Source organism: Capricornis sumatraensis, chromosome 3, assembly GCF_032405125.1.
Source record: "Capricornis sumatraensis isolate serow.1 chromosome 3, serow.2, whole genome shotgun sequence".
NCBI lineage: Eukaryota > Metazoa > Chordata > Mammalia > Artiodactyla > Bovidae > Capricornis > Capricornis sumatraensis.
This window is the reverse complement of record NC_091071.1, coordinates 160,999,180-161,143,358: the sequence shown is the minus strand read 5'-3', so window position 1 is coordinate 161,143,358 and position 144,179 is coordinate 160,999,180. Positions and strand designations below refer to the sequence as shown.

Below are 144,179 nucleotides of genomic sequence, written 5' to 3'. Positions count from 1 at the left end.
ATTAATGTATAGTAAATTTCAATTTTTTTTCAAACTTTTTACTATAAATAAAGAAAGAAAGAAAGAAGAAAGATACATTTATTGAACAGATAATTATATTAGTGCACTTCAGCCAGGATTCCAGTAAGAGACAAATGGGACATTCAGCAAGGTAATTAAGGAGATTTTTTAAAAGAAACAGTTTACCAAAATGAAGTTAAAGTTAAAAAAAATGGTAGCAAGAAATGATGAATCAGTGGTGATCAATTATCACATCTAGATCCAAATGGGGCAGGAAGAGAAGCAGGTATCAGTTACAGTGGAGGAGAGGGCCCCTACACAGTCAGAAGCTGTGTCCTTTTGTGGAGAAACACAGCCAATCCACAACAAGGGGAGAGCCTGGGAAAGGGTACCCTAGTCTTTCTCCCTTCCCATCCTACAAACATCTGCCACTGTCTTTGATCAATAGAACCTAACAAGAAGTTAGAGAGTCAGTTGATTCAAGACTATAAAGGTCAGCAGATGAACACAATTTGAGTATGTATCAAATCTACCCAGTGTACAAATCTTTTATAGATTACAAACATTTTTATATATTTAAAAAGTCTCAAAATATCCTTCTTTGTCAATAAATTTGTGAGGATAAGTAGATAAGCAATGAGAACTTGTTAGGACTCTAGACATGTTAATTACTATAATGTTATACATATTTACCAAGTAGTCCTATCTAGAAAAAATTAAGACTTTCAATTAAATAGTCAACATCAGCCACTTAAAAAATTCTTAGTTACTGAGTAAAGTATGCACAAAAGGACAGAAGTAATTAACACCATTAGATGATGGGAAGCAAGATCAAAAAGGCCCTTCTTCAAGATCACTATGACTAAAATTAGACCTTCTTTTCTTTAGTTTATTTAACACATATGATATTTAGGCAAGCTGGGACTAATTATTTCTTTTACCAATTAATTTGGTCTTGGGTGACATATTCAAAATACTAAACTTAGTTGTAGCCATATCTTGCTAAGAATATGAAATTATATCTAATTAATCTATAATCTAATTCAAAACATACTCAATGTCTACACTGAAACATACTCAACGTGACTTTCATATTACTTTTACAAAATTTGACATAAATATTCTGAATAATACTTTATGAATTAAATACATGCAATCATTTTAATGAGTGACTGAACTAAAGAAAATGAGTGGTTTGATTTCAAAGTCATTGTATGTCTATTAAAATACATCCATAAAAAATCTGTGTGTGTGTGCTCAGTCATGTCTGACTCTTTGTGACCCCACGAACTATAGCCTGCCAGGCTCTTCTGTCCATGGAATGTTCCAGGTAAGAATACTGGAGTGGGTTGCCATATCCTACTCCAGGGAATCTTCCCAACCCAGGGATACAACCCGAAACTCTTGCATCTCCTGCATTGGCAGGTGGATTCTTTACCACTAAAGGTAAAGAATTAGTCCTTAAAATACATCTGTGTTTGAAGACCTATCAAATACCTCAATTGCCTCATTACTAAGCTGGAAATATGAACTGGTCTAGATATTCAAGAGAAAAAGTGATATTCATGAAATGCTATGAAATAGGCATACATTTTAACTAACTGATTTTATTTCTGGGAATTTATCCTAAGAATATAACTAGGTATTCAGACAAAGATTTGTGTAAAGAACTTTGTTCACCTGTAGGAAAAATGAATGGTAAGAAATTATCAAAGAAATAATGCAAGAAAAGTTTTTAAGACTGAAAGAAAACAGTCAAATTGAAAGGAATGCTAAGATGTATGACTAACAAATACCCATACCTAGCCATGTGATATTCACAGCTTAATGTATAAAAATAATTTTTTTAAGTTTCCCAATGGAAAAAAAAGAGTATTATCACATTAAAAGAATGAGAGTCAGACTAAGTTCATCCTTCTCAGTAGAAAAGACTGATCACTTGAAAAAAATAGAAGGGTAGATTGAAAATTCTGAGGAAATGTAACTCTTACGTATAAAAATTTTTTGAATTAAATGTGAGTATAATTGAATGAGAACACAGACAAATGCTTGTTCTATACATCCTAACACACATCCTACATCTACACTTCAAGGAGAAAAGAGGAGTAGAAAATCATGTTGACTTTAAACTGGAAGTGAACAAGAAAACTCAGAAGTGTCTGAGTTTATCTGTAAATGACCAGGCTAATCTTTCTGTCATCCTGGACACTAAAAATTCAAGAGAGAAGTTAAATTCAACTGTAAAGAAGTAATTTTTTTTCTTTTTGCGCATCTGAGTCTGTGGTTTATGAGATTCGTAGCTATTAATAATACCATAGCTATAATGTGTGTTAGTTGCTCAGTCGTGTATGGCTCTTTAGGGCTTCCCTAGTGGCTCAAAGGTTAAAGCGTCTGCCTCCAATGCTGGAGACCCACCTTTGATCCCTGGGTCGGGAAAATCCCCTGGAGAAGGAAACGGTAACCCACTCCAGTATTCTTGCCTGGAGAATCCCATGGACGGAGAAGCCTGGTAGGCTACGGTCCACAGGGTTGCAAAGAGTCGGACACAACTGAGCGACTTCCCTTTGCAACCCCATGAACTGTAGCCTGCCAGGCTCCTCTGTCTGTGGAATTTCCCAGGCAAGAATAAAGGAGTGGATTGTCATTTCCTTCTCCAGGGGATCTTTCTGACCCTGGGATTGAACCCCAGTCTCCTGTATTACAGGTGGATGCTTTGCAGTCTGTGCCACCAGGGATGCCCAATTACCATTGCTAATAGCAATTATTTCTGAATACTTACTATGTATCAGATACTTTGCTAAGTATCCTAATACATAAGCACATTAAATCCTCATAATTTTATGAGATTTAGGTATTATTATCTCCAATTTAGGATGAGAAAATTAAGGTTCAGTAAAGTTAAGTAACTTTCTCAAAGTCACATATTTAGTAAGTGGTAAAGTCTGAATTCTTAACAAATCTTTGTGGCTCTCAAGCCTATTGTCTTCAACATCGCTGTAAATTTTGACCAATGTCCAACTGACTGTCCTCGAAAAATAATACATATGTATTCCTTGACTTTTCAATAATTCACTGGTTTCTTAAATATCCACATCTTTGTATGTTTGGAGAGAAATAATTAAAATCTTTTCAACCTTGAACTCCAGAACATTCCTGATATTCTCCTTTTCAATTCTCTCCCTGAAGTTATGACTCATCCCTTCAAAATCTCCCCTATGCTGAAACCTAGAGGAGAAAAGGACTCTTTTCAATTAGTTCTAGCATTCTCTGTTCTCTGCTGATAAGACAGCAATGAATAAGTGCCTGTATAGGGGCATGTGGAGTTGGCTGAATTCGTACCCAATGGCATTTTACTCTGTCAAAATCTTTCCAAAAATCCTGGGGAAAATCTTGGAAGGCAGTGGTACGTGTTAATGGAAAAATGATGAAAGTGTATTTCAGCAAAAGAGAAATATCTTGTTATTTTCTACTACTAAAGGCAAACACTGCTCTTTATGGAGCTCAAAACATCTAAAATTGATGATAGCATTCTCTTGGATATTAGGCCATTTATCTTCCAGGATCATTTAAACAATGGTTAGACCACCTGCTCTTCCTTCTTTTCCCCACCTCTCTGAAGTCAAACTCATCCCCAAATTGGTAGAGTAGACATAGAATGTTCTGTAAGGATCTCCTTTACACTACACAAGCCTGGTGCCAGAGGTATTTTCAAGTTCAAGTTGATTGCTTGTCTTAATGCAGTTTGAACATCACAGTACAAAGTTCACAGCTGAAGGTTGCTTGTTCACTGTCCATCTTACTATTTTTAATTTTAATTTGTTTTTGCCTTTAAATGATATTATAAATAAATTATAAGTGTATGTAACAAAGGAAAAATGAATAATTTATTTTTCTACTTTACTTAATTCCATATTAATTAAAGTTTCAAAGCATATACCAAATATAATTATCCTAATATCTTCAGGGCCCTTATTTCCTGTTTTGCAACTCTTGGAAAGCCTTGCAATTCTTTCTACTACATCTGGTGTATTACATTTATATTTTCCACAACATTATAGACACTAATAGGGAAGCAGATTGAACTTTCTTTCACTTGGGTAGGAAACATTTGATCCAAGGCACTTTCCTGTCTGACTTTGTCAGGAGTGCTATCAACTTGGTAACTTATATTCTGCAGGCTCTTGCAACCACTTGCTAATGAACCTTCAGAGACCTTCCTAAGCAATGTCAGAGTACCCTGGAAGTCTCTCAAGTATGCTCCAAAAGAAGATCACAAAGTTCTCTGTTCTACTACTAGTTCACAGACCTTGTTCGCCTGGCCTTCATCCATGCTTCCTGCTTAATTGTCATCTGTGGAGCACTCCTGTGGCCTCTAGAAACTGTCAGTCATCCAGCAACCCACCTCTGCTTAAAGCATCATCATTTTTGTCAATTAGCTAGTTCACAAATATTTATGGAGCACCTACCAAATGCCCAGTACCGATGTATATATCAAAGATGATAACAAACATCGTTTTCCTAAGGAGTCTTACATTTCAGTGAAAGGTGCTGGAGAAAGTATAATGAGAAACAGCCTCTCCTTATCACCCCAGAAAAAATTGCTTCACAAAAATAGAAAACATTTTTGTTATTAAATAAGCATTTAAACAAATTGTAATGTATGGTACAGTCAATCCACAAAAAGAGACTGCAAAAGCAGAAAGAAATACCATCCTCTTATTCAGTTAAACAGATACAATCTATTACATGCATGTTCTCAGGAGAAAGAAACTAGTCTTTGTGTGAGAGGGCATGACAGCACCATTTGTCATAGCTCATTTATCTTAAATTTACTGGTAATTAAAGTAGCCACTTGTTTTGCAAACGTGTTTTTAAGAAATATTTTTCTCACATCCCTATGACCTGAAGTAGTCTGCAAAGTGGAACCAGTACCCACTGAAGTTAGAGTCTTAGCATCTCAGGAAACTCGGGGATGGGGTAATATTTTCTTTGATGATTACATTCCAAAGAGATGGTTCCTGGGTTCTTTTTAAAATATTTTTATTGGAGTATAATTGCTTTAAAATGTTGTATTGCTTTCTGCTGTACAATGAAGTATATCAGCCATATGCATACATATATTCCCTTCCTCTTGGACTTCCCTCCCATCCCATCCCCTCCACTCTCTAGGTCATCACAGAGCACTGAGCTGAACTTCCTGTGGCTTGTAGCAGCTTCCCACTAGCTATTTTACCCATGGTAGTGTCTATATGTCGATCACAACCTCCCAATTCATCCCACCTTCCCCTTCACTCCCTCTCTGTCCACATACCCACTTTGTATATCTGCATCTCTATTCCTGCCCTGGAAATAGGTTCATTTATACCATTCTTCTAGATTTCATATATACCCTTAAAGACACAATGTTTGTTTTTCCCTCTCTGACATTTTACTCTGTAGGACAGGCTCTAGGTTCATCTGTGTCTCTACAAATGACCCTATTTCACTCCTTTTCGTGGTTGATAATATCCCATTGTGTATGTTTACCACATCTTCTTGATTCATTCATCTGTTGTGGGGCATTTAGGTTGGTTCCATGCCCTGGTTACTGTAAACAGTACTGCAATGAACATTGGGATAGGTTGCCAGGTTCTTAAGGAAATATCCCTGATTGTAAAATAAACAGAAGACCAATTTAGCTCTTTAAAATATTTACGTACATTTCAAAGAGACAAAGAACTTACAAGTTTTCTAAAGTAAATGTATTAAGAAGCGGGAAGAAGGAGCCTCTTCCCTTATTTTCAACAAAGCAAACTTAAGTCCTTTATTTTTCATTTATATTTGCCTTTTCAAGAGCAATAGGCCATGAAGAAATAGACATGACTTCAAGGTTTCTGGTCTTGCTAAGTAGCAGTGTCATTTATTAAAACTGTGTATATATTTCAGGTGAGCTAGATTTTGGAGGAGAGTTAAATTATGGCATTCAAATAGTAGTATTGGGTGGTAAAAGGGTCTGGAGCTGTGAGAAGAATGTGTACCTGCATTTTTTTGTTCCAGGTTTGCTGTGACTTGTAATGTTCCCACTGGGTATTGCTAACTCTGCTGGGCACCTATGCACTCTAGGTATCAAGGTTGTAAGATAATCTATTGCCTATGAGTGGTGAGCAAACCTCTGTTTTTGATGTTACTTTTCCTATTCTCCTAATCTCTGTGAAATCTCCTTTGGCCTCATCTCTCCAGTGTGTACCTCCTCTGATGCCCTTGTCTGTAATCAGCTACAGAACTTTTTCTTTGCTTTTGAGGTCTCCTGAAATTAGACTGGGTGTATCTGGATAATCCTAGTTATTCTCCTTATTTTAAGAAACTGTATGTGGTAATTTTAATTCCAACAGCAAAATTCCTTCAAAGGGACTAGATTCATGTTTGATTAAACAACTAGAGGATAAAAATCTCAGAAAGAAATTTTTAAAATCTTGTCTACCCAGTTCCTCAGTCTTAAAAGTGTCCTTTTGTTGAGCTGACCCATCAATTCTTTAATCCTACACAGATGTGTCTTCATCTCAGCAGCTGACAGCCCAGTGCCCAAGTTAGGACAGCAGCTACAATCACATAATATTCATTCAGTTATTCATATATTTAATAAGTATATTTTGAGCTCTTTTCATGTTTTGAGTACTGGGGATACAGCAGCGAATAAGAGAACAGACTTTTGTTCTCTTATAGTTTACATGCCAAGGATAGACAGTACCAGATGTCATTTTTGATATCTTAATGAGACTGGTAGCTGAAAAATAGAGAAACTTTGACTAAGCATCAGATGTTCCAGCTTGCTTTTAAAACATTAGTCTGAACATGATCGAATCAATGTGTTGGTCACTTGCCTAGTGCCTCTCTTTGCCGTGATCAGAACAGAAATAGCAGAAATAACCTCTTTCCACATCCTTTTTCTCTTAAACATAGCTCTATGCAGATTTCATCTGCAGAATAATTTGCGGTAGAAAACGTCACATACTCCAAGGGAATTGACACTTCAGCTATTCAACAGGCACCTAGGAGACTTACTTTGCAAGCAGCAACAATCTCTAAGATTCTCAAAGACACAGATAAGTGGATTCATAATGGAACTGATGGTCTGTGAGTCATACGGAGCATACAAAGAAATCTAAATGCATCAACCTTTTGAAAGAGCAAACGGTGGCTTGAGGAGAAGTAGGTGATGAAACAAACTTTCTTCTGTCCTGCTCCGTTCTCAGGTTTCTGGTTTGAGCCTGGAATTGGGTTCACCTTTCCTGAAGTGACTTTTCTTAATTCATCTCAGATCCCATCTGAGCCCTTGGATATAATTCTTTTTTATCCATTCAGTGCCACATGCACCTCACACGATTGATGTCATATCAATGACAAAAGTACAAGTGAATTGTGTGTGTGTGTGTGTGTGTGTGTGTGTGTGTAAACTCAGTAATGTCCAACTCTTTGTGACCCCATGGACTGTGGCCTGCCAGGATCCTCTGTCTATAGGATTTTTCAAGCAAGAATACTGGAACAGATTGCTATTTACTCCTCCAGGGGATCTTCCCTACCCAAGGATTTGCATTGCAGGTGGATACTTTACCACTGAGCCATGGGAAAGACATTCTATCTCAAACGGCAAATTGGTTAAAAACAAAGAGCAATGCTACCACACTACTCACAACCCAAGTAAGTCAATTTGCTTACATCATCAATTGCATGTTAGGGGTTACATTCTGTTGGGTTCCTTGATATCACCCACCCTGCAAATAGGAGGTTTAAAGAGACAAGGCTAATAAACCTTGATAGTAGACTGATTAATCAAATTTAGACCGGTTGAATTGTTTGTTTTTGTGTCAGTGCGGTAAATATTAGTCATTTTAATTTATAGTAAAAAGGAAGAAAACATGAAGGGGAGGCACAGGAAAGGCAACATGTCTTCAGGCTTTTGGAGGCGTTTTGCTTTAACAATGAATGGCTGTGATGGCTCTGCTTACTGAAAGGGAAGGGGTTTGGCAGAGTTCCACAGTTTTGTCAGTTCCAACTGTGCAATAGTCTTTTGAAATGATGAGCTGTTGAAAATATGGTATTTAGAAATCCCAGAGAACTTTCCTGCTCCCCATGACCCCAATCTGTTAGAAATCCTTTTGAAATGAAGGTGAGTAACAAATTCTGATAAAAACAACTGTCAGCTCATGGGAGCAAACTTTTATTCAGTCTCTACCAAGTCCCAAGCACTCCTTGACATTATCTTATAGTTCCATAGCATTCTATGAAAGCAGGAAAATCCATTAAAAGGCAGATTTAGTGATGACTGGACCACACTTGGATGACCATACTAATCCTGTCTCTCCTTGCACGTTTTTTTAGAAGCCAGACAATCCTTCCAGATATGCCAGAAACTATCCAAGTTTGATAAAAGGCAAGAGGTTTCCAAGTGTAAATAGTTAAATAATTTTAACACTTGTTGATGTTAACCATACAGTAAAAATGATTGGGATGGCTATGCTATTCTTTATCATAAGCACTCAACAAATAATGTAATTATTAGTTGGAGTTCTTCCACTGCCCCCAACTCATGATAAAATTTGAGTCATTTGTATACTATTGATTTCTAATCCAAGCTTAGGGACAGGCTTGCATTCCCACATGAAAATAAATTTCAGTCAGGAAAAAAAAATCCAAATACCTTGTGTACTTCTGTGCCTCAGTGTTTGCTTTCTCTTTTGCCTCACTGAGCTTTTCTACTCAAGGATTTTTACAGGTTATTAAAAAGATGGAGCTCCAAGGTGGTAAGGACACGTGATTCTGTAATGTATGCAGACATACTGAAGGTTATGCCCTGGAGATTTTACCAAGCCAGAATTATAATGAGCTTGTTATTTATTTGAGAAGAGAGAAAAAACAAACAGAACAAGAGACACCCAGGAATATTGGGTTGTTTGGTAGGTTTTATTTTATTTTCTTCCAATACTCTCCTCAGCCCCAGAGACAAGAACATGTCTGTTCTTGAGAAAGAAGTAAGAACTCTAAATCTTCCTCACTGTATGTGAAGAGTGGAGGGCAGTCATCAGCCCTCCTGTGGAGGGCAGTCATCAGCCCTCCTGTCGAGGGCAGTCATCAGCCCTCCTGTGGAGGAGGAGGAAGACATGTTCTTACATTCCTTTCCATCTGCTCATCACCAGTATAAAGCCTTCATGATTTGAATCCACCAGGCTAAGAAACTTTGGAGTGGAAGTTTATCAGTTCACTAGAAAGGGTTTCACTCCAGTATCCATGCAAGGAGCACTACACAACCTCACAAACTTTGCATAGAGTTCCGCATCATAATAGATAACTGTTTCAGTAATCAGATTCATAATGGACTTGTACTTTTACCTTGCATTTATTGACTTGTGACTCTATAGAACTCTCACCCTTGTTCACTAAGATAAACAAAACTGAATGCTCTCCACTCCAGCAGGATAAACCCTACTTGGGTAACTTCATGTGCATCAGAGATTAGAATCCAAGGTTGGTCTAAGCAAAATGTTATGAGAGCAAGGAAGAGTGATGTCCCAGAGTGAGACCACAAAAGTTTTCATGACGGAGGTGACAGCAGGACTGAAACTTTTTACTTAACCATAAACTTTGTTGATACTGTTGCAGTGCCTCAGTTGTTTCTGACTCTGTGACCCCATAGACTTCAGCCCACCCAGCCTTCCCTATCCTTCACTATCTCCCAGAGCTTGCTTAAACTCATGTCCATTGAGTCACTGATGCCATCCAACTATCTCATCCTCTGTCATCCCCTTCTCCTCCTGCCTTCAATCTTTCCCAGCATCAGGGTTTTGTTTCTAGTGAGTTGGCTCTTTGCATCAGTTGGCCAAATATTGGAGCTTCGGGAACCAGAGATCAAATCGCCAACATCCACTGGATCATGGAAAAAGCAAGAGAGTTCCAGAAAAACATCTATTTCTGCTATATTGACTATGCCAAAGCCTTTGACTGTGTGGATCACAATAAACTGTGGATAATTCTGAAAGAGATGGGAATACCAGACCACCTGACCTGCCTCTTGAGAAACCTGTATGCAGGTCAGGAAGCAACAGTTAGAACTGGACATGGAACAACAGACTGGTTCCAAATAGGAAAAGGAGTACGTCAGGCTGTATATTGTCACCCTGCTTATTTAACTTCTATGCAGAGTACATCATGAGAAACGCTGGACTGGAAGAAACACAAGCTGGAATCAAGATTGCCAGGAGAAATATCAATAACCTCAGATATGCAGATGACACCACCCTTATGGCAGAAAGTGAAGAGGAGCTAAAAAGCCTCTTGATGAAAGTGAAAGAGGAGAGCGAAAAAGTTGGCTTAAAGCTCAACATTCAGAAAATGAAGATCATGGCATCCGGTCCCATCACTTCATGGGAAACAGATGGGGAAACAGGGGAAACAATGTCAGACTTTATTTTTCTGCACTCCAAAATCACTGCAGATGGTGACTGCAGCCATGAAATTAAAAGATGCTTACTTCTTGGAAGAAAAGTTGTGACCTAGATAGTGTATTCAAAAGCAGAGACATTACTTTGCCAACTAAGGTCCGTCTAGTCAAGGCTATGGTGTTTCCTGTGGTCATGTATGGATGTGAGAGCTGAACTATGAAGAAGGCTGAGTGCCGAAGAATTGATGCCTTTGAACTGTGGTGTTGGAGAAGACTCTTGAGAGTCCCTTGGACTGCAAGGAGATCCAACCAGTCCATTCTGAAGGAGATCAACTCTGGGATTTCTTTGGAAGGAATGATGCTAAAGCTGAAGCTCCAGTACTTTGGCCACCTCATGCAAACAGTTGACTCTTTGGAAAAGACTCTGATGCTGGGAGGGATTGGGGGCAGGAGGAGAAGGGGACAACTGAGGATGAGATGGCTGGATGGCATCACGGACTCGATGGAAGTGAGTCTGAGTGAACTCTGGGAGATGGTCATGGACAGGGAGGCCTGGCGTGCTGCGATTCATGGGGTCGCAAAGAGTCGGACACGACTGAGCGACTGAACTGAACTGAACTCAGCTTCAGCATCAGTCCTTGCAATGACTATCCAATACTAATTTCCTTTAGGACTGATTGGTTGGATCTCCTTGAAGTCCAAGTGACTTTCAAGAGTCTTCTCTAACACCACAATTCAAAAGCATCAATTCTTTGGCACTCAGCTTTCTTTATGGTCCAACTCTCACAACCATACATTACTATTGAAAACAAAGCTTTGACTAGAAGGACAATGGTTGGCAAAGTAAAGTCTCTGCTTTTTAATACACTGTCTAGACTTGTCATAGCTTTTCTTCCAAGGGGCAAGTATCTTTTAATTTCATGGCTGCAGTCACCATCTGCAGTGATTTTAGAGCACAAGAAAAAAAAAAGTCTCTCACTGTTTCCTTTGTTTCCCCATTTATTTGCCATGCAGTAATAAGACCAGATGCCATGATGTTAATTTTGTGAATGTTGAGTTTTAAGCTAGCTTTTTCACTCTGTTCTTTCACTTTCATCAAGAGGCTCTTTAGTTCATCTTCACTTTATGAAATAAGGGTGGTGTCATCTGCATATCTAAGGTTATTGATATTTCTCCCAGCAATCTTGATTCCAGCTTGTGCTTCATCCAGTCTGGCATTTTGCATGATGTACTCTGCATATAAGTTAAATAAGCAGGGGGACGATATATAGCCTTGACATACTCCTTTCCCAATTTGGAACCAGTCCATTGTTCCATGTCTAGTTCTAACTGTTGCTTCTTGACTTGTATACAACTTTCTCATGAGGCAGGTAAGGTGGTCTGGTATTCCCATCTCTTTAATAATTTTCAGTTTGTTGTGATCCACACAGTCACCATAAATGCATGTGACTCAAAAGGCTAGAAAGAAGGCACTCTCAGATTGATATTATTGCTAGGAAAAATATAGTTGTTTGAAAGCACTTTGAGTATTAGGAAATTACATGTATAATGGTGGGGTGATAGTTAATGTATGTGTCAAATTGACTAACCCACAGTATCCCAATAGTCACTCAAATACCAGTCTAAATATTGCTGTGAAGGTATATTTCAGATGAAGTTAACATATAAGTCAGTAAATTTTGGGTAAATCAAACTACCCTTAATAAGGATAAGTTTCTGTGAAGAAAAGCTATGACAAATCTAGACAGCATATTAAAAAGCAGAGATATTACTTTGCCAAAGAAAAAGTCCATTAAGTCAAAACTATGGTTTTTCCAGTAGTCATGTATGAATGTGAGAGTTGAACTATAAAGCTGAGTGCCTAAGAATTGACGCTTTTGAACTGTGGTGTTGGAGAAGACTCTTGAGCATCCCTTGGACTGTAAGGAGATCCAAGCAATCAATCCTAAAGGAAATCAGTACTGAATATTCTTTGGAAGGACTGATGCTGAAGCTGAAGCTCCAATACTTTGGCCACCTGATGTGAAGAACTGACTCATTGGAAAAGGCACTGATGCTGGGAAAGATTGAAGGCAGGAGGAGAAGGGGATGACAGAGGACAAGATGGTTGGATGGCACCACTGAGTTAATGGACATGAGTTTGAGCAAGCTCCAGAAGTTGGTGATGGACAGGGAAGCCTGTCATGCTGCAGTCCATGGGGTTGCAAAGAGTTGGCCATGGTTGAACGACTGAACTGACTGATCCTTAATAACATGGGAGAGCCCCCATTCAATCAGTCACAGACATAAGAGAAAAAAAGATGGTATTTCCTTGAAGAACAGAGAAATTTGCTTCCAGGCTGCCCTGAGAGTTCACCTGCAGCATCAACCTGCAGCATCTCCAACTTGCCATTCTACCATGCAGATCCAATATCTATCAGCCTCCACAGTCCTTGAGCTAATTCTTTACAGTGTCTATCTATCTACCTATCTATCCTGTTTCTCTGGAGGACTAAGGCAATTGGGCAGTTTTCAAATGGGCCAAGGAGAATTGTGGAAGCAGTAGGTGGAAAGCAGGCAAGAGTTCTATTGTGTACTATCTGAATTTCTAGTATGAGGAATATACTTTTTACAATTTTGCATAGTGAAGCCAATCAGAGATGTCTGAGCTGGGGGTTTTGTGTGATAAGTTAAGATTATTGCTATTGTAAAATATGATCTAGAAAGAGCTGACAGTAATCAGAAAGGGTTATAGCAGTTTAGTTATTAAATAATAATTAGTAACAGTTTAGTTGATGAATCCTTGGCAAAGAATATCAGCTTTTGAAAGGGAATGTGAGCACTGGCATTTCCAAAGTTTCTGGGTCTCTGGATAACTTGTGGATCCGTCATTTAATGGTAGAATGTCAGTGAATCTTAGGGATTTTAGATTACAAAAATTACACATACTAGAAAGTTCTTACTCACTTTCAGTCCCACTCTATGTGTTATTTGCTTAGCCGTGTCTCACTTTTTGTGACCTCATGGACTGTAGCCCATCAGACTCCTCTGTTTAAGGAATTCTCCAGGCAAGATTACTGGAGTGGTAGCCATTCCCTTCTCCAGGGGATCTTTCCAACCCAGTCAGTCAGTCAGTTCAGTCACTCAGTTGTGTCCAACTCTTTGCAACCCCATGGACTGAAGCATGCCAGGCTTCCCTGTCCATCACCAACTTCCAGAGCCTACTCAAACTCATGTCCATCACGTTGGTGATGCCATCCACCCATCTCATCCTCTGGCATCCCCTTCTCCTCTCACCTCCAATCTTTCCGAGCATCAGTGTCTTTTACAACGAGTCAGTTGTCTACATTAGGTGGCCAAAGTATTGGAGTTTCAGCTTCAGGATCAGTCCTTCCAATGAACGTTCAGGACTAATTTCCTTTAGGATGGTCTGATTGGATCTCCTTGTAGTCCAAGAGACTCTCAAGAGTCTTCTCCAACACCGCAGTTCAAAAGCTTTGATTCTTTGGCACTCAACTTTCTTTATAGTCCAACACTCACATCTATACATGACTACTGGAAAAACCATAGCTTTGATTAGATGGACCATTGTTGGTAAAGTAATGTCTCTGCTTTTTAATATGCTGACTAGGTTGGTCACAGCTTTTCCTCCAAGGGACAAGCTTATTTTAATTTCATGGCTGCAGTCACCATCTGAAGTGATTTTGGAACCCCCCCAAAATAGTCTCTCACTGTTTCCATTGTTTCCCCACCCATTTGCCATGAAGTGATGGGACTGGATGACATGATCTTAGTTTTCTGAATGTTGAGCGTTAAGCCAACTTTTTCACTCTCCTCTTTCAGTCTCATCAAGAGGCTCTTTAGTTCAACATCCTGAAAGTGTCATCTAGCTATTTCTCACATGAGCCTAAAAAAGGAGAACCAGCTGCAATTTCTATTCCTTCTCTTTTTTTCTACATCTTTCTATTCCTCAATTCCAAACTTCTGCTGAAAAACCCATTTGGTGAAGCTACATTTACTACTGCCTAACTTGAAAAAAGCTGAGTGCCAAAGAATTGATGCTTTTGAACTGTGGTGTTGGAGAAGACTCTTGAGAGTCCCTTGGACTGCAAGGGGATCCAACCAGTCTGTTCTAGAGATCAGCCTTGGGTGTTCTTTGGAAGGAATGATGCTGAAGCTGAAACTCCAGTACTTTGGCTACCTCATGTGAAGAGGTCTTGACTCATTGGAAAAGACTCTGATGCTGGGAGGGATTGGGGGCAGGAGGAGAAAGGGACAACAGAGGATGAGATGGCTGGATGGCATCACCGACTTGATGCACGTGAGTTTGAGTGAACCCCGGGAGATGGTGATGGACAGGGAGGCCTGGTGTGCTGTGATTCATGGGGTCGCAAAGAGTCAGACATGACTGAGCGACTGAACTGAACTGAACTGAACTTGGAAAAAACAACTTACATGTGTAGAAAGGATGTTCCTTTTAGAGTTCTTGGAATGTCAGACTGACATGAGAGTCCAAGTGAGATTGACAGGGGGTCCTTCAATTCATTACCACCCACTGTCCTTTGGGGATACAGAAACATAACTTTTCCAAGTCCTTCTTTAAAATATTTGTCAGACTCTACCTCTTACTTTTATCATTATGATGTTCAACATCATCCTGTATGGTCCCTTGTGATGAAGTTTTCTTCATTAAATTTATTCCCATTAAAACTGGAAAGATAAGTGTCCAATTTCTATTTATCTAGTAGCTGCTTTTAAAATTTTTAAGTGACACACTGAACCAACCATTTTCACCTGCATGTAGCTAAAAATCTCACTTTTACCTTAAAATAATAAACAATATGCACTCCAGTATTTTTAAACAAAGGTTTTCAATGAAGGCATTTTAATATAACATAGAAGAAAATGAAAACAGGCTAAATTTGTAACAGTATTAGAGTTTTCCAAAGTAATTATATGCTCCAACTAAATTGAAAAGTTTAAATAAATGCTCATATGCTTTTATGATGAACATAATATAACCAAAATTTCATAATAATTTTCTAAAAAAATTAATTGGTAACTCATTTCCAAGAAGACAATTAGTGAGAGACACAAAAATCACATATAGTTTTTAGTTACAAATATGCATATATGTCTTCATATATTTCATATGAAATTAAATAATTCTTTATAATATGAGTAAAAAGAATGAAGCAAATGTACTAAATGAAACAGTGGTGATCACTCTTTGGTGATGTATTTTGGTCTATGTAGTTTTCAACTTTTTACATGGTTCATATATAACATTCATAACCAGATTTAAAAAATAAATGTGATTTGGGAAAGGGTCAAGTTAATAAAAAGTAGTAGAAGGGATGGTTACTATGAGTGACTGAGCTCATTACATCAATGTAGGAACTATTTTGCCAATAAGTAGATGATGGTACCTACCAGTAATTCACACATTTACTCATACATCTCCTGTTTTATGATATCTCTGTTAAGAAGTTGAGATATACCAAGTTCAACCACTATAATGCAGTGAGAGACACTGTGGGCCATGGTAAAGTTAGACAAGTATAAACTAAAATTAACTCTGATGATGCCACTGCAATGATCGATGAAGGTGACAATGCTCAACATCTCTGAATCTCAGTTTCCTCATGTGTGAAATGGGAGAGCAATATCTACCTTGTCAACTTTTCTTACAATATAAAAAGTAATAGTATAGTCAAAGGTATGGTTTTTCCAGTAGTCATGCACAGATGTGAGAGCTGCACCATGAACAAGGCTGAGCACCAAAGAATTGATGCTTTCAAACTGTGGTTCTGAAGAAGACTCTTGAGAGTCCCTTGGACAGCTAGGAGATCCAACCAGTCCATCCTAAAAGAAATCAGCCCTAAATATGCATTGGAAGGACTGATGTTGAAGCTGAAGCTCCAATATTTTGGCCATCTAATGTAAAGAGAGGATTCATTGGAAAAGACCCTAATGCTGGGAAAGATTGAAAGTAGGAGGAGAAGGGGGCAACAAAGGATGAGATGATTGGATAGCATCACTGATTCAATGGACATGAGTTTGAGCAAACTCCAGGAGATAGTGAAGGCCAGGGAACCCTGGAGGGCTGCAGTCCATGGGGTCAAAAAGAGCCAGACACGGCTGAGTGACTGAACAACAACAACAACAAAAAGAGAATAGCTAACTAAGCAACGATCAGCACTGCTGGGCAGCTGCTCATTCACCCAGTTGGTCGGACTGAATTTGGGCAGCAAGTGTTACACCAGCTGCTTCCTTCAGAGCTGAGTGGCAGCTGCACACACAGCACAACCTCAGCTTGCTCTGAATGCTGCAGCATTTCCGTGGGTGGCTGTTATGGGGACAGAACTAAATGGGTGCAGCCTGGCCACCGACTTCTGAGAGTGCTTTCCAACCAGAGTTGATGGTGTCAGGCAGCAATGTAAAACAAATGGAGCCTGAGACGAAAATTCACAAAGCAAGAGTCACAAAAGGTTTAGGTGAGAAAATCAAAATTGGTTGCTGAGTGAGTGAGAGAGAACACAGTCTCAGGACAGAGGCAAGATCTAAGCCAGGACATATCAAAATCGCAAGACTAAAATTCAGTGTCAGGCTTGCAACCTGAAGACAGATCGAATTGGAACAGGTGAGCAGCTAAGAAAATACTGAAACCTGGTTTAGCTATTAGTGCATTGATTTTGTTTTATGTGAATAAGTCACTGGTAACTCCATCTCTGGGGCAGCCTAACTTGGGGAGCAGCAGTGGGTCATGTGTCTGGAGCTGACAGAGCGTGTGCTGCCACCCATCTGCATAATCTTCCCACTGGATGAAGAGAAGGCAGCAAGGGAGTAGAGACCATTAGGCTAAAGATTCTCCTGCACTCTATACCATTCTCGCTCATCATCAATCTTAGTTGCTTGGGCAGCCATCATAAAATATGATAGACTGGATAGCTCAAAGAACAACCTTTTATTTTCTTAGGTTTCTGGAGACCAGAAAGTCCAAGTTCAAGGATCTATCAGGGTTATGTTTCTGATGAGAGCTCTCTTCCTGTCTTCCTGTGTCCTCATTTGGCAGAGAGAGAGAGAGAAATCTGGTGTTTTGTCTTCTTCTTGTAAGGATATCGCTTCTATCAGATCAGGGCTCCGCCCACCCTTTTGACCTCATTTAACCTTTGGAAGGAATGATGCTAAAGCTGAAACTCCAGTACTTTGGCCACCTCATGTGAAGAGTTGACTCATTGGCAAAGACTCTGATGCTGGGAGGCATTTGGGGCAGGAGGAGAAGGGGATGACTGAGGATGAGATGGCTGGATGGCATCACTGACTTGATGGACGTGAGTCTGAGTGAACTCCAGGAGATGGTGGTGGACAGGGAGGCCTGACGTGCTGCGATTCATGGGGTCGCAAAGAGTCGGACACGACTGAGTGACTGAACTGAACTGAACCTTAGTTACCTCTTGAATTGCCCTATCTCCAATTCAGTCACCTGGGAAGTGCAGTTAGGACTTCTACATGTGAATTTGGGAAAGAGGACACAATTCAACCCGTAGCACCATCTACCTCCTGTGAATCATTTCTCTGAACCAGTGCATATAATAGGCAATTTCTTGCCTTATTGTTTTTTATTATTATAAAGTGGCTCTGGAGCTTCTGATCAAAATGGTTCATAGATCACATTTTGAGAAGCATTTCTTTAAATATGCTTAAAGTCTAAAGTCTATCCCTATTATATTACAGACATTTGGGAGAAGATTTATTTTGCTCACAATAAGTATAAGAAAGCATGTTTTCTCTATGAATTGGTAGTCTGAAAGTAAGTGGATCTGATTGACTTATAAAACAATGTCATGAGCTGTGCAAATAAATTGCCAAAATACATAAGGAGTGTTGTCTCTCAGCTCCAGTCAAGACTCCAATTGCAAATGGGTGGAAAATCTTAGACAAAGACTAAGGAATGATCCTTTATTGCATTTCCCAGAGTCTCTTGTCAGTTAAGTTCTGGTTGGTTTGCTATTGAAAGGTTCTAGCAGGATGTTGGAAGAAAGAAAAATAGACGAAAATGGCAGTGAAAAGAAAGTGGTACTCGCTCAGTCATGCCTGAATCTTTGAGACCTGCCAAGCTCCTCTGTCCATGGAATTCCCCAGACAAGAATACTGGAGTGGTTAGTCATTCCCTTCTCCATGGATCTTCCTGATCCAGGGATTGAACTCAGGTCTCTCATATTCGCGGGCAGATTCTTTACAGTCTGCACCACCAGGGAAGCCCAAGAGCGTGTCTGGGCTCCTGAGCATTTGTTCAGTTGCACTGGTGTAGTTTCAAGGCAGTGACGTTGTCTTCCGTGGAGCAGAGACAAGTGAGAGCTGGACTCCAGCCCAGGGATGGTTACAGCTTCCACCTCTCTGGATGAGCTCTCCCTTGCTCGGGCTCCTCTAGTGGCTTCTCTGTCCCATTCACTCCTCCAGACCTTCTGACATCTATATTAGCAGTTCCTTGAATCACACCCCCTCCTGCCTGATGAACCTGGAGTGGTTTCCTATTCCCCTGGCTGGATGCTGACTGTTACAGCTGGTAAATTAGTAAACCACTTCAAGCTATTTTTGTCCGCCATCTGCTCTATACTTTTAAGAAAACCCAGGAAAACAAATGGAATAGATAAGGAGAACTATATACTTTCCCTTCATTTTGAAGTAAAAATGTCATCAGTCATCATTTTGCAGCTTATAAATTACTTTCTAGGGATTGTCTCATTTAATTCTCACATTAATATTGGTGTTTTGATTTTTTTTTAATCACCATTTGCTTCATCATTAATGGAGACTGTAAGTTATTTGCTCAGGTCATATACCAAATGGTAGAAATGCAACTTGAACTTTAATCCTTTAACTCTGTTCTCTCCAAGAACAAAGCCCTTTGTCTTAAAATTCTTTCATCAATTTAAGAACACCACATTTAAAAAATAAATCTTTAGATGTTGTAAATTTTTCTGATCCAAAAGAAGAAAAATCTATTCATCAGCCCAAAAGCACATCCTTTTTCTACCCATATGGTTATAGTATTTTATTATTTGGGCATACATTATAGCAAATTCTCTCTCTGGATCTTAGCATCTCAGGATAGATGGTTGTAAATAGGATAAAATAAAACAGAAAAGGCTCCTTTCTAACCATCAAATTCATATACTTCTCTATTCAATGACTCTTAATTGCTCATCTCGGTGGTGTGTGTTGTTGAGGAAAATACAAAATTTTAATTATTGGGGATAATGAAAGACAGCATGCAGCCTCCACAGAATAGTGTCCCAAGCTAGCAGAATTTATTCACACAAGATCACACTTATACTCTCTGACAGGTTACACCATTTCCCAAGATGATGTACCATCTGGCCCAGGGATGAAAAGAAGTATGGGCTCTGTTGTTGTTTAAAGCACTGCTGTTTTCAAGCTAAGATTCAATAAATATGCACCAAGCCATACAGGAGACTCATAGGTTCTTTTAAATCACAATCTTTATTTAGATCTGTCATCAGGCCATGGATAGCGGTAAATATCAACAATTACATTGTTCTGAAATTATTGAACAATCACTTTATTTTTAAAGCGTAATACCAAAGATTTGTAAACTGAGGGCATAAAATCTTAAAGGAAAATTTTCTCCATTTTGTTTTTGGAATATAACTTTACAAGATGTCTTAATATGAAAGGCATATTAAGTTGTCCCCTCATGAGTTATTGCCACCGGTACACATCTCTTACAAATCCTTTATGCGTGCACATGCTGTCATGCCCAACTCTTTGCAGCCCCATGGACTGTAGCCTGCCAGGCTCCTCTGTCCATGAGATTATCCCAGCAATAATACTGGAAGTGAGTAGCCAGTTTCTCCCCAGGAGATAAATGTTTTAACCAGGTATCAGTTGCTTTTGACTAGAGCCCTGACTTGTGGCGATATTATAGATACCCTGTCAGGAACACAGTGTGATACATTTTAAGAAAGTTTCTTCCAAGACCAGTAGAATAAAGTGAATGACATTCCAGTTAATCGCTTTTGTAAAATTGTTCTTATTCTTTACTCCGTAATTATACATTTTCTCTTCCAATTTCCAAAATTGAAACCACATAAAAGTTTGAAAGCTTATTGAGGGAAGAGAAACATGAGGATTTTAAAAAACTTTCCCTAGAGTTAGTTCCCTATAGTTTTGAAGATTAGATATGCTTTAAGCATAAACTCATATGGAAAAACATGGAGAAAGGAATGTACTAGGTAGATAGAATCATCAGATAGATTTCTATTCACTTTTTCTTTAGTGTTCCACAGGGATCATAGCAGTCTTAGGCTTCTTGGGGGTTTGAAATCAGTGTTTATTGATTTTTTTTGAGTGCCTGTTGACTTGCAAGAGGCTCATAGATCCTTGCACTTGGCAGTGCCCTCGTGACTTTTTTGACTGCAGGGAAAATAGTACAGGTCAGTAGTTAAGAAAGTGGGTTGAGGAGTCAGGTCCCCTGATTAACTGTAATTGCTTCTCACCTTGGCTCATTTTTGAAGTTGTGCAAGTTAATTCCTTACTCTACACCTGAAATTTCCTGTTAGTTGGGGCAGTGCTTTATGAGGTTTGTAAAGATCTTGGAAAGCACTCAGAACTGGGGTCTATCATAAAGCGCATTTACTAACACTAGAATACCAGGAGATTGAGCTCAACAGTTTTTCAATCCTGTTATTTCCTCATTATGGCAGTGGGCACATATTTAGACCACAAAAGATAATACAGAAAACTAAATTAAATTCTTTTAATATTTATGGCTAACTTTGTCCCACTTTACTAAATTCCAGATGTGCCCTCCCTTGACTTCATCGCTAATATTGTCAATCTTTACTTAATTCCTGAAAAAAAAAAATTCTTATGAACTGTTTCTCCTTCTCTTGAATTTGAGAAAATTTGAGCACAATACTGATAACCAAATATTTAAGTCTACATGTTAACCTTGTTACATTATAGTATATACTATATATTACTATTTTTATATAATATCTTACTATATTATAACATAACTTATGATTAGTTAGGATTTTAAACTATGCACGTACACTTACCTGAGCCTTCAATTAATGTAATAATATAAATGAAAAGTTACATACAAATAAAATGAGCACTTAATGGGAGTAGAAAAACTTACACTCTAGCTAGTTCCGCATGAGAGAATGTCAAAAGCCAAATTTGTGGATGGTTTGAAGATAAGACCAGAGTGCTTGCAAATAATGACTCAATTTTCAAGTGTGAATATCACAGACCTAGGATATCACCCACTGATTTGGTCAATGAGAAAATTTAAATACTTTTAAGCTTCTCTCTTATGAAATACCACTTTTCTCCTAATAGGTTGTTTATTCAGGTGCTAAGTCATGTCTAACTTTTGCAACCCCACAGACTGTAGCCCACCAGGTTCCTCTGTCCAAGAGATTTCCAATTTTTAATGTTAACATGTTTATAAGATATCGTGCAATACACACTATCATGCATGTTGGTGGTAATTTAATTTCAAGAAAATTGGCACCCTTCATAAAATATTGTACTTCCTCCATGTCTGCTAGGAATTGCTTCCTGGATGCTAGCAGATATCTAAAGATGTTCAAATCCCTCATATAAATTTGTGTGCATTTGTATTCTTGACATAGTATTTATATATAACCTACACACATCTTTCCATATACTTTAACTCACCCCTAGATTACTTATAGTACTTAATGCAATGTAAATAATGTTTAAATAGTTACCAGCTCAAATTCAAGCTTTGCTTTGGGAAATTTCTGGATTTTTTTTCCAAATATTTTTCATATGCAATTGGTAGAATCTGGGGATGTCAAACTCACAGATACAGAGAGCTGTTTTAAAATTTAAAACACACCCATGCTTTGTTAGAGTATGTCAGAGGTTTATAACCACATACACACTGTTCAATCTTTTCTTGTCTGTCGCTGATGAAAACGTTATGCTAGTATTCCAGTTCTATTATGGCCTTCCTGTAGATTTTGTATATTGAAATTGTACCAGAGGACAGACTAAACTCATGAATTTCAGCCATATTTTGTCAGCTATTATTCACAGCTGAATGTAAACCAAAATGTATGCAGATAATGTCATTTCTAGGAAATGAACATGTAAATACAATTCCAAATGTGTGCCATTGCAACAGGATAAATCATATCCTATGTAGCTCAGATGGTAAAATCCACCTTCAGTGTAGGAGATACAGGTTCAATCCCTGAGTTTAGAAGTTCCCCTGGAGAAGGAAATAGCAACCCACTCCAGTATCCTTGCCTGGAAAATTCCATGCACAAAGGAGCCTAGTGGGCTCCAGTCCATGGGGTCGCAAAGAGTAGGACACGACTGATCAACTATCACACACACATAAGGATGCAAAATGCTTAAATATCCATCCATAGAGGACTATTTAAATTAATAAGAACATATATTAATCTATTAGTAGTTATGCTGCCTTTTAATAACCAACAGAAAATCATCTCTAAGATATTACTTGGTAAAGAAATAAAATACAGAGTTGTATATATAGGAGGCTGTTATTTGTGATATATAATTTAAACAGAAGCTCAAATACACATATACACAAATGTGCACAAATGTAAACATATGTACACTCCCAGCAACCCATCCTATACAAATTTACTGGCCAAACATCTCACAGCTGCACACAAATACACGACACGCACACACAACACTGTTGTATATGCTTAGAAAACTTCTGAAAGGAAAATCAAGAGACTATCAACAAGATGAGGGGTTTTTTTCTGGTAAAATTTTTTGTATTATTATGAAATTTAAAACTAAATAATTGAAGAGAAGTAAAAGTCACCCTAATGCCAAGAAAAAGTCTTCAAATACTTTTTTTTTTTTTTCAATAAAACTAATACCTTCTCAACATTGCTCTTCAGTTAGGAATTCCCTGGTGCTTCAGTGATTAGGACTACACATTTTTCACTGCCAAGGGCGCCAGTTCCATCCCTGGTCATAGAACTAAGATCCCACAAGCCCCGCAGCACACCCAGAAAATAAAAACAAACAAAAACAATTGGTCTTCCTGCTCATTTAATTAATACTTTTCTTTACCAGTCTCTTGCTCATTACAGAGCATTTCTAAAATGTCACGTACAGAAGAAATCAATTGAAGAGTAAAACGGAAAACATGCAAATGATGTAAGATTTCCTGCTGCTGCTGCTGCTAAGTCACTTCAGTCGTGTCTGACTCTGTGCGACCCCATAGACGGCAGCCCACCAGGCTCCACCGTCCCTGAGATTCTCCAGGCAAGAACACCGGAGTGGGTTGCCATTGCCTTCTCCAACGCAGGAAAGTGACTAAACCAATGCAAATGATAGCGATGTCTATTCCAATCAGCAGAAATGTCAGGAACATTTGAGGATCTAGTAATAGCAGAGTTTGGCTAAATAACCACTGGAGTAAAGAAAAGACACAGGCAACACAACTATCAGTGATTAGAAGTAAACAATTTAAATATCAAAAGATGCAGGCTAGTCATATATTAGTAAAATATGCTCATGCGATGTTTTATGGATTCAAATATAAAATAAAAGATATTCTTCTATGTTTATGTATTATTTTAAAGTGAAAATTACTGTGAAAAGGAAAAAAAAACAATGCAAAACTCATTTGAGGGAATTAATCCAATATTATAACTATAATTTTTTGTTAAATACAATCTATAACTTGCATTTAGCTTTCAAGCCAAGTCATTTTAAGACTTTTTCCTTTTATAAGATTGCCAGATTAAGATAGGACACTTAGTTAAATTTGATTTTCATATAAACAATGAAAAAAGTTTAGAATTAGTGTGTCTCACATATATATCTTATGCAATATTCACATGGGACATGCTGATACTACAAATATTATTTGTTGTTTTTCTGACATTCTAATTTATCTTAGCATCCTCTGTTTATATTGACTAAGTCTGTCAGGCTCAGTACGATAAAATGCTAGTCCCCATTTTAGCTGAATTTTGTTCGCATCATTTTTGTAGTACCAATTACCTCAGGAAGAGGAAACCTTTCTGAATGGTACTTAAAGGCTAGAAGGAATATCGGCTTGTTTCTGTCTTTACTTGCCTGTATTGTCCAAAGTTTCTACAAAAGATAATTGCACTTAAATTCAGAAAAATGGTGCTTCAAAGTAAAATAACAAAACAACATGCTAGACTAGCTAGAAATGCCTGGAGTCTAGAGGGAATAAGTCCAATTACAAAGGCAAAACATCTAAAATGGAAAGAAAAAAAAAAAAAAACCTGAAGGTTGGGGGATGAGACGTAAAACAAACATGTCTTTTTCTTTCTTTTTATTGCATTTTTGTTATGGTTTCAGGCAGTGTTTCGATTTGAACTCTCCGGAAGCTTATAAAATGTGTTGGTGCTTTCACACCCTGAAAAAGTGAGAAACAGACTGAACAGATTGATAAAGGGTGACATTGCATATGAGTTTAAACATTTAATAAGGAGTAGAATTTGTATAGAACACTGTATTTTTAAATATACAAGAGAATTTAAATATAACGGACTTTTGGACTCAGAGAGAGAGGGAGAGGGTGGGATGATTTGGGAGAATGGCATTCTATCATGTATACTATCATGTAAGAATTGAATCGCCAGTCTATGTCTGACGCAGGATACAGCATGCTTGGGGCTGGTGCATGGGGATGACCCACAGAGATGTTATGGGGAGGGAGGTGGGAAGGGGTTTCATGTTTGGGAACACATGTAAGAATTAAAGATTTTAAAATTAAATAAAAAAAAATTAAATAAAACGATAAAAAAAATAAAATAAAAAATAAAAACATATGATAGGAAATGATATTAAATAAAGAGGAAGTATGTCTTAGTATATTTAGTTATCAAGTCCTGCTTGCAGATTTGCTCTAATGTTAACTGTTTTGAATTGATCCATGGCTTCCTTGAGTGCCTACAATTATGTTTTTAATAGAAAAGATTATCAGTCAATGTCTGCTGAATCACTGATGAATAAACAGTGAGGGAACAAACCGAAAAAAAACAGAGTATGTGGCTGCTCTATTGTTTAGATGCTGGTGCCAGTCAATAGCTGCTTTACATTTTATCTGAGTAGCAGGATCTTCACTCTGTACAATCACTAATAGAGTGCAACATATTTTACAGAAATAAATTGCTTAGATACATACCATTAGAGATGCTTCTTTCTTACACTTCCCAGATGGAACTGAATATTGAACAACAGAGCCTCAATTAAACTCATGGTAATATAATGAAATATGTCTGGAAACTTCCCAGGCTGTTCATGCCGTAATATCTGGAAGTCAACTTTGAAGACTTCCTTTAAATCATTCTGATGTTCCTCTAATCTCAGGCAATAGTAGACCCACTAAAGTCATTTACTTTGCAGTATGCTGTGTGTCACACTAAGAATAATATAGACAAAAGGTTGATTTTTCTCATCTTGCTTAGTTTGCATTTTCCCTGGTAGGATTAATTTCAGTCTATTATTATCATCAATGATTGTATTGATGCACATGGCTGGTGTAACACAGTTGATATAAAATGATTTACAGAATTGAAGTGGAAAATACTGTACTTAGTGATGTAAGTATAAACTCAAAAATAATGCTTTTTGTGAACTCATATTACTTTAACCAACTTTCCACATTGAATTTTTAAATTTATGTTGTACTCTCTCTCATTAGGCTGGTTCTAATAATTTGAACTATTCATGACATAAGTCTGGATTCTGTTTTAGTGAACAACCATTATGTAAGAAATCAGCTACAAGAAAATGAAAATGTATCTGTTTGCATCATAATTAACATTTTTGCCTTTTAAGTAGTGGTTGCTGCTGCTGCTGCTGCTAAGTCGCTTCAGTCGTGTCCGACTCTATGCGACCCCATAGATGGCAGCTACCAGGCTCTGCTGTCCCTGGGATTCTCCAGGCAAGAACACTGGAGTGGGTTGCCATTTCCTTCTCCAATGCATGAAAGTGAAAAGTGAAAGTGAAGTCGCTCAGTAGTGCCAGACTCTTCGCGACCCCATGGACTGCAGCCTACCAGGCTCCTCCGCCCACGGGCTTTTCCAGGCAAGAGTACTGGAGTGGGGTGCTATTGCCTTCTCTGTAGGTAGTGGTTACCTGAATAGAAAATGGAAAAGTTTTCATGTTGCCCTTTCTTTAGGAATTTTTCATTTCTGTATTGAATTTTGGCTTTGGCTTTAAAATCTGTAGCTAGGTTCCTTGACAGTAACATTTTCTTCATATTATCCCTTAAAAAAAATTGAAGGATAACATTTTGAAGGAATTCTTTGCTTCAGTTCAGTTCAGTCACTCAGTCATTTCCGACTCTTTGTGACCCCATGAATTGCAGCACGCCAGGCCTCCCTGTCCATCACCATCACCCAGAGTTCACTCAGACTCACGTCCATCAAGTCAGTGATGCCATCCAGCCGTCTCATCCTCTGTCGTCCCCTTCTCCTCCTGCCCCCAATCCCTCCCAGCATCAGAGTCTTTTCCAATGAGTCAACTCTTCGCATCAGGTGGCCAAATTACTGGAGTTTCAGCTTTAGCATCATTCCTTCCAAAGAACACCCAGGACTGATCTCTTTCAGAATGGACTGGTTGGATCTCCTTGCAGTCCAAGGGATTCTCAAGAGTCTTCTCCAACACCACAGTTCAAAAGCATCAATTCTTTGGCACTCAGCTTTCTTCACAGTCCAACTCTCACGTCCATACATGACTACTGGAAAAACCATAGACTTGACTAGACAGACCTTTGTTGGCAAAGTAATGTCTCTGCTTTTGAATATGCTATCTAGGTTGCTCATAACTTTCCTTCCAAGGAGTAAGCGTCTTTTAATTTCATTGCCTCAATCACAATCTGCAGTGATTTTTGAGCCCCCCAAAATAAAGTCTGACACTGTTTCCACTGTTTCCCCATCTATTTGCCATGAAGCAATGGGACCAAATGCCATGATCTTCGTTTTCTGAATGTTGAGCTTTAAGCCAACTTTTTCATTCTCCTCTTTCACTTTCATCAAGAGGCTTTTTAGTTCCTCTTCACTTTCTGCCCTAAGGGTGGTATCATCTGCATATCTGAGGTTATTGATATTTCTCCCGGCAATCTTGATTCCAGCTTGTGCTTCTTCCAGCCCAGCGTTTCTCATGATGTATTCTGCATATAAGTTAAATAAGCAGGATGGCAAACAATATACAGCCTTTATGTACTCCTTTTCCTATTTGGAACCAGTCTGTTGTTCCGTGTCCAGTTCTAACTGTTGCTTCCTGACCTGCATAAAGGTTTCTCAAGAGGCAGATCAGGTGGTCTGGTATTCCCATCTCTTTCAGAATTGTCCACAGTTTATTATGATCCACACAGTCAAAGGCTTTGGCATAGTCAATAAAGCAGAAATAGATGTTTTCTGGAACTCTCTTGCTTTTTCCATGAGCCAGCGGATGTTGGCAATTTGATCTCTGCTTAGACCTATGATAATAGCTTCTTAATGCTATTAACAGCTTTAAAATCCCATCTAAAGAAAGAAATCCACAACATCATCAACAACCTGGACTTTCTCATCTGTTTTGGTCTGAGACTTTCTATCCTAAGTATCATGGCCAACAAATGTTTCTTCTTTGGAAAGGTTTTTCAGATCAAGGCATGCCAGGCTACTGACCAGAAATGATGAGTGCTGAATTGTTTCATGCACTGGAATACATCTAGAATTTGTTTTGCCACAAGAATGTCTCTGACTTGATCCAAAATGAAGACTATGCCCAGATAACTCCTTTACAAGACTAGTAATTATGAAGGTTATAAACAACAACTATGCTTGCTTCTCAGTATGCGTATTGAATTCATGAAACACCTACAAAGAAAGGCTTGTCCTGCTGAAATGCTGACAGTAATGTTAGGGGAAGCACACTGACTGAAGCCGCCCCCATGGCCAGGCCCTTTAGTAACCATTTGCATGAGGTGTTTTATGATAGGAGATCCTGGTAAGGAATACGGAACTAGTAAGCTACCACCAACCAGAAGAGTTCAGGAAAGGTCAAAAGGAGACACTGCATGTCCGTCCACTTCCCAGAATCCCTCTTGTTAGCATCCATCTTGGCTGAGCGATTTGTGCGCCACCTGGAAAGACTCTGAATTAGAATGATTGGCCAAAGACAACTTGAAAACTAATCCCATCATCATAAAACCTGAGACTGCAAGCCACATGGCAGAGCAGTTCTCCTGGGATCCCTTACCCTACTGCTCTCCAACTGGGTGCCCTTTCCCAGTAAAACCTCTTGCTTTGTCAGCACATGTGTCTCCTTGGACAATTCATTTCCGAGTGTTAGACAAGAGCCCAGTTTCGGGCCCTGGAAGGGGTCCGTCTTCCTGCAACAGTAAGGCCCCAAGATGGCCTTGTCGATATGAAGAGAGGGAGGAGAATTATGAAGTGGTATTTGAGCTTATATCCTTCACCTTTCACATGGATTACATTTTTCTTTACTAACCAAAATATGTATATAAACTTAGTATGTATTTCTAACAGTGCCTACTGTCTGTGATCAAATCAGTTACCATCTCAACTCTGTTTTTTTCTTCTTTTCCTATGTGCACTGAACTAGTTCTGTGGTGAGATTTATCACCCTCTTGCTTGGGAACTAATGATGTGTGAAGGACTTAATAGGAAAGCAGTATCTGATTCTCCTGAGGATAGTATAGTGAAAAATAAAAGCTGTTTTATTTTGGAAATCTGTTGCACTAAGTGAAATGGTTGTGCCTAGGGTGTTGTGGTGTTGTTTTTTTTTTTGTTTTTTTTTTGTCACTTTAATCTATCACATAAATTAGTTTTCAGATGCTTCAAGTTAGCACAAAAATAAACCTATCTGATCATGAAGAAGCACTGACTTTTAGATGACCCTGGGATGCAGAAAAGTACCAACTGAGTCCATGGGCAGCAGCTTTGGAAGAGTCACAATCCCTTTGGTTTCAGTGAAAAGGATGCAAGAAGTTACAAAACAGAAAATGATGGTCTGTGTCTGAGATTTCTGTTAAGATACAAATGCATTTGTATAACCTAGGAATGTGCCAGGACTTCCCTAGTGGGTCAGTGGTAAAGAATCCACCTGCCAATGCAGGAGATGGGGATTGGATCCCTGGGTTGGTAAGATCCCCTGGAGAAGGAAATGGAAATCTACTCTACTATTTTTGCCTGGGAAATCCCATGGGTGGAGGAGCCTAGAGAGCTACAATCCATGGTGTTGCAGAGTCGTACATGACTTCGCGACTAAACGACAACAAAGACTGTGTTATCAGGTAGCTAATAAGTCAGTCTTCTCACTTCTTTCGGTTCAAAAATGCCATCTGTTAAAATCGCCTGCTGAGTCCTTCCTGACTGCCTACCAAAACAAAATAAAAACCAACACTTTACAACACTCAGAATTAGGATTGAGCATTAATTGGTTTCCAAAATCTTAAGGAAATTTACAATAGACACAAAAATGATGGGCTAGCAATTGGCACTAAATTGAGACATGCAATAGATGACCCCAGACAAGCGTCCAAACAGCATAATTTCATCTAGAAAAGAGAAAACCATCTTGTGACCCACTGCTAATATAGGATATACAACCTCTGCTGTTCAGGGTTTGCTATTTGTGGGACATAAAGCCAATCCCACCTCTATGTCATAACTACCATCTTCAAAGAGGCATGAACTGATGTTTTACCATCCTGCTATATTTTCATAGTTCTTTATTCTCTCATTATGTCATAAAACTACTCCACATGCTCTTCTAATTGCAATCCCCAAGACCCCTCACCCCTCTTCATTCTCAGTTGATGACCATTCTCCTTATTTCACAAAGAAAACAGAGACAGTGAGGAGAAACTTTCCACGTGTTTCCAACACAAAACTGACTGATCTATTCATATGCGTGTCCATTTTCTCTTCTTCCCCCTAAAGCATCAACTCTTCATCATTGAACTGGGTTCCAGATTCTGCCAGGAACCTGCTTTCAAAATAGTCCTCAAATATCTCTCTGCATAAAATTCTCACCTCCATAAAAACATGCTTTAAGAACTTCCTAAGTACACACACACACACACAATGTCCCTTAATTTCCTTTCTTCTCTGGTCACCATCACATTTTTATGCCCTTATTGAATGAACAAATCTTTGAATGTAATTGTTATAACTCCATATCCATGTGTTTCCTTTCATCCTCTCTCTTTTTTTTTTAAGGTTGGAAAAATCACTTTATGAAGCCTTAAGAAGCATTGAGTATAATTAAACTGTAGTCCAGAGTTAGATACAATTTAATAAAATAATATTTCCATTTCAAAATAAAAGTTATTGTAGGTGAGACCATGAAATGTCCTAACACGTGATTTTAATACATTATGCTAAATTTTCTAAAACAACTCAGAGGAACAACTCTGTTTACAGTAAATGGAGTATTTATGAAAAATCTGGTGTCAACTATATTATATATATGTATATATAGAACCCAAGATTATTTGAACTAGGAAACAGACATTGTATGTCTCAACAGCAGTACTGGAATGCAGCGTTTAAGCCTGGGATTTACATCATGGGATTTGGAAAAGGAGCAGACATCTTGTTTTCCAAACTCGAAGTTTTTCTCAAGACCAAAATCAACATTGTAACTGCCACAGACAGGAAAAAGGGAAGCTTTGCTCACTCTAATTGTTCATCTGCCTCAGAAAGTCCAATATCCCTGAGACAGGAACCACTGCAATAAGAAGAGAGTGAATAGGTTCTCCCAAAGGAGGATTGTTGCGTAATTATGTCTCCTGTCCTGGAACCAGGAGCAAACTTTGTGTTTCCCAACCTAATGCTTGGCAGCACCAAGACATTTCAGTAATGGTCCATCAAAAACCCAGCATTCTGCATCTTCATGAAACAACCTTGTCTCCCATTGAATTTCCTTTTCCTTCCTTTCTCAGGCTTTTGCTCTTTGTCATTCTTCAAGTCTATGCTTGGCTTCAGATGCTGCATCAATGTCTCTGATTTTTAAGTTGAAAGTGACATCCTGCCAAAGGCAGTGGGATTCATACTCTTTCTGATCTTCCAGCTTCCTCACTTTCTTCTTGATTATAGGCAACTTCTTGGTATCTATAAAAACTACATTTTCCCCTTTTGAGTATTTTGCATACATTACACCATTCCATTCCCCTTCAATTGAGCAGAAAGACTTCTTGTCATTTGGGAAAAAAAATCTCAATGGTAATTCTGTGCTTCTTGCCCCCATAGAAAGGTTTAGTGTGGAAGATGACATTTGCACTATAGTCAGATTTGGGACAGCAAATATTGCATTCTCCACCTAGTTCCAGCCAGGGCACTGTGAGGATAGACCTGCTGTAAACATTGGGGAATGTGAGAATGTAACGTTCATCATGCTCCAGACACGAGACACAGCCCTGCCCTATGTTGTGCACCATAATTGACATCCTGAGGAATTCTGATCAGGGCCAGATATGAGCATTGAATTGTATCTTCTTATTAAAACACTCAGCATAAACGGCTGAAATGGGTGGATGATGAGAAATCTGCTCAGCCACGAATGTTACACTATTCTTGAAAACCCAGGGAACTGGTCCTTCTGAAACTAGCTCTGCATTCTCTTCAGTATCATTTGGTAATGTTCAGTGACACTGAAAGATTTCACCCAAAATGGGGTTGTATGGCTTTTTGGCAACTGATCCTCTCCTTCCTGCATGAAAGGCTGAGAGAGACCATTTCATAACCTGAACCATTCGGTCTCTGGCATCCTTCTGGTCACTAATACTCACAAGTAGATCCGGATGTCAAAAGTCTGCGTGCATTTCTAAAAGAGATCTTCTTTCAGGAATAAATGTTGAAAGAACTACGTTCATAAGATCCATTCCAAGTCTAACTTGTGACAACAGATGCATGATAACACTCTGGTGCTTTTCCACCGACCCTGCCTCCCCTTGGTCATTTCTAGAATCATGTGAATCAAAAAGGTCAGCATCGCTTGTCCCATTGGACATGGAAGAATTAAGTGATTTGTGGTATCTGGGCACTTTAGACTATTTCCTGAGCCCCTGTGTATCAAGACTGAGGCAGATGCCAAGGATCTATTAAGCACTTTGGGGATGAGCCACTCTGAAGGAATTCATCTGAATCATAGAATTCATCTCCATTGCTAGAGTAAGCGAACTCTGGGACTGTGTTTGGAGACAAGTTGACATGGCTTGGAGCAGTCAGACTGCTACTAGGTGGTGAGTGGCCACTGCCTGTACTATTTGGTGTTAGAGTCTGATGATGTCCCAAGGTTGCTAATACAGGTCCAGCTGGTAACGAAGATGAACGCTGCTCTGAATCACACAACTCAGAGTAGGTTCTGGAGGTAAGACAGTCTGGGAAGGCACTGTGCAGACCACAGGTTCCAAGGTTGATATATTGCATCCACAGGATTAATAGTACTTTTAGCAATCTGCAGCGACACAATGCAGTGTTTAATTGATTCTACCAAGCTATTTGTTGTCTCTTTGAGGGTTTCAGTTTTCTTTCTCTGTTCATCATCTCTGAAGTTTTGAAATTTGTCGTCAAAAAGCTTCAACCAACAAGATTTGTAGATAAGCATCAGCTTCTGTAAGTTTGTTATCAAAGTCTTGGAGATTAGGAACAAATCCTGAATCCAAACTCCCAGGTAGTGACAGAATGGAGGAAGGAAGAGAATCACACTCGCGCCCACAGCCAGCAGCAGGGTCTCTGGGAACTCAGGAATGGGAGCCGGCCCCTCTCCCAGACCCTCTGGGTCTACCCACTCCACAAATGACCAGCAAGAAAGCCATTCGCCAACACCCCTGCTCTCTGTGGCTCCAGGGGAGGAAACCAAGGACCACTTCCGAGCACCCCTCTTTGCCGCCCGCAGCCGAATCACCGCTGCGGTGCAGTTGGTCTCATCAAGTCTCCTTTCATCCTCTCTTGATTGCACTTTAATTAGCCTTTAGTTCTCATCACTCCTGGAGAAGGAAATGGCAACCCACTCCAGTATTCTTGCCTGGAGAATCCCATGGACGGAGGAGCCTGGTGGGCTACAGTCCACGGGGTCGCAAAGAGTCGGACAGGGCTGAGCGACTTCACTTCACTTTCACTTTCTCATCACTCCAGCAAAATTAATTTTGTACAGGTTACCAATAGTTCCATATTGCTGAAGACAATAATTAACTCTCACTACTGACATTACTCATCTTAACTATTATGCATACTATGAAAAAAGCCTTACCATATGTTAAAATTTACAAATCTGCAAATATATAAAATTTGACAGAACTAAAAGGAGCAATAGACCAATTTGTGTTATACTGGGAGATTTTACCATGCCTCTCTCTGTAACTGAGAGTTCAAGTAGAAAAAGAAAATCAAGAAATGGTAGTTAAAATTTGAACATCTCCATTCATAAATGTAAACCAACTGAAATTGTATAGTGTGAAATACAGATTATTTTCAAGTGCACAAGTGGTATTTACCAAGATCATACAATAATGCTCAATAAAATAAATCTCAATAGAATGTTATAGTAATTGCAACTTTGGGGCTTCCCAGGTGGAGCTAGTGGTAAATAACATGCCTGCCATTGCAGGAGACATAAGAGATGCTGGTTGGATCCTAGGGTTGGGAAGATCCCCTGGAGAAGGGAATGACAACCCTCTCCAGTATTCATGCCTGGATAATCTCATAGACAAAGGAACCTGGCAGGCTACAGTACATGGGGTCGCAAAGAGTTGAACATGACTGAAATGATTTAACATGCATGCACATTTTCATGCCACAGAAAAATTAGGAAATCAATTTTAAAAAGATATCTTAAAACATCACAGTTTGAACCCTAAGAAATACACATCTAGACATCTTTGGATTGGAAGATGCAATTAAATGGGAGGCTTCCCTGGTGGCTCAGACAGTAAAGAATTTGCCCGAAATGCAGAAGACCAAGGTTCGATCCCTGGGTCGGGAAGGTCTGCTGGAGAAGGAAATGACAACCCACTCCAGTATTCTTGCCTGGAGAATCCCATGGACAGAGGAACCTGGTGGGCTTCAGTCCACGGGCTAACAAAGAGTCAGACACAACTGAGTGACTAACTGAATGGAATTTAGAAAATACTTAGCATAAATAATTATGAGAAAGATGCAGGATGCAACTAAACAATGCTGAGGAGGATGCCTCAGGTATAAAATAAGAAAGAAGAAGGGTAAAAAAAATAATGATCAAGAATTTAGGGGGGAAAAAGGCAGAAAATTAACCCAAAGAATGTATACAGTAGGAAAAAATAAAGATAAGAGCAGAAACTGGTAAAGAAAACAAATGCACAAGGAAGAAAATTAACAAATCCATAATATTAAATTTTTAAAATACGAATAAATTTCATAAGTTTCTGGCAAGGCTAATCTAAAAAAAAGTAGAGAGAAGAAAGGAGATAGAAAAAAAAGGGAGAGGAGAGAGTGGTTGGATGGAGAGAAAGTGATAGCTTAATTATTAGTGTTGGAAATATAAAAGAAGATATATTAACCTACATACGTACATATGTGATTTAAAACAGTTAAGCATGATATTGACAACTATATGTCAATATGTTAAAAAAACTTTGATAAAATGCTTAAATTCCCAGAGAAACATAACAGCAGTAGAGCCCTAAAATGAATAAACATATGAATAAAACTTTATAAAAAATTTTGATTCTGAAATTTAAAATCATGCCATGATAACTGAGTAAATTGCATCTAGCAATGTATAAAAAGAATATCAATACATCATGACAAAGTGATTATTCACAAAATGCAAAGCCATCTTAACACCTTAAAATCTAATGTTATATTTTACATTAACTCAATAAAAAGAAAAGCCTTGCAATCATCTGAAAAGGTATAGAAATTCACTTATATTCCCCAGAAAAGCTCTTAACACACTAGGAATAAAAGATTGCTTTCTAATCTAATAAAGAATATCTGGGAAATTCTATAGCAAATATCATACTTAATGATGAAGTATTTAAAGATTTCCTATGAGACTGAAAATGTTACCTTATCACCACTTGTATTTAACATCATTTTAAATGTCCTTGCTGTAGCACGTGTGTGCATGCTAAGTTACTTCAGTCATGTCCAACTCTTTGTGACCCTATGGACTGTAGTCCACCAGACTCCTCTGTCCTTGGGATTCTCCAGGTAAGAATACTGGACTGGGTTGCCATTTCCTTCTCTAGCAGATCTTCCCAACTCAGGGATCAAACCTGTGTCTCTTACATCTCCTGTGTTGGCTGGTGGGTTCTTTACCCCTAGGGCCACCTGAGATGCCCCCCTTGTGGTAGTATAAGATTATAAAATGAAATAAGATTTATGGTTATTGAAAGTTCAGTTCAGTCACCCGATTGTGTCCAACTCTTTGCAACTCCATGGACTGGAACATGCCAGGCTTCCCTTTCCCTCATCAACTCCCAGAGCTTGCTCAAACTCATGTCCATTGAGTCAGTGACGCCATCCAACCATCTCATCCTCTGTCTTCCCCTTCTCCTCCTGCCTTCAATCTTTCCCAGCATCAGGGTCTTTTCAAAAGAGTTAGTTCTTTGCATTAGGTGGCCAAAGTGAAAGGAAGCAATAATTTGAAGACTAGGAATTGAGTAGTTAGAAAATAAAAAGAATAATCTATTAAAATTAATACATGAATTTAGCAATATATTTAATATCAACTAAAGTCTGCCTGCAATGCTGTGGAGCATCAGGAGATTCAGGTTTGATCCTGGGGTCCAGAAGATCATGTGGAGTAGAAGATGGCAACGCATTCCAGGATTCTTACCTGGGAAATCCCATGGACAGAGCAGCCTGGCGGGCTACAGTCCACTGGGTCACAAAGAGTCCAGCATGACTGAGCAACTGAGCCAACAGCAGCTAATATCAATACATAAAAATCACTTGTATTCCTGCACACCAGCAAAAATACCAAATAAAATATTCAAATAATACCCTTTCAGTTCAGTTCAGTTCAGTCGCTCAGTCATGTCTGACTCTTTGCAACCCCATGAACTGCAGCATGCCAGGCCTCCCTGTCCATCACCAACTCCTGGAGTTCACTCATACTCATGTTCATCGAGTCAATGATGCCATCCAGCCATCTCATCCTCTGTCGTCCTCTTCTCCTCCTGACCCCAATCCCTCCCAGCATCAGAGTCTTTTCCAATAAGTCAACTCTTCACATGAGGTGGCCAAACTACTGGAGTTTCAGCTTTAGCATCAGTCCTTCCAATGAACACCCAGAACTGATCTCCTTTAGAATGGACTGGTTGGATCTCCTTGCAGTCCAAGGGACTCTCAAGAGTCTTCTCCAACACCACAGTCCAAAAGCATCAGTTCTTCGGCTCTCAGCTTTCTTCACAGTTCCACTCTCACATCCATACATGATCACTGGAAAAACCTTAGCCTTGACTAGATGGACCTTTGTTGGCAAAGTAATGTCTCTGCTTTTGAATATGCTATCTAGGTTGGTCATAACTTTCCTTCCAAGGAGTAAGCGTCTTTTAATTTTATGGCTGCAATCACCATCTGCACTGATTTTGGAGCCCAGAAAAATACAGTCTGACACTGTTTCCACTGTTTCCCCATCTATTTCCCATGAAGTGATGGCACCAGATGACATGATCTTCGTTTTCTGAATGTTGAGCTTTAAGCCAACTTTTTCACTCTCCTCTTTCACTTTCATCAACAGGCTTTTGAGTTCCTCTTCACTTTTTGTCATAAGGGTGGTGTTATCTGCATATCTGAGGTTATTGATATTCCTCCCAGCAATCTTGATTCCAGCTTGTGTTTCTTCCAGCCCAGTGTTTCTCATGATGTATTCTGCATAGAAGTTAAATAAGCAGGGTGACAATATACAGCCTTGATGTACTCCTTTTCCTATTTGGAACCAGTCTGTTTTTCCGTGTCCAGTTCTAACTATTGCTTCCTGACCTGCATATAGGTTTCTCAAGAGGCAGGTTAGGTGGTCTGGTATTCCCATCTCTTTCAGAATTTTCTACAGTTTATTGTGATCCACACAGTCAAAGGCTTTGGCATAGTCAACTAAGCAGAAATAGATGTTTTTCTGGACCCCTCTTGCTTTTTCAATGATCCAGCTGATGTTGGCAATTTGGTCTCTGGTTCCTCTGCCTTTTCTAAAACCACCTTGAACATCTTGAAGTTCATGTTCACATACTGCTGAAGCCTGGCTTGCAGAATTTTGAGCATTACTTTACTAGCATGTGAGATGAATGCAATTGTGCGATAGTTTGAGCATTCTTTGGCATTGCCTTTCTTTGGGATTGGAATGAAGACTGACCCTTTCCAGTCCTGTGGCCACTGCTGAGTTTTCCAAATTTGCTGGCATATTAAGTATCAAAAAATAATCGTATATCTAGGAATACATCTAATGAAAGATTATACTTTGTCCAACATATAAAAGCTAGAAAGGCTGTCTGTCCCCAACTAACAATAAGCAAAAGTCAGATAAATGACAGTTACAACTTTTTGGAAGCCTGAAGAGAGCTGAGGTCACAGCGTAACAAGGCAGCATGGATTCCAGTGAGACACAAGCTTCCCTTAGAGGAAGGAGAGGTAGGGCTGGCTCCCCTATGGCCGGGCTGGGAGTATGGCCATCACGCAAGAAGCAGGTTAGAAGAAATCTGCTAGCTCATTGCTACCAAGGCAATGTTAGAAGAAAGAAAAGACAAAAAACCCCCATACCTCTCATTGGTGATCTCTTGCAGCTGAGAAAGAGGCAGGAGCATCTCTCTTGAACAAGAAATTCCACAGATACAATTAGGAGCGTGACTGACATGAAGAGGGAAAGTTAAAACACACACATTCCCACATACACACAGGCCAGGCCATGAGCAAAGAAGAAAGGAACATCGATAGGCTGTAGAACAATGAGAAATGATGTATCACACAGGTAACTGGTGTCCTAGAAGCAGGAAATAGACAACATAAAGCCCTGGAAATTAAATTAAATAGCTAGCAGTGAAGATCCATGATCGCTGAGAGAAGGGAAACGAATGGGATGAGCCCTCCTGTTGCCACAGTTTCTGCCTAATAGAGTTTCAAGACCACAGGATGGATCTGGACTGCTGGAGACAGAGGCGACTACACTTCATAGGGCAAAACCCTGGAGAGGAGAAAACTGCCTAGGCAGGAAGCTTAAGAATCTGAGGCAGGTCCCGGGGGATCTGCGAACAGATCAGCACATGTGAGGAAGCTAATCAAACCTGGAAAAAGAAACAGCAGATATTTCTGGGGTTTCTCCCAGTACTTTCTTACTACACTATGCTATCTTGACAGCCCATGTCTGAGTTCTATTCCACTTACTGGGGAGTGAGCTGGGAAGAACCCTCAGGTAAGAAAACCACTTAAATGTGAATGTCACCCCCTGGTGACCCCTCTGATCTCTGCCCTCCCTCATCACTCTCTAGTACTTTCAAAAATTTGCTTTTTACATTTTGTCTAAAGCATGTTATTTTTGTCAGCCCTGGGGTTGATTTGACATGTTACTCTGTCGTTATGGAATCTCTATGTCCCTGCAGTTATAAACGCTCAAAGCACAGACTGAGTATGTTTTCTGCCATTAGACTGGTCTTGCCAAGTTATTTATTGTCAAGTGACTTAATCAAGTTGGCACTCAGTGGCACATCCATTGTTGTCATTCTTTTGCTTGTTTTTAGGCAGCTTTAAATAAACAAGTGGGAATAACTCAAGGACTGTCTCTAATTTAAAAGCCTTTAGCCAACATTAGGGTTTTCCCAGTGGCTCAGCTGTAAAGAATCTGCCTGCAATGCAGGGTTCAGTCCCTGGGTCGGAAAGATCCCCTAGAGAAAGAAATGGCAACCCACTCCAGTATTCTTGCCTGGAGAATCCCATGAACAGAGGAACCTGGTGGGCTATAGTCCATGGGCTCGCAAAGACATGACTGAGCATACATTTTTCCAACTGTGTCAATACTGAATGAAAATTTGACTGCATTCATTGTTGGCAAGAGCTGAAGTTTTCATATCTTTGGGAAAACTGTTGGGAGAATTTTCTAACAAGTCAATGCTTCCAGCAAGTATGCTTCATCTGCTCTGGAAATTTCCCATCTGAAAAATAAAAGACATATCTATATCCTCACCTTTTCCAGTCACATAAAAATACCTGGTTTAATCCCCAAATTCTTTTGTATGTATAAAAATAACACATAAAGCTAGGTGAGAGATTCATTGACTTACTTTGTATACCTTATGTACCAGATCTGCATCAGGAACCACAGTAAAACTTACAATGTATTTATATCTATGTCTTCTTAATTAAGAATATCGCATTGGATATCAAGGATTTCATTATTGCTAACTGGTTGCACAGCTATCATAAACTTTTGTATTAAACAACTTAAAAGAAGAACCCTTCCATACATATGATAATTCATTGTGAGATCTACAAATACAAAATTTTTTTTAAGTTGTAAGATTTTAGATTTTCACTGAGTTAGGAATAAAAATATAATGAGATCAGGCTTCCCAGGTGGCTCTAGTGGTAAAGAATCTGCCCGCCATTGCAGAAGACATGGGTTCAATCCCTGGTCCAAGAAGATCCTTGGAGTAGGAAATGGAGACCCACTCCAGTACTGCTTCATGGGAAAATTCCATGGACAGAGGAGGCTAGCAGGCTACAGTTCATGGATCACAAAGAGTCAGACATGGCTGAGTGGCTGACACACACATTGTTATATTCATCTAGACTTCAAATTCCAGTGTAGACAAAATACATTGTAACCTGTAGTTAAAAAATAAAAGTTGAAAGACCAGAACTAGAAGGCTGAAGACAGGCACTAGCATTATTATGTATTTTTTACACATTTTGGGTAATTTTAAGGTAAACTTATTTTAGCCCAGTATGACCCCTCTCAGGGGTCTGAGGGGTCTTAATGTTCTGAGCTCCAGAATGAACATTAAGATAATAAGTCTATGTTATTATAAGCCAGTGAATTTGTGATTACTTTCTATTATAGCAGCAATGGAAAACTAATGCACTCTACTTCCAGAGTAAGCTATAGAAAAAAATTTTGCAGTATAAAAAAGGCAGTGAAAAAGATTGATATGTTTATTCAATCTGATTTTTCAAAAGTATTTAAAGAAGTCAAGCAGTTGAGACTTCAAGCTAGTTTTATTTTTTCCTTGCTGATTATATTGTTGCATTTTCCTATGATTAGGAGATCAGGTGACCTTAATTTCTGGAAGACAAGATTCCTGAAGGAGTCTTGATTTCAATACTAGAAAGGAACAAAACAAAACAAGACTTTGATCTTGGTAGTGGTTAATATATTTATTTTTTGTTCGGTTATAGTTTGCTTCTCCAAGTACACTGGCACTGTGAAATCACTTAGCAACTTTAAATGAAGTATGAAATAACACTGAGGTTGGCCAGCTGCGCTCACTTGGGTAGCAGAGAATAGACTTTGAACTGCTGTTTGCAGTGCTACTAAATGAAAATTTTCACATGAAATGCAGCTGTTGGTTCCGTAGAAATATGGAAACTTAGGACACTTGATATGAAAGATGTGGTTTATAAACTCACTTATTCTAAGTTGCAACATACAGTCAAATCTTTAGACCAGGATTTGATTGACCCACAATGGCAGCAGCTGGATTTCAATAAATTCTGCACCTTTCTCAGGCAACTGAGAACCATGGGGACAGTTTAATTTTTAATGGTAGAGACTGCTGATTCCTTTACATTTTTTTTACAGAACCACAATTTTGCTCATATGATTCAGAGGAACATGGCTCCATCCCAGCCCCAGGGGAAGCCTCTAATTAGTTTAAACCAACCCTCCCATTATTTCTCTGGTAACTATTTTTGGTCCAGGAATAGCCTCCTAACCTAAGTTGGCCATTATATGCCATTCATCCCTGATTGCCACTGGAGGTTTATTGTGACAGCAAGAGGGACCAGCTCTAGACAAAACTGACTGAAATGATAGCACTGCTGGAAAATGGAAAAATAACCAAGTTGAAAAAAAAAAAAAAAACCCTTGACGCCCATTCCCCTGAACTGATTGTGTATGAAAATTATATCATCACTTAGGCCATGTTTAATGTTTTTTTTCTACTTACAGGTGCTGTTAGGATGCCAATGAATGCTAAGATATCTACCTAATTCCACTAACATTGGCTCTCAGTATGTCAATTTGAGTCCTCTAATAGTTAAGAAAGGCTTCCCTGGTGGCTCAGAGGTTAAAGCATCTGCCTCCAATCAGGAAGACCCCCTGGAGAAGGAAATGGCAACCCACTCCAGTATTCTTGCCTGGAGAATCCCATGGACGGAGGAGCCTGGTAGGCTAGAGTCCATGGGGTCTCAAAGAGTTGGACACGACTGAGTGATAGTTAGGATAGTCTCCCAACTTTTTTGTTGGGCAAACCAGTTTCTCAATGCATCTCAAGAATCACTAACATACCTGTAAGCTTCATAAAACCTTCTTGGCTCAGTCATGGCCTGGTTTAGCATATGAAAACCTAGCTGTGAATTCCTGCCTCACTTCTGACTCCCTAAATGTGGTCAACAAAACAATGCCTCCCCAAAGATGTCCATGTCTTATTCCCTGAAATATGTGCTTGTGTTTCTTTACATGGCGAAAGGGAATTTTCAGCTGTAATTAAGTTAAGGGTCTTGAGACAGGAGGGAAGATCCTCTGGAGGAGGGCATGGCAGCCCACTTCAGTATTCTTGTCTGGAGAATCCCATGGACAGAGGAGCCTGGTGGCCTCAGTCCATGGGGTCAGAAAGAGTCAGACACAACTGAAGTGACTTAGCATATACACGCACTTGTGATAGGAAGATCATTCTGGATTATCCTGGCAAACCTGATGTAATTACAAGAATTCTCATAAGTGAAAGGAAGAGGAAGAAGAATCAAGGTCAGAGAAGATGTAATGATGGAAGCAGAAGTTTAAGTGATAAGAGAAAGGGGCCATAGACCAAGGATGCAAGTAGCCTTCAAAAGATGGGAAAGGCAAAGAAATAGATTCCATTCTACAGCCTCCAGAAGCAACTCAGCTCGTTTTGACACCTTGATTTTAGTCTGGAAATACCTATTTAAGATTTCTGACCTCCAGAGTGGTGAGGTAATAAGTTCATATCAAGTCACTAAATATGCAATAATTAGGAAACCAATACACCAAGTTTCACTGCTGTTTCAGGTCTACAAAGCGTGGCTCTGTTTGGTCTTCTGGCATGAGTGTACCAGAACACAGCATGCTGTGTTCTTTTTTCCTGAAAAGCTTCATGAAGACCAGGAATTCAGAGGCTCCTTCAGAATTTTCCTCCTACAGATTCTGTCCCAGGAAGTCAGAGTACACTGAGCTGCTCTCCGTCACCCACTGGTGGAGGCTGGCTCAAGGACTTCTCTATTCCTCTGTGTTCAGCAGTTAAGTCAAGTCTGACTCTTTGTGGCTCCGTGGACTGTAGCACACCAGGCTTCTCTGTCCTTCACTATCTCCCGGAGTTTGTTCAAACTCATGTCCATTGAGTCAGTGATGCCATCCAACCATCTCATCCACTGTCACCCCCTTCTCCTCCTGACTTCAATCCTTCCCAGCATCAGGGTCTTTACCAATGAGTCGGCTCTTTGCATCAGGTGAGGTGAAATCAAAATAGCACAATTTAGCTTTCATTTTAAAAATAGGGTGATATTATCCACAAACTCTTCTGGGTGAAATACATATGCCACAGAAAACTGTTTCTCTTGCATCTCAGAACTAAATTATTCCTTAAAAATAGTTTGTCTAAAGTGTGCTGTGATAGAAATGTCATTTTTATGATTGTTATAAAAAAAAATACCATTGAAAAATAGGTCACTATCTTTGGCTGCTGCAAGTTACTGTTTGCTTCTTTTGACTTCAAAGCTTCACAGTATGATTTTTCTGTTTTATTTTTTCTTTCTGATGGGAGTCAGAAATTAATAATTTGTAAGTGACGTATATTTTTAAATTGAAAATTTAAACATATGCTACAATTTGACTTTATTTTTCCCTGATATTTTTCTATTAGGTTATAGATAACTGAACTTTTCTCTATTATATATTTTAAAAGCTTTATATCTATTCATGACAATAAACAAGATTTTTCCATTTCATTTGAAATGCGTACAAAGATTAGGAAAACCTAAATATAAAATTACCTCTCTAAACAATCTTCAGCCACCGGATTACATCTTTTCATATTCTGGAACATTATGTCTAGGCATACGAGTCTTCTGTATCATTATTCCAAAAATTATTTCTCAGAACTTTGTTAAAATGTATCCAAATGTAAAGTTATATTTCTTACCAGGAACCACACCTACATTCTTTTCCTCTTATTTTTTAAACAAAATGGTGTCCAACCTAAATTGTAAGATATTTAAATTTACTGGAATAAATGATCCATCTCCTTTCTCAACTTTGACCTTGATCATCAACATTTCTCTTCATTCATATCGAGTATATCCATGTGAAATTATTATGGACCCTTAGTTCTAGCTTTCTATTTCCATATGAATCACCTAGCAGCTCCCTCCATAGCAGACTAATCTGGACAACCAAATTTAAAGATGAAATGATAGCACGATGATAAAATAGATGAACAACATTTAAACGATAGCTATAATAACAAAATTCTCTGAGATCTATAAAAATTTATAGTTAGCCCAGGCTTTTCCATCCACACTTCATTAGATACTCATAATAACCCTATAAAACAAACAATTGGTCATTATTGTTTCATTTAACATATGAAGACACAGGCTCAGAATGGTTAATGGCTTGTGCCTGAGGTCATAATATTAGCAAAAGATAGAGCCAGGACCAGTGCTCATTAATTTTTGAACACCAACCCACATTCTCTCTGGTATTTTCAGGGGAAAATAATTCTCAGGCTATAAAGAAAAGCATAGAAATAATTCAAGGCTATGGAGAAACCAGCCACAATCCATCTGAGTAAGAAGCATAATGAAAAAAAAAAAATGTCCTGTTATGCAACCCTTAAAAAAATGAAGTTGGGATATTTTGAGTAAAGCCTCAGTGTTAACCCTAAGTCTAAGAAAATCACACTTTAAGTAGCAGGAGGCACTGACAACAATGGTCAGAGCCACCGACACAAAGATGCATTTCACAGGGGCACAGTATGGGACCTCTGTTCTCAACACTGGCTCCTCCAAATCCCCCATCCAAAATGACTCTTGCTCTTCTCAAAATCCCACAACATACAGCAATCCTCTCAGGGCAGGCATTAGCTCCACCTCACTGGCTTGTCACTGGCTGCACCTCTGAACTGTGTGTTGAACTTTTGAAACTATACATAAGCCTGGTATCCACAGTATATCACCTAAATCAGTTTTCCTGATTCCTGTTCTGAGAGGCAAACTCTCTACTCCTTTACAAGCCTTATCTGTTCTTTACCTGCAGATAACCAGATAACCTGCTACTACTGTATCTGTGGGCTTCCCTGATGGCTCAGATGGTAAAGAACCCACCCACAATGCGGGAGACCTGGGTTTGATCCCCGAGTTGGGAAGATTCCCTGGAGGAGGTTTTAGCAACCCACTCCAGTACTCCTGCCTAGAGAATCCCCATGGACAGAGAACAACACAGTGCTGTTTCCCTGTGGCACTGTGGTAAAGAATCCTCCTGCAATGTGGGAGACATGGGTTCAATCCCTGGGGCAGGAATATCCCCTGGAGGAGGAAATGGAAACACACTCCAGTATTTCTTTTCTGGAAAGACCTCATAAACAGAGGAGCCTTGTGGGTTACAGTCCATGGGCTGGAAAAGAGTCAGACAGGAGTGAGCATGCACACACACATGCACTATATCCTTGAGTTTAAGATTGAGCCGTATCTATTGGTTTGTACATACTATTATCCTCTTGGATCACCTCTATATTCCCCTCTTATCTTCAGTATAATAATGCATATTATTTCAGTAAATAAATCAATATTCGGTGTTTGTATTATTATACCATGTAGACATTAGCTATGGTTTTTCCAGCAGTCATGTATGGATGTGAGAGTTGGACTATAAAGAAAGTTGAACGCTGAAGAATTGGTGCTTTTGAACTGTGGTGTTGGAGAAGACTCTCTTGAGAGTCCCTTGGACTACAAGGAGATCCAACCAGTCCATCCTAAAGGAAATCAGTCCTGAATATTCATTGGAAAGACTCATGCTGAAGCTGAAACTCAAATACTTTGGCCACCTGATGTGAAGAACTGACTCATTTGAAAAGACCCTGATGCTGGGAAAGATTGAGAGCAGGAGGGGAAGGGGACGACAGATGATGAGATGGTTGGATGGCATCACCAACTCAATAGACATGAGTTTGAGTAAGCTCCAACTTACTGGTGTGCCACAGTCCATGGGGTAACAAAGAGTCAGACATGACTGAGTGACTGAACTGAAATGAGGCATCATTATGTGGTATAATAATATAGGCTCCCAGGTGGTTCCATGTTAAAGAATCCACCAGCTAATGCAGGAGACACAGGTTCAATCCTTGGTGGGGAAAACCCCTTGGAGAAGGAAATGGCAATCCACTCCAGTAAACTTGTCTGGGAAATCTCATGAACAGAAGAACCTGTCAGTCCATGGGGTCACAAAATAGACAGATACAATTTAGCAACTAAGCAACAACAGACATTATTAAAAGATAAGCTGTGCTGCTGTATGCTAAGTCATTTCAGTTGTGTCCGACTCTTTGAGACCCCCATAGACTATAGTCCGCCTGGCTTCTCTTCCCAGGGAGATTCTCCAAGCAAGAATGCTGGAGTGGGTTGCCATGCCCTCCTCCAGGGGATCTTCCCAAAGGACAAGCTACTAATTCTAAATTAATGTGCATTTTTAGATTGCTTTTTGATGTTAACAGTTGCCTTTTTTGATTATTTAGCTTTATATAGGCATATATATTTTGTACACACATAAATATGTTTCTTTTACTTTATATTTGTATGTGTGGATAGGTATATGCATATATTGACTCTTAATTCAATTACAAATATAACAGCTCAAGTCAAGTCTTATAACCAAACACATCAGGTTAGCTATGCATTCATTCCCTTTTTGGAGACAACTCTCCTGGGCCCTGTGGGCCTTCTGCTTCGTGACAGTCTGTTTGCTCTCACACATGCCACATGTGTGCATGTACATGTGATCCTGTCTGTGTTACCTTCCTGTCTTTCTCTGTCTTAATTGATACTACACTTTCAGTGAACATTCTTAATATGGCTTCTGAGAAGGGCGGTTACATCTGAATATTTTTTAGTCTACTTTCATATTTTATAGATCCCATTTACACTGGAATAGGAATTCTCTGGTGACCCAGATGGTGAAAAAAAAAAAATCCACCTTCAATGCAGGAGACCTGGGTTTGATCCCTGGGTTGGGAAGATTCCCTGGAGGAGGAAATGGCAACCCACTCCAATACTCTTGCCTGGAGAATTCCATGGACAGAGGAGCCTGGTGGGCTACAGTCCATGGGGTCACAAAGAGCTGGACACGACTGAGCTACTAACACTTAAATTGAGTAAGTTAGAAAACTTTCTTCTATTTTGAAAGCATTGCTTCTTCATCATTTGTTCACCTGCTGCTATTTAGAAGTCTGATGTTATCAGATGCCCAATCTTATGAAAGTTACCAATACTTTCTCTGAAATTTGAAACTTTTTGTATCAGATGTCATTGGTTATTTATTCTACTGAGAAGTCACTAGAAAATGAATCTTTTGAGGTGCTTAGATAGAGCCACTAATGTTCAGATCCCTCCACATCTCTCCTATAAATTCAGATTTCATTGTTTAAGTGAGGTCTGGGCACCGTTTTTTAAAAGTTCCCAGACAAACTCCACAGTGCAGCCAAAGTTGAGAAGCACTGCTCTTAATCAATGTTTTTCAAACTTTAATGTGCATACAAATTGTAAGGATCTTATTTCAATGCCGGTTTTGACTCAGAACATCAGAGAAAGGACTAAGAATTGGCATTTCTAACAGGTGGTACCCATGCTGATGATGGAGGCAAATTGACTCTGAACACACTATGATTGAAGATTTTATTCTGTGAGAGTATGTTAGGAAAGAAGTAACCTGAACTGCAGACTACACGGATCGGTATCTGTTTCTCATTCTGATCTCTTGGTGACTTTCAGTTCAGTTCAGTTCAGTCACTCAGTCATGTCCGAATCTTTGCGACCCCATGGACTGCAGCACATCCGACTCCCTGTCCATCACAAACTCTGGGAGTTTACTGAAACTCATCCCCTTGAGTTGGTGATGCCATCCAACCATCTCATCCTCTGTTGTCCTCTCCTCTTCCCACCTTCAGTCTTTCCCAGCATCAGGGTCTTTTCCAATGAGTCAGCTCTTCATGTCAGGTGGCCAAAGTATTGGAGTTTCAGCTTCAACATCAGTCCTTCCTACGAACACTCAGGACTGATCTCCTCTAGGATGGACTGGTTGGATCTCCTTGCAGTGCAAGGGAGTCTCAAGAGTCTTCTCCAAGACCACAGTTCAAAAGCATCAATTCTTTGGCACTCAGCTTTCTTTATACTCCAACTCTTACATCCATACATGACTACTGGAAAAACCATAGCCTTGAATAGACAGACCTTTGTTGGCAAAGTAATGTCTCTGCTTTTTAATATGCTGTCTAGATTGGTTATAACTTTCCTTCCAAGGAGTAAGCATCTTTTAATTTCATGGCTTCAGTCACCATCTGCAGTGATATTGGAACCTCCAAAAATAAAGTCTGCCACTGTTTCCACTGTTTCCCCATCTATTTCCCATGAACTGATGGGACCAGATGCCATGATCTTCGTTTCCTGAATGTTGAGCTTTAAGCCAACTTTTTCACTCTCCTCTTTCACTTTCATCAAGAGGCTCCTTAGTTCTTCTTCACTTTTTGCCATAAGGGTGGTGTCATCTGCATATCTGAGGTTATTGATATTTCTCCTGGCAATCTTGATTCCAGCTTGTGCTTCCTCTAGCCCAGTGTTTCTCATGATGTACTCTGCATATAAGTTAAATAAGCAGGGTGACAATATACAGCCTTAATGTACTCCTTTTCCTATTTGGAACCAGTCCGTTGTTCCATGTCCAGTTCTAACTGCTGCTTCCTGACCTACATATAGATTTCCCAGGAGGCAGGTCAGGTGATCTGGTATTCCCATCTCTTGAAGAATTTCCCACAGTTTATTGTGATCCACAAAGTCAAAGGCTTTGGCATAGTCAATAAAGCAGAAATAGATGTTTTCTGGTACTCTCTTGCTTTTTTGATTATCTAGCAGATGTTGACAATTTGATCTCTGGTTCCTCTGCTTTTTCTAAAACCAACTTGAACATCTGGAAGTTCACAGTTCACATATTGTTGAAGCCTGGCTTGGGGAATTTTGAGCATTACTTTGCTAGCATGTGAGATAAGTGCAATTGTGTGGTAGTTTGAACATTCTTTGGCATTGCCTTTCTTTGGAATTGAAATGAAAACGGACCTTTTCCAGTCCTGTGGCCACTGCTGAGTTTTCCAAATTTACTGGCATATTGAGTGCAGCACTTTTACAGCATCATCTTGTAGGATTTGAAATAGCTCAAATGGAATTCCATCACCTCCACTAGCTTTGCTTGTAGTGATGCTTCCTAATCACACCAGTGTGATTATCTGCATCATGAAGATCTTTTTTGCATAGTTCTTCTGTGCATTCTTGTCACCTCTTATTAATATCTTCTGCTTCTGTTAGGTCCATACCATTTCTGTCTTTTTTGAGCCCATCTTTGCATGAAATGTTCCCTTGATATCTCTCATTTTCTTGAAGAGATCTCTAGTCTTTCCCATTCTATTATTTTCCTCTATTTCTTTGCACTGATCACTGAGGAAGATTTTCTTATCTCTCCTTGCTATTCTTTAACTCTGCATTCAAATGGGATATCTTTCCTTTTCTCCTTTGCTTTTCACTTCTCTTCTTTTCACAGCTATTTGTAAGGCCTCCCCACACAGCCATTTTGCTTTTTTGAATTTCTTTTCCATGGGGATGGTCTTGGTCCCTGTCTCCTGTACAATGTCATGAACCTCCGTCCATAGTTCATCAGGCACTCTGTCTATCAGATCTAGTCCCTTAAACCTATTTCTCACTTCCGCTGTATAATCATTGGGGATTTGCTTTAGGTCATACCTGAAGGGTCTAGTGGTTTTCCCTACTTTCTTCAATTTAAGTCTGAATTTGGCAATAAGGAGTTCATGATCTAAGCCACAGTCAGCTCCTGGTCTTGTTTTTGCTGACTGTATGGAGCTTGTCCACCTTTGGCTGCAAAGAATATAATCAATCTGATTCAGGCCCTGCAGCCACAAGTGTTTTTTTGTTTTGTTTTGTTTTGTTTTTTTGCTTTGGAGAACCTTTAGAAAATGATTTGCTGAATCTGATTCTTTTTTCTTGGGGATAGAACTTGTATTTCAGACCATATTTTAAGAGGACAGGACAGGAGGAGAAAAGTGACTGGGGAGAAGTTTCCTCTCGTCCAGCAGAGTTCACCCTCATCGTGCTGTTGGCCGCTGTGAGACTGCTGCCCTGAACTAAGAGCTTTAACTTTGAGGCTGCTCGTGGGGGGTTTTGTTTTGAGGTTTTGGGTTGTTGGTGGTTGGGTTGCTGTTTTTTTTTAAATTTTGACCTGTGTGCATGTGAGTATATCGCGCTTAGGTTGCACATTTAACCTTCACCTTCCAAGAGATGGCCGGCCTCTTGGAAAGCTGCTCAGCAGACCGTTAGACTCAGGAAGAAGACCCTGCTGGCAGCTGTGCCTCCTGGGTCCTGTCACTCATGTTTTGACTGTGTGTTCTTCTGCTGGTGCTCTTGACAGCTGCCTGGTCATTGCCTGCCTTTGGAAGTTGGAAACAAATAATGTAGACCCAACACACATTCTAAATTTATAATGAGTAATAACTGGAACAAATAAAGATTCTTGTACCCAAAGTGACTCTCCTGGGAAAAACAGCTTTTTTTTTTTTTTTCTTCTCAGAATGAGACTGAATAGGAGGAAAGGATTCAGAAATATAATGTAGAATTTTGAAGGAAGAGAATTTTCTCTCCTGTATATGTTAAAAGGAAATTCAACAGTTTCAATACCTGCTAATCAAAGGTTTACTCAGCTAACCATATGTCCAGGTGGCTGGCAGAGTTTCTTTCAGATCTGAGTGGTGCCTGCTGAATTTAGAGACCTTCATACAGTAGCTCTGTGGACTTTTGTTTTTGTTTTTTGCCACAACCAATAGGACAATTGACAAAATGAGGTACACTGGAGAAGGAAATAGCAAACCGTTTCAGTATTCTTGCCTTGAGAACCCCATGAACAGTATGAAAAGGGAAAATGATAGGACACTGAAAGATGAACTCTCCAGGTCAGTAGGCGCCCAATATGCTACTGGAGATCAGTGGAGAAATAACTCCAGAAAGAATTAAGAGACAGAGCCAAAGCAAAAACAATGCCCAATTATGGATGTGACTGGTGATAGAAGCAAGGTCCAATGCTGTAAAGAGCAACATTGCATAGGAACCTAGATAGTTAGGTCCATGAATCAAGGCAAATTGGAAGTAGTCAAACAGGAGGTGGCAAGAGTGAACATTGACATTTTAGGAATCAGTGAACTAAAATGGACTGGAATGGGTGAATTTAATTCAGATGACCATTATATCTACTACTGTGGGCAAGAATCCCCTAGAAGAAATGGAATAGACATCATAGTCAACAAGAGTCCAAAATGCAGTACTTGGATGCAATCTCAAAAATGACAGAATGATCTCTGTTCGTTTCCAAGGCAAACCATTCAATATCATGGTAATTCAAGTCTATGTCCAGACCTATAATGCTGAAGAAGCTGAAGCTGAATGGTTCTGTGAAGACCTACAAGATCTTTTAAAACTAACACCCCCAAAAGATGTCCTTTTCATTATGGGAGACTGGAATGCAAAAGTAGAAAGTCAAGAGACACCTGGTAAATTTGGCCTTGGAGTACAGTTGAAGCAGGGCAAAGGCTAATAAGAGAACACACTGGTCATAGCAAACACCCTCTTCCAACAACACAAGAGAAGACTTTATACATGGTGACTTTAATGCACATTAATGTTTGAGAAATGTTGTTCTAAATCAATTACCTTAGAAATAAAGAAGAAATGATCCAGTGGATTGAGTGTTAACATAGTAATACAGTTTAATTAAGCCATAGAATTTAAACCTCATTGAGACTTAAAAAATCTAATAGTTGGGGAAGCTGTACATGTGTGCAGGCTGGGGTATAAGGGAAATCTCTGTATCTTCTGCTCTGTTTTTCTGCAAATCTAAAACTGCTTTAAAAAATAGGTCTATCAAAAAATCTAATTAAGACCATAGATAGTGGTTACATGTAATAATACTTAACATCTGTGGATTGTGGGTATTTTTTTTTCTTCTAAGAATCTGATTAAGACTATGGACACTTTTTTCAGGAAAAAATATGCACAAACAAATATTACACATAAAATTTTGCATAAAATCAGGAATCCATGCATCACCCAATGACTATGATACCTCCAGATTAAGAACTCCTGGATAACAAAATGTTAGGCTCTTATTTCACAGAACAAACATTGATAGAGCTCCTAAGATATACCAAGAGTGCTGTTTTAGGGTCAGGCAGGGGTTACCTGTGAACAAATAAGTAACTCCGTCTTAAAGGTATTTATATTCTTGTGGATGAAGATAAACATGCCAAATAAACATACAGGGATAAAAAATGTGATTAAGTAAATTACATCCCGTGCTGTGCTATGTCGCTTCAGTCGTGTCCGATTCTTTTCGACCCTATGGATTGTAACCCACCAGACTCCTCTGTCCATGGAATTCTCCAGGCAGGAAGTGGGAGTGGGTTGCCATGCCCTCCTCCAGGGGATCTTCCCGACCCAGGGATCGAACCCATGTCTCCTTCGGCTCTGGCATTGTAGATGGATTCTTTACCACTTAGCCACTGGGGAAACGCCAAGGAAATTACATAAGCCAGTGTTATTAAAGTGTTCAGTGCCAGAAGGGAAAAGAGGGCCAGCAGGGAAAGTGTCATCTTACACCTGAGGTCCAAGGGCTTCGTGGAACTGGGGATATTTTAAGTAAGGGGTTCAGGTCGGGCCTCTCTGAGAAAGTGAGTTGTGAGCAAACACTCAGAGGTAAAGGAGTTGGTCAATAAGAGGTTGAGGAAAATGATGCTTCAAGCAGAGAGGCAGCCTGTGACAACGTACCAAAGGTGGAGCGTGCTGGTGAGCGCAAGGAACAGTAAGGCCAGTGGGGCCAAAGCAGACTTGAGCCGGAAAGGATAAGGAGAGAGGTTGGAAAAGTGAGGCCTCAGGAGAGGGCTTTAAAATGGTGGTTGTTTTTACTCTGAATGTGACAGGGATCAGTTAGAGAGTTTGGAACGCAGGAATTATTTTACTCAACAGAGTTAAAGAGATAGTTGTGTTAATAATGACTGTCAGAAGCACCACAGGGCATGAGTGGAAGTCAAAGACCCAGCAGGTGAGAGGCTTGAGCAGGGCAAGAGCTGTGAAGGTGCTGAGAAGCTGTCTGACTCTAAATGGTGCTGAAGGTGGGCCAACAGGGTTCCTTTACTTTTTTAAAATAACAGATTTGTTGAGATATTATACACATACCATAAAGCTAATCCTTCTAACGTGTACAAGTCAGTGGCTTTCAGTACATTCACAAAAGTATGCACTGATTCCCACTCTAATTCCAGAAAAGTTTCATAAGGCTTAATTTTTTTTTTTTACTTTTTCAGATATTATTTTCATCCTTTGTTTCTAAATACCAGCTTCCCTTGTGGCTCAGCTGGTAAAGAATCCGCCTGTAATGAGGGAGACCTAGATTCGCTCCCTGGGTTGGGAAGATCCCCTGGAGAAGGGAAAGGCTACCCACACCAGTATTCTGGCCTGGAGAATTCCATGGACTGTATAGCACATGGGATTGCAAACAGCTGGACATGACTGAGCAACTTTCACTTCACTTTCTAGATACAGGACTGAAACTTTTTTTAGTATAGAAAATAAAAGTGGGGGAGTAGAAGCCAGGCATGAGAGGGAGGGGATGTGTATATACTTATAGCTGATTCAGGGCTTCCCAGGAGGCTCAGTGGTAAAGAATCCACCTGCCAATGCAGGAGATTTGAATTCAATCCCTGGGTCAGGAAGATCCATGGAGAAGGAACTGACAACCCTCTCCAGTATTCTGCCCTGGGGAATCCCATGGAAAGAGGAGCCTGGCAGGCTACAGTCCACGGGGTCACAGAGTCAGACACAACTGAGCAGCTGGGCACACAGGCATAGCTGATTCAAGCTGTTGTACAGTAGAAACTAACACAACACTGTATAGCAATTATACTCCGATTAAAGGAGGGAAGGGATAGTTAGGGAATTTGGGACTGACATGTACACACTGCTATATTTAAAATGGATAACCAACAAGGCTCTACTCTATGGCACAGGGAATTCTGCTTCATGTTACGTCGCAGCCCGTATGGGTTGGGAATTTGGGGGAGAATGGATATATTTCCTGTCCACCTGAAGCTACCACAACATTGTCAACTGGCTATACTCCAAAACAAAATTAAAAGTTTTAAAAATTAATAAAAATAAACTTAAGAAACATTTTAAAAATGAAAGAAAAGAAATGTATGATTTTGTTCCACTATCCAATGTACTTGTGTTGAGAAGAACTTAAGTGGAAAGAGTGTACTGACCAAAAATATGACATAAGAATGACTGTCTCAGTGTCAACTCTGCCCAGTTTGTAGTTGTACCTAGGTACCTATGTTGGATGTATGCAGAGAAAACATTCAAATTGCATGTGACATGGGTCTGGCATGAGAGAGACATGGTATGCACTTCAGGTTGGCTTGGCGACCTCTCTTGATCAGATAAGAGCCCTCCCTACGAATGTGCCATCATAGATAGAGCACCCCATCTGCTGCCATATGTGCTACCTGAAATAACACATTATGGCATATGACTTTAATGCCATGGAAAGTAAAATGTATCAATCCCTCTATAATGTTAAACTTCAACAACTTTCAGTGATATGTTCATTTCAAAATAAATTTTCCACACTGATCTGACCACTAGCTGTGTTATTTTAAACTCACTATTTAATTTTTTTTTTTTTTACTTTCAGTCCCTCCCTGATCAAATTCCATGTTGGATCTAAGCTGGTGTCTAGCATGTGTTTGCAGGAGCTCAGAGTGCAGCCTGCTATGTGGAGCGTCATGATCATTTCATCCAAGTGGCGCACATTTTGTCATAAAGTTAGTAGCACTGAGTAAAGAAAGACCAGGCAGAACTACCATTAATTTTAGAATTCTCAGTATATTTAAGGGAATGAATGGCAGCATTTTTATGGGCGTGTTGGCATGAAAGTTCAAGATCCGATTATTAGTATTTGAAAAGCCATACTGGAAAAGGCAAAAAGTATATGCAGCAACAAAGAGCCAACTACAGTGGAGTCCTAGTTAATTAAATCCAAATTTCATCCACAGAAATATGTATCTCAGAAGGAAAACTGTCTCACAATTACTCATTTCTAGAAACTTTCATTCCATCACAAATTGACTGAACGTCAAAATAGAATAAATGGCTATTCATCCCTTTTCCAAGTCATATATTAAAAATATAACTTAAACATATCTTTAGGAGAATTTCAGTTAGGAACAACTAAGAAACAGCTGTAGAAGCTTATTTCCTCTGAAACCAATAATCCTTTATAAGGCCTAGGTAATATTTATCAAACACTCTGGGTGACTGAGGAGAACTAAAATTATATTAAATAAGACAAGGGTCTTAAGATGGCTGTAACCATAAACTTATGATTTTATTCCGTTCCTGATGGTTAAAAATTATAATTATTTTCTACTTTTGAATGAAATGTTGATAAAGATTCTTATGTTTCCATTCTAGCGGATAGTGGAGAAAAAACTAGTTTATCACTTGTGGTTAACTATCAATAGAACTGTTTTCTCTCTCCAGACTTATTTTCATGAATACCATTTGCAGGCATGGGGTAGGAGAAAGGACAAGAGAAGGAAAGGTAAGAAAGGGAGAAAAAAATAGGGATAAAATAAATGTGTCAAAGAAGAAAGAAATAATGAGTGAGAAAGAAAATGAGAGGGTAAGAGTTCAGAGAAAGAAATGTCAAAAGTGAGCAAGTGTAGGGAGATTCCATAATTATCTTCAAGAGTTGTTCAGGGTCTTCATTAAATCTGTTTCTTAAAATACACCTGGATTCCACTTGAATTTTCATTGCATTTGAAACACTATAGAATAAAAACAAGATATATTCCAGACTAGAATTAGGTAACTGTCTATGATGAAACAGTAGGGAAACAAATGAAATATGAGGAATCAGGTCAGCTAAACATAGAAGTAACTCACACCTTAGTAATGATCAGTAAGGAAGTACCCCCAAGGCTAAATGAATATATTTATTCTAATTGCATTAATGTAGAAGAAAGACTGGAGTACAAACGGTGACAATGAAACCTTATCCCTTTTGTTTTACTCTTTGTTAAGAAAGATGGTACTAGAAAAAGAATTATCCTCTTGGAGGCTTCAAAGAAGGAGCTCTGAAATGCTTTGCTTCCAGCTTATACCGAGACACAGGCTAATCTGCAAGATGTCCCAAATACCATGTCTTCAGGGTGGACATGTTACCTTGGTGAACATGATGTAAAGATATGACAGCTGAATGGTAAAATTATTAAGGCTTTGTATTCACAAACAACCTCTACATGCCAAATAACATCTCACACAAGCTAATCTCCAAGGAGAGATTACATTGACTGGTAGACTATACACTCTCTAAGTGTATGGTCCTTGTGACACTTCTTCAGTACAAATTACTAAATTGGCTTTGTGGTTTCTGTATCAATCTATTATAACATTGATTGTATGTTTAGTCAGTCATGTCTGGTTCTTTGTAACCCTTTGTACTGTAGCCTGTTAGGCTCCTCTGTCCATGAGGTTGTTCAGGCAAGAATACTGGAATGGGTTGCATTTTCCTCCTCCAGGTCATCTTCCCAACCCGGGGATTGAACACATGTCTCCTGTGTCTTCTGCATTGCAGGCAGATTATTTACCTGATGAACTATCTGAGAAGCCCTATAACATTGATTAGGGAACCTAAATTACTCTGCATACCTGAAAAAAAAAAAACAAGTTTCTAAAACAAAAAGGACACAGACCTGTTCCATGATCATGGTAACCACAATGATATACCACCATCTCTACAGCGCTCTGTGATGACCAAGTGTTCTTTCTAAAGACATAGAAGGCCATTCCATTATATTTGCAAAGTCTAAATTCCATGCAGTTTGCCCAAAGTTTTACCTAAAAACTTATAAAAGACTAATACATCTCTGAGTAATGAAATCAAAAATAAAGTTGAATCACTTACATAATGTACATATTTGAAAGGAAGAGAATGTGGAATAGCTATGCCCTTATGCAGTTACAACAAACTCAGGAAAACAAGCCATTGGGAAATAATTTTCCTTTCTTCTTAACCTCCTCTAGTTTATGTGGCTTTGGAGAGGTGCATAAAATCACATATCTCTGTTAGTAAAATGTTCCATCTGTTCCTGTCTCTTATTCCCCCACTTGAAGACTAAATCCTTTTGCTTCCCAATTATCCTCAGTATCCAACTGTGTTGATGGCAAAGGAGATGGTAGAAGAAGGATGAGAAACTAAGAAATGGCAATTGAATGTTCATCAAAATATGTCTAGTAAGAAATATATGTAGAGAGAGAGGTACAGAAAATCTAGACAATTTTATATGAGTTTCATAATTATTCCAGCTTCATTTGCATATATTGGCTTCCAGGTGAATTTGTTCCTTTGTACAATGTTTCTCTCTTATGCATAGAAATCTGCATATATTGACTATGATACATAAGAAGAAAGAGACCTAGCATATGCCGAGTAGCCGCTGTGTCAGGAATCATATACACATAATTATTCTTTAGGAGGGCTTCCCAGGTGGTATTGGTAAAGAACCCTCCTGCCAATGCAGGCAGATGTAAGAGGTGTGGGTTCTATCCCCAGGTTGTGAAGATACCATGGAAGAGGGCATGGCAGCACACCCCAGTATTTTTTCCTGGAGAATACTATGGACAGAAGAGCCTGGTGGGCTACCATTCACAGGGTCTCAAAAAGTCAGAAACGACTGAAGCAGCTTAGCACACACAAGCACACTTAATCTCTCCCACAAGCATTTTTGGTTTTAGGATGAGGGAGATAATCCTTACGGATGCCAAGTCAAATGGCCAAGATTACGTGAAGTAACTAGTAGGATTGGGAATGAGACCAAACTGTCTAATATTGTGGTTCATGCTCTCTCCACTATACTACTCTACCCCTACTAGTGAGTGGCAGTTTCCCATGAGAGTGAAAAGCTCAGGACCTTATAATAAGACACATGAATTTGAATCCTAAACCTGCCATTTTCCAGTGTGTGATTTCTGGCTAGTTAGCTCTCTGAATGCTTCCTCTTCTGTAAAATCTATATAATTATAAGGTCTAGCATACAGGTTTGGAGAAGGCAATGGCAGCCCACTCCAGTACTCTTGCCTGGAGAATCCCATGGATGGAGGAGCCTGGTGGGTTGCAGTCCATGGGGTCGCTAAGAGGAGGACACGACTGAGCGACTTCACTTTGACTTTTCACTCCCATGCATTGGAGAAAGAAATGGCAACCCACTCCAGTATTCTTGCCTGGAGAATCCCAGGAACGGGGGAGCCTGGTGGGCTGCTGTCTATGGGGTCGCACAGAGTCGGACACGACTGCAGTGACTTAGCAGCAGCAGCAGCAACAGCATACAGGTTTATTGTGATGATTGTGCCAACATGTATTTAAACTATTCAATATATTAGTTGTGTACTTAATAATATAAGCCATTTAGTCAGAGATATCATTAAAGAAAGAAACATACATCAGAATCAGGCTAGTCCATTGTAAGAAGTCCCACAACTCTAAAATTCTTAATGTTAAATGTTATAATTAACCCTAACTGGTTGAATCAGATTTGTACCCAAAATAACTTGGAGGGAAAATGTTTTTATAGGCCAGAAACATTTCTATTATACTGCTTTCTAAATTTCTTTATTTGCAGATGGTGTAGCCCTCACATATAAAATACCATCTATGAACGAGGAATAGAGGATAGAGACAGGACCACAAAATCAACCTATTTGTCCCAAACTCATTCTCTAGTGTTTTGCCCTTTGTTGTTGTTCAGTCACTAAATTACATTCAACCCTTTTCAACCTGATGGACAGTACAGCAGTCTTCCCTGTCCTTCACTGTCTCCTAGAGTTTGCTCAACTTCACGTCCACTGAGTCAATGATGCTAGCCAACCATCTCATCCTGTTTTTTGCCTTAAGTTCCAGTTATATTTGAAATAGTTTCCCCTTGATATTTGTGGGGGATTGATTCCAGGAGTCCTGATGGATAATAAAATTCACAGAGGCTCAAGACCACCAACTAAAATGTCTCAGTACAATGAATACAGTGCAGCTTCCATATGTCAGAGATCCTCATCCTCAGATTCAACAAACTATGGTCCGAGGATACAGAAGGCCATCTGAGTACGTTTCTTTGAAGCTAAAGGACATCTTACCTTATTTATTTTATGTATTATCTTATAAAATATTTACAGGTTAACAAAACTCTTGAGCCTTATATATTTATTTTGAAATGTATACTTGCCTATATGGCTTCAAGCTACTTCTTCAAAATCCATATACATTAAACACTTAAGTTGTATAGAATAATTGATTTACTTCTTGAAGCTATTAATCTGAGAAGACCTAAGACTACAGAAAAGACAATAAATGCTATACCATCTCATGAAACTTCTAAGTCAATGGCAAGTTAGTTAACCTTTCCACACCAGAACTCCTCTATTTTCTGCTTATAGAAATAGAAGGGACACCACTCATGCCCCTTATAAAAGACACAAGGAATAAGAAAGAGAGAATTTTCATATTTCCAGTGTTGATTACCTAGGATTAGTGCAAGTAACAGCTATAGGTACTGCTTTAACAAAAGCACTGTGAGATTGAGTTCAGTTCTCCTCCCCAGTACTTAGCATCTGTGTGACTTCAGGCAAGTTACTTATACTCTAAAACAATTTTCTGAGATGTAAATTAGAGCTGTGAACACCTGTTTGTCAGTACAAGGCAGGTAAAGCAAGATGCTGGTGAGATCTGGATATGAAGGAAGTAAGAATGTTTCCTGAAAGACAAATTCAAAATAGATTTGAAAGAGATTACAACAAGTAATAGCAAAAATTAGAAACAATGCAACAAATGATTCAGATGTTGAGATACTTGACTGTAACACTCATCTATAGAAAAAAATGCATCAATTAGAAATGGGGATGGTGTTCTAAAAACATCATAAAAGACAAAAGTTGGAAATGTCTATCCAATATCTAAGAGGAAATTCGATACCTAGCTTGTGAAAAATGCATGAAGTTATATCTAAGTCCATGAAGTTATATTAACTCCTCTTATTTTGATTGGATCCTCACCAATCAATTTGATGATTAAAATTTGGCATCCCTGAAATTCTGCCTACAGAGTGGGAAACAGCTGCTCATAAAAACTGTCTTTTGTCATCTCTAATTTTTTATGGTGTTGACTATTACTACTCCTATAATATTTTTTTCTCATCATTAGTCAAAAACTCAGTGCCTACCTGTTAAGTATCCATGATGTGCCTAGAAATTAATGACAGGTACTAGGAAAAAAGCAGCAAATAAAGCGTGTGCTATCCCAGATTTTACAGAGCAAACTAGGGAAATTTCACTCCATATTCATCAATTTCCATTCTATTTAAAACATCATTTTCATGATCATGTTCAAATGCTAATTGATTTTGTATTATAAGGACATCAAGCTAATGAAACTGACAAACTGATGGCCAAGTTCTCAACTTACATACACTCACCAAAAAGTTATTTGCTTTCATTTCACTTTTCTTAGGAAAATTCTAAGCATTAACATGAGTAGTAAAGTCTTAAATCCACAGTTGGGTGAGTGGGATATCTATTGATGATGTGTTTTCAAAGACATCTACATAAATGAGTGAAGATTAAAGTGAAATTATTTGTTACATCTCATATAGTGTCGTGTCTAATAGATGCTCATAAATGATAAGAGTAATAATGTTGATAATAATAATAACTAGCACCAACCTGTATCATTCTATTCAACAATAACTTTGAGGTGAGGTAACTGAGATGCAGAACAGTAAAGTACTTTTAATGCCAGACTGTTAGTGATTGTTCAGTGGAGATAATTTTGAATTCAAGCAGTCTTACTACAGGCCCTGTGCTTTTAACACTCTATATACTTATTATTTTTATTTTATTATTATGTTTTTATTATTATCATCATACCAGGAAAGCCTCTTCCCTAATAGATTAGCAACTATTTAAAGGCTTCTGTGCCCAAAAGCCCCTCAGGGTCCCACTGGGTTAAGTTTTCACCAACCTCTCACTGAAATTAGCATTTTTTTCAATTTCAAATGTGGGTAACAAAACACAGAAGTATTAGAGCACCTGTGACTTTGTCACCAACAAGAATCACAAGCATTGTTATATAATAATTCTTGTAACAATCTTGAAAGCCCTTTATACTTATTACAATACTTCAAAACTAGTCACAAAGTCCACTGCTAGACCTTGCTATTTAACACACTAATTTAAAAAAATCACACGTATTCGGGGTGGGAGGGTTAGTCGCTAGGTCGTGTCCCACTCTTGTGACTGCATGGACTATAGCCTGCCAGGCTCCTCTGTCCATGGGATTTCCAGGCAAGAATACTGGAGTGTGTTGCCATTTCCTTCTCCAAGCGATCTTCCTGACCCGGAGATGGAACCTGGGTCTCCTGCACTGCAGGCAGAGTCCTTACCAACTGAGCTACAGGGGAAGCCAATCCCACATACACTGTGTTACAAACTACCCAGATGGCTCCACAGGAAAAGAATCTGCCCGCAATGCAGGAGACAGAGGAGATGCGGGTTCGACCTCTGGGTGGAAGAGATCACCCGGAAAGGGAAATGGCAACCCATTCCAGTATTTCTTGCCTGAAAAATCCGATGGACAGAGCCTGGTGGGCTACAATCCATGGGATCACACAGAGTCAGATGTGGCTGAGCATTATTTTCATCATTATTTGTATCATTATTATTCAGCTTCTTCATCTGTGACCCAAAATTCCTAGGAGAAAAATGAAACTTGATTGACCTATTTTAGCTGTTCCTCGAGAGTGGATGATTTCAGCATGGTTTCAGAAATTTGCAGTCATAATTCTTGGTGGGCTCACACTAAAAACAGAGCATGAAATGGATTTTTTAAAACCGTACTGAATTTACTAATATACTTTTACTCTAGCAATATTTCTACCAAAGAATAAAATATTGCTTTCAAATATTTGAATGCAATACAATTACAATAATGTTACTACAGAATTGTTTTTACATGTAAAAAGTAAAAACGCTGATCTGAGAGAAAAAGCATGTTAATATGTCTGGGAATATTCTGAGAAAAGAGCAAGAAGGAAGACACACTCTTGCAGAAATCATTTTTTCAGTTTATTCTAAAGATATACAAAACTAGATTGTAAATATAAAATAATATAAAAAGTCTTACATTCATTTAAATTATGCAGGAATTTAACATATGAATATATATTAACATAAGAAAAATTTTATATCAAAAATAAATATAAAAGAATACATACTTTATAAAGTGGTTCTGAAATGACTGGCTAACCATTTCTATTAAAAAAAATAGATAAAATGAAGTATGTGTTTCTACACCAATTCATGGAAATAATTCCAGAGGAATTAATACATGAATGTAAAATATGAAACACTATTACTCATAAAATACAGATGAATATCATAACTTGATAGAGGTAACCTTTGTAAGAACCCTATAGAGCAAAATCATATGTAAGAAGAAAAATAAAGGTCACATAATTTTTTAAATGATTAGGCATCAAAAATGCCAAAGTTGGATTGAAAAATAAACTAGGAAAATAATTTTAACTTATATGAAGTTTAGAAGATTAATACTTTTAACTAAAAATAACTCATAAAAAGAACTCATAACTAATAAAAAGAAATTGCTAATTGAAAAATAGTCAAAGATATTAACACATAAAATACAGAAAAAAAAAATAGTCTCCACACATTAAAAAAAGCTAGTTCATTTGACCAGAAATCAAACCAATGGGAAATATTTATACCATTTTTTCCTACTATAATTCATGCAATTATTTAGGAACTAAAAATACTTTTGTACTTTTATGACCAATCATGATACAGTAGTTTGTGGCTGACCAATGCTTTTGCCAAGAACAATTAGAAAAGACAGGTAAAACCCACATAATATCTGTTTGAAATTATCAGAGAGTTGATGAAGCAACCAAGACTTAAGTAGACAATATCCATGAAAAAACAGAACATCAGAGGGGTGAAGTGACATTCTGTAATTTTTTCAGAATGTCAGACTGCTTTTTTCAACAGTATTTTGAAGGTCCTTGGTGTAGGGCAGGAAACTGAGAAACATAGCAGAAGGCCAAGACTATATGGTGGAAAAGAAAGAGAAGCTTCTGAAAATCCCAAGGGAATCAAGAGGGCAGATGTGATATTTGGGGTTGCCTAGCTAATCAGTTTGAAGAACCAAACCCTAGAAAGATGAGAAACAAGAAAGGGAAGTGCAATACTATATGTTTCAGCAATACTATATGTTTTAAGAATTTGTGAAATTCTTAAACTGAGAAGGAAGAGAAACTGGAAATATAAGCAGAAGTCTTCTAGGTATAAAAACTGAGTTTAGAGTAGTATGGTCTTAGAAGGCAAAAAAATTAAAGTTAGGATCCACCAACCATCCCTAATAAAAGGTCTAGGTCTCAGCTATGTCCCATGGAGAGTTTCACTCCTAATAAACAGGATGAGCTAGATATACACTAAAGCCTACTGAAAAACTGCAACCCAGGCTCAAGGTAGACTCATTCGCAACAGCATTAAGGTGATGTGCTTGCACTCCAGCTAACTCATAGAGGACAGGTAAAACTTTACTTTAAAAAAAGGTATACATACACACACACACACACACACATGTTATGTATGTGTGTATATATACACATATATGTTATGTATGTATAGATATACATCATGTATATACATATATGTTACATATATATGTCATCCAAAGTCTTCAATTTTTTATAAATATTGTCCAACTTTTAAATGAAAAAAATCACAAAGCAGTCTAAGAAGTAGAATATCCGCCCCTCAAAAAACCAGTCGCACAATATCACAGTTCACTTATTTGAAGTTACCTGGTGCTGACTTTTACCTGATGTGATTAACATTCAATGAATAGATTAAAGGTGAAGAATATCATTAGGAAACTATTTTTCAATAACCAGATAGAAATTCTAAAGCTAAAGCACTGTAACAGTTGAAATTAGGATTTAGCATGGGTTAGACTTACGGCTTCCTTGGTGGCCCGGACGGTAAAGAATCTGTATGCAATGCAGGGGACCCGGGTTCAGTCCCTGGGCTTGATAGATCCTCTGGAGAAGGGAATGGCTCTCCACTCCATTATTCTTGCCTAGAGAATTCTATGGACAGAGGAGCCTGGTGGGTTACAGTTCATTGGGTTGCAAAGAGTCAGACATGCCTGAGTGACTAACACTTCCAGACTTAATAGAAATGAAGACCATGAAGTGGAAGAAAGATTAATAGAAAATATCCATGTTAACAGATAGCAGAACAGAATAGAAAAAATACCGAGAACAAAAGAATCTAGATAACATGTTCTAACATATATGTAATAAGATTCCCGAAAGAGATGACAAAGAAAACAAGAAACAAGTAAAGATTACCCTCAAAGTTGAAGAGCTAATGGCTAAAATTATCCCTCAACTAGTTAAAACACACACATGTGAGCACAATAGTAAAACTACTGAAAACAAAACTGAGAACATCTCATAAGCAACCAGGGTTGGGCTGGGGATGGGGGAAAGATGCTTTCTCTAAGGAGCGAAAGTCAGCCTGTAGGAACGGTGGATGCCAGAAGACAGAGGAGCAACAAACAGTGGTGGCAATGGAGGGTCAGGACTGCAGAGAGACAGAAAGGGAAATTCTAGATTGCTGCCAATGTTCTCTATCTCAGCCTAGGTTGGGTATATTATGAGTATGTCCGCTTGGCAAAAATTCCTCTAGCTGCACACTTATGAGTTGTGTACTTCTCTTTGCGTATACTTAAAAAAAAAAACACTCAGAAAAATATCTAAAACAATATTTAGTGTCATGGAATGATGCCCACACCAGATTGTCAAGGCATGTTTTAAATCAGCATGTAGAATATGAGCCCACTTTTAAGTTTTGAAAACCTATATATACATTGACAGGCTTTCATATAAATAAAAACGTGCAAAGAAATGTCTAAACATAAGTTCACCATAACGTTGAATATTATCTCTGGGTGGTAGATTTTACTCTCTTCGTGGTATTATTTTTTTCTGTATTGTTTGAATTACATTTTAACTGAGCATGATCTATTTTGGGTAATACAATGAGAAGGATATCTTCATTTTGTAAAATTAAAAATTAACATCCCAACTCTGAAGTTCTCTCCATGTTAAATATGTAAATCGGCTGGTGCCAATTACAAACAGAACACTTTCTAGCCTTAACTGAAGCCCAGAAAAATCTGGTAGGCAATATCTCTATTTCATGTTCTTCCCTTCATTTTTCCTTAACACCCCTCACCTCCATTTCTACCTCTCATATTTTAGTTTTGCCAATAAATCTTAGGTTATTTTTCTGGAAGTTAATTTCATTTTTAACAAAACAGCTATTGTTTTAAATGGAGATTTAAAGCCCAGGAGAACATGAGGAATGCATTTCTTTCTTCTGAAATCAATTTCACAAATCTTGCATTGATTTTTCTTCATAAATCACCTAGGTTAGGTCCACTGTGTCTTCGATATATGTCTTGATATTTTAGCTTATTTCTGCATGCTTCTTTCTAGGTGAATGTCAAGGAAACTGCTTTAATTTGGTACCATGAGATTATAACCATGTATCACTTATTTAGGTTAAAAAATATTTTTCTTAATAACTATGCTCATCTAATCTCATTTAATCCTCACAACAGCTAGATAAATTGAAGCTGCTTTATTATCATTTGGCAAAAGTAAGAGCTGAAACAAAATCTTATGAATTTATTAAGTTAATAAATTCTTATTCAAAAGTATATGTTATTTCTACCACAGAGTAACATCTCTCTTAGCAAAATTAAAAGATAAAGAAAAATCTCCTTCTTTCATTATTTCTACAAGTTAGCTTTTGATTCCTACAACTCATATAATACTGACTGGAATTAAAATGTTGGGTCAAAAATATCCAATAGTGGATACTGGCAACTTTATTTATAAATTGAATGGGAAATATCAAGGTCATAATGGCAATAATATTAAGACTAAATAATTTGAAAATTATAAACTTCTAAATTATGAAATTTAGTAAAAACCTTTGAGAGTCCCTTGGACTGCAAGGAGATCAAACCAGTCAATCCTAAAGGAAGTCAGTCCTGAATATTCACTGGAAGGACTGAACTGAAGCTGAAACTCCAATACTTTGGCTGTCTGATGTGAAGAACTGACTTATTGGAAAAGACGCTGACGCTGGGAAAGATTGAAGGCAGGAGAAGGGGACTCTATGGATACGAGTTTGAGCAAGCTCCAGGAGTTGGAGATGGACAGGGCAGCCTGGCATGCTGCAGTCCTTGGGGTTGCAAAGAGTCAGATATGACTGAGGGAATGAACTGACTAAAATTATGAAACATAACATTTTATTTTTCTATGAATCAATCTTTGTATGACAACAAAATACTATGTAACAGAACCAGTGGAGAAAATAAAACACACAAACAAACATAGAAGTAAAGACAATTTCTAAGCTATCCATAAGCTATCCATGAAAAGAGGATTCTTCTGGCTCACATTTTTGTTATTGTTCTTGTTCAATTGCTAAATAATGTCTGACTCTTTGCAACCCCAAGGACTGCAGCACACCAGGCTTCCTTGTCCTTTACTATCTCCCGGAGTTTGCTGAAACTCATATCCACTGAGTCAGTGATGCCATCCAACAATCTCATCCTCTGTTCCCCCTTCTCCTCCTGCCCTAAGTCTTTCCCAACATCAGAGGGTCTTTTTCAATGAGCCGGCTCTTCACATCAAGTGGCCAAAGTATTGAAGCTTCAGCTTCAGTCCCTCCAATGAATATTCAGATATTTTTAGTAGCATCTGATTACCTTAAAAAAGCATGCATACAGTTAGTTCAGTTCATTTCAGTCGCTCAGTCGTGTCCGACTCTTTGCGACCCCATGAATCACAGCATGCCAGACCTCCCTGTCCATCACCATCTCCCGGAGTTCACTCAGACTCATGTCCATCAAGTCAGTGATGCCATCCAGCCATCTCATCCTCGGTCGTCCCCTTCTCCTCCTGCCCCAAATCCTTCCCAGAATCAGAGTCTTTTCCAATAAGTCAACTCTTTGCATGAGGTGGCCAAAGTACTGGAGCTTCAGCTTTGGCATCATTCCTTCCAAAGAAATCCCAGGGTTGATCTCCTTCAGAATGGACTGGTTGGATCTCCTTGCAGTCCAAGGGACTCTCAAGAGTTTTCTCCAACACCACAGTTCAAAAGCATCAATTCTTCGGAACTCAGCCTTCTTCACAGTCCAACTCTCACATTCATACATGACTACTGGAAAAATCATAGCTTTGACTAGACGGACCTTAGTCGGCAAAGTAATGTCTCTGTTTTGAATATGCTATCTAGGTTGGTCATAACTTTTCTTTCAAGGAGTATGCGTCTTTTAATTTCATGGCTGCAGTCACCATCTGCAGTGATTTTGGAGCCCAGAAAAATAAAGTGTGACATTGTTTCTACTGTTTCCCCATCTATTTCCCATGAAGTGATGGGACCAGATGTCATGATCTTCGTTTTCTGAATGTTGAGCTTTAAGCCAACTTTTTGACTCTCCTCTTTCACTTTCATCAAGAGGCTTTTGAGTTCCTCTTCACTTTCTGCCATAAGGGTGGTATCATCTGCATATCTGAGGTTACTGATATTTCTCTCGGCAATCTTGATTCCAGCTTGTGTTTCTTCCAGTCCAGCATTTCTCATGATGTGCTCTGCATAGAAGTTAAATAAGCAGGGTGACAATATACAGCCTTGACATACTCCTTTTCCTATTTGGAACCAGTCTGTTCCATGGCCAGTTCTAACTGTTGCTTCCTGACCTGCACACAGGTTTCTCAAGAGGCAGGTTAGGTGGCCTGGTATTCCCATCTCTCTCAGAATTTTCCACAGTTTATTGTGATCCACACAGTCAAAGGCTTTGGCATAGTCAATAAAGCAGAAATAGATGTTTTTCTGGAACTCTCTTGCTTTTTCCATGATCCAGTGGATGTTGGCAATTTGATCTCTGGTTCCTCTGCCTTTTCTAAAACCAGCTTGAACACCAGGGACTTCACGGTTCACGTATTGCTGAAGCCTGGCTTGGAGAATTTTGAGCTTTACTTTACTAGCATGTGAGATGAGTGCAATTGTGCAGTAGTTTGAGCATTCTTTGGCATTGCCTTTCTTTGGAATTGGAATGAAAACGGACCTTTTCCAGTCCTGTGGCCACTGCTGAGTTTTCCAAATGTGCTGGCATATTGAGTGCAGCACTTTCACAGCATCATCTTTCAGGATTTGAAACAGCTCAACTGGAAGTCCATCACCTCCACTAGTTTTGTACGTAGTGATGCTTTCTAAGGCCCACTTGACTTCACATTCCAAGATGTCTGGCTCTAGATTAGTGATCACATCATCATGATTATCTGGGTTGTGAAGATCTTTTTGGAAGAATTTATTGTTCCTAGCTTAATATCATGCTAATTAATACAGATCTTCTTCTATTTTGTCTGGGTCAAGAATGATAGTAAAGCATTCATTGTTTCTCTACATGATCAAGTGGCAGACTGAGAGCTGATGCTCCTTTCCATTGCCCAGCATCACTACAGACTATCTCGGTGGCTCAGATGGTAAAGACTCCTCCTGCCATGCAGGAGACCTAGGCTTGATCCCTGGGTGGGGAAGATCCCTTGGAGAAGGTAATGGCAACCCACTCCAGTATTCTTGCCTGGGAAATCCCGTGGACAGAGAAGTTAGACATGACTGAACGATTAACACACACACTGGAAATCATCAGACCACATTTGCTATTGGAGAAAGGGTAAAAATTCAAAATTTGCAAGTACCATTTATACTGAATGCCTGTCTTTTCTTCACCATTCTAAAGTCGAAAACTTAAGTTGAACCATCATAAGTCAGGGATCATCTGTATGTGGATATAGTTCACTATAAGTTATGAACGGCAGATTTTGAACTCTACAGGAGAAAATTTTGTGGCTTGTGGTTACATTCTGAATTTAGACTTTGTTTTAAATCGTAGTTCTGCCATTTAGTCATGAGCACCTTAGTAATTTATACAACTTCTCTAAGCCTTGGTTTCCTTATCAGTAAATCACTAGTACTGCACACTTAAGACCGTGCCTATGATTAAATGACATAAGGCCTTTAAAACTAAACAAGGTGCCAGGCATAAATATTTTTCTTAATGTCAGTTATTAATACTGCTATTTTATAAGATATGAGGTTGATTGAGATGCCTATTGATGGCATGCCTTGGTGCATCATTTATTGCAAAATAGTTAAAAGAAGAGAATATTTTTTAAAAATTGCTATCATAATCTAATCTTCATTCTGTAACAAATATTTCATGTTCTATGAGATAATTTAATAACCGCTCTCACTTACTGCTTCCCCTACAGTAAACGGAAAACAAAACGTGTGTCGCACTGAATTTCAGCTTCTTTCCAACACCGTGCTTTGCCAGTGGCACACCCACAGAGCATATGGCCAAAGGAACATTCTCTTCTACATTCTGTATTTAAATCTTCCCTTTGGGGAGGTCCTTTTTTTCCCCCCAGGTTTATTGAGAAATAATTGACACACATCACTATCTAAGTCTGGGTTTCCCAGGTGGCGCTAGTGGTAAAGATCCCACCTGCCAATACAGGTGACATAAGAGACTGGGGTTCCATCCGTGGGTTGGGAAGATCCCCTGGAGAAGGAAATGGCAACCCACTCCAGTATTCTTGCCTGGAGAATCCAATAGACAGAGGAACCTGGAGGGCTACAGTCCATAGGGTTGCAGAGTCAGACACAACTAAAGTGACTTAGCCTACACGCACTATATAAGTTTAAGGCATACAACAAGATGCCTTGATTTCCATATGTTTTGAACTGATTACCACAGTATGTTCACCTAACATTCATCTTCTCATAGGTTAAGTTCCTCTTGCTTTAAGAGGTACTGCACTTTTTCAACTACAGTTTACTAGAAGAGAAGGAAGATGCACTCACATGCAGCCTTCACTGGATTTTGCATGGACGTGTAGGAATCTGTTTGGTGTGTTTTACCTGATATTATACAATATCTTTTGGAAAATTGCACTGCATTTGCTCAGTGCAAGAAAAAAAAATTGACTTGGAGTCCATTTATTAAGTGACCCTTTTTAAATGGAAATAGTAGTGACCAGTAAGAGAATTTTTGGAGGAAAAGAGAGGCAACAACTATCAATTACAAAAAGTTCACTTCAGTTCAGTCACATGCAACTGTTTGCAAATCCATAGACTGCAGCACACCAGGCTTCCCTGTCAGTCACCAACTCCCAAAGGTTGCTCAAACTCATGGCCATTGAGTCGGTGATGCCATCCAACCTTCTTCTCTGTCTTCCCCTTCTGCTCCTGCCTTCAATCTTTCCCAGCATCAGGGTCTTTTCCAATAAGTCAGTTCTTTGCATCATGGCCAAAGTATTGGAACTTCAGCATCATTCCTTCCAATGAATATTCAGGACTAATTTCATTTAGGATTGACTGATTGGATCTCCTTGCAATCCAAGGGACTCTCAAGAGTCTTCTCCAGTGCTACAGTTCAAAAGCATCAATTCTTCAGTGCTCAGCTTGCTTTATGGTCCAAATCTCACATCCATGCATGAATACAGGAAAAACCATAGCTTTGACTAGATGGACCTTTGTTGGCAAAATAATGTCTCTACTTTTAAATATGCTGCCGAGTTTTGCCATAGCTTTTCTCCAAGGAACAAATGTCTTTTAATTTCATAACCACAGTCAACATCTGCAGTGATTTGGAGCCCCCCAAAATAAAATCTGACATTGTTTCCATTGTTTCCCCATCTATTTGCCATGAAGTGATGGGACCAGATGCCATGATCTTTGTTTTTTGAATAATGAGCTTTAAGCCAGCATTTTCACTCTCCTCTTTCACTTTCATCAAGAGGCTCTTCAGTCTCTCTTCAGTTTCTTCGTTAAGGGTGTTGTCATCTGTATATCTGACATTATTGATATTTCTCCCAGCAATCTTGATTCCACTTTGAGTTTCATCCATCCCATCATTTTGTATGATGTACTCTGCATAAAAGTTAAATAAGCAAGGTGACAACAAACAGCCTTGACATACTCCTTTCCTGACTTGGAACCAGTCTGTTGTTCCATGTCCAGTTCTAACTGTTGCTTCTTAACCTTCATACAGATTTCTCAGGAGGCAGATAAGATGGTCTGGAATTCCCATGTCTTTCAGAATTTTCCACAGTTTATTGTGATCTATACAGTCAAAGGCTTTGTCATAGTCAATAAAGCAGAAGTAAATGTGGTTTTTTGGGGGGAACTCTCATGCTTTTTAAATGATCCAGCAGATGTTGGCAATTTGATCTCTGGTTCCTCTGCCTTTTCTAAATCCAGTTTGAACAACTGGAAGTTCTCGGTTCACGTACTGTTGAAGTCTCGCTTGGAGAATTTTGAGCATTACATTACTAGCATGTGAGGTGAGTGCAATTATGTAGTAGTTTGAACATTCCCTGGGTAGTTCGGCTTCCTTGGCGGTTCATCTGGTAATCCTCCTGCAATGTGACAGACCTGGGTTCGATCCTTTGATTCAGTAGATCCCCTAGAGAAGGGAACAGCTATCTACTCCAGTATTCTGGCATGGAGAATTCCAGATGGGTAAAGATCCCACTGGCAACCCTCCAGTCTAGTCCATGGGGTAGCAAAAAGTTGGACATGACTGAGTAACTTTCACTTTCATTTTAAACATTCTTTGCCATTTCCTATCTTTGGGATTGGAACAAAAATTGACCTTTCCCAGTTCTGTGGCCACTGCTGAGTTTTCCAAATTTGCTGGCATATTGAGTGCAGCACTTTCACATTATCTTTTAGGATTTGAAATAGCTCAGGTGGAATTCCATCACCCCCACTAGCTTTGTTCATAGTGATGCTTCCTAAGGTTCATTTGTCTTCAGACTCCAGGATGTCTGGCTCTAGGTGAGTGATCATGCCATTGTGTTTATCTGGATCATGAAGATCTTTTTTGTATAGTTCTTCTGTGTATTTTTGCCGCCTCTTCTTAATATCTTCTGCTTCTTTAGGTCCATACCATTTCTGTCCTTTATTGTGCCCATCTTTGCATGAAATGTTCCCTTGGTATCTCTAATTTTCTTGAAGAGAGCTCTAGTGATTCCCATTCTATTGTTTTCCTCTATTTCTTTGCATTGATCACTGAGGAAGGCTTTCTTATCTCTCCTTTCTATTCTTTGGAACTCTGCTTTCATATGAGTACATATTTCCTTTTCTCTGCCTTTAGCTTCTCTTCTTTTCTCAGGTATTTGTAAGGCTTCCTTAGACAACCATTTTGCCTTTTTGCATTTCTTTCTCTTGGAGATGGTCTTGATCCCTGTCTCCTGTACAATGTCACAAACCTCTGTCGAAGGTTCTTCAGGCACTCTGTCTATCAGATCTCATCCCTTGAATCTATTTGTCACTTCCACTGTATAATCGTAAAGGATTTGATTTAGGTTATAGCTGAATGGTCTAGTGGTTTTCCCTACTTTCTTCAATTTAAGCCTGAATTTTGCAATAAGGAGTTCATAATGATTTCTTTTATGAAACTAATTTACCTGATTATGCTCTTAAAGTCAGTTCTTGCATAGATTCTGATTGAATAGCCAGCATTTTTGTAACCATTCCTGGCAGGCCATGGCAAGTACCCCCTTTATATATGAACCATTCTGGCTGAGTATATCTGGAGGCAAATATTTCTGCTTCAACATTACTTGCAAGAGATTCCTTAACTTTGGTCTCTGGACAGGAAGACATAGTTAATTGAGGTAAAGCAGAAAATGATATAAAAAATGTGAACGTATATAGCATAACCAACAACTCGTTAAGATAAGTAATAAGACTATAGACTCTTTAAATGACAAATCTCACTTCACCAAATAATTGCCACTATGTTTTGGATACTAGTATTTGTAGGTAAACCCTTAACCCAGTATCTGATTTTTAATTTCTTTATTTGTCTTGATTGAGTTAGTTGTCTTCTGAAATGTTAAAGATAAGTGAGATTGATTCCCTGGTGGCTCAGAGGATAAAGCATCTGCCTGCAATGCAGGAGACCCAGGTTCGGTCCTTGGGTTGGGAAGATCCTCTGGAGATGGAAATGGCAACCCACTCCAGTACTCTTGCCTGGAGAATCCCATGGACAGAGGAGCCTGGTGGGCTACAGTCCACAGGGTCACAAAGAGTCGGACAAGACTGAGTGACTTCACTTTCACTTTCTAAGGCATATATTTCTTTCAGTGTCTCTATTGTTTTTCACTACCTTGTCTAGATCATTTTATGTATGTAATACTTACACCTAATTCTCTTAAAACCCTGTTAGATGGGAAGTGTTTGTATCTATTCAGAAGTACTTAGACTTACAGTTAGGTCCTTATTGGTTATCTTTCTTAATTAATAGCAGTGTGTATGTGTCAATCCCAACCTGTAGACTTTTTATTTTAAAGGCTTTATTGGTTAAACCATATGAAATTGTCAATATTGACCTCTTTTGGCCTAAAAAATAATTTCATATAATTGTATCTAATATTTTTACTACCTAATATTTTGCCTAATATGTTTTATTCATGTTATATTATCTACTTTTGGAATTACCTTCTCTCTTTTTTTTTTAATTTTAATTTTTATTTTTTTAATTTTAAAATCTTTAATTCTTACATGCATTCCCAAACATGAACCCCCCTCTCACCTCCCTCCCCATAACATCTCTCTGGGTCATCCCCATGCACCAGCCCCAAGCATGCTGTATCCTGCGTCAGACATAGACTGGCGATTTGATTCTTACATGATAGTATACATGTTAGAATGCCATTCTCCAAAATCATCCCACCCTCTCCCTCTCCCTCTGAGTCCAAAAGTCCGTTATACACAGCTGTGTCTTTTTTGCTGTCTTGTATACAGGGTTGTCATTGCCATCTTTCTAAATTCCATATATATGTGTTAGTATACTGTATTGGTGTTTTTCTTTCTGGCTTACTTCACTCTGTATAATCAGCTCCAGTTTCATCCATCTCATCAGAACTGATTCAAATGAATTCTTTTTAACAGCTGAGTAATACTCCATTGTGTATATGTACCACAGCTTTCTTATCCATTCATCTGCTGATGGACATCTAGGTTGTTTCCATGTCCTGGCTATTATAAACAGAGCTGTGACGAACATTGGGGTACATGTGTCTCTTTCAATTCTGGTTTCCTCTGTGTGTATGCCCAGCAGTGGGATTGCTGGGTCATAAGGTAGTTCTATTTGCAATTTTTTAAGGAATCCCCACACTACAACAAAGCCACAGTCATCAAAACAGTATGGTACTGGCACAAAGACAGACATATAGATCAATGGAACAAAATAGAAAGCCCAGAGATAAATCCACACACATATGGACACCTTATCTGTGACAAAGGAGGCAAGAATATACAATGGAGAAAAGACAATCTCTTTAACAAGTGGTGCTGGGAAAACTGGTTAACCACTTGTAAAAGAATGAAACTAGATCACTTTCTAACACTGCACACAAAAATAAACTCAAAATGGATTAAAGATCTAAATGTAAGACCAGAAACTATAAAACTCCTAGAGGAGAACATAGGCAAAACACTCTCCGACATAAATCACAGCAGGATCCTCTATGATCCACCTCCCAGAATTCTGGAAATAAAAGCAAAAATAAACTAATGGAATCTAATTAAAATGAAAAGCTTCTGCACAACAAAGGAAAATATAAGCAAGGTGAAAAGACAGCCTTCAGAATGGGAGAAAATAATAGCAAATGAAGCAACTGACAAACAACTAATCTCAAAAATATACAAGCAACTTATGCAGCTCAATTCCAGAAAAATAAACGACCCAATCAAAAAATGGGCCAAAGAACTAAATAGACATTTCTCCAAAGAAGACATACGGATGGCTAACAAACACATGAAAAGATGCTCAACATCACTCATTATCAGAGAAATGCAAATCAAAACCACAATGAGGTACCACTTCACACCAGTCAGAATGGCTGCGATCCAAAAATCTGCAAGCAATAAATGCTGGAGAGGGTGTGGAGAAAAGGGAACCCTCCTACACTGTTGGTGGGAATACCTTCTCTCTTGTGTTGCAGGGGCAGGTGTTACTCTTCTAAGAAAACTTATGCAATTATATTATAAGTGAAGTTGCTCAGTCATATCCCACTCTTTGCATACCCAAACACTGTAGCCTATCGGGCTCCTCCATCCATGGAATTTTCCAGGCAAGAGTACTAGTGTGGGTTGCCATTTCCTTCTTCAGGGGATCTTTCCGATGCAGAGATTGAAACCTGCATTACAGGCAGATGCTTTAATATCTGAGCCACTAGGAAAGCCACAATATATACTATTACTGATACCATTAAATGTACATGTTAATTACCATGTTGACCCAATGGCTGGTAAAGTCATATTAGTTAGACTGGTCTCAGAGTAATTCCACCCTGATCTTCATGTGTTTTTCATACTGACCCTCAGATATCAGTGATTTCTCTGACTTCTATACTTTTCATTATATACATCTTTGTAATTATTATTTTTATTTTTATGGCAGAAATGTACATAGCCTTTGCTGTGTATCAGTGTTATTTTCAGCTTTTTGTATATATCGACTCATTTTAAACAAGTCATCTACTACCTAAGCGAGATGGAGGCTGGGTGAAAGAGTTGAACTAATTTGAACTATTATGCAACAGATAGTATATATTGAACAGGCAGCAGTCTGTGATGTGGAAAATGATTTCTTAGTTCCATAAATAAAATAACTTTTCCCCTAGACACATGATAGTGAAACAGCAAACAAAAACCTCAAAAGAAAATTTCAAAGGCAGAGAGATCCAAAACGTATTACTTATAAAGGACTAGGAATTGAATTAGCAGCAAACTTCTCAAATGCAATAAATGAAAACATAGGAAATAGACAAAGAGCATCAAAATGTTGAGGGAAAATAGCTGTCAACCTAGAATTTGAAAATTTACTGAAGCACCATTGACAAATGAAAATAAATATATTTTCAAACAAAGATTGAGAATGTAGGAGAAAATTATAGGTAAGGGATTCTAACATTCTTAAACTTTTCAGAAGTCAGAGAATTTTTTATTGATTATATTATTTAATTATGTTTACTGACAGAATAGACGAATGTGTAATTTCAAAAGTAGTTGAGAAGAAAAAATACAATATAGGGTATATTAAATTTGATTGATTTAGTAGAAAGCAGGGAAGGACAAAAAAGCAATTAAATGACATTAAGAATAACATTTTTTCAAAAAGAAAATTGAAGAAATAAATTGAAGTGCCAGTGATTATGCTAATGAGTTAAACTCTCATATTAAAAGACTGAAAATATCAGAAAACAAGCATAGTTATATAATGAAAAGAGAAAGTTTGAGAGAAAGGAATGGGAAAAAATGGAAAAGCTATAGCATATGAATACTAGTTAAAGAAAGCTGTCCAAAATAAAAGACTCCGTTTCCAGAAGCATTATTAAGGAAAGCTTATTATAAAAGAGAAATTTCATTATGTAGATTTTATAGTCCTGAACTGATATAGATTCATTTAAAAGGCCTTAAAATATGTTAAGTAAACATTAAAAATAAGATAAAATTAAATATAAAATATTTCATTTTTCACATGTATAGAGTATATCTTTCTTAAAATTGATAAAATTTAATGCTTAAGTTACTTAAGGGATAAATTAATACCCATCCATATTTGAAATTTACAATTAAAAGTCATTCTATATACCCTAAAACCAGTGAATTCTCTTCAACCACACATCGAAAATTTTACAGACTGACTATGAACTAAACTCAGAAGATCAGGATCAGAGGAAAGACATTTTTCTGACATGACAAAATAAAATTAGATATCAATATATGTACTAATATTTAAACTCATTTCAGAAATATCAATTTTAAGTAAGTCATATATTCATCATAAAAGGAAAATTATGAAATATTTATGAGATGATAATGACTCCCACTTTTATATATCTAACCTGACCCTGACTTCTGAAATTGACACTGGTGCATCCAATGGTCTACTCAGGATCTCCATCAGATTGTGTAATAAACATCTTAAAATTTAACATGTTTAAAATAGCTCCTGATCTTTCTTCCCAAACTTTCTCTATCTACAGTTTTCTCCATCTCATTTATGGCAAGTCAATTTTCTTCAATGTCTGAAGCCAAACATCTCAGAGTCACTATCAATTTCTCTCTTACACACCCAGTTTGCAACCATCTACAAATCCTATACAGGCATCTTCATTATAGAACCATAATCCGGCCCTTTCCATTTCCCTCTCTGCCCTTACATGCACACACACACCACAATCAATTGGACTATTGCCAAAGAATCACTCTTGGTCCCCTACAGTCTATCCTCAACACATTCCTCAGAGTGATCTTTTGACCAACAAGTCACATCACATCAGTCCTCAGTTCAAAGCCCTTCATGCATGTGTGTGTGCTCAGTCGTGTCCAGTACTTTGCCACCCCATGAGCCTGACAGGCTCCTCTGTCCATGGAATTTTCCAGGCCAGAATAGTGGAGTGGGTTGCCATTTTCTTTTCCAGGAGATCTTCCCGATCCAGGGATCAAATCCACGTCTCTTGTGTCTCCTGCATTGGCAGGCAATTTATTTGCCAGCTGAGCCACCAGGGACCTTCTCTCCCAAACTAAGAGGCTTAAAGTGGCCTACAAGCCCTGGCACAACTAGTTAAGGGGAAGGAGCACCACCATCTCTTGTTATTTCTTGTCTCCTCCCCTCCTCCCTCACTTCTCTGTAGCCTCATTGACCTTAGAGCACAGGAGTTCTTGGAGGGTACGGGGTACACTTCTGCTGACAGAGTTTCTGAAACTCCCTTTCTATTTGTCTAGAGCACTCCTTCCCCCAGTTACTAATGTCTCTCTCCCGTTTTTCCAGTCTTACCTCAAATATTGTTTTTACTTTGAGCCTTCTATGTCACCTTGACACTTCAAATCTACAGCCAATCAAAATCTAGGTATCTTATCTCACCGTTAGTTCCATTGTAATTAATGGGATTTTAATATCTCATCTTAGCATATCTTCCCTTCCAAACGTTTTGCTGAGAAGTATTTATGAATATATCCATATATATGTATATAAAAGGATATATATACATATAGTGGGTAAATAGGTCTTTTTCATATCATTCATTGCTAAGTAATATCTTTAGGAGAGAATAGATTCTAATATTTTCTCACAGTCAAAACTCTATTGAGAAGAAATTTACACAGTTGACATGTCTTAACTTCTGTTTTTAGGACAATTACAGTCATTTATTTTCTCTTGTCAGAATATATTATTTAGAAATAAAATTTTAGTTGAATTATTTTTATAAATAATATTTTATTTTCCATGTGCACATTTTCAGTAATTTAGTATAAAATTAATCACAAGCACAACTTGTCTAGCTCTAACTGCTTTAGACTATCATATCAATGAAGTACAGGGACTTCATAGAATGCATAGAATACAATGCAAGCGGCCACCTCTAGAATACAGCTACAAAGAACGCTTCCTGGAAGTTTGCAATGTTTGGTCCCTTTGTTTACATAGAAGTGAAAGAGTCAGAAGTGAATTGAATTATGGGCACAAATTATTGATTCTTTTATAACAGAGTGATGAGCCCATAGTCATGGCTTTGGGAATATTAGTGGACGTGATGCAGTCAGAGGCTTTGAGAGGAGTTTACGTGGTTACTTTCTCTCTTGCATCTCTTGCAATGAGAAGGACATGCCACATGCTCCAGTTCAAGAAAGATGACAGACTTGTGGAGGAAAAACTAAACCCATCTGAGCCCAACCTAGATCAGCCAAATCTCTAGTAACACACAGATGCCTGAGTGAGAAATAAATTCTTACTGTGGAATGACATGAGTTTTGTGGGAGTTTTTACAGTGTTAATATGATGATGACTGACTGTTAAAATGATCCAAAACTGAAATAGCCAAATTATATAACAAAATGTGTTTGTGTCTGCTTTATGCAAAGGTTATATTGTGGTGAATTTTCCAGTGCTCCATACTGTACCATCCTTGCTCCCATAGCCAGCATCTTTTATTAGACAAATACCTCATCCCTTGTTTAGTAGAATAAACATTCATTTGGCATTTCCTGCATTCTGGGACTCCTGCTGACTTCTGGGGCACAGAGATGTATATGACATCATCACTGACCTCATGAAGCTTATATGTAGTTGAAAGAGATAGACCAGTAACACAGTAATGAAAAATCATATTATAAATCATTATTTAAAAAGCCATCTACAAAGGTACAATCTTATTTCATATGCAATAAGCCAGCACTGGGACTACTCAGTGATAGGGGGTCTAGGCTTTTGATTACATGAAATCCAGCCCACATATATGGAGAACTGAAGCCTTTGTTTGGGCCTCTCAAGTGCACTACATTCACTAGAACTGGGTTATGAAACTCAGTCTCTGACAACTGCACTTATTCAGAACACAGTTGGCATACTAGAAAGAAATGTTCAAAATTTCCTAAATGATAACATAGGTGTCACAAGTTTCACACATTGAAGTTCATCTATTTTACTCACAATATTTGCCTTAAGACCCTCTAGTGAGAAAGCACTCATTCCTACAGGTACAAATCTCACATTCTATCTTAGAGTAGTTGGAAAGCATGTATTCAGTCAGAACAGTGAATGAGGGCATATATGTAACACTGAAATCTATAAATGAAATTGAGAAGGGCTACTCTATGGACCCAATGATTTCTTGTGATTTAAGGGGGGAAAATAATGCCTCTATAATGCGAAAGTCCAATGTCTGAACCCAAATAGAAGAGCAGGTAGAACAGAGGAATATGGCTTTGGTTGGTTGGCGAACTGGCCCCTATAAAGGTATACTTGTTAATTACCTTCTTTAGAGAACTTTTAATCGATCACCAATATTTCACTTACTTCTTTTGCTATGTTTCTTTTAATGTTTTTTTTTATTTTTTTTAACTAACAGCGATGTTAACAAACATTGTTCTAAGACACTTCTCTCCGTCACACCACCCTTCCCACTATGCTTCTTTATTTGCAGGTCAACTGTGCCACATTCTTGATTTTTCTCTTTGGGAATCCCCTTGGTTTTTTTTTTTTTTTTTTTGCTTCTAAGTGTCCTCATATGTAAACTAAGAATAAGAATATTTAATGTGTAGAGTTACACCGAAGATTAGAGATCATGCATGTAAAAGGCCCATCACGGTATCTGGCATGTAGAGTGAGCAGAGAATAAAAAAAGTTTCTTTGAATAGCAAAGTTTGTAAACATGAGATAAACTCTAATGGAAGATATGAAGTACAACAAGCATCAGATACTGTTCAGTCGCTAAGTTGTGTCTAACTCTCTGCGAACCTATGGACTGTAACACAACATGCTCCTCTGTCCTCCCAGGTCTCCTGGACTTTGCTCTAATTTATATCCACTGAGCCAGTGCTGCTATCAAACCATCTCATTTTTTGCCACCCGCTTCTCCCTTCACCTTCAATCTCTGCCAGCATCAGGGTCTTTTCCAATGAGTCAGCCCTTTACACATCAAGTGATGAAAGTATTAGAGCTTCAGCTTCAACATCAGTCCTGTCAATGAATATTCAGGGTTTATTTTCTTTAGGATTGACTAGTTGGATCTCCTTGCAGCCCAAGGGACTCTCAAGAGTCTTCTCCAACACCACAGCTTGAAAGCATCAATGTTTTGATGCTCAACCTTCTTTATGATTCAACTCTCACATCCATTCATGACTACTGGAAAAACCATAGCTTTGACTATATGGACCTGTGCCAGCAAAGTGATGTCTCTTCTTTTAAATTTGCTCTCTAAGTTTGTCATAGTTTTCCTCCCAAGGAGCCAGTGTCTTTTGATTTTGTGGCTGCAGTAACCATCCATAGTGGTTTTGGAGCCCAAGAAAATAAAATCTGTCGGATAGTATTTCACCATAAAAATAGTTGAGCTATATCCTGTTGCATATTTATCTTATATGTTGAAGTTATCAAAAATCTTCAAATAAAGGAATCCATCACTGTCTTCAATTAAATTACTATGTAATATTTTTTAAATGGGCAATATCCTGAGGAGGTGTTACAAAGAGCTTAGAAAAGGAGAAAAGTGAAAGGCAAAGGAGAAAAGGAAAGATATATCCATCTGAATGCAGAGTTCAAAGAATAGCAAGGTGAGATAAGAAAGCCTTCTTAAGTGAGCAATACAAAAAAAAAAAAAAAAGGAAAACAATAGAATGGGAAAGACTAGAGAGCTCATCAAGAATTAGAGATACCAAGGTAATATTTCACACAAAGATGGACATGATAAAGGACAGAAATAGAAGCAGAAGATATTCAGAAGAGGGGGCAAGAATGTATAGAAAACTGTACAAAAAGATCTTAGTGACCAGATAACCACAATGGTGTGATCACTCACCTAAAAAGAGACATGCTGGAGTACAAAGTCAAGTGAGCCCATAGGAAGCATTACTATGAACAAAACTAGTGGAGGTGATGGAATTCCAACTGAGCTATTTAAAATCCCAGAAGATGATGCTCTGAAACTGCTGATTATGCCAGCAAAATTGGAAAACTCAGCAGTGGCCACAGGACCAGAAAAGATCACTTTTCATTCCAGTCCCAAAGAAGGGCAATACCAAAAATGTTCAAACTACTGCACAATTGATCTCATTTCACATTCTGGAAAGATAATGCTCAAAATCTTCAAGCTATGTTTCAACAGTATGTGAAACAAGAATTACTAGATGTAAAAGCTGGATTTAGAAAAGGCAGAGGAACCAGAAATCAAATTGCTAACATCCATTAGATTATAGAGAAAACAAAGGAATAAAAAAAAAATCTACATCTGCTTCATTGACTATGCTAACATCTTTGACTGTGTAGATCACAACAAACAAAAATTCTTCAAGACATGGGAATACCAGACCACCTTATCTGCCTCCTGAGAAACCTGTATGCAGGTCAAGAAGCAACAGTTAGAACTGGGCATGGAACAACAGACTGGTTCCAAACTGGGAAAGGAGTACATCAAGGCTGTATATTGTCACTCACTTATTTAACTCCTATGCAGAGAACATCATGAAAAATGGCAAAATGAATGATGAATCATAAGCTGGATGAAACACAAGCTGGAATCAAGGTTGTCGGGAGAAATACCAATAATCTCAGATATGCAGATGACAACACCCTAATGGCAGAAAGCCAAGAGGAACTAAAGAACCTCTTGATGAAGGTGAAGGTGAAAGAGGAGAGTGAAAAAGTTGGCTTAAAACTCAACTTTCAAAAAATGAAGTTCTTGGCATCTGGTCCCATCACTTTATGAAAAATAGATGGGAAACAATGGAAATAGTGAGAGACTTTCTTTTCTTGGGCTCCAAAATCACTGCAGACAGTGACTGTAGCCACAAAATTAAAAGATACTTGCTCCTTGGAAGAAAAGCCATGATAAACCTAGACAGTGTATTAAAAAGCAGAGACATTACTTTGCCAACAAAGGTCCTTACGGTCAAACTATGGTCTTCAGTAGTCATGTACAAACGTGAAAGTTGGACCATAAAGAAGGCTGAGTGCCAAGGAATTGATGCTTTAGAACTGTGGTGCTGAAGAAGACTCTTGAGAGTCCCTTGGACAACAAGGAGATCAAACCAGTCAATTCTAAAGGAAATCAATGCTGAATATTCATTGGAATGGACAGGACTGAGCAATGAACTGAACTGAACTGATTCATTGGAAAGACTGATGATAAAGCTGAAGCTCTGAAATTTTGGCTACCTGATCCAAAGAAATGACTCATTGGAAAAGGCCCTGATGCTGGGAAAGATCGAGGGCAAGAGGAGAATGGGGAGACAGAGACAGATATTTTGATGACATCACTGACTCAGTGGACATGAGTTTGAGCAAACTCCGGGAGATAGCAAAGGACAGGGAGGTCTGGTGTGCTGCAGTCCATAGGGGTGCAAAGAGTTAGATATGACTGAATGCCTGAACAACAACAACTCTTCACTTTGCTAATACCTTTAAATCTAAACAGGAGTATTTCTAGAGTGACTTGTTCATATCTATGCACAAGTTGAGGCAAAAGATCAGCATTTGTTGTAGTTTTTCTAACTTTGAAGAAAGTGAAGAAAAAGTGGAAGTCACTCAGTCATGTCTTTCTCTTTGTGACCTTGTGGACTGTAGCCCACCAGGCTTTTCTGTCCATGAAATTCTCCAGGCCAGAATACTGGAGTGGCTAGCCATTCCCTTCTCCAGAGGATCTTCCCAACCCAGGTTTCTCTGTGTTACAGGAGGATTCTTAGTAGTCTGAGCCACAAGGGAAGCCCATTTCTAACTCTAACAGCAGTATATTTGGCCTGATTTGTTTCATTATTTCAGTGCTGCTGACTGCCACGCATATCAAAGGCCTTAATTGCAGAGAGGAAAGACATAATTCACAGTTGATAAGAAAGAAAGTCATCAGAATCTCACAAGCAACCTGGTTTCTTGAGCGCTGATGTGGTCTGATTGAGAAACATTAACACTGTAATTATGGTGGCCTTTTAGGCATGATTGTAACTGTCAAAGATTTGTCCTCTGACCACAAGCTGCTTTTTGTTCATGAGATAAATTGTCTCTTGTTCAGAACTAACATATCTTTGTGCTTTGTCTTGATTTGCCAGGTGATCAAGAACTCAACAAAATTTGTAGTTGTTTATATTTCACTAAAGCAAATATTGAGAAGGAGTGAATATTGTTGGAGTTATTTTGGCAATTGTTTCCATTGAAAAGCTTGAAGGACTATTAACTGCCATTCATGTGGCACAAAAGAAATGAGCTTTCATTTTGAAATGCAGCTTATTTCAGGCTGGGGATCCATTAAAAATATTAGGAATGGTAAGTCAGAATCAAATGATCAGTATTTTATCTTAAAGTCATTCTTGCATGCTCAGTTGCTTCAGTTGTGTTCAATGTTTTGCACTCTGTAGACTATAGCTCACCAGGCTCTTCTGTTGATGGGGTTCTCCAGGCAAGTATACTGGAGAGGGTTGCCATATCCTCTGTGAAATGAAAATATCTCCTGCCATATCAATAAACAAGAAATGTCACAGCCATCAGTGATTTCTGGCCTCCAAATGGGAATGAGGGCTCCCAAAACTGAGATCCAGAAGATCCTGCCACCCCTCATGGTGATTGTTGAAGAGCTGGGGGAATGCAAGAAGCAGCCATCTGCCTCTCCTTAATGAAAACAAGAAAACAGGAGTTACCCTAGATAGCCGGAGGGCATATGAAAAGAATGAATTCAGTGAGCCCAGAGGCTTGCATCTTCCCATACATAGAATAGGAAAGAGCCGTCTTCCCTGGTGGCTCAGATGGCAAAGAGTCTGTCTGCAATGTGGGAGACACAGGTTCAATCCCTAGGTCAGGAAAATCCCCTGGAGAGGGAAATGGCAACCCACTCCTGTATCCCACAGACAGGATCCTGGCAGGCTACAGTCCACGGGGTCATAAAGAGTCGGACACATGACTGAGCGACTAACACACACACACACACACACACACACACACACACACACACACAGAATGCTAAATTCCTTAACTTTGATGTTCAGACTGCCTGCTCCCTTTGTTGCAAACGTGTATATAGCCTGACTCCCTCTCCTGTCTTCTTGGAGCAGTTTTCTCAGAGCTACTGAGGTGGTGTCTCCCGGGACTCAGAGTCCTAAGCAGTCTCACCAAATAAAACACCGCTCTACTTTCAGATTGTGACTGTATGTTTTAGTTGACGCCTCCTCAGGGGGATTTCCCTGACCCACGGATTGAACCCAAATCTCCTGCATCTCCTACATGGGAGGTGGATTCTTGACTGCTGAGCCACCCTGGGGAGCCCAGAGTCATTCAAATTGACAGGCAATCACTTATTAGTTCAATTTACAAAATTTAGACAGAAATTCCCAAGTGCAGAATGTCTGTCATAATAAGCTTTCCAACTTAATCTGCATTTATTTTTCCTTAATGATAAAATAGAACTCCAAACTCATACCACAGAGGTCCTCTAGGGGATGGCTTATAAAAGTGTTGATAGGTGGGTGTGCTGTGTCCCCATGAAAATCTTCCTCCAAACCTCAAGTCATTTATTTCTAAAATCACACTTAGTTTTGTCACATACATTAATTAGAATTGCAAGCCCTCTCTAGGGATCTCTCATTTGTCATTTATAAAATGCTTTCTAAGTGCAATCAGTAACAAATTATAAAACGATTATCTCACTAAGGCAATTATTCTACTACAGAAGAATATAAGACTTGGAATAACCACCGCTTTGTGATTTTAACACAGCATTCCCCATCACCATGCACCACTTAGGCACGCATACACACACACACACTCACACACACCTCTGAAAATGTAGCACCTTGGAGGTGGAAGAAGGGATGCTGAAGTCACTTCTATTTAGGTCAGCTCCTTTCACCGTGATAATTAGCTTTCAGTATCCTTGCAGACTCAGGTATATTTTAGGATTTCAATTCTGTGCAACCATCTGAGTTATATATAGACTTTTCCCTACAAATTTCTAATTTCTTTTCCTCATTACCAATCTAAAATATTCCTCTTTTAGTAATGAAATGCTGTTTATTAGATATCAGTCCAAGAATTGAATAAAGATAGTTACAAAAAATGTTTATTTGTTTCAAATATGAGAAATCTTGTTCTTTATTTTTTATTTTATATTGATGTGTAGTTAATTAACAGTGTTAGTTTCAGGTGTGTGGCAAAGTGATTCAGTTATACCTATATAGGTGTGTGTGTGTGTTAGTTGCTCAGTTGTGCTCAACTCTTTGGGACCCTATGAACTGTAGCCTTCCAGGCTCTTCTGTTCATGGAATTTTCCAGGCAAGAATATTGGAGTGGGTTGCCATTCCCTTCTCCAGGGGATCTTCCTAACCCAGGGATGGAACCCAGATCTCCCACACTGCAAGCAGATTCCTTACAATCTGAGCTATCAGGGAAGCCGCATACATTACATATGTATCTGTTCTTTTTCTAATTATTTTCCCATTTAAGTTATTACAGAATATTGAGCAGAGTTCCCTGTGCTGTAGAGTAGGTCTTTATTGGTTATCTATTTTAAATACAGTAGTGTGTATATGTCAACCTAAAACTCCAAATACCTTGTGTTTATTAGCTTTAGGTAGGTAACATAATGATTTGATACTTGTGTACATTGCAAAGAGATTATCGCAAGAAGTCTAGCTAACATCATTAACACCTGGGAATCAGCATTTTAATTGTTACAGCATGTCTGAAAATTGGTAAGTATTTTTATGTTAAAATTCAAAACATTAGAACTTAATACATGTTTAATTTATTTAAAGAATAGATTAAAATGGCTATTTGTTTTTAAACAGTTCAATATCAACATCTATGTACATATATTTACGAGTCAACAAGTCTGCAGTCATTTTATTGGATTTCCTTGGTCCTAGCTAATCTGAGAGCTTTTCTATTTTTAATAAGAAACTGATTCATTTACATTTTTCATGATAAAAGATGTCATTGTTGTCACTTTGTGCACATTTTCCTCTTAGCTACATGCACTGATATTGTTTTTAGCAATTTCAATATTTTACCTTATGGGCATAGAGAAACATTTTATTTTGACATGGTACTTACTAAATAAGTAAGTACTTACTTATCATTTATCTTTGAAAATAGCTCAAGTTTTTCACTCTGTTTTCTTACAATTCAGCACTTACCATGCTATTCTCTTGCTTAAAGTTTCCTGAAGTCTTCAGCAATGAAAGAATAGTACCAATAATACTGAACTCCTTGCTCTGGCTTACAGAACCCTGCATGATCTCACCAGCCAACTTCTCTCACTTGTCTTTAATCACACTCCCCGCTCTGCTCCAGCCACACTGACCTCCTCACTGTATTTTAACCTCACCAAGCAATTGCCTGATGGCTTCTGCAATAGAAAATTCAGAATCTCAGTTTAGAGCCCACGCCCTCAGACCAGTGTCCCTGATCACCAAATCTGGACCCCTTAAAGCGGCTGTCATGATGGCCTCCATGACATCAGTGTATCTTGTTCCTCTGCATTGCCTTTTTTCATTGACACTTTCCTAATGTAGGTCTCTCTCTAATATTACAGGTATTAGTCTCTCCAGGGCAAGTTCTTGTGTATCTTCTTCACCATGTTATCTTCACTTCTTTCAGTGTAGTCATTCAGTCATATTCATGAACAATGTAAATGAGTAAAGAACTCATGAGGTAGATTTCAAGGAAATGTTATCCAAATGGATGATAATACTTGGTGTCATCTGTTCTGTTACTGCTGATTTAAAAATAAGTCTGGAAAAGTAGCCTATTCTCTAAAGATTATGGTTATCTAAATCCACTTTTGGTCTTCCCTGATAGCTCAGATGGTAAAGAATCTGTCGGCAAAGGGGGAGACCTGGGTTTGATCCCCGGGTTGGGAAGATCCCCTGGAAGAGGGCATGGCAACCCACTTTAATATTCTTACCTGGAGAATCCCCATGGGCAGAAGAGCATGGCAGACTACAGTCCATAAGGTCGCAAAGAGCTGGACATGACTGAGCAACTAAGCACAGCACAAATCAACTTTTATTTGATCAATTCATTGATGGATTAATGAACAAACAAAATTATGCATTATAGTGAAACAAAACAAAAAATAATAATTAGTCCTAAAAAGGTTGATCAGGGAAGACTTCAAGGAAATCCATGGCCCAAACACATGTAGCAACCACAAGTGTTTTCCCAGAATAGCTATTTTAGTCCTATTTAAATTGCAAACCTACAATTTGTTATGAACCAGTGAAATATTCCAGAAACACTAGTATTTTGGATTTCAGACAGTATACTCAGAATTCTCAAGTCTGAAAGTGGCTTGAAAATTTTTTCAGCTTATGAATCCAGTTTTACACTTGGCAAATAGATAATATCTATATTTTCAGTAGGGTTATGGTTGCCAGAATTAGCAAATAAAAAGAGGACACACAGTTAGCCAGCTAAATCTGAATTTGAATTTTAGGTGAAAAACAACAAAAAATAATGTAAAAGTTTTTGATGCAATATCTAGTACATACTTATGCTTAAAAAAGTGTTTACTCTTTATCTAAAGTCCAGTTTTAACTGGGAGTTCTGTGATTTATCTTGCAACCCTGACCAGAGTATCTTGCTGAGCTGTATCTCCTCTAATTGGTACACTTAGAATATCCATCCTATTTATAAGGCAGGAAAAGAGTGGCACCTAGTTCTTGGTGCCTCTGGCTTCCTGAATATAAAAAAGCATATTCATTGGCTGCCTTAGACTCTGGATCTTAATGGGCCTTTTGACCCTTAGTTTAGAATAAATTGTTCCCGAGATGTGAAAATAAGCCTTGGTACATTCCACGTCCATGTTTGTTTCCGTTAATGGCACATTCTCTTTTTCTCAGAATCTTCTGAGACTCCGTTAGAAATCACTTGGCTCCATCATTCTCCAAACAAATTCTTGCCTAGTCAGTTATTTAGTCAAAAATCCGAAGTGTTTTAAGATGATAGCACAAGTGGGAAATGGTTTATGTTTCCCAAATAGCATAAAGTACACCATCAACCTTGATGGAGCATAAAACTTGGCAACACTAGGAAACACCTCATTTATGGGCAGTGTGAGCTAGGAGTTTTCATTTAGCTGGCAAGAATTTTCATGCACTGGGGAAATATGATTGCTATATGCTATGTTTCCTTTTTAATGATCATGTTCCTAGTTTGCTAATTCAATTTTCCTTTGCTAGTTGGCATTTAATGTGGGAAAAGAGGACATAAAATGTGAACCTTTCAGATTTTTGCTAATAACACATCAATATAAATGTGTCTACATGTCGACCTTCATTTCTTCTGTTTATAATAGGGGCAAATGCAGGCTTACTATCATTCCCCTACCTGTTCTCTCAGAAACCGTAAGCTAATGAGTATCAGTTCTCTCTGTTGCACAGACAAGCTCCTTCAACTGGATACTTCACATTGCTTTAGACAGTTTTTCAATTTCCCATAAAATAATGCTTCCTGGGTTCCAAACCACGCACAGCCACACTCTCCTTCCTCTTACTCACAACCAAGCTTCTCAGAGCTTTCCATGGTCACTCTATTTCTCACCGCCCACTTCATTCTGCATTTACTGAACTATTACTTCCACCCCTAGCATCCTCCCAAGCAACTCTCTCCAAGAGAGTCACCATATTACACATCCTGTGGATAAATCCTTAACTTTTCTGGCAGCAGAATAAGTGCCCCCAAAGACACCCACCTCCTAATTCCAGGGACATGTGAATATGTTCTGTTATGTGGGAAGGGAATTAAGAAAAGATGTATAAACAATTGCTAATCAGATGAACTTTAAATAGATTTTCCTGGATTATCCAGGAAAGTGAAGTCGCTCAGTTATGTCCAACTCTTTGCAACCCCGTGGACTGTAACCTACCAGGCTCCTCCGTCCATGAGATTCTCCAGGCAAGAATACTGGAGTGGGTTGCCATTTCCTTCTCCAGGGGATCTTCCTGACCCAGGGATTGAACCCGAGTCTCCCGCCTTGCAGGCAGATGCTTTAACCTCTGAGCCACCAGGGAAGCCCATTATCCAGGAAGGCTGAATGCAATTTCAAGTGTTTTTAAAAGTAGAAATGGAGGCAGAAGAGAGAGAATCAGAGAAAAATAAAAATGACAGTATGAAAAGGAGTTGGCTTGATGCTGCTGGCTTTGAAGATTGAGGAAGGGGCTTTGGGTCAAAGAATGTAGCTGCTGCTGCTGCTAAGTCACTTCAGTCATGTCCGACTCTGTGCGACCCCACAAACGGCAGCCCACCAGGCTCCCCTGTCCCTGGGATTCTCCAGGCAAGAACACTGGAGTGGGTTGCCATGTCCTTCTCCAGTGCGTGAAAGTGAAGTCACTCAGTCGTGTCCGACTTAGCGATCCCATGGACTGCAGCCTACCAGGCTCCTCTGTCCATGGGATTTTCCAGACAAGAGTACTAGAGGGGGTTGCCATTGCCTTCTCCAGGAAAATGGTAAAGTCAAGAGAATATATCTTACCTAGAGCCTTCAGAAAGGAATGCAACCCACTGTTGCCTTGATTCTAACCCAAGGAGATCTGTGCCAGAGTTCTAACTAATAGAATTGTAAGATAATGTATTTGTGCTATTTTAAATCAGTTAGTTTGTGACAATTTGTGTCAGCAAGAGGAAACTAATACAAATTCCTTGATCTAACTTTCCTCTATTTAAGACTATGGACTTCCAAGGTGGTGCAGTGGTAAAGAATCCCTCTGTCAATGCTGGAGACACAAGAGACTCAGGTTTGATCCTTTGATCAGGAAGATTCCCTGGATAAGGAAGTAGCAACTGGCTCCAATATCTTGCCTGGAGAATTCCCTGGACAGAGGAGCCTGGTGGGTTACAGTCCATGGGGTCACAAAGAGTTGGAATGACTGAGCATGCATGCATGCATTTAAGCTGAGGCGAGTGAATTACAGAAAAACATACTTCTCCTTTATTGACTACTTAAAAGCTCCAGACTGTGTGGATCACAAGTATGGAATGTTATTAAAGAGATGGGAATACTAGATCACATTACTTGCCTTCTGAGAAAACTGTATGTGGGTCAAGAAGGAACAGTTAGAACCAGACATGGAACAACTGATTGGTTCAAAATCAGGAAAGGATTCTGATAACGCTGTGTTGTCATCCTACTTATTTAACTTGTATGCATAGTACATCATGCAAAATGTCAGGCTGGAGGAAGCACAAAATGGAATTAAGATTGCCAGGAGAAATTTCAAGAACCTCCAGTTTGCAGATGATACCCCTCAAATGGTGGAGGAACTAAAGAGCCTCTTGATGAGGGTGAAAGAGAAAAGGGAAAAGGCAGACTTAAACTCAACTTTCAAAAAACTAAGATCACGACCTCCAGTTACATTACTTCATTATAAATAGATGGGAGAAAAGTGGAAACAGTGGGAGATTTTGGGGGGCTCCAAAGTCCCTGTGGATGGTGACTGCACACAGATTGATGGGAGAAATATCAATAACCTCAGATATGCAGATGACACCACCCTTACGGCAGAAAGTGAAGAGGAAGTAAAGAATCTCTTGATGAAAGTGAAAGAGGAGAGTGAAAAAGTTGGCTTAAAGCACAACATTCAGAAAACGAAGATTATGGAATCTGGTCCCATCACTTCATGGCAAATAGATGGGGAAACAGTGGCTGACTTTATTTTGGGGGGCTACAAAATCACTACAGATGGTGACTGCAGCCATGAATTAAAAGACGGTTACCCCTTGGAAGGAAAGCTATGACCAACTTCAGTTCAGTTCAGCCACTCAGTCATGTCTGACTCTTCGAGACCCACGAATCACAGCACACCAGTCCTCCCTGTCCATCACCAACACAGGGAGTTCACTCAGACTCACGTCCATCAAGTCAGTGATGCCATCCAGCCATCTCATCCTCTGTCATCCCCTTCTCCTCCTGCCCCCAATCCCTCCCAGCATCAGGATCTTTTCCAGTGAGTCAACTCTTCGCATGAGGTGGCCAAAGTATTGTCCTTTCAATGAACACCCAGGACTGATCTCCTTTAGGATGGACTGGTTGGATCTCCTTGGAGAGTCCAAAACTCTCAAGAGTTTTCCCCAACAGCACAGTTCAAAAGCATCAATTCCTCCACACTCAACTTTCTTCACAGTCCAACTCTCACATCCATACATGACCACTGGAAAAACCATAGCCTTGACTAGACAGACCTTTGTTGGCAAAGTAATGTCTCTCTTTTGAATATGCTATCTAGGTTGGTCATATCTTTCCTTCCAAGGAGTAAGCGTCTTTTAATTTCATGGCTCCAATCACCATCCGCAGTGATTTTGGAGCCCAGAAAAATAGTCAGCCACTGTTTCCACTGTTTCTCCATCTATTTGCCATAAAGTAATGGGACCAGATGCCATAATCTTCGTTTTCTGAATGTTGAGCGTTAAGCCAACTTTTTCACTCTCCTCTTTCCCTTTCATCAGAGGCTTTTTAGTTCCTCTCCACTTTCTGCCATAAATGAGGTGTCATCTGCATATCTGAGGTTATTACTATTTCTCTCAGCAATCTCGATTCCAGCTTGTGCTTCTTCCAGCCCAGCATTTCTCATGATGTACTCTGCATAGAAGTTAAATAAGCAGGGTGACAATATACAGCTTAGACATACTCCTTTTCCTATTTGGTACCAGTCTGTTGTTCCATGTCCAGTTCTAACTGTTGCTTCCTGACCTGCATAAAGTATTCTCAGAGGCAGGTCAGGTGGTCTGGTATTCCCATCTCTTTCAGAATTATCCACAGTTTACTGTAATCCACACAGTCAAAGGCTTTGGCATAGTCAATAAAGCAGAAATAGATGTTTTTCTATTTTTCTACTTCTAGATGGAACTCTCTTGCTTTTTTGATGATCCAGCAGATGTTGGCAATTTGATCTGTGGTTCCTCTGCCTTTTCTAAAACCAGCTTGAACATCTAAAGTTCACAGTTCACGTACTGCTGAAGCCTGGCTTGGAGAATTTTGAGGATTACTTTACTAGCGTGTGAGATGAGTGCAATTGTGTGGTAGTTTGAGCATTCTTTGTCATTACCTTTCTTTGGGATGGGAATGAAAACTGACCTTTTTCAGTCCTGTGGCCACTGCTGAGTTTTCCAAATTTGCTGGCATATTGAGTGCAGTACTTTCACAGCATCATCTTTCAAGATTTGAAACAGCTCAACTGGAATTCCATCACCTCCACTGGCTTTGTTCGTAGTGATGCTTTCTAAGGACCACTTGACTTCACGTTCCAGGATGTCTGGCTCTAGGTGATTAATCACACCATTGTGATTATCTGGGTCGTGAAGCTCTTTTTTTCTACAGTTCTTCTGTGTATTCGTGCCGCCTCTTCTTAATATCTTCTGCTTCTGTTAGGTCCATACCATTTCTGTCTTTTATCGAGCCCATCTTTGCATGAAATGTTCCCTTGGTATCTCTAATTTTCTTAAAGAGATCTCTAGTCTTTCCCATTCTGTTGTTTTCCTCTATTTCTTTGCATTGATTGCTGAGGAAGGCTTTCTTATCTCTCCTTGATATTCTTTGGAACTCTGCATTCAGATGCTTATAACTTTCCTTTTCTCCTTTGCTTTTTGCCTCTCTTCTTTTCACAGCTATTTGTAAGGCCTCCTCAGACAGCCATTTTGCTTTTTTGCTTTTCTTTTCCATGGGGATGGTCTTAATCTCTGTCTCCTGTACAATGTCACAAACCTCTGTCCATAGTTCATCAGGCACTCTATCTATCAGATCTAGGCCCTTAAATCTATTTCTCACTTCCACTGTATAATCATTAGGGATTTGCTTTAGGTCATACCTGAATGGTCTAGTGGTTTTCCCCACTTTCTTCAATTTAAGTCTGAATTTGGTAATAAGGAGTTCATGACCTGAGCCACAGTCAGCTCCTGGCCTTATTTTTGTTGACTGTATAGAGCTTCTCCATCTTTGGCTGCAAAGAATATAATCAATCTGATTTCGGTGTTGACCATCCTATGCTGCCCATGTGTAGAGTTTTCTCTTGTGTTGTTGGAAGAGGGTGTTTGCTATGACCAGTGCATTCTCTTGGCAAAACTCTATTAGCCTTTGCCCTGCTTCATTCCATACTCCAAGGCCAAATTTGCCTGTTACTCCAGGTATTTCTTGACTTCCTACTTTTGCATTCCAGTCCCCTATAATGAAAAGGACATCTTTTTTGGTGTTAGTTCTGAAAGATCTTGTAGGTCTTCATAGAACCATTTAACTTCAGCTACTTCAGCATTACTGGTTGGGCATAGGCTTGGTTTACCATGATATTAAATGGTTTTCCCTGGAGATAAACAGAGATCATTCTGTCATTTTTGAGATTGCATCCAAGTACTGCATTTCAGACTCTTTTGTTGACCATGATGACTACTCCATTTCTTCTAAGGGATTCCTGCCCACAGTAGTAGATATAATGATCATCTGAGTTAAATTCACCCATTCCAGTCCATTTTAGTTCACTGATTCCTAAAATGTTGACGTTCACTCTTACCATCTCCTGTTTGACCACAACCATTTTGCCTTGATTCATGGACCTGACATTCCAGGTTCCTATGCAATATTGCTCTTTACAGCATGGGACCTTGCTTCTATCACCAGTCACATCCACAGTTGGGTATTGTTTTTGCTTTTGCTTCATCCCTTCATTCTTTGTGGAGTTATTTCTCCACTGATCTCCAGTAGCATATTGGGCACCTACCAACCCAGGGAGTTCCCCTTTCAGTATCCTATCATTTTGCCTTTTCATACTGTTCATGGTGTTCTCAAGGCAAGAATACTGAAGTGGTTTGCCATTCCCTTCTCCAGTGGACCAACCAAGACAGCATATTAAAAAGCAGAGACATTACTTTGCCAACAATGGTCAAGGCTATGGTTTTTCCAGTAGTCATGTATAGATGTGAGCGTTGGGCTATAAAGAAAGCTGAGTACAGAAGAATCGATGTTTTTGAACTGTGGTGTTGGAGAAGACCCTTGAGAGTCCCTTGGACTGCAGGGAGATCCAACTAGTTCATCCTATAGGAGATCAGTCCTGGCTGTTCACTGGAAGGACTGATACTGAAGCTGAAACTCCAGTACTTTGGCCATCTGATGCAAAGAGCTGACTCATTGGAAAAGACCCTGATGCTGGGGAAAATTGAGGGCAGGAGGAAAAGGAGACAACAAAGGATGAAATGGTTGGATGGCATTACTGACTCAATTGACATGAGGTTGAGGTTGAGCAAGCTCCAGGAAATAGTGAAGGACAGGAAAGCTTAGCATGCTGTAGTCTCTGAGGTCACAAAATTTCATACAAGACTTAGTGACTAAACAACAGCAGCAATAACAGTACATGACTTGATTTGAATGCTGTGTTAGCTAGGAAAAGATAGGCTTCAGGTACAGGAAAGCATAGAAAAATGCCATTTTGGCGAAAATAGAAAAAAATAGAGTTTTTTTTAAAGTGAATACTAGGAAGAGTTAATAAAAAGTTAAAAATAGTGACATAAGATTTATAACAATAAGAGTATTTAATAAAAATGAATCCTTCTATATATAAAATAAACAAGGGTGTACTGTATAGCACATGGAACTGTTATATTTACTATCTTGTAATAGTCTATAATGGAAATGAATTTGTAAAGAATACAGATGTATATGTGTATTTACTTATGCATAACTGAATCACTTTGTTGTACAGCTGAAACATTATAAATTAACTATACTTCAATTTAAAACTAAAAGATGCTTTATGATGCTTGTGATGTGCCAGGTACTCCTCCAAGACCTTCACGTGTATTAACTCATTTGATAACCCCTAAATTAAAAGACGCTTACTCCTTGGAAGGAAAGTTATGACCAACCTAGATAGCATATTCAAAAGCAGAGACATTACTTTGCCGACTAAGGTCTGTCTAGTCAAGGCTATGGTTTTTCCTGTGGTCATGTATGGATGTGAGAGTTGGACTGTGAAGAGGGCTGAGCATCGAAGAATTGCTGCTTTTGAACTGTGGTGTTGGAGAAGACGCTGGAGAGTCCCTTGGACTGCAAGGAGATCAGCCCTGGGATTTCTTTAGAAGGAATGATGCTAAAGCTGAAACTCCAGTACTTTGGCCACCTCATGAGAAGAGTCGACTCATTGGCAAAGACTCTGATGCTGGGAGGGATTGGGGGCAGGAGGAAATGGGGACAACAGAGGATGGGATAGCTGGATGGCATCACTGACTCAATGGACGTGAGTCTGAGTGAACTCCGGGAGTTGATGATGGACAGGGAGGCCTGGCGTGCTGCGATTCATGGGGTCGCAAAGAGTCGGACACGACTGAGCGACTGAACTGAACTGAACATACACCAGCACATTCTTCCCACATGGGACTAGTGGTAAAGAATCCACCTGCTAATTCAGGAGATGCGAGAGATGCAGGTTTGATCTCTGGGTCAGGAAGATCTGAAGGAAACAGCAATCCAGTGCTCTTGCCTGGAAAATTCCATGAACAGAGGAGCCTGGTTGTCTACAGTACATGGGGCTGCAGAGTCAGACACCACAAAGACACGACTAAGCACACGTACATAACTTTAGGAGGACAGTACCATTACTAACAGAGGAATGAGGAAATTGAGGCACAGAATGTTGACAACATGCCCAGTCAATGGCTGGACCCAACATGCTGAATCCAGGCATCTGGGCTCTAGATGTGTCCTGTTGACCACCACAAGTTGTACGTAGGTTAAGGAATGCTTTTGTATTAAGAATTTAACAGTAAGTAAAAATTTGAAATTTTGGTTGCATGAAGCATTTAAAGGTCCAGGGAGATGTTTAAGTGCGTCGAAAGAATTCGGAAATCTAGCTAACAGAAACATGTAATCTCAGGGGTTCATATGGCAAACATGCCTTTGTGTATAGTAAAGCTTAAAGCTTGATTTTCCTGTACTACTGCCCAGGGTTTTTATTAGCTGAAAAGAATCCAATTGTTATTTCTAGCGAAAGACATTTCCAGTGGTTATGGGAAATAAAGCTGTAATTACTCAGTATTAAGAATGGCAATGATTGGCTGTAACTTTGAAAAACTCTCAAATTAACACTGCTTGTAGTTTATTTCAAATGTAAAAAAGGATCACAGTTTTAATAATTAAGTCTTTGACCTATTATTCTTTGTTCTTCTTTAATTGGCTATAATTTTTTTCTACAATTGTTTTATTTTTAGTTTTTTTCCCTTGAGGGAGGGGAGCACAATCAATAAATTCTAAAAGGACAAAAATCTAAGGCATTCTCAAATCCTATCTTTTTTCCTGTTCAGTGATTTTATGTTTTAGGATTAAAAATACCAAAGGCTAAATAGTATTTTAGGCAAAGAAAGGAAATGAACAAATGTTCATTATTTTAAGATGACAGCATTTTGTAAAAGAAACAATGGCCATGACATTTAACCAGGTTGTGATTTAGTTATACTATTTTCCATCATACTGAACTATGTTGACAGAAGAGTCATTGGAGAGAAAATTGTGTGTATGTCGCATTATTATCCTTTGCTTCAAGTAACAATAATTTATCTTTTTTTTTAATACTAGGGAACTTGTGAGGGTATTTTGTTGCATTTATCACCATGTTATAAAAAACAGGAAGACATATAAAATTCCATAATAATCCTATTTAATAGCAAATAATTCCCATTGAATACGAAAGAATTAACTGTATAACATCAAGCAATGTGCTGTATAATACACTAAACGCTTCTAGGGAAATCATTCTTTTTAAGCAATTTAGTAATTTGAATGTGATGATACATTTTGCTATGCTGCTAAATCGCTTCAGTCGTGTCCGACTCTGTGTGACCCCATAGACAGCAGCCCACCAGGCTCCTCTGTCCCTGGGATTCTCCAGGCAAGAACACTGGAGTGGGTTGCCATTTCCTTCTCCAGTGCATGAAAGTGAAAAGTGAAAGGGAAGTCGTTCAGTTGTGTCTGACTCTTAACAACCCCATGGACTACATTTTGCTATGCAGCATTCTAAAATGCAGAACTTTGAGAAAACAATGTATGAAGTATAAAATAGAAAGTTGATTCAACTATAGAGAAAAATACCCCATAAACCTAAATTTTATTATCATATAGTCAAGATACATAGGGCAGAAATCACTTACTGTAAATAAAAGGGTGAAGACAGTTGGAGAACAGGCATGGGAAGACAGGGAGAGAGAGGTTTGCTTCATGAAGAAATGTGGTAGTACATAGACACATTTTAGTTGTTGAATTTTGTGTAAGTGGGAGGTAGGTAATTTAAAAGTTATATATCAAGACATTTTAACATCTTAAAGTATCTAGAAAATTAGGGTATTGTAAGAAACCTTGACACACAAGCTGAGAAAACTGTCTTTTCAGGACAAATTAGGAAAATAAAACAACAACAACAAAAAAGCCAGTTGAATTGATCAATGGAAGAGTAAATCTAGAGAACTGCGTACCCAAGATCATACATCACTGATATTTCATCCAGGTTTCTGTCCTATTTGCAGCTTATTAACTCAGTGGAGTAAAAACCAAGGCTTTAAGAGGGGAAAGGTAAGTCTTTCTTTTAAAGTGCTTTAGAAGTTTTTCTCATGGATTGTAGATTGTGATTACAAGTACCGTTTGAGAAAAGATCAAACTTTTGCTCATATTTATTTTTAGAAAAAAAGGACTGTCTCTTTTAAGAACATAAATAAAATAATCATTTAAATTTACATAATTTTTGGACAAGGACCCAACTCTTAAGAAAGTTGAACATGTAATGGCTTTTATTTAAAGTCATATATTATGTCTAGTATGTCCAGACCTGTGATTTTGAATCAAGATGTTCCAAACTATTATTTACTAATAATAATTCTTTACTTCTAACCTTAAAACAATTTGAAGTTATCATAAATTTCTATGTGCTAGAGTAGCTTTTTCTAAAAGTGTAGAGATAAAATATTAAAATAAAATGTTCAGGTTTTTTTTTCTAATTTGTTGTGATCACTATTTTTCTATGTCCTCCTTTATATTTCTTTATAAGCTGTTCACACTTCACTTTCTAGTATTTTAGATAAACCAGAGTAAAAAGTTGAATCCATAGTTTAGTAAATATGATCCTCACAGGTAGAAATTCTTATTCAGTGTCTGGACTACCTGAATGAACATTTAGATGTTATATAGACCCTGATGCTGGGAAAGATTGAAGGCAGTAGGAGAAGGGGATGACAGAGGATGAGATGGTTGGATGGCATCACCACCTCAATGGATTTAAGTCTGAGCAAACTCCAGTAGATGGTGAAGGACAGGGAAGCCTGGCATGCTGCAGTCCATGGAGTCACAAAGAGTGGGACACGACTGAGTGAACAGACACTTAATAAAAAGGGAATTATATAGTCAAACACAGAATCTCATTTAGCATGTAGCAAAACAAAATAGCTTATCCAACCATCTCTTCTATCATGCAGATTATCATAATCATGAAAAATTTATACTTGGAAATTTGTTCACATTACTATCTTTTTCTCAGTGAACTAGGCTTTCTCTGAATATATCATTAATTGCTTAACAACTATGCACCCAGATCTATTATTTCCTCTTAATTATACACTGAGATATAAGTTTCTTAAAATTCAGTTGACTCAGTTACTTTTTTCCTAAGACAACAAGTTAAAGTCTAGTCCCTAAGGAACAAGCTTTTTTTTCTATCAGTCTTGACCCTACATTTATTTTTATATTATTATTTCTTTTCTTAATTGTCTCAGAAAGCAAGGGAATAAAATATTAGTATGTGAAATTCTGGAAAAGATGATGATTTAGATTGTGCTTCACACAGTTGGAAAAAAATGTCAACATCCTAAACTTCCAAACAATAAATCTCTAAATACTTTAAAAATGGTGGTAATAACTAGACATCTTTTGAAAACAAGAATGAAAGAAAGAAATTGAAATAAGACATAATAGAATTTAAGAATAATCCATATTGTGCTGGATTGGAGTTGGAGATGTATGAGCTCTAGATTCTGTAATCACGCAGTAAGATTGTCTATATTGAAATTCAAAAGCAGAAGTTAGAATACAAGCTGTATTAAAAACAAAACAGAAAAAAAATGTAAATTTTAAAATATGCAATTTATACAGCTTTTAAAAATACAATGAAAGACATATATGAACCTTTGAAAAAAATAAAACTTTATTGAAAGATATTAACAGGTCGCATATTATTTTTCATAGCAAATTTGAGCCATTCACTTCTGGATAACAAAAAAAGGAAAATTAAAGAAAGTTCAAAGGTTGAATACCATGTATATTTTTGAAAATTTCCCAGTATAAAATAAATGCTTCTTATAATTGCTATTATCTAATTAAAATGAACAATTAATGAATAATATGAAATGTTACACAAAATAATATTTGGTAGAGGATTCACTTGAGTTGGTTGAAAGAAACTGATTCTTTTCCATAGACCCTACTGATTAAACTAGAGATAATGAGTAGAAATACTATGAGCTAACCCAATTTCTATCAATAGGTGGTATATACACTGGTTAAAAGACAACCTTTAGTGTAAGACTATCTTACACTAGATTTCTGGGCTATCTGTGATATTTGAAAAAAACAACGAAGGAAACTATAAGCAAGGTGAAAAGACAGCCTTCTGAATGGGAGAAAATAATAGCAAATGAAGTAACTGACAAACAACTAATCTCAAAAATATACAAGCAACTCATGCAGCTCAATTCCAGAAAAATAAATGACCCAATCAAAAAATGGGCCAAAGAACTAAATAGACATTTCTCCAAAGAAGACATACAGGTGGCTAACAAACACATGAAAAGGTACTCAACATCACTCATTATCAAAGAAATGCAAATCAAAACCACAATGAGGTACCATCTCATGCCAGTCAGAATGGCTGCGATGCAAAAGTCTACAAGCAATAAATGCAGGAGAGGGTGTGGAGAAAAGGGAACCCTCTTACACTGTTGGTGGGAATGCAGACTAGTACAGTCACTATGGAGAACAGTGTGGAGATTCCTTAAAACACTGGAAATAGAAGTGCCATACGACCCAGCAATCCCACTTCTGGGCATACACACCGAGGAAACCAGAATTGAAAGAGACACGTATACCGCAATGTTCATCGCAGCACTGTTTATAATAGCCAGGACATGGAAGCAACCTAGATGTCCATCAGCAGACGAATGGATAAGAAAGCTGTGGTCAGTTCGGTTCAGTTCAGTCGCTCAGTCGTGTCTGACTCTTTGCGACCCCATGAACCACAGCATGCCAGGCCTCCCTGTTCATCACCATCTCCCAGAGTTCACTCAGACTCACGTCCATCGAGTCCATGATGCCATCCAGCCATCTATCCTCGGTCGTCCCCTTCTCCTGCCCCCAATCCCTCCCAGCATCAGAGTCTTTTCCAATGAGTTAACTCTTTGCATGAGGTGGCCAAAGTACTGGAATTTCAGCTTCAGCATCATTTCTTCCAAAGAAATCCCAGGGCTGATCTCCTTCAGAATGGACTGGTTGGATCTCCTTGCAGTCCAAGGGACTCTCAAGAGTCTTCTCCAACACCACAGTTCAAAAGCATCAATTCTTCAGTGCTCAGCCTTCTTCACAGTCCAACTCTCACATCCATACATGACCACAGGAAAAACCATAGCCTTGAGTAGATGGACCTTAGTCGGCAAAGTAATATCTCTGCTTTTGAATATGCTATCTAGGTTGGTCATAACTCTTCTTCCAAGGAGTAAGCATCTTTTAATTTCATGGCTGCAATCACCATCTGCAGTGATTTTGGAGCCCCCAAAAATGGAGTATTACTCAGCCATTAAAAAAATACATTTGAAACAGTTCTAATGAGGTGGATGAAACTGGAGCCGATAATACAGAGAAAGCTAGAAAGAAAAACACCAATACAGTATACTAACACATATATATGGAATTTAGAAAGATGTTAATGATAACCCTGTATGCGAGACAGCAAAAGAGACACAGATGTATAGAACAGTCTTTTGGACTGGGAGAGGGAGAGGGTGGGATGATTTGGGAGAATGACATTGGAACATGTATAATATCATATATGAAACGAATCGCCAGTCCAGGTTCGATGCAGGATACAGGATGCTCGGGGCTGGTGCACTGGGATGACCCAGAGGCATGGTAAGGGAAGGGAGGTGGGAGGGTAGTTCAGGATGGGGAACACGTGTACACTCGTGGCGGATTCATGTTGATGTATGGCAAAACCAATACAATATTGTAAAGTAATTAGCCTCCAATTAAAATAAATAAATTTAAATTTTCAAAAAGAAAAAATGATAATACTTGCCTTATAGAAATATGTTTTTAATGAAATGACAAAGTATGTAGCATAATGCCTAGCACATAGTAAGAACCTAACAATTTATAAGATGAATGTCATTAATTAAATAAAAGGAAATATCCAAGTCTATGGATATGAGAATCTAAATGGTTCTATAAAGGGTAAAGATATACTACCACAAGCCCACATCTGTTGGAAAGGATCTTTTATTATATTGCTCTGCTATCTGACAGCTTAGCACTTAAGAAAAGGAAGTTAACAGAGTACCTGCTATTCAGCTTAAATCCCTCCTGACTTCACTCTTCAAATAAGCACAAATTATTGCTATAGCCCTTCTGTATTCCAGAATGTTAAGTGGTTTATTTCCCAGAGCAGGCTGACACCCTCACATTAAATGACACAAAGAAAAACTGATATAAAGTATGTAGTAATTTTCTACCAAAATTCAGCATTTAAAAATAGCCAGAGATATACAGTATTGCTCTCACATTATGTGCCATATGTAAGAAACAAATTTTCTTATACATGAACTGACAATTTTCCCCATATTCTCTTAGGAGTTTCCAGGTTTAAAATGTCAAGTGCCTTTAAATAGGCTAGATGGTGGCCTATAGATATTTTAATGATAGTTTAAATTATACAATTTCTGTGCAAATAATAACATTGAAAAGAAATAAAGTGTAAAAGTCATTGTGCGTGTGCGCTCAGTTCTGTCCGACTCTTTGTGACTCCATGGTCTATATAGCCTGCCAGGCTCCATTTGTTCATCGAATTTTCCAGGCAAGAATACTGGAGTGGGTTGCTATTTCCTACTCCAGGGGATCTTCCGACCCAGGGATCAAACCTCTGTCTTTTGTGTCTCCTGCATTTTCAGGCGGAATTTTTTGCCACTCTGCCACCTGGGAGCCCTTATTTTTACATAGAGTTCAATCCAAAACTAACTAGAACTTTATGCAGTCCATGTTAATTATCAGTATAATGAAAGAAAACTAGATAACAAAGTTCTGCAAAAGGGACCTTGTTTTGCCCTGGGGTTTTCGGTCTGCTTTTTCAACTCACCTGCATACAGGATTTGAGTTTTGGTGTGTTTTCAACAACAATAAATTAATATTATAATAGTAACTGAATAATAAGTTGCTATTGTCTTTATATGCACGTTCTTATATAAGATACATAAGCATGTACATATATAAACACATATTTAAGCACACAGATGTGTGTTATGCGAGAACTGAAACAATGAAGCAGCAAAAATTAACGTTGATTTCTCAGTCACTGTTTCTATGGAAACATGACAGTGAAGAGAAATATATAACATCTGAACTCCTTTGCAATAACATTGGTAATACAATTTGCCAACTCATTTCTTAACAAAAGCTGTAGTGCTGCTCAGGCTTAGACTTTCACAATTATGGTTTCATGACCAAAGCTAATGGCTCATTTAGAAACCACCTCCTTCCTATCTTTAAACAAATTCATTTTTTTATTATAGTGAATTTACTTTTAAGTTCCTCCTTGAAAAATATATCAAAGTATTCATAATATAATATCCATGATTATAGTCTATGAATAGATGCCATGCTTGTAACCGCCTGATACAATGCCCTGCAGAGTATGTTCAAAATTATTTTAAGTTCAAAGTTTTAAACGGGGAACATTTAATATATTTCTTGATTGTAATATATGATCACTCATCCATTCTTTAAGTGATAATTGAAAGTATTTAAAAAGAAAAGCTGCAAAATAAGTATAAGGCATTACGTTAAGCACATAGGTATCCAGCATGGGCAAGCATTGAGCATTTTAAGTGTGTTATTTACCAGTTGGCATAAATGTCATATTTTTAAAAAAAAAAACTTTTAAAAGAACTATAATATAATCAAGAAATTTATCCTTAAAATTTGAATGTGTCATTTTTTTTAATTGTGGTATGTTGCTTTACAATGTTGTATTAATTTCTGCTATACAATGAAGTGAATCAGCTATAAGTATATATCCCCTCCCTCTTGCATGTTCCTCCTACCCCACCTCCTATCCCACCTATCCAGGTCCTCACAGAGCACCAAACTGGGCTCCCAATGCCATACAATAGGTTCCCACCAGCTAGCTATATTACACACAGTAGCGTATGTATGTCAGTCCCAATCTACCAATTCTTCCTGCCCCACTTATCCCTTATGTTCATAAGTCCATTCTCTATGTCTGTGTCCAATTGCTGCCTGCAAACAGGTTCATCGATACTACTTTTCTAGATTGCACATACATATGATATTTATTTTTTCTCTTTCTGACTGACTTCACTCCGTATGACAGACTTTAGGGCCAACCACACCTCTACAAATGACCCAATTTCATTCTTTTTTGTAGCTGAACACATATTTTTCATCTTAATTCGGAAGGCATTTTAATATCTTGCTTAGAAGATAGTCCTGACATTTCTGACTTTCCCATTTGCCTAAAATAATTTTTAGAAAGTTCAGCTGATTTTAACAGAAAATCATTAAATATCTCACAGTTGTTAGATGTTAACTATATATTCTTGCCTCAAGAACCCCATAAGATTATGAAATGGCAATAAGATATGATACCGAAAGATGAGCCCCTCAGGTCAGCAGGTGTCCAATATGCTACTTGGGAAAAGTGGAGAAACAGTTCCAGAAAGAATGAAGAGGCCAGGCAAAAGCAGAAACAATCCTCAGTTGTGGATGTGTTTGGTGGGGAAAACAAAGTTTGATGTTGTAAAGAACAATATGTTAGTATTCTTCCAAAAACACAAGAGACGACTCTCTGCATGGAGATCACCAGATGATCAATACCAAAATCAGATTGAGATGTGTTACTGCTTCAAAAAGGCTACTTCATTTGAGCCTTACACTACTCCCTCTGAGATAAGTGTGGAGTCCAGTTATAGTTCAGGAGTTTGATATTATGGACTGTAAGTTGATGGGTGGATGTTAGGTTGCTAAGTCATGTCCGACTCTTCTTCAACCCCATGGACTGTAGTCCACCAGGCTCCTCCTCTGTCCACAGGATTTCCCAGGCAAGAATACTGGAGTGGGTTGCCATTTCCTCCTCCAGGGATCTTCCTGAGCCAGGGATCGAGCCTGTGTCTCTCACATTGGCAGGCATAATCTTTAACACTGTGCCGTCAGGGAAGCCCAAAAGGTATTCTAGGAAATGCGAACCCAGAATATGAACTGAGGGCCATCAAACTTGAGAGATGAGTTTATTATGCATACTCACAAAATACGAGGGGTTTTTTTTTTTCCTCCGTATAGAGATTAGACCTTGTCGTATGAGCAAACCGTTGAATTTTTACAGTAGGAGAGTAAACCAATCAGTGAGATGATTTCAGGATTACTTCTATTCCTAGTTGGGTGGGGAGCTGGAAAGAAGGATGTGGAAGTTATAGTAATTATTCACATGAAAGGGAAAAAGGCTCTGATTTCTAATGTTCTGACAATGGAGAAGAGAGAACAGACTTGAAAGATTTTTCAGAGTGAATCTTAACTGATTGTATGGTGAGCAAGGCAGAAGGTGAAGTAGCTATGAGGATGGTATTGAGTCAAACAGAAATAGAGGACATAAACTTTGCTCTGTATTTTCCAGGTCTCCTGTAAAGTTGTTATCATATTTTCATAATTTAAAAAATAAAAGAGAGAAAAGAAAGAAATAGGGGACTTACTGATTAAAACATTTATAACTCTTTACATGGTTTGATTTTGATGCTTCATGGCTTTCCAGGTGGAAAATAATACTGACCAGTTGGAAATTCAGAATGATAATAAAAATTCTGTCTCTATGAATATATATGACTTGCAATTTTAATTTAAAAATTAACTTTAAAGTTTAACAACCAATTGACAGTACCTGGCTTAGTTAAATTTAATTTTACAGAATATACAAAGCCTGATGAAAGTGAAAGTTGATCAGTTGTGTCCTACTCTTTGTGACCCCATGTACTATACTGTCCATGGAATTTTCCAGGCCAGAATACTGGAGTGGGTAGCTGTTCCCTTCTCCAGGGGATTTTCCTAGCCTAGGAATTGAACCCAGGTCTCCTGCATTGCAGGCAGATTCTTTACTGTCTGAGCCACCGGGGAAGCCCACAAAGCCTGATATGGATCTGATAAACAATTCAGCGTCATCCAGAGAAGTAGATGACATAGATTTGAATGATCAACAATGTCTGTCATCAGAGGACTCTGAAGTCTAATATAGAAATCTAGAATCTGGAGTGCTAGAGACAAAACGCCATTTTTGTTTCTGACAATAAATAAAATACTTAAATGAAATTTATTTTTTTGAAATAAAAAGTGTGATGTGATATTTACTGTTCTTAGCTTATTTTTCAAAAAAAAAAAAGCTTTATCCAATATTAAAATGTTATCAATATTGGCTTGGCAGTTGAATGAATGTCAAACCAGGGGAAGTACTAGAAGTAAATGTAGTGAATAAAATTTTTTAAATCACCGCATTAATACTTCTACACTAAATTTAGAAACAATTTGCATGCATTTGGCATTTAAAATAGGATAATGTGGTCTTATTAAATATTCAACAGATTAGCTATATAGTTCCAACATAAACTCTGACATATTTTAAATTTGTGACATTTGGTTGAAAGGTGTGTAAGAATTGTACTAAATTTGTAAATTATGCTGAAATGATAGATGAATTTTAATTTTTCAGTTGATTCAATTTATGAAATTTAATGTGATTTGTTTAAAGAGTGAGAAACTTGTAGCAAGGCTTGAAGAGTATCTATAAATTTATAAGTGGAAACAATGAAAGAAATTTAGTTTGGTAAATATTAATCAAGGAGACTTAAAATTGTTAAAATTTACTAGATTTATAATGCTAAGTCACTTCAGTCGTGTCTGACTCTGTGCGACCCCACAGATGGCAGCCCACCAGGCTCCCCTGTCCCTGGGATTCTCCAGGAAAGAACACTGGAGTGGGCTGCCATGTCCTTCTCCAATGCATGAAAGTGAAGTTGCTCAGTCGTGTCCGACTCTTAGTGACTCCATGGACTGCAGCCTACCAGGCTCCTCCTCCCATGGGATTTTCCAGGCAAGAGTACTGGAGTGGGGTGCCATTGCCTTCTCCCTAGATTTATGAACAGGATACTATTTATACAGTATACTTCAGGCTTAAGGAAAATCTTTTGAATTTATATAAATAAGTTCAATATTCATTTAAAATCTTGATGGGTAAAGAGTTTCAGTTATGTTAAGTGAAAAAGTTCTATATATCTGCTCTACAACATAATGCCTAAGTTAAAAACACAACAATTTTAAAATTTATTAAGAGGGCAGATCTCATGTTAAGTGCTCTTACAACACACACACACACACATGAATAAAAACAAGAAAGCAAAAATATACAAGGAGATGCTGGGAAAGGTTAGTTATATCTATTACCTTTGTTGTGGTGATAGTGTCACGGGTGTGTGCATGCGTCCAGACTCATTAAATAGTACGCATGCAGTTCTTTGTGTATCAATTATACTTCAACAGAGTTGTTAAAAATTACCCTAAGGAAAATGAAATAGGTTTCTCTGTATATAAATATCACATGTGAACGTAAAAGTATAGTTGTAAAATTAGCCTATGCAACTGCTTTTATTATCAGAGACTGCAAATAGCATGCACTTCAATTGCTATTATTAACTCCACAAAATACTTATTTCTCTGCATTGGAATTGCCATATTGTTAATGACCATTGTGTTTCTGTCATTCTAAAATGTTTGCTTTAATATTTCCTGTCTTTAGAAGTAGAAATATTTCTTTCTAATATTTTTCAACTCATTCACGCAATAAGCATTTCTCAACTACATGATGAGTGTATGAGTGGAAGGCAAAAGATAAAGCAGTCATCCTCAACAGAATAATGATCTTGTTACAAGAGTAACAGGAGAATTTGCTGGACCCTCCTCTCTTTTCAGGACACAACCATAACCCAGTTGTTATGGAGGGGTTGATATTTTTTTAAAGGTTACATCACATTGTGACTCAAAACTACTTCATTTGCTAACATTCTCCATCCTATCCAGTAGGGGAGAAAGACTGCTTAAATATATAAGGTCTTATCTGTTTATGGACATTCAAGATGCACTATGAGAGGCTGGGACAGGAGTCATTATCGAAGTAACTAACTGGCTTGGTTTAGGCACTAATCAATCAGCAGATCCAGCCTAATTGCTGGAGGAGTCCTTAATGGTCCCTTACTGTGTCAGATGTTAACTCTTACTGCATTGTGGGGAGGTTCTGGAGAAGTGGTGGGGTGACTAGGGTGAAAATGGGGCACAGGCAGAGTCATGAGTAGGTGTTATTTGCCAACTATTACAAAAATTTTATTGTATTTTTACAGGAAGTTTAATACCATTGCATTCTGGCTGAACAGCAGCTCAGGATTAAGTCATTGCCATGGAGTTCTGACTATCCCCTACATTATTTCTTCAGGTATAATTGTATTGCAGGAAGATAAGATGACCTAAATTTCTGTTTAGGAAATAATATTTCTCTTATTGATTAGCAAAGCAATGCTCTTAACTTAGAAATAACTGCGCTATTATGCTGAAGAGCCCTGGGTTTACTCCTCCTCTGATCTTGGGTATGTGAGCTTTACAGGAGAGCCTCACAAGCTGTGCTTTAAACAGCTTCACTCTATGATTTGTAGAGAGAGATACTAGTGTACATCAAACTCCACTCTGCTTCATTTGCCACCCAAAGGAGTTAGAGCCACAGTTAAGTGTAAGAAATGATATATGTCCATCTGATCTTAGGAACTAACCCTATTTATTATTCTCACTCTTTGCTGAAATCCCTGCATTTTTGGCCTTAGCACTTCCTAAGCTTCCTCTCACTTCTTGTCCCATGTGATTGTCTCATTTACCCTTAATGCAGGTATTCATTTAAGGAAGATTTGTTGTCCATATTCTGTGGTTACTCAAACAAAGCACATTTCTATATTTTTCTGCACCTGGACAGAACACAAACAAACAAAAAACACAATAATTTGAAAATTCTGTTAACGTAAGAATTAAAAGCCTGTTTTCTTCTCTTCATCAATTTTATCCTATTACCATTGCTGAATTATCAGACTGAATACAGTAATAGTAGCATTTTGTGGTTAACTTGTTACTTTTTTTTTAAGTTGTAACAGAAGAACATTATAATTCTATTTATTATAAAAATTTACTTGAGTCTCTTTCTTTTCTTGTAGGTTAAGTGGTTCACTGAGCTGTTGCTTAAAATAGAACCGTTATTTGGGAGTCTGCCATGGCACTAAATTGAATTTTCTTCAGCTGTGTTCCAGGATATATTAATTTTGCTTGTTTGCAAAAAAAAAAAAAAAGTGACTTTGCCAATCATTTATTCTTGGTCCCTATCTTACCTGGTTCTAGGCTACTGTAACAAAATATCATAGTTTCATTGGCAAAAACAATACAAATGTGTCTCTCACAGTTTTGGAAGCTGGAAGTCCCAAGATTATAGTTCTAGTCTGGTCAAGTTCTGGTGAACTTGTGCTTCCTGCCTTGTGGGCAGTGCCTTCTTGCTGTTCCTCGTCTGGTCAAGAGAAGGTGCTCTGGTCTCTTTGTCTCATAAGGAAACTAAACTCACAGCAGGCGCTTTATCCTCCTGTGCACTGTTGCTCAGTCGGGTCCCAGTCTTCGTGATCCCATGGACTGGAGCCCGCCGCATTCCTTTGTCCATGGAATTTGCAAGGCAAGCATACTGGAGTGGGTTGCCATTTTCTACTCCAAGGAATCTTCTGAACCCAGGGATCGAACCCGTGTCTCTTTGTGTCTCCTGCATTGGCAGGCAGATTCTTTACCACTGCACCACCTGGGAAGATGCAACCCTCATGATCTCATCTAAATCTAATTAACTCCCAAAGGTCTTATACCTTAATACCATCCCAGTGAGGAGTTAGAGTTTCAACATAAAGATTTGGGGTGGGAGGGTGGGAACACAAAGGTAGTCCCAAGTTGTAATGCCTAGAAAATAAAGGAAAAGTGAGGTATAAATGTTCTTAACAGCAGACTCAAGATAGCATAATCTGTAATTGAAATTCTTGTACCATTTACTTTAGCTTAATTGCTCAGAATGGTGATTGCACAATACTAAAGGAAAGTTTATTTCTGATGAATTACAAAATGTGTAATTTTTACTTTTTTCCTTCTTAGAAAAAAATAAAATCTTAGGTTAAGCTCTGAATTACAGGAATAGAAATACTTGATTAGAAAGATGGATTATCTGAAACAACTCGTTTCATCCTTAAATATTCAAACTTTACAGAGAAAAAAATCACTTATAAACATTCAGTATACATGATCAATTCTAACTTTTAGGAAAAGCTGTTAGAAAATTGGGGAAAATGTTTTTAGAAATAAATTCTATCTTTTGCAATTATTTAATATATACAAATAAATTTTATCTATTGTATCTATAAAGTATCTAATAGAGAACAATTCTAAATTGCATCTAGTGTATCTACAAATATCTAATAGATACAAATCTAAATTGTATCTATTGTATCTACAAAGCTGTTAGAAAATTGGAAAAAAATTGTCTTCAGAAATAAATTGTATCTTGACGGTAACTTGGCATTTTATCGTATTAAACAAGACAACATACAATGCCAAAATATCAATACTTGGTATTAGGGAATGTAAAGTTTATAGAAATACTTTAAAAATTTTATTATAGTTCCATTTGGTACATGTTGCCAAATCAACAATCTAATTAAATGCAACACTCATTAAGCAAATGATTTACATATAGTATACGGACACATTCTTTTCTGTATATTTTGTGTTTAAAATGACTAAAACATTAAATTCACCTTACTTTCCATCTCTTCAAAACAATTTAAAGATAAGAAATAAAACGTTACAAGTACATTTGAAAGGGTCTTTGGTTCTTTTCCAGCATCCACTCTACCTTCTTCACTAGGTTCCAATAATATTATTGATTTGATGTTTATAACTTCAAAATTTTAAAGAATAGTTATTACATAATAAAATATTTCTCTGATTTTAAAAGTTTTGCAAGTGTTGTTATTGAAAATGCTTCATTAGTACATCTAGCTTTATGCAGTCTACATTTTATTTTCAAGATGTTCATATGTGTTTAATGTATTCCTTTTAACTCTACACAATATTTCATTTCAGAAATATGTCATATTTAAATTATTTATTCACCTGCTCAACAATAATTTCTGTTGTTTCCAAATTTTCACTATTGCAACAATGCTGCTGTAGATATACTTTCGCACACATGTAAAAGTATCTTGGGTTATTATACTTGGAAATGGCTCTGGTCTCATTTTTGGCAGAATAAATTGTTCTCTCACCTATCTGTGTTTCCTCCTAATTTCCCAGCCTTCTTTGCAAGTTGTATTGGTCATATACGCAAGCTCTAGGCAAAGGAATCTATGCAAATGTAATATACGCCACTTTCATGGTGGCTTCTTAAAACATTTTGAGTCATTTTCTTGAATTCTTTTTGCTCATTGTTCAACTAAATGCAGAAAGTTGAGTAGAGAAATTTTTAAAAGCCTGAAATAGGCGGCAAGAGGGTGATGATCTTTGATTACCTTTACACACACACACCAAAACTAAAATCTTTCCCACATCCTCACTGCTGTATACCACATCCAAGACATCACTATCACCCACATGAACCCTGTAACAGCTGCTCACCCTGCCCTGCAGCCTCCACACAGCAGCCTCAATGAACTTACTTTTTCAAAGATTATTTCATTCCCAAGATAAATTTTTGCATTCCTTTCTATTTCAAGCAGAAAAACAAATCCAAAGGCTTCTCATATGGCACACAAGTCTCAGTGTTTCTCAATAGGAATGGTATTAGTATTTTGCAGTAATCTTTTTTATATAAAGCACCTGTCTCACACATTATAGAATGTTTGAAATCTTTGGCCTCAGGCGTCCAGATCCAGTTCAGTCGGTCAGTCATGTGCAACTATTTGCGACCCCATGAACCGCAGCACGCCAGGCCTCCCTGTCCATCACCAACTCCTGGAGTTCGCCCAAACCCATGTCCATTGAGTCAGTGATGTCATCCAGCCATCTCATCCTCTGTCATCCCCTTCTCCTCCTGTCCCCAATCCCTCCCAGGATCAGGGTCTTTTCAAATGAGTCAGATCTTCACATCAGGTGGCCAAAGTATTGGTGTTTCAGATTCAGCATCAGCCCTTCCAATGAATACCCAGGACTGATCTCCTTTAGGATGGACTGGTTGGATCTCCTTGCAGTCCAAGGGACTCTCAAGAGTCTTCTCTAACACCACAGTTCAAAAGCATCAATTCTTCAGCGCTCAGCTTTCTTCACAGCCCAACTCTCACATCCATACATGACCACTGGAAAAACCATAGCCTGGACTAGACAGACCTTTGTTGACAAAGTAATGTCTCTGCTTTTGAATATGCTGTCTAGGTCGGTCATAACTTTCCTTCCAAGGAGTAAGTGTCTTTTAATTTCATGGCTTCAATCACCGTCTGCAGTGATTTCGGAGCCCAGAAAAAATAAAATCATAATGTGTCATTGACATTGCTCTTCCTCCTCATAGTTTATTACAATAATCCAGAAGACCCTGCCACCATCCTCACAAACACACGCACACATGTACACTTCCAGCCCTTGGATGAGAAATACTTTGGCTCTGCTTACTTTTCTAACATCAGTCTACCTATTTTCCTCCTCTTGTTCACCAAACTGGAGATATAACAGAACTCTTTCTACTCTTTTAAACATTGAGGCTTATTCCCCATGTTCAAACCTTTGCACTTGTCTGCCCTTCTTCCTAGAAACTCCCTAGAAATTTGCTTGGCCAGCCTCTTAATTGTCGAGATACCAAGTATACAATTAAAACACTCAGTATAAAACCATGCTCTGTAAAATGCCAACTCCTAAACCTCTCACTTTTAGCCCTCTTGTGTTGTTTACATTGGCTTCCCTGATAAGTCAATTGGTAAAGAATCTGCCTGCAATGCAGGAGATCCTGACTTGATTCCTGGGTCAGGAAGATCTGCTGGAGAAGGGATAGGCTACCCATCCCAATATTTGGGGGCTTCCCTTGTGGCTCAGCTGGTGAAGAATCCATCTGCAGGGTTCTATCCCTGGGCTGGGAAGATCTGCTGGAGAAAAGAACAGTTACCCATCCCAGTATTCTGGCTTGGAGAACTCCATGGACTGTACGTTATCTGCTTCCCATATTAGAATGCAATAATTTTTATTAAGACTTTATTCTTAGGGTAATTTTAAGTTTACAACAAGATTGAGGGGAAGTATAAGATTTCCTATTTATCCACTGTTCCCATAAATGCATACTCACCCACTATTAACATCCCCACAAAGTGGTACATTTGTTATGAATGATGAACCTACAGACCCATTCTAATAATCCAAAGCCTCTAATTTACACTATGGGTCACTCTGGATGCTACATATTCTATAGGTTTGGAGAAATGTATAATGAACAGCATGTATTGATCATTTGATATCAGGAATTTAGTCCTTATTTTCATAAAAAGTTTTCTTCTTTCTATCTAGAACTTTGTCTGGACCATGTTGGATATTTTATAAATATTAACTACATAAAAGGAAAAAAATCATGAATGAATATAAATTTCTGTCTTAAAAAACTGTCCCTGATCAAACTAGCTACAGTTGTTACCATCCCACTCATTTTTATTATAAAATTCTGCAGCACATATTGGTATCTAAGCTGTTGAATTTAATAAAATGAATTTGTTGTTTTTCTCCACTAGAATGCAAGCTTCAGAGAATAATGATTAAGTCTAATAATCACTCTAGTTCTATCTCTAGATATTAGAAGATACTCAAAAAATATCACTTGAAAATTGGCTTTTCCTGTCGTGTTTATTGATTACAAGTTGGGCTTCACTGATAGTTGAGATGGTAAAGAATCTGCCTGCAATGCAGATATAGGTTAGATCCCTAGGTCACGATGATCTCCTGGAGAAGATCCCGCTCCAGAATTCTCACCTGGCAAATCCCATGGACAAAGGAGCCTGGTGGGCTACAGTCTCTGGGGTCACAAAGAGTCAGACACGACTGAGCAACTACCACTTTCACTTTTCCCTTGGTTTTGACAAGTTATTATTAACATTTTACTTGGAAATATGTATCTTTTATTCAAAGAATTATGAACTATATATAGATTTTAATAATTACATAGAGTTGGTTCTATGTTTAAATGATTTTGTTTCTCTGATAATCCTAACAGCTTACAGATTCCCATTCTTTAATCCTAAATTTTGGTTCACTTCATGAGTGGCTGGAGTAGTATTTTAAGCATTTTATTTTGTGTTTTACTTTATATTATTTTTCTCTGGGGATCATACAAAATATTATATATTCTGTGTGATTCCATATTTGTGAGGGAAGGTGTGGGCTAGGACAACAGCTTAAGCAGGAACCACATTAAGAGATGCTTGCAGATTCCAGAACAGAAATAGCTGTTTCCTGAAATTCCCCTGAAGGTGACCCTAAGACCACAGAGAAGAAAGTCTGTTATCTGGAAAGAGGAAACTTAGGTGGTCTTGAAAATTCACCTTGTCTTGGGTGTGCCCAGGTGCAATAAAATGATACTAGACCAAAGCAGACTGTGTGCAGAGAGACAATAAACCCGATGACAACAACCTGTGCAGGCTGATATCCAAAAACCAGGGGACCCCTTACTCAACTGGGTGAGACGACAGAACACAACCCACGGCATGACCTGCCACAATGTAGAGATGGGAATGAGGGGACAAATGGAGATGGGAACAAAAAGCCGCAGACTGTCCAAGTTGTTGGAAGAATTCATTCTTTATGGTTGTAGGACTGAGGCGCTTAGATCTGAGAGTCACTCCTATTCAAGGGCAGTTCAAAGCATGACTGGGTGCTTCTTCCTAAAGCCAAAAAGAAGATCCTGTGGATGTTTTACCCTGCTTGAAAGATTTTACCTAATTAGTTCAAGCCCACTGAGGATAATCTTCCTTTTGATCAACACAAAGTTATCTAATTAGGCACTTTAATTATATCTGCACATTCCTACCATATTTACCTTGAGTGAGTGAATGAAAGTTGCTCAGTTGTGTCTGACTGTTTGTGACCCCATGTACTACACAGGCTAGAATACCAGATTGGGTAGCCTATTCCTTCCCCAGATCCAGGGGATCTTCCCAACCCAGGGATTGAACACAGGTGTTCCACATTGCAGGTGGATTCTTTACCAGCTGAGCAACCAGGGAAGCCCAAGAATATTGGAGTGGGTAACCTATCCCTTCTCCAGGGGATCTTCCAGACCCAGGAATCGAACTAGTGTCTCCTGCATTGCAGTCAGATTCTTCACCAACTGAGGTATCAGGGAAGCCCTTAATAATTTTTTTTCCTTGAAAAAAAAAAATTTACCTTGGAAGTGAACCTAATCAGAGTGGTGACACCTATCACATTCACAAATCCTATCCACGCTCAAGGGGAGAAGATAATACAAGGACATGGGCCTTTAAGAATCATCTTAGAATTCTGTTTACCACCCAGTCTGTTCCTTGATTTATTTCTCTCCTCTTTCAGTTTATAATAACTGGCAAGAATAAAACAGCCAGCACCTTCAACATTTTACTTGGAAATCTCCCTGCTTAAATCACCAAGTTTGTTAGCCAAAGTTCTGATTTTCACATAACTGTAGATGATAATGTCAATAAATGTTCTGCCACTATATAACACGGATCTTTCTTCCTCTAATTTTGCAATAACAGATTTCTCACTTCCTTTTAAGCTTGCACTGGCAATATTTCCAAAGTCTATAATTTTACTAGCAGTCTGTTAAAGACAATTTTGGCTGTCTCTAATATGATATTCAAAAATCTTTTCAACCATGTCCAGCCTGTCCTTTGAATCTTTACCTACTTCCTTGTTCCTAAGCCACTGTTTAGGGATAGGAATATTTAGGTATTTGTTGTGATATTATCCCAGTCCTATATTGTAAAAAAATCTATGTTAGTCATCTATTGCTGTATAACAAATTGTTGTTGTTCAGTTGCTAGTGTGACAAATACAGTGATAGCTCTATAGAATAAGTGTTTTAATCTCCTTCTTCTATTATATGATGGTGGGTGTTTCTATCTATTTCTACCACCTTGTAACCATTACTCTTAAGGTTTTGTCACAGATTTTTAAAAATCTGATGAAATATAATTTCAGTCATCTCACACACTAGTAAAGTAATGCTTAAAATTCTCCAAGCCAGGCTTCAGCAATAGGTGAACCGTGAACTTCCAGATGTTCAAGCTGGTTTTAGAAAAGGCAGAGGAACCAGAGATCAAATTGCCAACATCTGCTAGATCATCGAAAAAGCAAGAGAGTTCCAGAAAAACATCTATTTCTGCTTTATTGACTATGCCAAAGCCTTTGACTGTGTGGATCATAATAAACTGTGGAAAATTCTTAAAGAGATGGGAATATCAGACAACCTGACCTGCCTCTTAAGAAACCTGTGTGCAGGTCAGCCAGCAACAGTTAGAACTGGACATGGAACAACAGACTGGTTCCAAACAGGAAAAGGAGTATATCAAGGCTATATATTGTCACCCTGCTTATTTAACTTATATGCTGAGTACATCATAAGAAGCCCTGGCTGGAAGAAGCACAAGCTGGAATCAAGATTGCCAGGAGAAATATCAATAACCTCAGATATGCAGATGACACCACCCTTATGGCAGAAAGTGGAGAGGAACTAAAAAGCCTCTTGATGAAAGTGAAAGAGGAGAGTGAAAAAGTTGGCTTAAAGCTCAACATTCAGAAAATAAAGATCATGGTATCTGGCCCCATCATTTCATGGGAAATAGATGGGGAAACAGTGGAAACAGTGTCTGATTTTATTTTTCTGGGCTCCAAAATCACTGCAGATGGTGACTGCAGCCATGAAATTAAAAGATGCTTACTCCTTGGAAGGAAAGTTATGACCAACCTAGACAGCATATTGAAAAGCAGAGACACTACTTTGTCAACAAAGATCCATCTAGTCAAGGCTATGGTTTTTCCTGTGGTCATGTATGGATGTGAGAGTTGGACTGTGAAGAAAGCTGAGCGTCGAAGAATTGATGCTTTTGAACTGTGGTGTTGGAGAAGACTCTTGAGAGTCCCTTGGACTGCAAGGAGATCCAACCAGTCCATCCTAAAAATCAGTCCTGGGTGTTCATTGATAGAACTGATGTTGAAGCTGAAACTCCAATACTTTGGCCACCTGATGCAAAGAATTGACTATTTTAAAAGACCCTGATGCTGGGAAAGATTGAGGGCAGGTGGAGAAGGGGACGACAGAGGATGAGATGGTTGGATGGCATCATCAACTAAGTGAACATGGGTTTGGGTGAACTCCGGGAATTGGTGATAGACAGGGAGGCCTGGCATGCTGTGATTCATGTGGTCACAAAGAGTCAGACACAACTGAGTGACTGAACTGAACTGATAAACCTTAACTTTAAAAAATTGATGTGCCATGCCCATTTTGTCATAGGACATTATGGGCATATGAACTTCTTGATGTCAACCCATTCAGACATCTCTGCCTCAAGGACTTCAAACCCATATAAACTTGTTCAATTTTTTAGTGAAGTCTTGCTATGGTTCCACAGTATCACAGCCTTATCCCTAATCCATTGAACTCTCCATAATAGTTCCCCTCAACCCAAAATTCCACGTAGTATTAATCACTTTGTTTGCCTAGGTCTTTAACATACCTCCAATGGTAGAACACACACTATGTTTTTTAATAATTAGTTATGTCAATACATCTCCCTTTTTTCCTACAAGACTTGGAGATTCCAGGAAACTGAGACTTAATGATTATATTCCTAGTTACTGACACTGAACCTGACATACCATAACCAATGGATGATACTTGATGAAAAAATCAGTGCATGTGTGACAAGGAACTTTTATGGTTTACCAATATTGAATAAACCTCTTATTGAGATAATGTAAAAACTTAAATAAGTTGTCACAGACCCATCTCAATTGGTTAGACTGTCTGTATGAATAATAAATAGTAAGTTATAAATTTAATGTAGTGGCCGCCGTGGCCAAATAACTGGCTAAAAACCACAGATTGAGGCTTAAGCAACCTAAAATTTCACAACATAAATGTATAAGAGGGTGGACTAGTTGATGACCTCTAAGGTTCCTGTCTGCCTTGAATTAGATTCATGTATTCAAACTCTTTTGTTTCCTGCAAAGAACCAGATAACATTTTAGAATATTTTAGCTTTGTGTGATAAGAGGATACGTATTCTACCATGGTAGAATGCAAAAGCATCCATAAACATTACATGTCATGACTATGTTCATTGTTGATACAAGAGAGATATGGCAGGATATGGCCCATGGGCTGCTGTTTGTAAGCTCTTGTTTTATTCAAACAAATAGGGAACATTTTATGAACATAACATAACATGACATTACACAGAATACTTAATGGAAAGTGAAAGAAAGAGAGAGAGAAGGATGGAGGGAGGGAGGAAATAAGACAGCCAGCAAGGAAGGAAGGGAAAAAAGCAAAAAAAGTACCTTCCCTCTAGTACTTTGTCATCAGATTGAAAGAAACTGACCTTGTATTGCATACAGAAAAGTTCATACCAATAAAAGGCAACTCATGAAAATGCACTATAATTTCTTTCATGGAGAGTAGCAAATCAACAAACAAATCCACAAAGAAAACCAATTCCAGCATCAGGAGTGAGAAGATAGAATCATCACATAAAAAGGCAGCACTTTTTAATGATATGCATTATAGATGATTTATATCTATAGTGATTTTTGAATATGCAAGTATGCCCACGAATTCTTAACACTTCTCCCTTCAAAAAGTAGTAACTAATTATACCCACCTTCTTTGAATGAGTACCAGACTTAGTGACTCAATTCTATTGAATGGTAAATGGCAGAGATGACATTCAAGGCTGTGTTATAAAATGGATGGCTCATATGCAATTTTCTCTTGAATTGCTTTCTTTTGAGGAAGTCATTCAGCATGTTGTAGAAATGTTGCTGTTCAGTCACTAAGACATGTCTGACTCTTTAAGACTCCATGGATGGACAGCACCACGCCAGACTTCCCCATCCTTCATTATCTCCTGGAGTTTGCTCAAAATCATGACCATTGAATCAGTGATGCCATTCAACCATCTCATCCTCAGTGGCCCCCAACTCCTCCTGCCCTCAATCATTCTCAGCATCAGGGTTTTTTTTCCAGTGAACTGGTACTTCACATCAGGTGGTCAAAATATTGGAGCTTCAGCTTCAGCATCAGTCCTTCCAATGAATATTCAGGTTGATTTCCTTCAGGATTGACTGGTTTGATCTCCTTGAAGTCTAAGGGACTCTCAAAGCCTTCTCCAGTATGACAATCATCAATTACTTGGTGCTCAGCCTTCTTTATGATCCAACTCTTACATCCATACAAGACTGCTGGAAAAACCATAGCTTTGACTGTAAGGATTTTGTTGGCAAAATGATGTCTCTGCTTTTTAATAAACTGTCTAGGTTTGTCATAGCTTTTATTCTAAGGAACAATTGTCTCTAAATTTCATGGCCTCAGTCACCATCCACAGTGATTTTGGAGCCTGAGAAAATAAAATCCGCCACTGTTTCCAACATTTCCCTTTCTTTTTGCTATGAAGTGATAGGACCAGATGCCACGATCTTAGTTTTTTGAATGTTGAAATTTAAGCCAGCATTTGCACTCTCCTCTTTCACCTTCATTGAAGAGGCTCTTTAGTTCTTCACTTGCTGCCATTAGAGTGGTATAATCTGCATATCTGAAACTGGTGATAGTTCTCCTGGTAATCTTGTTTCCAGCTTGTGATTCATCCAGCCTGGCATTTCACATGATGCATTCTGAATATAAGTTAAATAAGCAGGGTGACAATGTACAGCCTTGATGTACTTCTTTCCCAATTTGGAACCAGTCCATTTTTCCATGTCCAGTTTTAACTGTTGCTTCCTGACATACATCCAGGTTTCACAGGAGGCAGGTAAGGTGAGCTGGTATTCCCATCTCTTTAAGAATTTTCCACTTTGTTGTGATCCACAAAGTCAAAGGGTTTAGTGTATTCAATGAAGCAGAAGTAGATGTTTTTCTGGAATTCCCTTGCTTATTCTATGATCCAAAGGATATTGGCAATTTGATCACTGGTTCCCCTGCCTTTTCTATATTCAGCTTTTATATCTGGAAGTGCTCAGTTAACATACTGTTAAAGCCTAGCTTAAAGGGTTTTGAACATTACCTTGCTAGCATGTAAGTTGAGAGTGGTTGTACAGTAGTTTCAATAATCTTTGGCATTGCCTTTAGGATTGGAATGAAAACTGACCTTTTCCATTCCTGTGGCCACTGTTGAGATTTTCAAATTTGCTGGCCATATTGAGTGCAGCATGTTAACAGCATCGTCTTTTAGGATTTGAAATAGTTCAGCTAGAATTCCATCATCTCCACTACCTTTGCTTGTAGTAATACTTCCTAAGGCCCATTTAGCTTCACACTCCAGGATATCTGGCTTTAGGTAAGTGACCACACCATCATGCTTATCCAGGTCATTAAGATCTTTTCTGTACAGTTCTTCTGTGTATTCTTGCCCTCTTCTTTATCTCTTCTGCTTCTGTTAGATCCTTGCAGTTTCTGTTTTTGATTGTTCCCATTTTAGCATGAAAGGTTCCATTCGTATCTCTAATTTTCTTAAAAAGATCTTTCAGTTCAGTCAGTTCAGTCGCTCAGTCGTGTCCAACTCTTTTCGACCCCATGAATCATAGCACGCCAGGCCTCCCTGTCCATCACCACCTCGCAGAGTTCACTCAACTTCACGTCCATCGAGTCAGTGATGCCATCCAGCCATCTCATCCTCTGTCATCCCCTTTTCCTCCTGCCCCCAATCCCTCCCAGGATCAGGGTCTTTTCAAATGAGTCAGCTCTTCACATCAGGTGGCCAAAGTATTGGTGTTTCAGATTCAGCATCAGTCCTTCCAGTGAATACCCAGGACTGATCTCCTTTAGAATGGACTGGTTGGATCTCCTTGCAGTCCAAGGGACTCTCAAGAGTCTTCTGCAACACCACAGTTCAAAAGCATCAATTCTTCGGCACTCAGCTTTCTTCACAGTCCAGCTCTCACATCCATACATGATCACTGGAAAAACTATAGCCTTGACTAGATGGACCTTTGTTGCTATCTAGGTTGGTCATGACTTTTTTTCCAAGGAGTAAGTGTCTTTTAATTTCATGGCTGCAATCACCATCTGCAGTGATTTTGGAGCTCAAAAAAATAAAGTCTGACACTGTTTCCACTGTTTCCCCATCTATTTCCCATGAAGTGATGGGACCGGATGCCATGATCTTCATTTTCTGAATGTTGAGCTTTAAGCCAACTTTTTCACTCTCCTCTTTCACTTTCATCAAGAGGCTTTTTAGTTCCTCTTCACTTTCTGCCATAAGGGTGGTGTCATCTGTATATCTGAGGTTATTGATATTTCTCCTGGCAATCTTGATTCCAGCTTGTGCTTCTTCCAGCCCAGCATTTCTTATGATGTACTCAGCATATAAGTTAAATAAGCACGGTGACAATATACAGCCTTGATGTACTCCTTTTCCTATTTGGAACCAGTCTGTTGTTCCATGTCCAGTTCTAACCGTTGCTTCCTGACCTGCATATAGGTTTCTCAAGAGGCAGGTCAGGTGGTCTGGTAATCTTTCCCATTCTATTGTCTTTCTCTATTTCTTTGCACTGTTCACTTAGAAAGGCTTTCTTATCTCTCCTTGCTATTCTCGGGAACTCTGCATTCAGTTGGATATATCTTTCCCTTTCTTCTTTGCTTTTCACTTTTCTTTTCTCAGCTATTTTATGGCCTCCTTAGACAACCACTTGGCCTTCCTGCATTTCTTTTTCTTGGGGAAGGTTTTGGTCAGTGCCTCCTGTACAATGTTGTGAACCTCTGTCCATTGTTTTTCAGGCGCTCTACCAAATCTAGTCTCTTGAATCTACTTGTCTCCTCCACTGCATAATCATAAAGGATTTGGTTTAGGTTATACATGAATGGCCACTGCTTTTCACTATTTTCTTCAATTTAAGTCTGAATTTGGCAATAAGGAATTCATGATCTGAGCCACAGTCAGATTCAGGTCTTGTTTTTGCTGACTATATAGAGCTCCTCCATCTTTAGCTGCAAAGAATATAATCAATCTGATTTTGGTATTGACCATCTGGTGAAGTCCTTGTGTAGAGTTATCTCTTGTGTTGTTGAAAGACAGTGTTTGCTATGACTAGTGTGTTCTCACTGCAAAACTCTGTTAGCCTTTGTCCTGCTTCATTTTGTATTCCATAGCCAAACTTGCCTTTTACTCCAGGTGTCCCTTGACTTCCTACTTTTGCAATCCAGCCCCCTATGATGAGAAGGATATCCTTTATGGTGTTAGTTCTAGAAGGTGTTGTAGGTTGTCATAGAACCATTCAACTTCAGCTTCTTTGGCCTTAATTGTTGGGACATAGACTTGGATTACTATGATATTGAATAGTTTGCCTTGGAAACAAACCGATCGTTTTGTCACTTTTGAGATTGCACCCAAGTACTGCACTTCAAACTCCTGTTCACTATGAGGACTACTCCATTTCTTCTAAGGGATTCTTGCCCACAGTAGTAGATATAATGGATATCTGAACTAAATTTTTCCCATTCCTATTCATTTTAGTTCATTAATTCCTAAAATGTTGATGTTCACTCTTGCCATCTCCTGCTTGAGCACAACCAATTTACCTTGATTCATGGACCTAACATTCCAGGTTCCTATGGAGTATTTGTTCTTTATAGCATTGGACTTTCTTTCCCAATTTGGCCACATGGTGCAAAGAACTGATTCATTGGAAAAGATCCTGATGCTGAGAAAGATTGAAGGCAGGAGGAGAAGGGGAACACAGAGAATGAGATGGTTGGATGGCATCACCAACTCGATGGACATGAGTTTGAGCAAGCTCCGGGAATTAGTGATGGACAGGTAGGCCTGGTGTGCTGCAGTCCATGGGGTCACAAAGAGTAGGACATGACTGAGAGACTGAACTGAACTGAATTGAACCGAACACATCTCAAGTTCTTGGAATTGTACAGATAAGCTAGATCTGGAATCTTGTTTTCTTCCCTGGCTCCAGGGGGTTCCTGTTTCACCCATACAGAGGTCGAATCCTGAGCAAATGTCCTGAAGACAAAACACAAGTTTGTGGGTAATTTGGAATTCCATCAGTATAACAATGTGCATGTCACTCCCCTCTTCATCTGTCAAACACCAGAGCCCAAAGTAGTAGCCTCCTGCCTGAGAACCTGAAATTCTTGGTCTAGTGGAGACATATCTTTTGTGCAACCTGCTCATCTGGGAAGTAAACACGTAAAAAGCAGAGGTAGCCTCATAAGTGGAATAACAAGAACAACAAAAGCAACAAACACTTCAGGAAAAGATTGAATCCTGGAATGCTAGCAAAGATTGTTGAATTTGGCCTCTTCTCGATTTCTGTCCTTTATCTCTAGTACCCATTAAGCTTACTACTTCACAACTTCTTCCTCAGTTTGTCCAACATATGGATTGGCATCTAAAATAGCAGTTTATTTTCTGCAGTTTCTATGTTGGGAATTTTCAGTAGGTGTTGGAATCTGCATTTGCTGCACCAACAATTTAGGATGACTTTTTCCTATTTCTCTGCTGGTAAACAATATCGTATGGTAATAATAATTTAAAACACCCCCTGGGGTTAATGTCCCTTGTATCATTTGGGTGAAGGTGGGAGTTATCTTCTGTCCTCCTCATGTGAGAAAAATGCAGAATTTCCTGACTGGAAGAATATGTCTTTGGCAGAAGACAGACTTACATCTCTCCCAGCCTTCTCATGAGAAATGACCAAGCTTCTACACATGTAGTTTGTGATCATGTAATGATCCTTTTACCTGCTTTACATTGAGTTTCCCAGAAACCTACTCTGAGACAAGTTTCCATTTGCAGATGGATTGGAAGTTATTCTTGGGTGACACCCATAAAGAGTGAGGAAGGCAGGATGGAGCAAGAGGGCAAAGCTGGCCTGCACTGATGTCATAGTTGAGGCTTTAGCCAATTCTATACAAAGATCTAGAACTGGGAAAGACCTTTGGTATTGCCCCAAATTTTTAAAAGGTGCTTACACCATTTTATTAATATCTTTACATCAGCCAGTCATTAGAAGCAAGTCACCCCAGAGAGAGCTTATAAGCCTGAATGAAGCAGCTTCTTAGAGCTTGCTGCAGCAATTCCCAGAGAAAGATGGAAGTGTAATCAAGTGTTAGTATTCTCAGAGGTTGGTGGCAGAGAGAAATGGGTGTGTCATCCCTGAAGAAGAAATCAGGTAGTCATTGCAGATCCCCAGAGAAATTAAACCCTATGTCATGAACTCACTAGCTCTTGTCTACACAGCTAACCAATCACCGAAGTCAGGCTAACCAGCTTATTACAGTGCTCAGAGTACCATTTAATCTAGTTGGATTATGTAAGTCAGGAATAGGAGAAAAACACAATGGAAATAAAAGTGAAACTCAAATTCTTTATGGATGTAAGCTAGGAGAGAGTTACATCTATTTTGCTTCAAATACTATAAACAGAATTTGGTTAGATAAAACAAGTGATCAGTATAAATTAATCCAGAGTACGCAGGTCTCCCTTCAGTATCGTGGAGTGAACATCAATATTCAGCTCTCTAGTATTGCATCAACACTTATTTAAAGAAGGTATATACCAAGGTTTTCTCAGTGCCATATCGTAATCTCAGATATTGGTCTTCAGTTTCACTTGCCCTTCTTGATTTTTGCGCCACCCTTTCTTGTCCTTTGTGTCTTTGTCCCTCCCCAATTTCATATACAGAAGTCCCCTACACATGAACAAGTTCCATTCTGAGAGCATGTTCCTAAATTCGGTTTGTTCCCAAGTCCAACAAAGTTAGCCTAGGTACCCAACAAACACAATTGGCTGTATAGGAAGGTACTGTAATAGGTTTATAGTACTTTTCACACAAATAATACATAAAAACAAACACACACACACAAAAAAAAAATTTTTGATCTTACAGTAAAGCACCTTGAAAAGTACAGTAGCGCAGTACAACAGCTGGCACATAGGGGCATCAAATGAACAGGCAAGAAGAGTTACTGACTGAAGGAGGAAGGGGAGGTGGGAGATGAAGAGCTGAAGGATCATCAGCAATAGGAGATGGAGGGCCAGTTGCAATTGCACTCCCACCTGATGTTGAAAACAGGCTCTGGTTCCTTGCTGGGTTCAATTCTATCTACCCTTTTTAGAAAAAGGAGCCTACCAGGCTCCTCCATCCATGGGATTTTCCAGGCAAAAGTACTGGAGTGGGGTGCCATTGCCTTCTCCACCTAGAGTATAATGTCTTTTCTCAAATTCTAGTGCCTGGAGAATTCGGCTCTATCCTGAGGTCACAGAGCCTAAGAATCTACAGGTTAATCAAATCCTTGTATAAATTTAGCATGTAATTAGTTACTAATTATTGCTATCTTGTTGCCCAGGACTTTCGTTTACTGATTGCTTTTCTATATCTGTTTTCAACATCTACTAAAGATAAAAATAGTAACCCACTTCATACTTCTGCTTAAAAATTGGGTTTCTTATATAAATAGCATTATGCAAAGCACTTCAGTGTAGAGCCATTCAAATACTCCTTGGAGTATTTGAAAAATTTTATTTAGGAAAAATAAAAACCTAAAAGGTCTTCATGACTACCTTGGTTGTGCATTACTGCCTAATAGACCATCCTGACACCTGGTGGGTTAAAATGACAATTTATCATTACCTGTCATGTTTCTGTGGATTGACTGGTCTCAACAGGGTGGCTCTCAGGAAACAAGAAGCTGACAGTTGCAGCCAGACAGCAGATGTGACTGCAGTCATCTGAAATCTGGATTAGGCTGAATGTCCAAGGAGGCTTATTCACGTGGCCGTCAATTTCCGCTGGAGATCTTCTGGGAGCCAAGCTGGAGCTATTAAGCAGAGTCCACACACAGTGTCTTTTTGTGTAACTTGAGCTTCTAAGAGCATGGCAGTTGGGTTTCCAGATGGAGTGATCCACAGAGGGAATGTTCCAAGAGGCAGGAAACTGAGGCTATCATCTTGTTAAGGGCTGGGTAAGAACTGTATGCTGGGGCTGTGTTGTGCTCAGTCATGTCCTACTCTTTGCAACCCCATGGACCGTAGCCCCCAGGCTCCTCTGTCCATGGGATTTTTCCAAGCAAGAATATTGGAGTGGCTTGTCATTTCCACCTCCAGGGCATCTTACTGACCCAGGAATCGAAACCAGGTCTCCTGTGTTTCTTGCCTAGCAGGCTGATTCTTTATTGAGAAACTTCATAGTGCTACACTATTCTTTCGCTCAAAGGAATTGTAGAGTCTGCTCAGATTTCTGCGGGTGGGGGTGAAAAAGTAAGTGCCATCTCTTATAAGGGAATAACAAGATCACATCACTGAAAATGTGAATGCAATCAGCAACAATGGCTTAATAAAACCTGCAGCAAATAGTATTTATTGGAAAGTGAACTAATTTCAAGCAGGAAGCAAATTTTATGATAATTTTCCAGTATTGATTTTGACATATGTCACAAGAATTTTCAAGTTAATTGGCAGTTAAAAGGAAATGCTATTTAAACTAGATTATTGGCTTTCATTTCAATAAGACCTCTTGGTTTAAATCTTCATATGGTGCAATGTTCCCTAAGACAAGCTAAGCCCTGAAATTACTATAAAAGGCCAGAGGTTACATGGGCTGAACAATTACCCAGTGAGCAGAGAATGAAAATGTCTTGCCACCTTAGAAAAAGTAGATCACTTTAAAAAAAAAGTGGCACATTTAAGGATCAGGCTTTGCTACCATTCAGAATTGGGTTTGAATTCCAACTCTGTCCCAGGACAATTTCCCCTTTTGAAACATGGGTATTTCCCACCTCAATGTATACTGGCAAGCAGTAAATGACACTATGTTTCTTGTTTACAACTTTTATTATTACTTTCTTTTTAAAATTATGTTTTCCATCATTTTTAGTGAGAAACTTGTCACATGCACAGAACAGCATTTTATCTGCTCTCTATGTACATTGCTACAGCAATTTCCTTATGGAAACCATTTTCATAGTTCCACAGAGAACAGACTTCTGTTTTTAGAGTTTATTTAAAAACAGAGAGAGTAATATCAATGCATGTGTTGCTTTCCAACATCATGACACTTTGTAGAACAATGTTCATAAATAGTGTCATAAATTAGTTATCCATTAACGTTTATTAATCTAACAACATCTTTAATATTAATAACACTCATCATCATCAAAATTGTACTCTTTAAGTAACCATTTGCTTGATCCTAATGAGGGACAGAATTATGTTGCTTAAAGAGGTATTAAATCCAAATCATTTATTATTGCTGTTGTTCAATCACTCAGTCTCATCCAACTCTTTGCTACCCCATGGACTGCAGCACGCCAGGCTTCCCTGTCCTTCACTATTTCCTGGAGTTTGCTCAAATTCATGTCCATCGAGTCAATGATGGACATCCAGTCATCTCATCCTCTGTTGTCCCCTTCTCCTGGTCTGTCTTTCCCAGCATCAGGGTCTTTTCCAATAAGCTGGATCTTCGCATCAGGTGGCTAAAGTATTGGAGCTTCAGCATCCGCATCAGTCCTTCCAATGAATATTCAGGATTGATTTCCTTTAGGATGGACTGGTTTGATCTCCTTGCAGTCCAAAGGACTCTCAAGAGTCTTCTCTAGCACTAAAATTAGAAAGTATCAATTGTTCGGTGCTCAGCCTTCTTTATGCTCCAGCTCTCACATCAGTATATGACTACTGGAAAAACCATAGCTTTGACTACATGGACCTTTGTCAGCAAAGTGATATCTCTGCTTTTTAATATACTGTTTAGGTTTACTCCAGTATTCTTGCCTGGAGAACTCCATGGATAGGAACCTGGTGGGCTACAGTCCATGGGGTCACAGAGAGTTGGACATGACTGAGTGACTAATACTCTCACTTTCACTTTAGGTTTGTCATAGCTTTTCTTCCAAAGAGCAAGTATTTTTTAATTTCAGGGCTGTAGTCACCACCCACAATGATTTTAGAGCCCAAGAAAATAAAGTCTTTCACTGTTTCCATTTTCCTCCCATCTATTTGCCATTAAGCAAATCATTCTAGTATCTTCTAGTAATTGAGTTGATTTCATGTATGGCACCAGATTATGTTAATGGTTTTCATTCACTAATTGCTTTACCTCTGTTCTGCTGTCAGTCTTGAGCATTATCAAGCATGCAGTTGACCTTAAATTTAGACAGAAATAGCCCTTGCTAAAATTGTAAATGCCATGTCTTGGTGCTAAAAACAGTTTCATAACCCTTTGGGGATAGCTAAACTTCAGTTCTCATTACTGACTAAACTAATCCCATGTTAGTTTAACAAACTGTATTTTGGTTTGAAATATGAATTAGTGGCCATGTTTATTAAGTATTAGTAAATTCCCATTCAACACTTGGCAGACTAAACTCTAATCAAATTCTCTTCTAGAAAACCTTGGTACAAAACTAATAAGGTAAAATTCAGCAATAGTATATGTATAGCCCTAAAATAAGATGATTCAAAATGAATCATACAAGACCAAATGGGAAAGATTCTTTTTAAGATCAACTCATGTGAAAAAGATACTCCAAAATTTAGCTACAGTCAAGAAGAAAATGATGTAGATACATTAAAAATTGAAAAAATACATGCAAAGAAACTTAGTATCTTTATTTACTGTAGTACAAGCCACTGCACCAGGGTAAATAAAGATACTAAGCTAAATTTTGGAGTATCTTTTTCATAAATGTTGACCTTAAAAAGAATCTTTCCAGAATATAACATTGTAACAAGAGCATGAAGATAGGTACAAAGACTTATGAGAACAAGAAAAAAGTAGAATGATAAAGCCAAGTAAAGCAGGGCTTCTTTTGTGTCCGTGATAGAATAGTCAGTATTTAACCTACCACTCTGCTGCTAATAGGGCTTCCCAGGTGGCTCAGTGGGTAAAGAACACGTCTGCAATGCAGGAGACACAGGTTTGATTCTTGGGTTGGGAAGATCTCTTTGAGGAAGGCACGGCCACCCACTCCAGTATTCTTGACTGGAGAGGACAGAGGAGCCTGGTGGGCTACAGGCCATAGGATCGCAAAGAGTCAGACATGACTGAAACGACTGAGCATGCACGCACTGCTTTAATAAGTAATACATTTGAATGTATGTTTTGTAATACTGTTTGCATGTTTCCAGGCATTGGACAGAAATCAACACTAAAATCCTTGAAAGAAGGAAGAGATGCAAAACAGGTGACCCACATTCATTTGGCTTTTTTATTCAAGACATTCTTCATAACTATGGTGCAAAGAAATAGAATGCAGACAGAGAACAGAAGTCTTTCTTGATGGGAAAAAGGAAAAAAAAAACAGATATTAAAGTTATGATTGCTAAGGCAGTTGGGAGCAGATTACTTCAGAGGAGGGACTTGCAAAAAATTAGCCATGAACATCTACAAAACAAAACAAAAAAATCATCTCTGTTCCCTGGATGAATCCCACCTGCACACCTATAGGGGAAAACTTTAGAAAACTTAGCAGGAAATAGCCAAGAGGGGGCCCGAGAGATGAATGTAGATTTCAGAGACCTCAACAAGAAGGGAGCTATGGGAATTTGGCTATAACTAGGTGGAAAGAACTTGGTAAACATCCTGGGTTGCCAGTTGAGACTCCAAAGGCTCTCCAATTAAGAACTATGATCAGGGTTTCCCTGATGGCTCAGTGGTGGAGAATTCACCTGCCAATGCAGGGGGCACAGGTTTGATCCCTGGTCTAGAAAAATCTCACATGCCACAGAGCAACTAAGCCCGTGAAGCACAATTTCTATAGATCCTGTGCTCTGGATCCCAGCACCCGCAACTACTGAGTCCACGTGACCTAGAGTCCATGCTCTGCAACAAGAGAAGCCATATCAATGAGAAGTCTGTGCACTTTAACTAGAGACTATCTCCCTCTCATCACAACTAAAGGAAAGCCAGTGCAGCAATAAAGACACAGCACAGTCAAAATAAAATAAAATAAAATTAACTTTTAAAAAAAAGAACCATCATCCAGAAGACTAAAGTCTATTGTGGATGCATCAGGTGAAAAGCAAAAGCTGTAATATAGGGCATCCAGCTGTGAACACAGCAGCAAAACATCCCTAACTGTGAGGTTTAAGCGGATTAGGCTACCAGTCTTTCAAGGAAGTGCCTTATCAGCCAAGTGTGGTTCAGAATACATTATGTCACTTGCCCTGAAGGTGAAATGAGATCCAGTGCTGCCTGGCAGGTGGCAAGGAACTTAGGGCTTTGTAAGCATTTTGACAGAAGAAAAGTTCATAGGACAAGCAGCCAGCAATTTCAGAATATAGTATTCAGGGTGGATCAGTTGGAGGCATTGTTGCAAGCTGGCCCCAGGCCATTTCCCTCCTGGTGGGAAGGCACTCTGCAGAGGCAGAGGTCATAATGTCTAACAAGGTTGGAGTGTTGTCTCCCTTCATTGTTCTCTTGGGCTGGAGTGATGCCATTTGAGGCACCAGTGAACTTGAAGGTGTTGAAGGCTAGCCCATAAACAGGGGGTGTGTGCTAGTCTTCCCAGGTGGAGACCCATGAAAGGTAGGTAGAAATATCTGACTTTAAGTTCTGAGTATATGTGCCAGAAGTCTGGCTCAGGATGGAATTACAAGTATAGGCTTTATGGCTATTTCAGCAGATCTCATTAAGTTCCTTTGAATCATCAGGGATTCACCTTGCAAAGGACCATTGCATATCCTGACTGAACTTTGGGGGGACTCTCTCTGTGATACATAGACATTTAGGACACATTTGTTAAGGGCATTTTGTGGATGGAAGCTTTACAATCCTGATTTTGCCCCATTAAAATTATAGTGAGATATGTAACACACAAACCTGCCAGCCAGATGCATCTGATTTGGTTCCTTTGCAAGAGTCATTCCTCTTGGGATATAATTTGAGGCAGAGTATAAGGAGAAAGAGACTTTTAAGCATCATTTCCATTGGCACAATTTCAAGTCAAGAGATGTGAGCTCTGGTTCAGAATCCATGCCAGGTGGCAATCTGGCTGAAGCCCTTCTAATAGAGCTTGCCAGCACCTGGTGCTCAGTTATCCTGGGTGCATTTGTGCACCTGGCTGAATTTGTTCCAGTGCATCTCCTGGGACAGAGGTAAACCTTGAGGGGTCTACTAGCAACCTTATTATCCAGGTAGTACACCATAACAGCAATAGCCATGACAGAGGAGTACATTTCCATTTGTATTAATTTTCAGGGGCCTCCTTTAGGGCAAGAAATCTGGGTACTGATCCATGGAGAAGTGTGGATACTATGAAAAAGAATACTGATTCACTTGTGTAAGGTGGGGCCTTATCTGAATCTTCTGATACAACCATTGGATTCTGAGGTTATTTTGTGGTATAGGAGAGAAAAAATAATTTGTGCTCCATCCTTCTGTGTTCTGACTGAGATTCCCTCTAATAGAAGAGACATTAATAGGGGGGGAAAGGCAGAGTTTTAATAACATGTATGCCCCCTGTAGACAAGAGATGCTACCAAACCAGGCTTGGCTCTGCTCACCTGAAGCACAGTAAAGCTAGTCTACTGACACCAGGTTGCAGTGAATGAAAGTACAGCACAAAGCAAGAAAAACGGGCAGCTAATGCTGAAAGCCATTTTACTTTTTTACATTTCTTTTCCATGGGGATGGTCTTGATCCCTGTCTCCTGTACAATGTCATGAACCTCATTCCATAGTTCATCAGGCACTCGTCTATCAGATCTAGACCCTTAAATCTATTTCTCACTTCCACTGTATAATCATAAGGGATTTGATTTAGGTCATACCTGAATGGTCTAGCGGTTTTCCCTACTTTCTTCTATTTAAGTCTGAATTTGGCAATAAGGAGTTCATGATCTGAGCCACAGTCAGCTGCTGATCTCGTTTTTGTTGACTGTATAGAGCTTCTCCATCTTTGGCTGCATAGAATATAATCAATCTGATTTCAGTGTTGATCATCTGGTGATGTCCATGTGTAGAGTCTTCTCTTGTGTTGTTGGAAGAGGGTGTTTGCTATGACCAGTGCATTTTCTTGGCAAAACTCTATTAGTCTTTGCCCTGCTTCAGTCCGCATTCCAAGGCCAAATTTCCTTGTTACTCCAGGTGTTTCTTGACTTCCTACTTTTGCATTCCAGTCCCATATAATGAAAAGGACATCTTTTTTGGGTGTTAGTTCTAAAAGATCTTGTAGGTCTTCATAAAACTGTTCAACTTCAGCTTCTTCAGAGTTACTGGTTCGGGCATAGACTTGGATAACTGTGATATTGAATGGTTTGCCTTGGAGATGAACAGAGATCATTCTGTCATTTTTGAGATTGCATCCAAGTATTGCATTTCGAACTCTTTTGTTGACCATGATGGCTACTCCATTTCTTCTGAGGGATTCCTGCCTGCAGTAGTAGATGTAATGGTCATCTGAGTTAAATTCACCCATTCCAGTCCATTTTAGTTCGCTGATTCCTAGAATGTCAACGTTCACCCTTGCATCTCTTGTTTGACCACTTCCAATTTGCCTTGATTCATGGACCTGACATTCCAGGTTCCTATGCAATATTGCTCTTTACAGCATCGGATCTTGCTTCTATCACCAGTCACATCTACAGCTGGGTATTGTTTTTGCTTTGGCTCCATCCCTTCATTCTTTCTGGAGTTATTTCTCCACTGATCTCCAGTAGGATATTGGGCACCTAATGACCTGGGAGTTCCTCTTTTGGTATCCTATCATTTTGCCTTTTCATACTGTTCATGGGGTTCTCAAGGCAAGAATACTGAAGTGGCTTGCCATTCCCTTCTCCAGTGGACCACATTCTGTCAGGCCTCTCCACCATGACCCGCCCATCTTGGGTTGCCCCATAGGCATGGCTTGGTTTCACTGAGTTAGACAAGGCTGTGGTCCTAGTGTGATAAGATTGACTAGTTTTCTGTGAGTATGGTTTCAGTGTCTGCCGTCTGATGCCCTCTTGCAACACTTACCATCTTACTTGGGTTTCTCTTACCTTGGCATGGGGTATCTCTTCACGGATGCTCCAGCAAAGCACAGTCGCTACTCCTTACCTTGGATGAGGGGTATCTCCTTACCACTGCCGTTCCTGACCTTCAACGTGGGATAGCTCCTCTAGGCCCTCCTGTGCCTGCGCAGCCACTACTCCTGGGTTGCCCCTCCCGGCCGCTGGCCCTGGCCTCGGGCTCGGGGTGGCTCCTCAAGTTTACCGCCCCTGGCCTTGGGTGCAAGGTGGCTTCTCCTGGCCACCCCTGATCTCGGATGAGGGGTGTCTCCTCCCGGCCACCACTGACCTCGGACATGGGGTAGCTCCTCCCGGCCACCGCCCTGAATGGCTATCTGGGGAGGCCTTACAAATAGCTGTGAAAAGAAGAGAGACGAAAAGCAAAGGAGAAAAGGAAAGATAAAAGCATCTGAATGCAGAGTTCCAAAGAATAGCAAGAAGAGATAAGAAAGCCTTCTTCAGTGATCAATGCAAAAAAATAGAGGAAAACAACAGAATGGGAAAGACTAGAGATCTCTTCAAGAAAATTAGAGATACCAAGGGAACATTTCATGCAAAGATGGGCTCAATAAAGGACAGAAATGGTCTGGACCTAACAGAAGCAGAAGATATTAAGAAGAGGTGGCAAGAATACACGGAAGAACTGTACAAGAAAGATCTTCACGACCCAGATAATCATGATGATGTGATCACTAATCTAGAGCCAGACATCTTGGAATGTGAAGTCAGGTGGGCATTAGAAAGCATCACTACAAACAAAGCTAGTGGAGGTGATGGAATTCCAGTTGAGCTGTTTCAAATCCTGAAAGATGATGCTGTGAAAGTGTTGCACTCAATATACCAGCAAGCTTGGAAAACTGAGCAGTGGCCACAGGACTGGAAAAGGTCAGTTTTCATTCCAATTCCAAAGAAAGGCAATGCAAAAGAATGCTCAAACTACCACACAATTCCACTCATCTCACATGCTAGTAAAGTAATGCTTAAAATTCTCCAAGCCAGACTTCAGCAATACGTGAACCGTGAACTCCCTGATGTTCAAGCTGGTTTTGGAAAAGGCAGAGGAACCAGAGATCAAATTGCCAACATCTGCTGGATCATGGAAAAAGCAAGAGAGTTCCAGAAAAATATCTATTTCTGCTTTATTGACTATGCCAAAGCATTTGACTATGTGGATCACAATAAACTGGAAAATCCTGAAAGAGATGGGAATACCAGACCACCTAACCTGCCTCTTGAGAAATCTGTATGCAGGTCAGGAAGCAACAGTTAGAACTGGACATGGAACAACAGACTGGTTCCAAATAGGAAAAGGAGTACGTCAAGGCTGTATATTGTCACCCTGCTTATTTAACTTCTATGCAGAGTACATCATGAGAAACGCAGGACTGGAAGAAACACAAGCTGGAATCAAGATTGTCGGGAGAAATATCAATAACCTCAGATATGCAGATGACACCACCCTTGTGGCAGAAAGTGAAAAGGAGCTAAAAAGCCTCTTGATGAAAGTGAAAGAGGAGAGTGAAAAAAAGTTGGCTTAAAGCTCAACATTCAGAAAACGAAGATCATGGCATCCGGTCCCATCACTTCATGGGAAATCGATGGGGAAACAGTGGAAACAGTGGCTGATTTTATTTTTCTGGGCTCCAAAATCACTGCAGATGGTGATTGCAGCCATGAAATTAAAAGACGCTTACTCCTTTGAAGAAAAGTTATAATCAACCTAGATAGTATATTCAAAAGCAGAGACATTACTTTGCCCCCCCGTCTAGTCAAGGGTATGGTTTTTCCTGTGGTCATGTATGGATGTGAGAGTTGGACTGTGAAGAAGGCTGAGCGCCAAAGAATTGATGCTTTTGAACTGTGGTGTTGGAGAAGACTCTTGCAAGTCCCTTGGACTGCAAGGAGATCCAACCAGTCTATTCTGAGGGAGATCAACCCTGGGATTTCTTTGGAAGGGATGATGCTAAAGCTGAAGCTCCAGTACTTTGGCCACCTCATGCAAAGAGTTGACTCATTGGAAAAGACTCTGATGCTGGGAGGGATTGGGGGCAGGAGGAGAATGGGACGACCAAGGATGAGATGGCTGGATGGCATCACCGACTCGATGGATGTTGAGTCTGAGTGAACTCCGGGAGTTGGTGATGGACAGAGAGGTGTGCTGAGATTCATGGGGTTGCAAAGAGTCAGACATGACTGAGTGACTGAACTGAACTGAATGCTGAAAACCAGAACCACCCCAGTGGATTCCAGGGAAGGGTTTTTAAAGGCAACATTTGGGTTGCCACGGTGTATGACTTTTTCTCATTGGCTGATGGTGAGGTAATGGAGTGATGTTTGGAAATCTTAATCATCAGCCATCTGGTTCCAACCAGTCTAGGGTCTATGTGCTTGTGGTCAGCATGTAGTCACTATACTTCACCTAGGGTAGTGGGGTATTAGTTTCCGCAGAAAAACTCAAAGATATGTATTGGATTGTTATGTATATCCCTTGAGGAGGATCAAAGACTCTGTCTCAATACTGAACTATTATTTAAATTTCCATTACTTTTCTTGCCTGACTGTTTTCCTTTGTCTCTGCATTCTTTCACTTCTCTAGGTAGTACCTGCTTGAGTTTGCTCTTAGGAACTCTTAGAAGGCCTAGGAGACTAAAGCCTTTTTCTATAAACATGAAACGGGGGACACAGGGGGATTTTGCACCCAGGAAGACCCTGCAAGGTCCTGCTCAGTTTCAATCCCTCATTTTCTTTGCTCCTCCTCAATCCTCAGGGAAACGGGGGGAGACAAGAAAAGGCATAATATTTTGGATAAAGGGGTTAATTGTAAACTTGGCAGGGGAACTCAATTTTAGAAAACCTCAGTTTCAGAGATACCCAGTTACTCCCAAGATGGGTGAAGCATTTGTTGCTCAGTTATAGTATTCTTGGGCTTCCCTTGTGGCTTGGCAGGTAAAGAATCCACCTGCAGTGCAAAAGACCTGAGTTTGATCCCTGGATTGGAAAGATCTCCTGGAGAAGGGAGCAGCTACCCACTCCAGTATTCTGTCCTGGAGAATTCCCAGGCAGAATTCCCAGAACTATACAGTCCATGGGATCTCAGAGTTGGACACAACTGAGAACTTTCACTTTCACTTCACAAAGTTATAAAAAATTACAACAAATTTAGTGGCCAACACAGATTTACTATCTCACAATTCTGTAGGCTGGAAATTCTAAGATCAAAGGGCCATCAGGACCGCGTTCATTCTGGAGGCTCTAGGGGAGCATCCACTTTCTTTCCTTTTCTAGCTTCTTAGAGGCTAGCTGCGTTCCCTGGCTTATTCCCTCCCTCTGCTTTGATCTTGTCGTCTCCTACTCTGCTTCTAACACTTTCCTCTATAGAGATTCTGATGATTATAAAGGAGACAACCTGGATAAACCAGGAAAATCCACCATCTCAATATCCGTAATTGATTTACTTTGCAAAGTCCTTTTAACTTATTCATACATTTACTGGTTTTGGATATTAGGACATGGATATCTATGGGGGGAGGGAAATTATTCAGCCTAGTGCCTGTGGTCAGGGAAAAAAGGGACACAAACAATGTGCAAAACAACAATCAGCAGGTGATTAGTGTGGCAACCTGGAATTTCCCTTCAGGAAAGAACTTGTAAGATGGACACTTAGCTGACATTCTAAGTTGCAGCACCTTCTGTAGGCACCACAGCTTTGGAGCAAATGTAAGGTTCTTCCTGGACAATCTCCAGCCAACGGCTGAGCACAGAAAGCCTGCTAGGGCCTCTAAAGCCATTTCTGCCCAACACAAGACTCTCCTAATAGGCAATCTTTGCTCTCACACTCCTTTTCTGCTGACCGAAACTGTCAGACCTGCCATCAAAGCTGAGAGTTTCCTTGTCTGCTTCAGCTTTCTGCCCTCTTTCCTTTCACAGATGTCAGGTCTACATCACAATTGGAAGCATTTTCCTGCCACCTCCTGGGCCCTTTCTCCATTATCTTTCCCAGGCACCTTCTCCCCATGAACCTCTCAATTTCTAACTCCATCTGAGTTCTCGGTGAACTGTCATGAAACATTATAATAGGAGCACCCACTGACCACTGGACTTTCTGTGATTCAGGAGAGAAAAACATAGAATGGAGAAATTTGGTAGAACTTTGTGGAAGAAGTTGGATGTGTATTCAGAGGCTTTATGAGATTTTCATAAGCAGCAGAGAGAAGACAGGTCAAGTTTGGCAAGAGGAGCACAAAAAAAGTTCAGGCAAATATAAGGTAACCTTAAGGACAAGAGGAAGATCCTTCTTCCTTAGAGATTTTCACTTTTGAAAGTTAGAAGTGAGAAGTCTTCATAATAAGTGATATGTGAACCCTGATGCCAGTGTCCGAGATGTTTGTTAAGACATGTTGGTCTAAGAGCATCTTTATGGGTTCATCTTAAAGTCTAAATACATAAGATTTACTTCCCTTGTATTTTTCATAGCCTTTTGTTTTCTTTGTTAATTCAAAAGAGGAAGCACACCTGAGTTTGTTTTCAGGCAAAAGTGAGACAACCATTCTTAGTTGTTAAACCTTGAGTGAAACACAGAATATAGTGTTCTTTGAACCTCCTTTTCTAAATAGTCTTAGACTGAGTCTTTATTCTTACAGACTTACATACTTCACTCTTATAGGGTGCAGACAAAACACTATTTTGTTCATCTCTTTTTACTGCAAGTAGACAATGGCTGGTCTAACTTCTAGGCTCTTCAGTTTAAGAGGAAAAAGGGTCATTTGGCTAAAAATTCACTCATTAAATATTCCTTTTAAGTTCAGGAATCAGGTTCACAATGACTTTATAAATATGGTGAAAATGGATGCTTCAGTTTTGAATCTGGACTCCCCTACTCGTGGATTATTCTTAAATTACATTTTCAAATTAGTATAATATGTTCCCTGAAGAAGGCATGATATAGTCAATCCCCTTTTCAATTACTTTTACTCTGCATTGGTGTCAAATTTTAATATGCTACCATCCTCTCTAAGCACACCCTTCCCCCATGTATATTTATCTCCCCACCCCAATAGTTCTTACTTCTAACGAAAATGAGAAGGGATTCAGTAGGGAAAAGGAAAAGGCCTGGTGAGTTACAGACTTCACTTTAACCTTAGAAACAAGCCTGAAAATGATTCACCAAATGGATAAATTGAGTCCCGAAATAGTAACATACTTCTGCTGACAGATGGAGGTGCGGATGGAGGAATGCGTAAGGCAATTGCTGCCTGAAGCACTTCCATCTGTCACCAGGTCTCTGCTGCCTGTACGCTCAGAACTGCTCTGTCCACTAACAGGCTTTCTACCTGTTTTCTTCATTAACTTACTATGAAGTGGACTAAATGGCTCGCAAGGATCTCTGAAGCAACAATAATTAAAAATATAACCGGAGTTCTATCTCTCTAGAGCTAAAAGTTACCATTCTAAAAGAGCCTCTCATGATTTTCTCCAGATAACAAACCTCGGGGAGAAAGGAAGATGAGTTGAATGGGAAGGGAGAGGGAGCGGAGGACGAAGAGAGAATAATCTCACCACCCAAGTGCCAAGAAATTATGGTTTCTTTACTTAAAACACGGAGACCCGGCTTCGATCCCTGGGTCGGGAAGATCCCCTGGAGAAGGAAATGGTAACCCACTCCAGTATTCTTGCCTGGAGAATCCCATGGACGGAGAAGCCTGGTAGGCTACAGTCCACGGAGTGGCAAAGAGTCGGACACGACTGAGCGACTTCACTTTCACTTTACTTAAAATACATATACGTTGATACTATGTATAAAATAGATAACTAGTGAGAACATACCATATACCACAGAGAACTCTACTTAACGCATGGTGGTGACCTGAATCGGAAGGAAGTCCAAAAGAGAGGGGATATATGTCTATGTATATGTGTGCGTATGGCTGGTTCATTTTTGCTGTATAGTAGAAACTAACACAATATACTCCAATGAAGGTAATTTTTTAAATTATTTTTATTTCTCTATTAAAGAATAGCCATATGAATGTCAAAACTCAAATTTATTATTATTGTTTGTGGGTAACACAGTCAATATGAACACAGAGTCTGCAACCAGATTATCTGCCAAAACCCAGGCAGTCATTACTCCTAGCACTGGTGATGGTGGTGGTTGGTTTAGTCACATAATCCTGTCCAACTCTTGCGTCCCCATTGATTATATAGCTCACCAGTTTCCTCTGCCCAAGAGATTTTCCAGACAAGAATATTGGAGTGGGTTACCATTTCCTCCTCCAGGGGATCTTCCTGATCCAGGGATTGAACCAGCATCTCCTGTACTGCAGGTGGATTCTTTACCACTGAACCATCAGGGAAGCCCTGGGACCTTGGGCAAACTTCCAAACTCTCTGTGTCTCGATTTTCTTATCTGTGAGAGGAAGATTAATAAGGCTATTCCATTGGTTGGATGAAGGTTAAATCAATAAATACATGCAAAGCTCTCAAAGCAGTGCCTCATACAAGATCATTCCTGACAAACCCAGGTCTGGCCATCGAGCTTGTTGACACCAGTGCAGACCTGCCTGGGCCCCATAACACTCACTGAGGCATGATATGAATGCAGTAGTAGCTTCTGGTTGCCACAACCTCAAGGAGGCTCCCCAGGACTACAGCCTAGCATCTCCAGCCAGCCACGGCCTATCTGACCACAATCCAAAGATGGCCAGATAATTACCAGTACCCAGACTTTCTTCTTTCCTAATACAAAAAGCTTGTGATATTTTGGCTTTAAAAGACTTACTTTGGATGGAGGGAGACACAGTAGAGTCAAGAGTCACACTTTCAGGTGGGCAGCCCCCCCCATGGGAGAACAATCCTAATTGCAGAGAATCTCTCCAAGCAGTGAAGGGTCTGAGCCCCACATCAGACTCCCCAGTCCAGGAGTCCTGCACCAGGAAGACAAGCCTTAGAACATTTGACTTTGAAGAGCAGCCGGGAGAACAGGAGGGTTTTGGAATCAGTCTCACATGCTCTGAGACCCAGCACAGCAGCAGTAATTTTATCGTGGATTGTCAAATAATAAAAGCGGAAACTTTACATAGTTTTAAAATACCTACCTACATACGTATATACCATCCTTTTCCTATTGTGTATTCTTACCTCAACTGCCATAGATTAATTGACCAAATAAGTGTCCCTGATCATTAAGAGTACATGGACAGGAGCTTGATAAAAATAGATTCATGAGGACTTTACAAAAAGTGTGTTGGCCCCATTCAGGGTAAGGAGAATGAAATGATAACTACTACTGTCACCGTCTTTCTTCATCACTTCAAAGCTCTCAAGCTTTCTAGGCACAATTATTCAACTTGGGAATTTGTTCACTTGTCTCCATCCAGACCCAAATGCCCAGATGGATTGGGGATGGTGACAAATAATTGTTACTTGCGGTGAGAAAATAACCACCGTGAAAAGATAAACAGTAACACGTTTTCCTCTCTCATATTTTTCCTCTATTTTCTCAATTTCCTTGAAGAGTTTTTAATCAATGGAACCCAAATTCCTTGGAATCTTCCCCCAAAAAAGTAAACCACAAACAGAAAACCCAGACAACCATGGCGATGGCTATAAATTTACCTTTCTGTTTTTGTTTTTTTTTAATTTCTATGGAGAATAAAAAGTTACTTGCAGAAGACAGGACATTCATTTCTAGATGTTGCTTGCAGTCAAGCAAGTAGCTCGTAATGGTTCTTCTATTAAGCGTAGGAGCAAGGCATAAAGCTCTGTGGGTTATGCTGAATGAGAAACAGCAAAGCTGAGTGTCTTCTTAATTCTGAAAATCAGCTGTCTTATAAATGCACTCATTCGGCTTGTAAAGGGTGGGAGGTGCACCAAGTCAGTTAGTACAAGGAGGTCCTCTCTCCAGGCAGCCCTACTTAACATTCCTCTAGCTTCTCCCTTCCATCCCAGGTTTTCTCCATGACCTCTGACCTCCCCAGTCCCAACCACAACCCTGCTTTTGTATAGGTCTGAGGTACCTTCTTGTACAGGTCAGTGCTGCCAGGACAGGGTCTTGTCTGAGACCTTTTTAAGTATCCCATCCTTTTCCAGAAAAACTCAATTTCTTAGTTCTATATACACCCATAACTGATCAATATATGAAAGAGAACATGACACAGATTTCTAAATAAGCAAACTTTTCTTATTCTAATGACACAGGTAATATTAATGTCCCTAGAATTAGAAATATCTTTACATATTTTTCAGAAAAAATAAATCCCCTAGTGTAAATAGTCATTGACAAAACTAGTGATGAAACGACAGCTTTCTTTGAGAAGGTTAAAGAATTCTATTTTAATATAAAGCATATATAAAATATTTTCCCACAGTGTGCATTCCTCTTGTGTGAATATTAACTACTGAAGCAAATAAATTGCAAAGGTTTACTGTGAATTATAATGGCCAGCACATTCTAAGATTGCAATAAATACTGATAAATAAATGGTTGGGATGAATAACTTTCAAGCATACTGCAAATATTTGACTTCACTTTTCAACATACACTTACATATTTACTTCTGACCCTTTTGAATGTAAATATTCAAGCATATTAAAGGGATTTAATAAATATAATTCTGCAACATCAAATAAATTTAAGTTTTAACTTCTAGTTATACTATTTTAATATCAGCTTCTGATTTGAAATATAATACTTTAACCTAAGAGATGAATTTGTAGGTTAGGACAATAAATCGGTAGCTACAAAAGTCAATACATTTGAATTATTTAAATGATTATTAAACAACTCATATTTCTTTGTTAGATCAAACTTAACCTCATTTTATTTTCTTTCACGCCTATTTTTCTAAGCCTTAATTTACTGTGATTTTAAACAGGGTAAAAAATCAATGCTGGGTGGAATGCTAGTTTTCTGAAACATGGAGTTTGTGACTTTACTGAATTTTCATAAATTGTCAGAACCCTTTCATGTTATAAAAATTTGCCTTTGTTTTTCATATATGTTGCATTTTGTCTATTTATATTAGCTATCTGACTTTTAAAATAATAATCCGGAGAACTTAGAAAGTTTTATTTTTAAGTGGTCAAATTTATATTTTTTGTGGCTTGTTGTGTTGGGACATGCTTAACCCAAGGCTTTTTGATAATTTCCTCCAATGCATTTTTAAGAACTGTTTTTAGAAATAATTTTTATTTATTTGTAGTGTATATTGGATTTATTTCAATAAAATATTTTTTAAAAATATGTCATCTGATTTCTTACAATGCATGCTATTATAGATTTCTTTTGTATTTGAATTTTGATCACCAGAAATATTTTAGTAAGTCAAATGCAATGGGACTTTTTTCTTATTTTTCTTTTCAAATGGCTAATCAACATTAATAATTGATTAAAATCATGTTGCACCAATTACTCAAAATGCCATCATCATTATATGTGAAAATCTCATGTCACAGTCAGAAGTCTCTATTCAGTTCCATTGACTTTTTTTCCTCCTTCTTCTTTTCAAATGCTTTTATTAATATAAAATTTTAATATACTTTATATCTAGTCAGACCAGATATATATTCTGCTCCTATTGCTTCTCATTTCTAGAGCAGTCCTATATATGCCCGCATGATTCTTTTTCCAGAAAACTTTTGGCTTTAGTTTTGGGCTTTTTGGGGCTTTTTTTTTTTTTTTTTTCCTGAAATCCCATAGACTAAATTCCACAGACACTTAACTGGATGGCTTTGAATTTATTCACTAATATAGGGAAAGCTCCATCTTTACAAAAGTGAATTTTTCATTCTGTGGTCAAATATGTTTTTTCAATGATGTTCATAATTTAATAAAAATGCCATCAGACTGGAACAAAAATAGGCCTATCTTCATTCTATCTTGACTATGTTTGGGGATAGATTTAGGAACTAGAATCTGAAAGTCTACCTTAGACAATCTATTTTGTGAGAATTAGGTCATTCAAAGACTTTTCAAATAATACTTTTGACAATAAAGGGTGGACAAAATAATTTATAAAAATAAATTGCCACTTTATATATTGATTCCCTGGTGGCTGAGGTTAAAGCATCTGCGTGGAATGCAGGAGACCCAGGTTCTATCCCTGGGTCAGGAAGATCCCCTGGAGAAGGAAATGGCAACCTACTCCAGTACTCTTGCTTGGAGAATCCCAAGGAGGGAGGAGCCTGGTGGGCTACAGTCCATGGGGTCACAAAGAGTCGGACACGACTGAGTGACTTCACTTTCACTTTATATATTGAAGAAGTATTTCAAACATAAGTTGTACCATAGAAATAATTGCTTCTCTTCGAGTACAAAGTAATTACTGAGTCCTATCCCTAAGGTACAAGGAGTTCTTTCCTCCAGAGTTGATGGAGATTTCACTGAACCAACCACATTTTGTCACTGGATTCCCATTAAGAACAATGACACGACTTGTCAAGAGTCTGTTTGGCGCTTGTCTGGGGAGGCAGCTTGAGCCCTTGGATATGAACAAAGGTAAAGGGCCACTCAGGGATTAAGCTGATCTGCTGGTCCCAGCTGTAACTCTATTTTCTAACTAACTGAGCTAACCAGCCATGGGTGTCTTTTGCACAAGTTTCTCCTCACTCTTCTTATGCCACCTATGAAGTCGCTCAGTGGTAAAGAATCTACCTGCCAATGCAGGAGACACGGGTTCGATCCAGGAGTCAGGAAGATCCCCTAGAGGAGGAAATGGCAATCCCACCTAGTATTCTTGCCTGAGAAATCCTATGGATAGAAGAGCCTGGCAGGCTACAGTCCATGGGGTCACAAAGAGTGGGATGCGCCTACCACACAGCATATACACAGAATTTTCTGAAATAAGAGAATGGATGCTGAACTCCTTTGATACATATTCATATTCATTTGTTCAGAAATGTGA

General features: G+C 38.8%; 1 pseudogene; it reads right to left on the bottom strand.

The window, feature by feature from the left end:
- Positions 1 to 31,267: 31,267 nt before the first annotated feature.
- LOC138076350 (oxysterol-binding protein-related protein 9-like) lies at positions 31,268 to 138,621 on the bottom strand (annotated as a pseudogene).
- Positions 138,622 to 144,179: the final 5,558 nt, after the last annotated feature.